This window comes from Phocoena sinus, chromosome 10 (assembly GCF_008692025.1).
Source record: "Phocoena sinus isolate mPhoSin1 chromosome 10, mPhoSin1.pri, whole genome shotgun sequence".
Lineage (NCBI taxonomy): Eukaryota > Metazoa > Chordata > Mammalia > Artiodactyla > Phocoenidae > Phocoena > Phocoena sinus.
Window position 1 is genome coordinate 63,975,678 of NC_045772.1, and position 122,952 is coordinate 64,098,629.

The following is a 122,952-nucleotide window of genomic DNA, read 5'->3' on the forward strand; positions in this document are numbered from 1 at the left end:
CCCCGAACACTTGGCCAACCTCTTCATCTGCTTTCCCTGGTCCTGCCTCTGTCATGCAGTGCAGGAAGTGAAACAGAGCAAAGGGCTCGTGTGCCCAAGGCGCAGAAAGCCAACCTCTGACAGCGGGAATTTGGAGCAAAGTAAGGATTTATTGCAGGGTGCCAAGTAAGGGAGTGCGAGACAAGCCTCAGATCCTTTCCCACTTGGTCTCTGAGTTAGGGGCTTTTTAAAGGGGAAGAGCAAAGAGGCTGGGATTAATCATCATCTTGTGACAGTTCTGTGACACTTCTTAATCATAGTTTGGGAAGCCAGGGTATCTCTGGTTTATGAGTCTCTGGCCAGGTGGTCCATGGCTTGGGGGTCTGTTAGCTCATCTTGCCCTGGAGAAACAATCCGAGTTTGTACGGTAGCGATATTATCTACAACAGCAATTTTAGTCATTAACGCTGTTATTGACAACAGCAGTTTTAGCCATCTGACTCTGACTGATTAGCACTCAGTTAGTACAGGATGGAGGTCAGAGGGGACCAGAAAGGGAATAAAGTTTTGGATAGAGAGGTTCATCATAAACTCCACAGGGAAGCTCGGTTTTAGGGGGACTCGGTTTCAGTAGAAAGGCACTACATTTGTATAACCGTTGCTTACTGCACTGACTTCTTGAATCACTATTCACAACTAATCACACAAATCTTTTCTTCCGTAAGACTTCAACATATCTTTTTTTCTTTACCTTACTGTGATGGTTTTAAAATAGGTCCACAAGTTCCTTGACACTTCTCCCTTCAAGCGGTGGAGCTTAATTCTCCTCCCTTCAAGCACAAGCTGGACTTAATGAGTTGCTTCTAATAAATAGAATATAGATCTTCCTCAACTTACAATGGGGCTATATCCCAATAAACTCATCAAAAATTGAAAATATTTTAAGTAGAAAATGCACTTAATATATCTAACCTACCCAGCATCATAGCCTGGCCTACCTTAAATGTGCTCAGAACACTTATATTATTAGCCTACAGTTGGGCAAAATCATCTAACACAAGGTCTATTTTATAATAAAATGTTGAATATCTCATGTAATTTATTGAATGCCATACTGAAAGTGAAAAATATAACAGTTGTATGGGTATAGAATGGTTGTAAGTGTATCAGTTGTTTATCCTCATGATCACATGACTGACAGGCAGCTGCATCTCCCTGCTTCTGCCCAGCATCAGGAAAGAGTATGGTACTGCATATCAATAGCCTAGGAAAAGATTAAAATTCAAAATTCTAACTACAGTTTCTAATGAATATGTATCACTTTCACACCCTCATAAAGTTGAAAAATTGTAAGTTTAACAATGGTAAGTTGGGGACTACCTATAAAGTAGAAGTGATGAAGATTAGGAAGACTAAGTCAGAAAAAGCACTGCAGCTTCCTCTCTGCTCTCTCTCTGATCACTCATGACCAGCTGCCATGTCAGGAGGACACTCAAGCAGCCCTGTGGAAAGGCCCAGGTGGTCAGGAACTGAGGTCTTTTGCCAACAACTAGCAAGGAACTGAGGGATCCTGCCAACAGCCATGTGAGTGAGGCATCTTAAAAGGAGTCCAGGGAATTCCCTGACGGTCCAGTGGCTAAGAATTGTGCTTTCACTGCCAAGGGCGAGGGTCGGGGAACTAAGATCCCGCAAGCCATGCGGCGTAGCCAAAAAAGAAAAAAATAAAATACACCACTTCCCTGGTGGTGCAGTTAGGTTAAGAATATGCCTGCCAATGCAGAAGACACGGGTTCAAGCCCTGGTCCGGGAAGATCCCACGTGCTGTGGAGCAACTAAGCCTGTGCACCACAACTACTGAGCCTGCGCTCTAGAGCCCATGAGCCACAACTACTGGGCCCGTGCAACTAGAGCCCATGCTCCACAACAAGAGAAGCCACCGCAATGAGAAGCCCGCGCACCACAATCAAGAGCAGCCCCTGCTCACCGCAACTAGAGAAAGCCAGAGCGCAGCAACAAAGACCCAACGCAGCCAAAAAAAAAAAGGTAGTCAAGCCTTCAGATGACTGGAGCTCTAGTCGATAGCTTTATTGCAACCTCATGAGACACCCTGAGTCAGAAGCACCCAGCAAAGCCTCTCCCAGATTCCTGACTCTCAGAAACTGTAGGATAATAAACGTTGCTTTGGTTGTTTTTGTTTCAAGCCTCAAAGTTTTGGGGTTATTTGTTAGGCAGAAATATATAACTAATACTCTTATTTAGTTTCCATTCTTGATTCCAGCTGATGATGTGACGTAGCTTGAGAGTTTCATAGCTTGAACACATTTGGGTGCCAGTCATTGGGGTAAAGAGGGGAACTAAATGACAAGGAGATTCTGTGGAAGAACTAGGCACATGACCTGATTAGGGTTTTAAAACCAACATTATAACAAAAGAGAACAAGAGTGGCATCCAAGAAAGGAGTTAAGCTATTGGAACAGAAAAAGTGAGAGAGAATGAGGGCCTGGACTAAAATGGCAACTTGTGAAGATGCAGGGAACCAAATGGATATTTTACTATATAGGGAAGTTTTGTGTTTTGTGTTTGGGGAAGACTGGGGGAAGGAAAAACAACCTGGCTTCTGTCTGAAGTCACTTTCTTCGGGTAAGCCAATGCCTTCTAACTGCTGAATCCAAAAATCCAAAGGCCTTTTCCTAATTCTTCTCCTCCCTGAAACTCCGTGTTCCTTTGGCTTTGCTGGCACAGCGTTACCTGGCTCCCCTTCACCCTCTCAGACTGTACCATCTCTGCCTTTCCTCCTCATTCCTCCACATCTATCAACAACAGTGCATTCTCTCTTTCACTCACGGTTAAAACTTGGAGTTATTCTCAACTGTTCTCTCTCTTTTCTTTCTTTAAATATCTGTCAAATCCCTAACGTGCACCAGATTCTATGTTAAACATTAGAGATGTAAATAGGCATGGCCCCAGCCGTTATGGAGTTTTCACTCTACTAGGGAAGACAGACATCAAACAATCACATAAGTGAGGGAAGTGAGGGAATTCCCTGGTGGTCCAGTGGCTAGGACTCCGCTCTTTCACTGCTGGGGCCGGAGGGAAGGGGGTGGGGGGCGGGAGGGGGGGTGGACTGGGCAGGTGGGTTTGATCCGTGGTTGGGGAACTAAGATCCCGCAAGCCACGTGGTATGGCAAAAACAACAACAAATCACGCAAGTGAATATACACAAGGAGTATAGGGTATTTTTCCCTAGTCCAAATGTCTCTGCTTTAATACTTAAATAACTTTATTTGGGTATAATTGGTATATAATAAACTGCACACATTTAAAGTGTATAATTTTGTGAGTTTTTGACATGAAACCATCATTATAATCAAGATGATGAACATATCCATTATTCCCCCAAACTTCGTCATGCCCCCCCCTTTTTTTTTTTTTTTTTTTTTTTTTTTTTTTGCGGTACGCAGGCCTCTCACTGTTGTGGCCTCTCCCGTTGCAAAGCACAGGCTCCGGATGCACAGGCTCAGCGGCCATGGCTCACGGGCCCAGCCGCTCCACGACATGTGGGATCCTCCTGGACTGGGGCACGAACCCGTGTCCCCTGCATCGGCAGGCAGACTCTCAACCACTGCGCCACCAGGGAAGCCCCCTCATGTCCCTTTGTAATCTCTCTTGCCTTCACCCTCTCCTATCCCCAAGCAACCACTTCTGCTTTCTATCACTATAGATTAGTTTGAATTTTATGTAAGTGGAATCATACAATATATACTTTATTTCTTTGGCCTCTTTTTTCTCAGCATAAATTCAAGATTCATTCATTGTGTGGTACCATAGTTCATTTCTTTTTATTCCTGAGAAGTATCCCATTGTATGGATTACCATGAATTGTTTATTCATTTACCTGGTGATGAATTCTGGGTTTGTTTCCAGTTTTTTTGTGGGTTTTTTTTTTTTTGTCATTATAAATATGGTGCCAAGAATATTTGTGTATAAGTCTTTCTGTGCTCATCTGTTTCTTCTTCCCTGGGGTAAGTATCTGGGAGTAGAATGGTTGAATCATATGGTAGATATACGTTTAACTTTTAAAAAAATTGCCAAATTGTTTCCAAAGTGGTTGCACCATTCATTTTACACTCCCACCAGCAGCGTATGAGAAATCCAGTTTCTCCACACCTTCATCAACACTCAGATCAGACTTTTGAATTTTAGGTGTATGTATAGTGGTTTTATTTGCATTTCCCTAATGACTAATGATGTTGAATATCTTTTCATGTGTTTATTTGTCATCCATATATCTTCTTTGCTGAACAATCCTCTAAATCTTTTGCCCAATTTTTTTATTGGGCTGTTTGTTTTCTTATTATTGATTTTTTTTAAACTTTTTTTGTTTTTTTAAAATTAATTAATTAATTTTATTTTGGCTGTGCTGGGTCTTCATTACATCACGCGGGCTCTCTAGCTGTGGCCTACGGGCTTCTCTAGATGCAGTATGTGGGATCCTAGTTCCCCGACCACAGATCAAACCCAGGCCCCCTGCATTGGGAGCGCAGAGTCTTAACCACTGGACCATCAGGGAAGTCCCATTCTTATTATTGATTTTTGAGAGCTATTTCTATGTTCTGGATACAAGTCCTTTGTCAGATATGTGATTTGCAATAGTTTCTCCTAGTTCGTGCCTTATTTTTAGTTCTCTTAACAATGCCTTTCAAAGAGCATTAGTTTTTAGTTTTGACGAAGTCCAGTATATCCATTTGTCTCTTTAAGGATTGTGCTAAGGATAACTAAGAAATTTTGCCTCACCCAGGTCACAGAAAAGGGCAAACTGTAGCCTGAAGGAGAAGATTGAAGAGACAGGGCCAGAGACAGTCACCAGGGGGGGCCCTGGGCAAGGGGGGTGGGGGAGGAGGAAGAGACCCAGTTGTGGGTGATTAAGACATTGGGTGGATTTTCACACAAGCAGAGTAGTGGATATAGTTTATTAGCATTCAGCATATATTCCCACATTCCCAGCATGTATTTTCCTTCTAGTGTGCTTTCTTATACTGCAGAGGCTGAAAAGGTAAGGATTATATTTCTCAGAATACCCTGTAGCCAGTCAGATGTATGCGGGTGAGATTTAGAAGGCAGAAGTGAGACAAAGGCCATCATGCTGCTGCTTGGGCTATTTCTTCAGGCAAGCAAGCCCATAGAGATATGATCTATTTCTACTGCGGTAATCCAATGATGTCTCAAGCTTTGCAAATATTGAGAGGTGGTTGCATCACAGTGTAGCAGCGGCAGTGTCCTGATCATAGATTCCCGATCCTTGGATCACAGTTGGCAACCACTTGTTCTCAAGCCCCATCATCAGTGGAAACCTCTAGGTGCCCCATCCTCTCTGACTATGGCAGAGGTAGCACCTTCCCTGACAGAGCACTTTTATCATGTTCTGGAGCTCATCGCTAGAGCTATCCTTGTACCACTTGGAGGACTGTTTTGTTTCCTGCATTGAACCCTCAGTCATACAAGCAGTCAGACTGTATCTGAGAGGAATGATGAAGAGTAAAAGGGCTCAGTGGTGTGGGAAGAATGTCACAATGTATGAAATCATTCATTTGTTCAATGAGCATGTAACAGACACAAAGTGGGCGCTGTTGCTAGATACTAGGAATATCAACCTGCCCCGAAGGAGCTTACACAATCTGATGATTCATGATCTGATGATAGAGATATATTAGGAAACTATGTGCTCATAGACACGTTCTCATCAAATTTGGAGAAGTCATGAAAGATGTGACCAAGCCTAGTTTTTTTTTGTTTTTTTTTTTTTTGCGGTACGCGGGCCTCTCACTGTTGTGGTCTCTCCCGTTGCGGAGCACAGGCTCCGGACGCACATGCTCAGCGGCCATGGCTCAGGGGCCCAGCCGCTCCGCGGCATGTAGGATATTCCCGGATCGGGGCACGAACCCATGTCCCCTGCATCGGCAGGCAGACTGTCCACCACTGTGCCACCAGGGAAGCCCTAAGCCTAGTTTTGATGGATGAATAAGAATTAGCCAGCCAAGAGGAAGGGGAAGATCCTTCTATCAATAACAGTTTAAGTTATTATCAAAAAGTTTTAAATGTCTGTATTCACATCCCCTACACACACACACACACACACACACACACACACACACACCTCCCCAGGAGAGAGAAGGAGAGAGCAGATGTGTGTCTCTAAAGACCTTAGAGGAGGTGGCTGGGGATAATGTAGGCGCCTCCTAGATGGGGAGAGAGCAGGCGGAGGCAGGAGTTTGAAAGCGTTTTGAGTAAGGGGGTGGAAGCAGTTGACCTAAGAGAGATTCTGGGCTCCCTAGAGAATAAGGGTAAGGCAACCTCAAGCGGGCCTCAACTTTTCAGTCCTCTTTACCCCTCACTTCTCACAAGAGAATCAGAATGGCATGGGATTCCGAGTCCACAGCCAGCTTCAGTGCCAGGGTCTCTGCTTATGAGCTATAAGGTCTTGGACATATTATTTAACTTCTTTTAGTCTGTTTACTCATCTATGCAATGAGGATAATGATAGTATCTCCCTCCCACAGTGTTGTGAAGGTCAAACCAGAGAGTGGATGTGAAAAAAAATGTTGTAAATTATAAAGCGCTATAAAAATATCAGTCACTATTATCAAGTAGGTACCTAAGTCTTGTTGATTCTATCACAGGTATATCTCTGTTATAGACTGAATTGTGTCCTCCCCAAATTTGTACGTGGACAATGTGACTGTATTTGGTGACAGGGCCTTTAAGGAGGCAATTAAGGTTAAAGGAGGTCATAAAGGTGGGGTGCTAATCCAACAGGACGGTGTCCTTATTAAGAAGAGGAAGAGAGACTAGAGCCCTCTCTCCATATGAGTACAGAGGAAAGCCCAGGTGAGGGCACAGCGAGAAGGCAGACATCTACAAGCCAGGAAGAGAGGTCTCACCAGAAACCAACCCTGATGGCACCTTGATCTTGGATTTCTAGCTTCCAAGACTGTGAGAAAATAAATCTCTGTTGTTTAGGACATCCAGTCTCTGGTATTTTACTACAGCAGCCTGAGCAGACTAATGTAATCTCCGCCTCCCCCCTGCCCCGGCAGCCTGTTTTACTTCTCTTCATCCCCTATCCTGATTCTGTTCAGGCCCTTGTCTTCTCCGTATCATCTCTGCAGACCTCTCTGTATTCTCAAATGCTGCTAAAGGAATCCTTCCAAAGAGTATACTTAAAAACTGATTAGGACACAGGACTATCTACAGCATAAAAGACTCAGCTGAGCACGAGACTCCTCAACTTGATTCCCATGCCTTTCTAGCTTTGTCTCCTGTCCTCCCACTACATCTGTATGCCCCAGCCTCACTGAAATTCTTACCATTGCTCAGACATTCTGTGCTGTTTTCACACTTCTCCACTTTCATCTGTATGGTTCCTCCTTCCTGAAATGCCTTTTCCCCTTCCTGATCACCCCTCCTTCCATCACCTTCTCACTCACACTGTCTCACTTTTTCCACTGGCACCTCTATTTATCCTTCAGCCCTGGATCAAATGTCATCTGCTCCCTGAAGCCTTAGGCAGCAGTTTGCACAACTTTCTGTTACAAAACTTATCACATTGTTTTGTAAACACTATTTTCAGAGTCTTTCCTACTAGATTCTGAGAACCTGAAAGACACTTATCCATCACTGAATCTTCTTTTGTACTTGAAACAAAGCAAGTACTGCATACGCATGTCTTACATACACAAACCAAAAAACCCCACAGCCCAGACAAGACATACACAAAAAAATTAAACAAAAAAGGCAGTAGAGGAACCACGAGTTATCAGGTATCCTCCATGGCACCTAGCCCAGTGTCTTGCATGTAGTAGACTCTCAGTAATATCACTGAATTAAGTTCCAAAGGTAAAGTAAAGAAAATAAGAATTATGATCATTTAAATCTGGGAGAAATCCAGGATGGGATTTAAAAGCTGGTATCCACTAAAATAACACCAATTATCCTATCTGGTGCCTTCAAACTTCATCCATACTCCTCCTCTCTACCTTACCTCCTCTGCTCCAGACTCTGAGCTCTTTTGAAGTGGGGAGGGGCGAGTCTCTCACTCATCTTTGTATCTTGCCTTCTTTATCTACTGGTATTTAGCCAGATGCTTTGCATGTGATAAGCATCCAATAGAGTTTGTTGCATTTTGTTAAATACCAAAGATTATGCTGAACCTGGGGTGGGGGTGGATTTGAATAGGCTGCACAGAAGAAAGCAGAAATACAGATCAGGGACACAGCAGGAGTGTATGTGTTTCCTATTGCTGTTCTAACAAATTACCACAAACTTAGTGGGTTAAAACAATACAGATTTATTATCTTACAGTTCTAGAGGTTAGAAGTCTGAAAACAGATCCTACAGGGCTAAAATTAAAGTGTTAGGGCTGTGTTCCTTCCAAAAGCTCTAGGGGAGAATCTGCTTCCTTACCTTTTCCAGTTTCTAGGGGCTGCTGCATTCTTTGGCTGGTGACCCTGCATCACTCTAACCTCTGCTTCTGTTGTCACATCTCCTTCTCTCATTCTGGCCCTCCTGCCTCCCCCTTTAAGGACCCTTGTGGCTACCTTGAGCCCACCCAGATAATCCCGGATAACCTTCTCATCTCAAGATCCTTAACTTAATCTTATCTGCAAAGTCCCTTTTGCCACATAAAATAACATATTCACAGGTTCTGGGGATTAGGATGTAGTACTTTGGGGAGCCATTATTCTGTCTAGAACAAAGCTGAAGACATAAGAATGCACAGCTAATGTTAGGAGATGGACCTTTCCAGCTGAAGCAAAGGGTTTCTGAATATTAGAGCCAGGTAAGATAGGAAAAGTAGATTGAAGAGGCATTGGGGTTTGGAGATGATACAGATCATTGAATACCAGATTAAGTTTCGGCTTTATCTGTATAAAGTAAGAAAGCTTTGAATGTGGGTGAGCAGAGAGTTAACAATGAAAGAATTAATCTAGCAGACTCCAGAAGACCCTAGAGTATGTATATTTGGTGATCAAATAAAACCACAAATAAAAGGTTTGGGACCAAGAATCTGCACCAAAGTGAATACATTGCTGTTTACTGTCAAGTCTCTCCTTTCTGCTACATGTTCCTTGAGAATCCATAATAAATGACTGATGAGTTATTTCCTCTCTTGAATTCTAAATTTTTTGTCTAGTGGAAGTCTTCAGCTGTGCTATAACTCATCTGTCCTAGAAGAGTCTGCTACAGCAATTGGGAAAGTGTGTTTGGGGTGGGGGGAGGAGGAGAGGGGATAAGATGTGAGTTAATTGATTTGTCCAACTGACTGGAGGAGGCTGAGCTTTTAGGGAGTTTCAATGGCTTGCAAAGACAGGGACTTCACTTTTTGGTTGTAAACAATAGAAACCTAACTCAGACTGACTTACAAAAAAGTAGAATCTACCAGCTTTAAATTGCATCAATATGCTGATGATTTTTATTTTTAAGCAATTTTTTTTGGGGGGGGGTGTTTGTGCTGGGTCTTAGTTGCGGCGGGCGGGCTCAGTTGTGGCATGCAAACTCTCAGTTGCTCCGCGGCATGTGAGATCTAGTTCCCTGACCAGGGATCGAACCCCGGGCCCACTGCATTGGGAGCTCAGAGTCTTAACCACTGCGCCACCAAGGAAGTGTCCTGATAATTTTTTTTTTTTTTTTTTTTTGCGGTACGCGGGCCTCTAACTGTTGTGGCCTCTCCCCTTGCAGAGCACAGGCTCCGGATGCGCAGGGTCAGCGGCCATGGCTCATGGGACCAGCCGCTCCGCGGCGTATGGGATCCTCCCAGACCGGGCTACGAACCCGTGTCCCTTGCATCAGCAGGCGGACTCCCAACCACTGCGCCACCAGGGAAGCCCTCCTAATAATTTTTATAAGTTTATTTATTTTTGGCTGCGTTGGGTCTTTGTTGCTGCATGCGGGCTTTCTCTAGTTGCGGTGAGCAAGGGCTTCTCTTCGTTGCGGTACGCAGGCTTCTCGTTGCGGTGGCTTCTCTTGTTGAGGAGCATGGTCTCTAGGCTCATGGGCTTCAGTAGTTGTGGCTCACGGGCTTAGTTGCTCCGCAGCATGTGGGATCTTCCTGGACCAGGGATCGAACCCATGCCCCTGCATTGGCAGGCAGATTCTTAACCACTGCACCACCAGGGAAGTACCCCCTGATGATTTTTAAATTGACATTGCCAGCCTGGATCTCCAGTCTCATACATACCCAAATGCCTAGTGGCTAACTCTACTTTGATGTCCAATCAGCAAATCAAGCTCAACATGGCCAAAACACTGTTCCTGATCTTCCCTTTCTGGCTGTCCCTCACCAAATCTACTCCTCCCACAATCTTTCTCAATTTCAGTTAATGAAAACTCCACTCTCCCAGTTGCTCAGGTCAAATGCTTTGGAGTTAACTTTCATTCGCCCTCCACATTCCAAACTGTCAAATAATTCTATTGGCTCTACTTTCAATCCATTGAAAATCTGACAATTTCTCTCTACCTGTACAGCTACTACCTCACTCCAAACCACCATCATCTCTCACCTAACCTAACTGGTCTTCCTGCCCATGCCTCTATTCAGTTTATTTTCCATGCAAGAGCCAGAAGATCCTTTAAAACATAAGTTAGATCATGTCACTCCTCTGCTCAAAATCTTCCAGTGGCTACTGATCTTACTTAGAGAAAAACCAAAGTCATTGCAACAGCCTACAATGCCCCGCACAATATGGCTTCTCGTTACCTTTCTGACCTCATCTTTTACTACTCTTTCCCTTGCTCAATGCACTCCAGCCACATTGGCCTCCTTTCTGTTCCTCTTAACACATAAGGCATAGTATGTACCTGTCATTCCCTCTGTTTGGATCATTCTTCCTCCAGATAGTCACATGGCTTAATTCCGCACTTTCTTCAGATCTTTATCCAAATGTTATCTTAATAGTGAGGTCTGCTCTGATCGTCCTATTTAAAATTGTAATCCCCTTCCACCTCTATCCCCTTTCAATTTTATTTTTATTAACATGGATCACTAACATCTGTACATTTTACTTATTTAGTTTATTGTTTATCTCTTCTCCTACCCAGAATGTAAATTCCAGGAGAGCAAGATGTATGCCTTTTTTTTTCTTTTCTTTTTTTTTTCCTTCGGCCGTGCAGCGCGGCTTGCAGGATCCTAGTTCCCCAACCAGGGATCAACCCAGGCCTCCAGCAGTGGAAGCACAGAGTCCCAACCACTGGGCCACCAGGGAATTCCCTCTATGCCTGTTTTTGTTCACAGCTGTATCTTCGATGCCTAAAACAGTATCTGACCTATAATGAACTTTTCAGTAAATATTTGTTGAATAAATGAATGAAAAAGGTTGGAGTCAGGTTCTCAGCATGCTATTAGAACTCTCTTAGCTTCCCTTTCCTCTGCATTGACTTCATTCTCAAACAGGCTTGAGGTGTTACGGGTAATGGCATGCTGGCTACCAGCAGCTCCAGATTTACATTCTCACAATTCAGCAGCCTTAATGGGAAGAGAGTGCCTCTTTCCTGATTATTCCAGTGAAAGCCTTAGAAATGAGTTTTATATTCTGGCTTGGGTCAAGTGTCAATCCCTAAAACAGTCTCTAAAGGTAGAGCAAGAAAATGCTGTGACTGGCCAGGCCTGGGTCATGGGGCTTCCTGGGATGGGGGTGAAGTTCAGCTCTATGTAGACTGAGAACAGGGGAATGTAGTTCCCTAAAAGGAAATGGGGTGCTATCACTTGAAGAAGAGGGATGTAGATTTGGCCAGCAGAAACAACAGATGTCCATCACATCATAAATGATGGCCCACCCAGCAGACCTAGTCCAGAACAACATTCTTCTCCCGCCCCTCCATTTTCACCTCCAACTAGATCAACCCCTGAACGTTGGTAAGGTCCTCTCCTCCTAAATGCCTTTTCACCTGTCTCTGTCAGTTAAGGTATTCCCCGTCCCTAAATGCCCGGTTCAAATATGATCTCCCTTACCATGACTCTTTAACAGATGTGGTCTCTCTCCCACTTCAGAGCATCCTAGTTGTTTCTACTTCTCTTGTCGTTATCTTTTCACACTGTACCCTATATCTTACTTATTTGTACACATTATGAGCTGTTGTGGAAAAGGGCCGTTTCCCGCGGCAGCAACTGCGGTGATTAGATACGCACCAAGGCCGCCAGGGCGCGCCAAGCGCCAGGCTCGAGGCAGCCGGGGGCTGGAGGCGCTGTGATTGGCAGTTGCGGCAGTCAATCGGGCGCAGGCGGGGGCAGGGTGGGGCGGGCCGCCCTAGAGGCCCGTGGGCGAGAGGCGGGGCCTGCATGAATGGGGCGCGAGGCGCGCCGCTGCAGTCGGCGCTCGGGGGGGAAGCGGGAGTCCCAGCCGGGAGTGGGTGGGAGGAAGCGAGGTGGGGAGGGGAGGGAAAGAACGCGGGGGGCGGGGAGGGGCAGCGCCGGGGCGGCGCGCCGAGAGCGGCGAGGCGGCGGGTGTAAGCTAGAGCCGTGGCCGTGGTTCCTGTCTCTTTGGTGCCGCTGTCCGCTGCGCCGACTCCTGCCGGACCCCGAGGAGCCCCCGACCCGGCGGAGGAGTCGGGTCTGGGGTAGCCGGCGCTGAGGGAGGAGTCGGGTCCGAACGGCCGCGCCAAAGACCCCCGGGCGTGGAGGTGGGGGGCTGAGGCCCCCGAGGGGGCCCCGCCGCTATGGGCAACCTGGAGAGCGCCGAGGGCGGCCAGGGCGAGCCTCCCTCTGTCTCGCTGCTGCCGCCGCCCGGCAAAATGCCGATGCCTGAGCCCTGTGAGCTGGAAGAGAGGTTCGCCTTGGTGCTGGTGAGAGCTGAGCCTAGTCCCTTCCCCCTCCTACCGCCCCGCAGGTCCCAGCGCCCCGGGTGGGTTCCTTGGTCCGGCCCACCCCTTCAGTCAGGGCCCCCGATGGGTCTCGGCCCCCAGCACCTTCCCAGGAACCTCTGAGCAGCCCCGTCGGGGACCTCCCAACCGACGCCTCAACCGCTGGACACTTAGGAGGAGGGGTCCCCAACCCGGGACCGCCCCAGGATCCAGACTTCTTCCTCTCCCCTTCCCCTTCTGCCGCCCTTCGCACTTCTCACTTCCCTGACAGTCTCCGCAGGTCCCTAGGATTCTCATTCCTAAACCTTTGGCTGGTGCGGGGGAATTCAGAAGCTCAGGGCCGGCCCACTCCCCAGCCTAAGTCCGGGTTCTCTGACTGGGGAGACCGCCTCTCGTGTTAACATGGAGGCTTTCCAGGGAGTGGGTCCTACTCCCAGCCCAGACCAGATGTTTGGGGGAGAGGAGGGGGAATGGAGGGGGACTGGCAGCTCGTGAAGGGGGTGGAATAAAGAGTGATGCCATTCTACTTATTTTCAGAACGGCCTGCAGGCATCCTGCAAAGTTACAGTGGGTTTGCCTAAAAGAGCTGAACATGTGGATAAGCCATTTCACTAGTGTATTTTTCCAATTGAAACAATACACAAACCATCCTGCCTCCCCCACCCCACCCCTTTTATGTTAAGCCCTAGTGGCTGGTTTGTGTTTTTTGCCTGTGCTTCTTTTTAGTCTTTCTGTAGGTTCCTAAATGATCTGTATGGATGAGTTTTTAGAGCTGACTTTGGGATTCTTCTTTGATGTGGGAACTGGACATTGATGTCGGTGGCTCTGTGGACAGAGAGCGTCTGAGCTGGTATCACTGAGATGGAGGCAGAGAATATGTCGGAGCTAAAAATGAAGTTTTTGGAGAAAGAAAGTGAGCTAGGTGAAGGAACGTTTGCTAACAGAGGTAAATCTTAGAGAAACTTGGGGAAATAGTTCCCAGTTCCTCAAAGAACTCTCTAAGAGGCAGTGTTAATGCTGCCGTTATTGTTACTATGGCCTGAAAGGCTGACTTTGCCTTTGCCTGTGAGGAGGGTTAAGTTGTGACTTAGCAGCCTTATTGGATTTCATCTGCTTTGGAATAGGAAGATTAGATCTGTTGGCACCAGTGAAGCTGTCTAGAGATCCTGGCCTCTCCGATGGTGCAGAGCCTGACATCAGGCCCACTGGCACCATAGCCAGATCAGAGAGGGTTCACGGGGTTCCAAGGGGAAGCTGGCACCTATCTGCCCATCAGCTCTGTGAAGGGCCAAAGGGATCTGGACCACATGTCTTGTGGCCCTCTGCATTTCCCCCAGCATCCTCAGGGGGATGGGGTGAGTCAGTGATTACTAATGTGCTGTGGCCATCTCAGAGGCTGAGGAGAGCCTGGGACTTGGTGCCCTTGCAAACAAGAGCTCAACTGTTGGGGGAAAAGAGTGGGAGGGAATCTACGCTCCAGTGGGGGTGTGAAAACCCCCATGGAGTGGCATGAGGTAGCTACAGAAGTTGGAGAAAAAAGGATGTAAAGGGATGTTCAGAGGTGGACTGGGTAGGGGGCTGCCTTAGGTAGATGCTACCAGGCTGTTTGTTGTGAGAGCTCAGAACCAGAGTTGGTCATGTCCTCACTGGAGTTTGGTTGACACATTTGTTTAGTTGGCAGATTAATGGCTTAATATTTACAAAATGCATATGGTATCCTGATTACTAGCCAGAGAGCCTAGGTCAAACTGGGGACCGTACCACCCACTTGTAAACCTAACTTTCAGCATAAAGTTTTGATTTGTTTCCTCGTGGCTTTTGTTTTGGTCTTGTTACTGTGTGCCTGAGCCGCTGCTAATGGGGAGTTGTAACAGGGCAGGCCAGGGCTAATTAGCTGTCTTAGGAAGGGAGGAGATTTTTACCTCAGTTTTCTAACACAGGGAAATCATGCTTTCTTGGGGATTTGAGTTCTTCGCTAGGGACTCTTAAAGATCCCTCTTTCCTCTGTTCCTAAAACATGCCCTTTCCACTATCCTTTGGGAGCAGTACTGACTATTGGATGTTTGACCCTGGAACAGGCTCATGTATATTTCCTGACAGTCAGGAGAAGCATAGTACAGTAGAAAAAGCAGGAGCTGTGTCTTAGCGATCGTCTTTACCTCTCTGAGCCTAGATTTGCTCATCTGTACAATGGGGCTAATGATTACCATCCTGGCGGGATTTTGAGAATTGAGGGGTGTATATAAGGTGCTTGGCACACAGTAGGTACTCAGTATAGATCAGTTTCTTTTCTTGATTGTGTAAAAGAGTAAGACAGGTTGCTCCTTTTATACCATTTTCTTCCCCAGATTGATTTGGTTTACGGACAAGCTATTTGTTGGTTTTGCTGAAGTGATGTGCTGGTGTCCTGGTTAAGCATATGGATTTTCAAGTCAAAGTGGACTCAAATACTGGCTCCTCACAGTCTCCAGTTAGAAAAGTGTTTGACCTTAATCAAGTTACTTAATCTCTTTGAGTCCCAGTTTCCTCTTATAAATGAGGATAATAATAGTATTTGCCACATGAGGTTATTGTGTGAATTTAACGAAACTAGAAGTTAAGTACTTAGTTAGCAGAGTCTGGCATCTACTATATGCTTGGTAAATGGTAGTTTTTAAATGTGTAACTCTCAGCAGTGACTCAGATCTGAGATCATTTGTATTCCCAAAACGGTATTTTAAGTTCAGTAATCTGATGAAACCAGTTACCCCGTTCTGTATAGCCAGACTCAGGATATGCTGCTGCTGTTACATGGAGGGCTTCCCCAGTCCCAATGTATCTATGGAAACCCCCCCGAAAAGCACCCTGGCTGGGGAAGTTGTATCGTTGCTGAGTCAAGACCACAGGCTCCCAGCTTTCTGGTGCAGACACATGATCTGACCCACAGCCTGTCAGCCGAGGTTGGATAACTCGTCTGAAGCCATGAGGTGGTTTGTGCAGGACATAGTCCTACCCCAGCCCAGTGCCCTAATCCAGGGCTTTCCTACTGGTATGCTGGGATACTGATCCCCTCAGCCCTGGCAGCAGCTCAGGTCCCAGATTGGTCCCGTCTGGCTGGATCAGCTTCTACCATTTACCCTGTGTACTGTGCAAATAGTATTTTCTAGGTGTGCCCTGATATTAAAAAGGTTGTGGAGCTGCTGTGTTACACTGTTTTCTTGGGATCCTTCCTTACCCCCTGTCTTGGCAGCAGCCCCTATTCTGTTGAGGACTGAGAAGTTTAGGATGGTCAGTTATTGGAGTTCCTCTTTATTAGTACCAGGATGAGATCTCTGGTCCGGTAAAGCCCCCTTCTGTGTTTCGGTCCTGACTAGTCTACTACCTTAGTTGCTCAGAAGCTAGTATGCTGGCCAGTACTGGCCTTTCCTTAGATAGAGAGGGGAGGCAGAGGGCTTTAATGGCTTTAAAAGGATAGCTGTCTGCTTTTGCTGTGTTTGCACCCTGATTTTTCTGTTTACTGGCTTACTACAGATTTGAAACGAAGTCTAAAGGTTCTAATGCCAGAAAAAGCCCTGGATATCCCTCAAGAGGAGGCTCTCAGGGCATGAGGGTGGGGCTGTGTGATGGGCTGTCCCTGCCGTGGCCCCTCCTTTCACATTTCCCTGGTGAAGACTGATGACTTGGGGTTTTGCTATAAGTGTAGCATTGATGTGGGAGCTAAGCTGGCCTGGGTGCTAGTTGTCAAGAGGCTTTGAGAGGCCTCCTTTGACATAGAAAGGGGCTGGGAAAAACTTGGACTAAATATCAAGTTCCAAATCGCCATGGTGGAAATGTTTTTCCCAGCCCTGGGGATTGTGGTGAATTAGTTCAGGCTGGGATAGAACTTGGGGGAGGGTAAGGGCCCTTGACAGCTGTCAGAGCAACCCCCTCGTTTAGAGACCCCACTGAGAAGACCCTAGGGCACAGAGGGAAACCTCATTCCTTGACTTTCCCATATGACCCTGCTTTAGATTGGGGAGGTGTAGGGGTAGGTGGGAGGGAGATGGAACTGATGCAGTGGACTCCTTGTGATTTGGGAATGTTTTCATGGCTCAAAGGGAAACTCATCTTTTTTCCTTTTTTCCCTTAAAGTAATACTCATTCTCCAAAAACAAGTTTGGGCAATTTAGAAAGAAGAAAAGATTGAAGATTTAGGTTGAAGGAAAAAGTCCATATTTTCTCCATTCCTTTAGAAATGGAGGCAATGTGTTTTATTTTTTTTTATTTTTATTATTTTTTTAAATTTATTGTTTTATTTTTGGCGGTACTGGGTCTCCGTTGCTGCGTGTAGGCTTTTCTCTGGTTGTGACGAGCAGGGGCTACTCTTCATTGTGGTGCGTGGGCTTCTCATTGTGGTGGCTTTTCTTGTCTCGGAGCACAGGCTCTAGGCGTGCAGGCTTCAGTAGTTGTGGCACACGGTCTCAGTAGTTGTGGCTCGCGGGCTCTATAGCTCAGGCTCAGTAGTTGTGGCTCACAGGCTTAGTTGCTCTGTGGCATGTGGGATCTTCCCAGACCAGGGCTCAAACCCGTGTTCCCTGCATTGGCAGGCAGACTCTTAACCACTGAGCCACCAGGGAAGCCCGACAATGTGTGTTAAAACTTTTCATGCTTTTGTCTTTGCATAGGGTTTTTTTTTTAATTAATTAATTTTATTTATTTATTTTTGGCTGCGTTGGGTCTTTGTTGCTGTGCGCGAGCTTTCTCTAGTTGCAGAGAGCAGGGGCTACTCTTTGTTGCAGTGCGTGGGCTTCTCATTGTGGTGGCTTCTCTTGTTGCAGAGCACAAGCTCTAGGCGCACGGGCTTCAGTAGTTGTGGCTTGCAGGCTCTAGAGCGCAGGCTCAGTAGTTGTGGAGCACGGGCTTAGTTGTTCCACGGCACGTGGGCTCTTCCCAGACCAGGGCTCGAACCTGTGTCCCCTGCATTGACAGGCAGATTCTTAACCACTGCTCCATCAGGGAAGCCCTCTGCACAGGGTTTTGTACAATGTTGTGATAGTAGCGTGTGTGTGTGTATGTGTATGTGTGTGTGTGTGTGTACACACACATATATTTATCCAACATGGATTTTTTTTTTTTTGCTTTTGTTATTTCATTAGTTTTCCCAGGATAGTCACTGTAAACATTTTTAAATGCTTGTACAATGGTCCATCAAGTGAATGTACCATTGTTTACTTAACTCTCCTCCTCTTGTAGGACATTTAGGTTGTTTGCCTCTATTTGCCATCATAAACAATGCTGTGATGAACATCTTGGTGTACTTTTTCAATAGTTAGAGTTTTCCTTGAGATAGAAACCCCAAATTGAACTTCCTAGATTGTAGGATATAATGTTTTTAAGGTCCTAAATACATATTTCCACATTTTTTTTTAAAAGAGAGTAATTCATGTGAGTGTCCTTAAAGGGAGGTTGCAGGATTGAGGATAGCTTCTTTTCTCCTGATTATGAAAATAAGACATATTTAGTAAGCAAATTTAGAAGTAAAAAGTGTGAAAAGTATAAAACATACGGAAAAGTATAAAGAAGAGTATTAAAATCACCTGTAATCTCTCCATTTACTATTAACATTTTGATATACTTATATATATATATATATATTTTTTTTTTTACTTATATATATTTTAACAGTTAGAGTCATACTGTGCATATTGTTTTGTAAACTGATTTTTAATTTTACTATTTGAAGCATTTTCTCATTTGTCTAAATATTCTTCAGTCTTATGATTTCATGGCTAGTAAAATATTCCATAATACAGTATTTTATTACTGCCTTATATTTCTCTCTGCCTCCGCTTTTTACTACTATAATTAACATTGTGATGAATTTTCTGTGCATAAATATTTGGGTGCATGTCTGATTATTTCCTTGGGATAAATTGCTTTTAAAGGCCTTTGAGAAGTATGCCTTCTAAAAAAGTTGTACCAGTTGTCTTTTCCACTGATAGTGTGTCTCCCTTTCTCCATAAGCTAACCATTACTGCATGGTTTAACTTTAAACACCTTTGCCAGTTTAATTAGTGAGCAGTGGTATTTTGTTTTAATTTGTATTTCTTTTAACATTTCATCATAAATGTTTTGGCCATCTTTTTTTTTTTAACATCTTTAAAAATATGGAACACATCACGAATTTGCGTATTATCCTTGCGCAGGGGCCATGCTAATCTTCTCTGTATCGTTCCAGTTTTAGTATATGTGCTGCCAAAGCGAGCACTTGGCCATCTTTTTTATGTGTTCTTAGCTCTCTGCTGGAGATTTATTATACATACATATTTCTATGTAATAAATGTATATGTTTCCACACTTGTTCATTATAAAATATTTTTCATATATGAAAGAGCATATATAACTATTATGTAAGATTAAAATAATAATGAAATGGATAACAGTGTATCCACTGGAGAGTTCTTGGAATTGCTTCCTGCCCCTTAATTTCTTCTCTCTGCTATTTTATCTGGGATGAAAAAGCCCTTTAGCTCAGGACTTATTGGGTCTGTTTCTGCAGCTGGGACAGTCCAGGTGGCAGCCACACCAGTGCTTCATAGCTCGGTCTGTGGGGAAACAACCGCTGCAGCTGGTGAGAACAGGAACTGGTTGTGGTGGAAATAGCTAATCTTCAATGAAGTGAAAAAAGAAGCCAAGGTGGAGAGGAAATGAGACCACAGATCCTCCCCTGCCCCTGGGGTTGCCTGGGAAGGCTGGTCAGAGCCAGGGCCCCAGTTCCGTGGTCGAGACCAAAGAATCTGCCCCAGAGCTGACTGTAGTCGGCCCAGGGGACAGCAGTGCTGGCGACCTGAAGTCAGCGTGTTATCTGCTCAGCCAGGCTGGTCACCTCCATTCTGGGGAATGTTTCTCCTAAGTCTGCGCTGAGCTGAAGCAGCGCCAGGGAAAGGCCAGGGGTTCATTCCAGTTCGGAAATGCACTTCAGAGAAGAGGAAGGACCTTTTTCTTAAAAGATAAGAGAGGGTGCTGTCTCTACACAGCCCCCGCCCCCTGCCCCTTGCTGGGTACTCTAGGGCCCCCTCTTTTTGAATAGCACCACATGGGAACTGAAGGGTTTCGAGGTTGTCATCCATGAAGAAGAGGTTTCCAGAATAGAGATGAACTAGGCAGCTAGAATCCCTGAGTTCCCATTTCCAGTCTCTCCGCCTCCCTCAGCAGAGCCACATTTTTCTATCTTGTTTTCCTTCCATGGGAGAATGAGTCTCCCAAGAAAGATATAAAGGTATTAGGCTGCCTCTCTGTCCTTAAAATACTCTGGTTGTCTGTGCCTCCCACAATCCTCTCTACTTCTTCTGTTTTCACCTTTCAGAATCCTCTTTCCAGAATCTCTTATGCTTTCTGTCTTCCATCACTTTACAACGAAGTTGTGGGTTGGAAGTTTGTGTGGTGGGTGGGGGAGGACCTGGATAGGGTTTTGGCGGAGCAGTTTCCCCCCCCTTTACTAATATGCATACTCTTCTCAGTTTATAAAGTACTTTGAGGTACTTGAAGGGTGTTCTAAACAATGTTCAGAACCATGAGGGGATATCAGAATTATTTACATGACAAATTTTGCAAGTAGAGGAAGGATTTAGGCTGTTGTATGCTCGTGATAGTTCAATTCTTGTCCTCATCTCTTTCCTCGTTCCCTCCCCATCTCTTTTACCACCTTCTCACCCTCACCCGGGTTATTGACAGAGCTGGATGGGCTGGTGGTCCTGCCTCTGGGTCCCTAAAAACATTAACGGGGAAGGAATATACTCTCTTCTTGCCCTGCTTGCTCATTTCTACTTAGATCTGGACTAGAGAGTGTCACAGCCCTCCTCCAATTGCTCATGCCATCTCTAAGTAAGAGCTGGGCATGAGCCTTGTGTTTGGGTACTTTTGGAGATGGTTATCTTGTTTTAAGGACTAGCTACAGTTTAGAGCAGAGTTAGTTTCCGCTCAGTTTTTACCAGCTTCCTTGCAGGGAGCTGGAGAGCCAGTCCCTAGATCTTCCCAGTATTTCCCGTGAAACCTAGAAAAAAATAGGTCCTGGAAGGAAGTAGCTGGTTTGAGACTCTTGCAGGCTTAGGATGTTTTGAAAGAAAAAACATCAGTTTTGGAATCAGAAGACTTGGGTTCTGGTCCAGCCTGATGCCCTTTTTTTTTTTCTTTTCCCCCAGCTGATGACCTTAGTCAAAGTCTATATCTTTTCTGAGCCAATTTCATCCTTATGAAATTGGTGATGATCATACCTACTTTACAGGGTTTTGAAGATGTTTAAAGTAGACAACATAATGAAAATAGTTTATAATCTATAAAGGTTCTACAATTAAATGTTTGTGGCATATACATTACCCAGTATATACCACCCCTATTCCCATCAGTTAAAGTGGTTTTCAGCTGGGGGAGGTACTGTCCCAGAAGGGAGCTTTTTGGCAAGTGAGGATGTTTTGGTTATCACACTGACTTGGAGTGGGGAGGGGCGAGTTACTTCTGACATTTAGTGCCCGAGGGCTGGGGATGTTAACCATCCTACAGCATTTGGGTCAGTCCCACACAGTAAAGAATGATCTTACCCAAAATGCTGATAGCGCTTCTGCTGAGAATTATCTTCTACTAATCTGTACTTCTGTTGTCTTTTTTTTTTTTGGATAACTCTGTTTTTTTAAAAATTTATTTACTTATTTGTTTTTGGCTGCATTGGGTCTTCGTTGCAGTGCGTGGGCTTCTCATTGCAGTGGCTTCTCTTGTTGTGGAGCACAGGCTCTAGGCGTGCGGGCTTCAGTAGTTGTGGCACGCGGGCTCAGTAGTTGTGGCTCACGGGCTCTAGAGCGCAGGCTCAGTAGTTGTGGCGCACGGGCTTAGTTGCTCCGTGGCATGGGGGATCTTCCCAGACCAGGGCTCGAACCCGTGTCCCATGCATTGGCAGGCGGACTCTTAACCACTGCGCCACCAGGGAAGTCAGGTGTTTCGTTTTTGTTTTTTTTTTTAATTTTTATTGGAGTATAGTTGATTTACAATGTTGTGTTAGTTTCTACTGTACAGCAAGGTGAGTCAGCTATACGTATACATATACCCCTCTTTTATGGATTTTCTTTTTTTTGTTTTATAAATGTATTTATTTTATTTATTTATTTTTGGCTGCGTTGGTTCTTTGTTGCTGTGTGCAGGCTTTCTCTAGTTGCGACAAGCGGGGGCTACTCTTTGTCGCGATGCACGGCCTTCTCATTGCAGTGGCTTCTCTTGTTGTGGAGCTGGGCTCTAGGCACGTGGGCTCAGTAGTTGTGGCTTGCAGGCTCTAGAGCACAGGCTCAGTAGTTGTGGCGCACGGACTTAGCTGCTCTGCGGCATGTGGGATCTTCCCGGACCAGGGATCGAACCCGTGTCCCTTGCGTTGGCAGGCAGGTTCTTAACCACTGCGCCACCAGGGAAGTCCCTGGATTTTCTTCTGTACCTCCGTTGTCTTGTGTCCCAGTTGGGGATGAAGCTTTAAGAGCAGTAAAAGTAAAGGTAGAGCAACAGTTTTTGGTGCTTTCTTGGTTTTCCCATTTCCTATTACACCTTCAAGCAAGAGGTGGACATCCATCTTTTTATTACCTCTGTCTGTAGATTTAAGGACTGATTCCCTGGTTCCTTCTGTACTGTGGGCTCTACCCTAAAACTTGTCAAGGAGCAGTTTGGGGTATACATACTTCACTGCTGACCTTTACTAACCCCATTAGCTCCTCAAGCCAGGGTAAACGTTCTTTTAGGTTGGGAATATGTTTGAGAATTTTTTGAACAGTGCTTCTGGATCTTTTGAGTAAAAGACTCTTTTGAAAATCTGATTAAACTTGTGACCCCTAATTCTGTGCACACATACAGTCGTTTGGGGGTTTAAAACACATTCTTGGATCTGCTAGGGAATCCCTGACTTTGAGCCTAGAGGAATGGGAAGGGAGAGCTGGGCAAGGAGAAGCCACTGCAGGAGCTCCTTGACACAAACAGTACTCAATATTTTTGTAAGGGGAATGGAGCCCTTACAAAAGGGCTATCAGTTCAGATAAAATAATGCCTCTGTTGGTGGTTCCAAAAAAGAGAGCTTGTTGAAACTTGGTTGACTGTCATTCAGAGGGAGATACTCTGGCCCTTGGACATCTTAATTTAACTTAAAAATTTTTTAATTTAATTAATTTATTTTTTATACAGCAACTTCTTATTAGTTATCGATTTTATACATATTAGTGTATATATGTTAATCCTAATCTCCCAATTCATCCCCCCCACCCCGCCCCGCTTCCCCCTTTGGTGTCCATACGTTTGTTCTCTACATCTGTGTCTCTATTTCTGCATTGCAAACCGGTTCATCTGTACCATTTTTCTATATTCCCTATATATGCGTTAATATACGATATTTGTTTTTCTCTTTCTGACTTACTTCACTCTGTATGACAGTCTCTAGATCCATCCACATTTCTACAAATGACCCAATTTCGTTCCTTTTTATGGCTGAGTAATGTTCCATTGTATATATGTACCACATCTTCTTTATCCATTCGTCTGTCGACGGGCATTTAGGTTGCTTCCATGACCTGGCTATTGTAAATAGTGCTGCAGTGAATATTGGGGTGCATGTGTCTTTTTGGATTATGGTTTTCTCTGGGTATATGCCCAGTAGTGGGATTGCTGGGTCATACGGTAATTCCAGTTTTAGTTTTTTAAGGAACCTCCATACTGTTCTCCATAGTGGCTGTACCAATTTACATTCCCACCAACAGTGCAAGAAGGTTCCCTTTTCTCCACACCCTCTCTAGCATTTGTTGTCTGTAGATTTTCTGATGATGCCTTAATTTAACTTTGACTAAGGATACTTTGTGGTGAGGTCTTCCCCTTTGAGCCAGACCCTCAACCTCCAGGGACATCCAGGTAGGGATGACAGGATGTACTTTGACAAGCCAGGGGAACCAGTGGCATCCTTGCAGTGAAGCCCAAAAGTTAGGTCATATCCTATGTTTTGAGGTACTGTCCGCCCGAAGCCACAACTCTCTCCAGCAGGCCTCAGGTCTCTGGGAAAATCCAGGCAGTTGTGGCTTCCCAGGGTGTGCCTTAAAGAGGACTTTGACATCCAGTCTCTAGCAGTTACTTCTATGCTTAAATCCTTTTGCTTTCTACCTTACAAGCAAACAAACAGACAAAAATTACCTGTACTTTTTTTGACTGCTCAGAATATTTCATACCAAAATTTTTGAAGAAAAATTCAGATCTTTTGGGGGCTTTATTATGAAAAAAAGTTTTTTTCAGAACAACATTAAAAATGTTGTTTTTTTCTGGGTGGAGTCTCCCATCTCATCCTTATAGGAATGGCTAAGTTTCTGGTCTCCACCAAATGCCTAGATTTAACTTATATAGGTTAAGGAAAGAGAATTCAACATTTGTCGGGTATATGCCACATGCTTTTACATGTATTATCTCATTAAGCTTGACAACAATACTGTAAGGCAGTTATTTCACTTCTTTTTTTATTAATTTTTATTGGAGTATAGTTGCTTTACAGTGTTGTGTTTCTGCTGTACAGCAAAGTGAATCAGTTATACATATACATATATCCCCTGTCTTTTAGATTTCCTTCCCATTTTTTTTTTTTTTTGCGGTACATGGGCCTCTCACCTTTGTGGCCTCTCCCCCTGCAGAGCAGAGGCTCCGGACGCGCAGGCTCAGCAGCCATGGCTCAGGGGCCCAGCCGCTCCGCGGCATGTGGGATCCTCCCGGTCTGGGGCACAAACCCGTGTCTCCTGCATCGGCAGGCGGACTCTCAACCACTGCGCCACCAGGGAAGCCCTTCCTTCCCATTTTGGTAACCACAGAGCATTGAGTAGAGTTTCTTGTGCTATACAGTAGGTTCTCATTAGTTATCTATTTTATATGTACTAGTGTATATATGTAAATCGCAATCTCCCAATTCATCCCACTCCCCCTTCCCCCCTTGGTATGCATAAGTTTGTTTTCTATACCTGTGTCTCTATTTCTGCTTTGCAATTGTTCATATGTACCATTTTTCTAGATTCCACATATAAGTGGTATTATACGATATTTTTCTCTTTCTGACTTACTTCGCTCTGTATGACAGTCTCTAGGTCTATTCACATCTCTGCAAATGGCACTATTTCGTTCCTTTCTATGGCTGAGAAGTATTCCGTTGTATATTTGTACCACATCTTCTTTATCCATTCCTTCGTTGATGGACATTTAGGGTGTTTCCATGCCTTGGCTATTGTAAATAGTGCTGCAATGAACATCGGGGTGCATGTCTCTTTTTGAATATGGTTTTTATTTCTGTTTTACAGGTGATGAAAACAGGGCTCAGAGGGGTTAAGTAACCTTGAGAAAGTCTCAGCTTAGATGTCACTTGGAGAGGCCTTAAGTAAAAATTTTTGGTTAGATTTTTTGTTAATGCTAAAAGGACTGCTAGAAATACAACTTTTTTCTTTTTTTTGGCTGTGTTGAGTCTTCGTTGCTATGTACAGGCTTTCTCTAGTTGTGGCGAGCGGGGGCTACTCTTCTTTGCAGTGCGTGGGCTTCTCACTGTGGTGGCTTCTTGTTGCGGAGCACAGGCTCTAGGTGCGCAGGCTTCAGCAGTTGCAGCACACGGGTTCGGTAGTTGTGGCTCGCGGGTTCTAGGGCCCGCGGGCTTCAGTAGTTGTGGTGTGTGGGCTCAGTAGTTCTGGTTCGTGGGCTCTAGAGCACAGACTCAGTAGTTGTGGTGCATGGGCTTATTTGTTGTGCGGCATGTGGGATCTTCCTGGACCAGGGATCGAACCCATGTCCCCTGCACTGGCAGGTGGATTCTTAACCACTGTGCCACCAGGGAAGTCCACAACTTCTAAAAGATGCTTAATCCTTGATTTTATATATATATATATATATATATATATTTTTTTTTTTTTTAAACTGCCTAGAAAAATTTTTGGAAGAATACAAGTAAATCTAATAACAATGATTACCTCTGAAATGTAGGGAGGGAATCATAATAAGAGGAACAGGAAAGTCAAAGGGAATTTAGCTTTATCTATAATGTTAACATTTCTTACAAGGAGAATGTATTTATATGTCAGTTGTATAATTAAAAGTTAAATAAAAAATTCTTAACCTCATTAGAAATCAAGGAAATGAACATTCCAATGCTACACTTTTTTTTTTTTTTTTTTTTGCGGTACGCAGGCCTCTCCCCGCCGCGCCCTCTCCCACTGTGGAGCACAGGCTCCGGACATGCAGGCTCAGTGGCCATGGCTCACAGGCCCAGCCGCTCCGCTGCACGTGGGATCTTCCCAGACCAGGGCACGAACCCATGTCCCCTGCATCGGCAGGCGGACTCCCAACCACTGCGCCACCAGGGAAGCCCAATGATACACTTTTATACTAATCATCTGGGCAAATTTTTAAAGTTTGACAATGTCTGTGGTTATTAGTGGTACATTAATACACCATTAGTAGTAGTGTAATTTGGTACAGACATTTTAGAAGACGTTTTATAGGGTCTGCCAGTTTCAAATGTGCATACCCTTTAACTTGGTCATTTCACTTCCGGGAAACTGTCCTACAGAACTGTTTATACATGGCATGAAGGTGCATGGAAAGGATCCTCAGGGCTGCATTGTTTAACAGTAAACACCTGGGAGAAACCTGATTGTCCATTTCCTGTCCATATCTGTTTCTTTTCCATTCATCTGCTTACTCCAGGCAAATACTGGGAGTTATCCTTAATTTTTCCTTCTTCCTTCTCCATACTCAGTCTATTACTCTGCCAATTCCATCTTCAAAATATGTCTCAGATCTACCCATTCTCTCTATCTCTACTGCCACTGCCTCAGTCCAAGCCGATGTCAACTCTGGCTTGTATTACATCCAAACAGTTGGCCTCCCAATTTCTTCTACTGCTCCTTTCTCCATCCTCCCAGCCATTCTCCACAAAACAGCCAACTTTAAAATATAAGTCAAACAGCATCATTTTCCTACCTAGAAATCTTTAATGGCTTTCTTTTGCACTAAAAAAAAAAAGCAACCCCCTGGCCTTGGCCCTTAAGCCTGCATGATTTGGCTCCTGCTGACTTCTGTAACCTCACTCACCCTCCTGATTGCCGACCTCCACATTAGCCTTCCTTTAGTTCGGGACAAGTTCCTTTCTTGTCTCAGGGCCTTTGCACAAGCTGTTTCCTCTCCTGGAATGCCTTGCCCCTGGATCTTCAAATGGCTCAATCTAGTTAATGCTTCAGGGCTCGGTTTTAGTAATGCCACCTCTCAGAGAGGCCTCTCTTCTTTATTATTCTCTTAGCATCCTATTAACTTCTTTTGTATTATTTTCCATTTTAAAATTATTTGTTTAATTACTAGCTTATTATCTGTCTCCCCAGACTGTTGACTCCATGAGGGTGGAAACTTTCTGTATGCTTATCACTGTCCAGCCAAATACCTGGCACCGGCTAGGCACTCAATAAATGGTTGTGGCTGATGGGAATCTCGAAGATATGTGTGTGTGTATATGTATGAATATAATCGTCTAAAAAGGGAATTAAAAGAAGAGTATATATAATGCTTTATAAAGCCACATGTTTGTATGTAAATGTTTAGAAAAAAGGCCTGGAACAGTCAATACCAAGCTGTTAGTCCCTGTGGTGACCTACGGAGGGGGATGGATAGGGTTGGGGGCCAGTGACTCCTTTTTTATTCTATAAGCTTTTGAGTTGATTAATTTTTTAACAATATGTACCCATGTATTTGTTCCTCCTTTAAGGGAAAAGGAGGAATAAAAATAGGGGAGGATGACTCAACTTTTATTGCAAAAAAGAAAGCTCCTCTCTCTTACTCTCTGCGTTGACCCAAAAGAAGAGAGCAACAGGGAGAAAGGACACCAGTGAGGTCATTCCTTGCCCTGTACTGAGCTTGGCACTAGTTTTCATAGTAGAAAGAATCCTAAGAGATGCCCTTACGCCCTGAGGCTATATTTTAAATTCTTAAATGTAGGTCCAACCTTGGTCTCCCAGACACAGCCAAGTTGTATATTTTTAGCCTGTTTCATTTCTAGGCTAGTGAAAGTTGCACCTCCAGCCTCAGTTTAGCAGGTGAAGTCAGCAAAGAGAATAAACAAGCTCTGGGCTTCACTGCAGCTAAGCTTCTCAAAGTTAAGTCAGTTCAGCAGCCCCAACCCCCAGGGAAACTATGTTCTCTAGATTCTTGTCTCCCAGAAATGTGGATAGCTAATCATTTTCACAGCTAATGTTCATTGCATGCTAATGGTATGCCAAGCATCTGGCAAAGCTCTTTATACACATTATCTCATTTAATCACCATAACTATGAAGTAGTTATAATTATCTCCATTTTATAGATGAGGAAATGGAGGGCCAGGATGGTTAAATAGCTCACCTGGGATCACACAGCTAGTAGGTGGTGACGTCAGAATTTGAATCCAAGCAGTTTGACTCCAAAACCCACATCCTTAACCACAATCTCCTTCTCTTTCCAGGGTCACCGCTCGCCCCCTCCGCCTTCAGTACTGCTTTGGTGGGGATTGTGTACATTACGGCAGAACACAGGGAAAGTAGGACAAGTCTTCCTTTGCTAAGAGGTGTGGTGGGAAGATTTGGGCTTTGGAGTCAGCCAGACTTGGGTTTGAATCCCAGCTGTCCCACTAGGACTTTCACTATTCAACAAGTATTTCCTTTTTTATTTACTGTGTGCCAGTGATAGCACTGGATATACAGTGGTGAAAAACAAATATCACCTCTGCCTTCATGGAGTTTATGGGAATGCAGATATTAAACAAATAAATACTTAACTACAAGTTATAAGTCCTCGGGAGACAAAGAACAGGTTGTTACGAGAGAGTATAACGAAGGCTTCCCTCTAAATGAAGACCAGAGGCAGCCTTGGAATCTCTGAGAGACTGTCTACTTTCATTTCATTTTCCTTCCTTTCTTGATTTATTAAGGAAACAGGTCTTAGGTGCCTACTGCATATGCAGCACTTTCTCGAGTGCTTTGGAGAATAACAAAGAAATAGAAAATAATGCAAGTTGGAGAGACAAAACAGAACCGTACTTTGAACAGCTAGAGAATTAAAACAAGTGCGTGTCCTCAGACTATCCGTGAGGCTCTCTATGTGCCTCAGTTATTTTATCCATAACATGGGGATATTTGTCTTGCCCAATCACATGTTTTTGTGAAGACCAAGTGAGATCATGAAGTGATGAGGTGCCACACAGCTCCAAGCACAGAAGGACTAGAGGGTTAGGGAAGGATTAGCGTGGCATGGGATTGCTAATCAGGCAGTGCTCTCAGGAAGACATGGACTTTGTCAGGTCTTACAGGGGACAGGTGTGGATCAGGAGTGAGGAGACTGAAGGCCAGAGCAGTGTGGGAGGGGATTAAAGAGGAAGAATTAGCCAGATATATGAAGGGCAGCCAGGAGCCCCACCTGCTGGGGCAGAGGATCCTCATCTCTTGCCTGGTCCATTGTAGTAGACTCCTTAGTTGTCTCTCTACTCCAGTCTTGGAGACCTAGCTCCACCTTCCTGCCCCCCCACCCCCCATTCATCCTTATAGCCATGTGTAAAGATCTGGGTGAGAGGTTTTCTAGGAAGAGAGAGTAAACCTTGGTATGGGAAAGAACTTTGCACATTTCGAGGAACTGAAGAGATGCCAGATTGGTCAGCAAGGATGCTAAAGAGACACCAGGGAAGGCAGAAGAAAGGTGAGCAGGGCTTAGGTCATGGAACCTTATCAGCCTTGATAAGGAGTTTGGGAAGTGACCGGGCTCCTCAGTCAACTCTGCCCAGCAGAGTGATCGTGCCCTCTGCTCTTTCAGGTTTGACTGGTGTTCAACCCTCCTTCCTACACCCTCCTCAGGCCAGAAAGGGCAGTGCCTCTGCTAGGCTGGCCCCAGTGTTTAGTGTGCCTGTCCATGGTCTGAGCCTGTAATTTGGTGGGTTGGCTGGTTACAAAAATAAAAAGTGTGACCTATAACTAAGGCTGAGTGGATTCAGTAAAGAGGGAGCTTTTAATTTGCAGGGGTCCTGGGCTGTATTTAACTGGAGGAGAAATGTGTCTCCTCCCTAAGCGCTGCTCCATTTTCTCCCTTGAGTACCTGCTCTGCAGTGAGTTAGGGTTTTTGGGCCTGGGGGTGAGCTTTAGGGAGATATTTCAAAGGGAATTTAGGGTCCAACAACAGGTTTGATGGCGCTTCCTGGGAGGTTGGCATTATTCAGTCTTGCCTCTCATATAACCCACTTGGAGGGAAGTAGAGTTTTTAAATGTTTGATTGAGTGATCACTCATTTATTCATTCAACACAAATGTATTGAGTGTTTACTCTGTATTTTAGACATTAGGGATCCCATAGTGAACAAAAGAGACAAAGGGACTTGCCCCACAGAGTTCACGTTTTTGTTGGGGACAACAATAAACACATATATAGGTCTGTCATAGAATGTTGAGCAGGGATAAGTGCCATGAAGAAAAAGAAGGTAAAGGGGTGGCGAGTAAGAGGGGCACTATTTTAATGAAGTGGCAGTTTGAGGGGTTGAAGTACAGGAGAAAAGTAGCATAGTGAAGACAACTTTCTGTGGACTCTGGACCCCAGCTCCGGAGAGCCCCCCAGGACAGGGGCTCCCTGAGCAGGGCAGGGTTAGGTCCATGCTCAGCGGGGGGCCTGGCTGCTTCCTAGCCCAGGTGGGCCCAGTCAGAGCCTGTGGTTGCCTCTTCCCGGCTCCACTGGTCAGAGCTGTCTGCAGGGCTGGGCAGGGTGCTGGTTAACTGTAAATAGATACTTGTCTTTCCAGGGCTCCTCAAGCCTGATCCTCTCAAGATTTCCTGAAGTCACCATGTGTTCTTGGCTAGAGGAGGACTAAGAAGTCTGGCCTGGGAAGCTGCAAGGAGTGCAGGGGTTCCTTCTGCCTGTGCCTGCTGCTCACCAGGCCTTTTTCAGGGGCTTTGGGGCTCAATGGATTTGGATTTGAATCCCGGCTCTGCCATTTATTAGCTCTGTGACCTTGGGCCAGTGCTGTAACTTCCTCAAGCCTCGTTTTCTTTATCTATATAATCAGGATAGGAATACTTGACTTCTAGGGATTTGGAGAGCATTAAATAACATATATAAAGGATCCAGGACAGTGTCTGGCATAGTGGGTGCTCAATAAATTTTAAGTTGAAATATTCTAAGACCACTAACCTCTTAAAGTCAGGGGTCTGGTATTAAGGAGCCCAGCGAAAATATTCAAGAAATATGGATTATTATTGATGGGTAAGAGACTGGTTCTGTGTACCTCGGAGTTGTGAAATCACTGAGTTGCACACCACATATTAGTCACCTGGCTTTCCTACTCCATGTTGGCCTTGTCATGACCTCTGCACGGGCCTTAGGATCTCCAGGAACTAACGTGGCCCTTGGCCTATCCTTTAGCACATTTCATCTCTAGTACAGCCATGGAAGGATCGGCCTTTAAGAGTCTTCTGGACTGGGGAACTTACCAAGGCCAGAGTAGCCAGCATAGGGCTACCGAGGTCCAGACCTCTGCTCCTGCGACTGTATTGAACTCTGGGGTGGTGGTGGCCACTGTTATGTGGGTTCATTTGCAGATTGAAGGGATCACAGACTCCCTTCCCCTCAAAACCAGCCTCAGGGGGAGACCCAGACAATGTTCTAGAATTGATGGACGAAAGATAGCTAAGTGGGAAGGAGCATCTTAGTTTGAACCTTCTGTGTCCAGAGTATGCTTGGGCCCCTTACTTCGCACAGACTTCTTGCTAATGGTTGTGGTTATTTTGTTTTGACTTGCCGCTCAGCAGGATCAGCATCACACAAACACTCATTATCCTCAGGCCCTTGGCAGTCAGGGCACTTGGTGAGTCCCTTGTAAAGTGCTCACGTCTACAGATTATTTTCTGATGTATCTGGCATGAGTTCCAGATTGACAGTGCAATAGCAACTATCAATTGCTCCCTTTGGGCTTGGCTAATTACTGCTGGCATCGTATGTAAGGAATTAAGAATCTCTTATGCTTTTACGGGGCAGCAGGGCCTGGTGAGCTCCCAAAGCGTTTATCTGTCATTTCCCCAGAATACCCTCGTTAAAAGTTGTGAGCAAAACCTCAGGAATTGAAGGGTAGCCAGCCAGACAGTATTGGGTGGCATTTGGCTTCTCAGTTGGTTCCCTCCAAGAATTGTAAAGAAACCATCTAGTACTTGTTGCCTACAGATGCCTGTAGGGAAATGTCAAATGGTGTCATAATGTTGTAAAAGCACGACTAGCTGCTTCTGACTGTCTTGGAGGTGAGCGGGCAGAGAGGTTATTCCAGCCTTATCCTATGGCGAGGTGAAAATTTACTCAGGACTCTGGAGGGCCTCTGGAGGCTGCGAACTGAGAATGGCGCAGGTGTCATCTTCCTCGCCTGGAGACAAGGAAGGGAGAGGGATGCAGTACCAGCCCTCAGAGACTCCCGAGTGCAGCACGGTGTTCATTCGCTCAGCAAGCACTTATTGAGCACTTAGCATTGTGTTGAGTGCCAGAGAAGTAAAGATGACTGAGACAGTGTCTGCCCCTAGCAGTTCAGTCTGGAGGGGAAGACAAACACATTAAAACATCTAATTGCAGTCTTCAGCTTGGGAAGCACAATGGTGTAGACATGCAGGAGCATCTGGGGAGCACAGGGAGGGGCTTGGGGAATACTGCCTGTAGGAGGAAATCTCTGCTGGCTAAAGGGATAATTAGGAGTTGGAGAGAAGTGTGGAAGAGAAAGCAGGTAGAGTGGCGGCATCAGGGTGAGGCAGAGTGATGTATTCAGAGAATCCTCCCGCTGCTGCGCAGGGCTCTTGGAGTGTAAGGTGTAAGGCAGCCAGTGGTGGCGGGGTGGGGATGGCTAGAGTAGTAAGGAGGGCTTTGAATGCCATGCGGATGGACCATACTTCATGCTTTTCGTTGGAGAGTGTCATGGTCAGATTTTGAGGTGTGAGTGGGTCAGTGTGGCAGCCATGGGAAGGGAATCAGAACTGGAGGTGGGCAGCCGAGTGGGGAGGCCTTCTAGTGTGGTGATGATGGTGGGGAGCCTGAACCAGAGCTGGTTTGCATGGTGGAGATGATAGGACAGACTCAATAAATAGTTTAAAAGATTAAATTTGGGGACTCAGTGATGGATTCGATTTGACATTGGAAAGGTAGAGATAAGGGAAAAGGGAGGAATTCAGGATGATACCCAGATTTCTAGTTTGAGATGGAAATGCATATTTGAGAGTCGTCGGTGTCTACTGGTCAAATAAAATTTGGGGTCAAAACATTCTCGTGCCTCTCTCTGTATTCCCACAGACAGCACAGACCTTCAGGGACTGGGAGGGAAAACTCCTGAGACTTATGCAAGGTCACAAGGAGAGAAACAGTGGTTGAGAAGAGTAGTTAGCTGAGGGGGCCGAAAACAGAGATTTGTGGTAGATCAAACCTCAGGTTTGCAGACGGCAGGTTTAACCTGCAGAAGTTGGGAGACAACGGGGAGGTGAGGGACTTGAGATAAGGCGGAACACGAAAAACAGTTTTCTTTGCAAAATCTCATCCCAAAGGTTAGAGGACTTGTCCCAGATCACTCAGCAGAGCACCTTAGTCAGTCGGTGCCTCAATTCTGTCCCCCCAAATTCTGGTCCCAGCTTTCCTGTGAATCCTCCGGGTGGCTGTTGGTGTTTTCAGTCTTACCTTTCGGAGGGGCATGTGTGCAACTGCTCTAACCTAGAGAATCAATAAGCGTATAAATATATTTAACCTATACTCTTCAGCTGCCTGTATATACTCTCTCTTTTATGCATTTTAAAGTACTGTGAAATTATATTTTATGTATGTGCTTAGAAGCTGTCTTTGAGTCACCTGCAACTCTTTGGAGTAGCTCATCCCAGTTACCATTTATAGAGCCCTTCTCCTGGGCCAGGCACTATTCAAACTCCTTTTCATTCTTTCATCCCTTCACTTAATTCTTATAGGAGGTAGAGATTGTGATTCACATTTTATAGATGAAGAAACTGAGATTCAGAGAAGGCTAGTTAGTAACTTTCCCACTGTCTCATGAAAAGTACCAGGATTCAAATCTAGAGGAACAGGTCCTCTAGGAACATGTCCTCTCTGTTCCAAAGCCCATGCTGTTATTTATAGCTCTCTGAATGTTTAAAATGCCATTCAGGTATGAGGGAATTGTCACCTTGTGGTGTCCAAGAGGGGAGTTCCCTTGTCTTTTTGCTCTGCATGGTGTCCTTCTTACTCTGAGACAGAAACTTGAACTTTAGGTGTTTGGCACACATACCTCGTTCAGCTAGTTTCACCCAGTCTTGGTGGACAGGGAGGCACCATTTAATGATCAACCAAAGCCAGTCAGACAAACACAGATGGACCTTCCCAAGTTAGAAACGGAGATTTGATTTCTTTGTAAGGAGATGGCAGGGTATGGTGGAAAAAGCCATGTCCTGGCAAAAGTTCTATTGGAGGCCACATATCTGGGTTTGAATCTGGGTTCTGCCACTTTCTGTATGACTTTGAGCCAGTTGGTCTCAGATTCTTAATTCTCTCACCAGTTAAACAGGCATAATACCACTTACCTCCACTGGTTATTAGGAACAGTAAGTGAGATTTTGTGAGAAAAGTGCCTGGCATATAAGAGACGCTCAGTAATGTTTTCCTCCCCATCTGTGGCCCCAAGTGAATATGGCACCTAGGACACCAGACATTGAGAGAAGCAGACAAGATTCAGGGTCTCTCTGGGGTGGGAACTCAGAAGGCTACTTCCAAAGAGGTGTTTTTCTAGCTGGACAATCAAATGAGATGTAAAAAAGCTGGGGCACTCAAAGATGGGGTAGGGCAGTCATAACCTCTGTGTCAAGCTCTGGCCTTTAAAGTCACGAGGAGGGACAATATTGGGAGGGTGGCTTGTGGATCAAGAGCAGACTGGGGTCTTTACGATTCCTCCCCAAAGAGCAGAGGAGCACTGAGGCACTGAGATGCACCTCCATTTGAGAGCAATTGAAAAAGCAAGGAGAGACAAAGGACTTGTAGTGTCTCTCCCCAGCTGATATGACTGGTGACGGATGTGAGCTCATGCTGGGGCATAAAGCAGGAGTCGTGCCCCTCCCACATGTAGTCTGGATGTAGGAAGGGTTTCATTAAGTTTTATGTTTTGATAATAAGCTCCTGGATTTATGAGATGCCTAGAAAGCCCAAGCCGGGCCCCCAGCTGGTACACTGGGTGAGATGGAGTGCTGCCCCCAGCCGGCCTCTGCCATCCACACCGGCAGCTCACAGCACCTATTAAGCTTTTTCTGTGTGTCAGACATCCTTGTCTAGGAACAGGTGTGGTCAAGGGAAAGTCCATGCCCTCACAAAGCTTGCAGTCTAGTTCAGGAAATAATGCAGAATGTGAGTAGTAACATGAGAGTGCAGTAATTTTTTGTGTGAAATCTTATAATTAAAAGATCTAGCATAGTGCTTGGCCCAGAGTAGACGTTTATAGGCCATAGTTTTTCCCTTTTTTGGTAAATATACAAGAGTTATCGCAAGGCAAAAGAGGACTTCCAGTTGGCACAGTGTATGATGCCTAGAAGACACCAGTATTTAGTATTGAAGGAATGATTGAATATAATTGTGGATGGGAAGCAAGGGCAGGAAACCCCACAGAAGTTCAGGGGAAGGAGTGTGCAGAGGTCTGGGTTGTTTGGAGGGGGCTTCATGAGGAACATTGATCGTATTGATCCTGAAGGATGCATGCAATTTGAAAAGGTTCAGAGAAGGGCTAAAACAATTGGTTGTCTCAGAAGAGGCATTGTATGGGAATACAAACTCAGGGTCAGACCTGGTTTCAAATCTCAGCTCTATCGCGTACTGGCTGTGTGACCCTGGGCAAGTTCCACGGCCTGCCTTTCGAAGCCTTTGTTTCCTCACCTGTAAAATAGGAATGATGTTAGTCCCAACTTCATAGGGTTCTTGTGAGAATTAAATGAGATAATCGTTTAAAGTTCTTCTTTTTTTAAAATATTTATTTATTTTGGGGCTGCATCAATCAGGTCTTAGTTGTGGCATGTCGGATCTTTTGTTACGGCGCGTGGGCTCTTGATGGCAGTGCAAGGGCTTCTCTCTAGTTGTGGCGCGCAGCCTCATTAGTTGTGGTGTGAGGGCTCTCTAGTTGTGGCACGAGGGCTCAGTAGCCCCGCAGCATGTGGGATCTTAGTTCCCTGACCAGCGTCCCTTGCATTGCAAGATGGATTCTTAACCACTGGGCCACCAGGGATGTCCCTCATACAGAGTTCTTATCAAAGTTTTGTCAATAAATGTTAGCTTTTGTCATTATTTTATCATTTTAATAGTAGTATCATTATTATCCTACTCATGCCTATCTACTTACCTTAGTTCCCTAGACCTTGTGTCATCTAGCTGTTCCCTGCCTGCTGTAATATCCTCATATATACTTTTATTCCATTATTGTAAACCAGGGACTCCCAGACTTTTTATGGCGTTTTGTGTGTCTGTGTACTTGCAATTGCTATGTCCTTGCCTAGCATATCACCATCTTCCCTTGCTTCATTGCTTTTCCTGCCTTCCTCCTGCTTGATGTTTTAAGACTAAATCCTATAGCATTTCTTCCAGGAAGCCTTACTCGACTCCTCTATTAGATTTTGCATCCTCGGGATCTTACGGTGCCACGTGCACCTGTTTCACAGCTGTGCTGTATGCACTCATCCCTGGTTTGCTTGTCTACCTTGCCCTCTGGATATAAACTTCCTGAATGTAAGGATCCTGTCCTATTTATTTTTATATCCCCAGCTCCTAGCTTAGTGATTGATTGGCATATTGTTATTTTCCAGCTGATTGTTGAATAAGAAATCCAAACCGCACCCCCCTGAAAAAGCATAGCTAGCTTTATGTGTAACGTTTACTACCTACTTCTGACTTAAATGCTTTACGTATACTAACTTTAATCATCATAGCAACCCTATGAAGTAAGTATTATTTCTACCTCCATTTTATAGATGAGGAAACTGAGGCTCATAGAGATTAAATAAGTCTCCCAAGGCCACACTAGTAAGTGGTGGAACCGAGATTCATACCAGGGCAGTGTGGCTCCTCATTCTGTGCTTTAACCACTCTGAGATTTGTGATAGGATATTTATTGCACACCCAAGAGAAGGTGAAGAGACATTAGCTGTAAATTACAACTCCATGAACATATTTTAAAGGCGTTAGTAAATGTGTGGAGACGCTGTTAGGGGGCGAGTGTAGACCTTACCAGTCTCGCTTATGAAAGATTTGCTAGAGAAGGTGGGATTTCACCCGTTGTGAATTGGATGAGGGGCATGGCTGGCAATTGGGAAGGAGGTGATCTCTGAGGATAATGTAGAATAGAAATCTTAGGGGCAGGAAAAAGAGGAGTATATGTATGGGGAAATTCAATTTGCCTGAACTTTATTGAGCACCTACTACAGTGATAAACAAGCTGGTGATGATGGTGCCTGTGCTCAGGAGCTTGTGGGCTAGCGGGCTTTAAGAAGATGAGTCTGGTTAGAAGATGAGTCAGGGGAGTGTCTTAGATTTATGGCGTGAACTGAAGGACAGAGTTGAAACTCAGAATGAGAAGTGGGAGTTTGCTGAGGGAGAAGCAGCATTAAGGAAAGTGACTTGGGCTGTAGCACATTAGGCAGATTATAGGAGAGGGACCAGAAATAGCAAGGACAATTGTAAGAATTTGGATAATCCCCTCCAGAAATAACCAGGGACTGAACCAGAGACTTGGTGATGGGAGAGGTAGTAGCAGGATCAATCAGTCATTTATTAAGCACCTGCTCATGATTCAAAGAAGGATAAGGCATGACCTCTACCATCCAGGAGTTCATGTTCTAATTGTAAATAAAGGAAATACACACATGAAAAGACACTATATGACTTCATTCAGTTTGTGTTAAGATCCATGGTATCAGTGACCAGCTATTGTTTTCCTCTTTGCTTCACTCATCTGGACTTCATTTCCAAGGTCACCTCATGGTCCAGAATAGCTGCTGAAGTTCTAGCCATTACCTCTGCATTCCAACCAGCTGGACAGAGGAAGGAGAAAAGAAGGGTATACTCCCTCCCTTTAATGATACTTCTCAGAAGTTGTACACACTACTTCTACTTGCATCCCACATGGTCACATAGCCACATCTGAATGCTAGGGAAGATGAGAAATATATTAATTCTTTTAATTTTTTAAATTTATTTTTTAAGTTCAAGCATAGTTGATTTACAGTGTTGTGTTAATTTCTGCTCTACAGCAAAGTGACTCAGTTATACACATATATACATTCTTTTTAATATTATTTTCCATTATGGTTTATCCCAGGATATTGAATATAGTTCCCTGTGCTATACAGTAGGACCTTGTTGTTTATAGAAATATATTAATTCTGGGTTGCTAAGTGCTCAGCTGAACATTGGAGGTTCATTAATAAGGAAGGTGAGAGGAGGTTGGGGATAACAAGCAGGTCTCTGCCATATCATTCTTCACATATGATTATGCTTTGGAGCTCAGAAGAGGGATTGAGCTGTGTTGGGTGGTCACAGAGTTGGATTTTGAGTCAGGTAGTAATAGGTAGGGATTCAGAAGATTGGGGAAACGTCAGTTATAAGCAAATCCTATGGCAAGAGTGGCTGTTCCGAGAGAGAGTCCAGGAGAGAATGAGCTGGTCAGAGATGCTGGGGCCAACCCAGGGAGAATCTTACCTGTGAAGCTCTTTCTTATTTAAGATGCTAAGAACAGTAGGCCAAGGAGTTTAGGTTTTCTTGTGTAAATGGTAAGGAGTCAGAGAAGATTTCTGAACTGAAAAGAAACCTGATTTATCTTACGTGCTAGGAAGTTTAGAAATTTCATCCACATGCAGGTTGGAAGTAGGGATGCCAGCTAGAAGGTTATCCCAGAAGGTCAGGAGTGAACAAGGGCCTATCTGATGGTGGCAGTGGGAATGGAAGGGAAGGGAAGGTATGGATGAGAGACCCTGGGAAGGACACGCCCTGGGTCCTAGTGGTAATGGGCTGTGGTCTGAGGAGAGAGAAGAAGATGCCTTTTGTAGGATGTTACCCCAGAAACGTTGTGTCCTCTGTGAGGTAGCACTGCCTATTGGGTCTCCCCTGGCGGGAGGGCAGAATGTCATGAAGAGAAGGGTTGACCTTGGTTGGCTACTGGGATAATGTGAGGCTCTGCCCCAAGACTCCTTAGCTTTGGAAAGCCAGCTGCCCCCAGCAGAATAGTTTCCATTCTGCGTAACTGGGGACTGTGTGGGTCTGGCTAACCGCGAGGAGGGGCTGAGGAGCCAGCAGATAGATCAAGTTGCTGTGGCAGTGACTTTTCAAGCTGGGGCTTGGGGCCCCTAGCTAACAAAAGTCCTTGTATCCGAGCCTGTGTGCTTCTTGACTGAGTAGGCCAGAAAGGTGTCCTTAGCCAGGGCCAGGTTACCTGCCAAGGTTACCTGATGTCAGGTATGAGGCCAACAGTGTGGCAGAGGGTAGAGCTGGGGGGCTTTGCTGGCACTGGGGTCATGGCCAACTTCCTGTGCCAGCTCAGGATCCGACGCGGGAGTGTTCCAGGGTGAAGAAGAGGCCTTGGGGGGTATAGTTGTATCTGGATAAAGCCACCTCTTTGTTTGATTGATGCTGGCCTTCTAGGACCTCTCCTTTACCCGGCTTCCCTGGTGTGAGTTGCAGAGCTCAGCCTGAGGCATCTGGCGAATCCATCTCTTTTTCCTCCAGGCTGCTCAGGGACTTGGCCCGTAACTGCTCAACAAGTCATTTCTGGTTATAGAGTCATCAGTGACCACAGAAGCACGTTCTCCAGACAGGGCTCTGAAAGCTGGCTTTTCCCTGGCAGCTTGTCCCCAAAGTGATAGCTTCAAGTAAACAAAACCAGAAAGCCAGACCTAAGCCATTACAGACACTTAAGTCAAGGAGCACCCACCCATAAGTCTAGTAGGGTAGCTTAGACCTTGAGGAAACCGTGTGTGTGGCTAGAGCTGTGTCACACCCATGAGCCCCTGTGCATGGGGCTGCAGATGGAGGGAGGTGAGGAGGGAGGGGCAGCTGTACCATTGAGGCTGTGGGGTTTGGTAGCACCAGGGCAGGAAGCCTCGAGTCCAGGGAGGTGACTGCTGCTGTCCACCCCTTCCTATTCTTGAAGTGTTCATCCCACTCCATCACGGGCAGGGCTACCTCTTCCTCCAGCCAAGTGCCATGAACTGTTCTTGTGATTTCCTTTCTGCTGCAGGATACAGTTCTTCTCCCAGAGCCTTTCCCAGTTGGCTCAGGCTCATTCCAGACTCTGTCTCAAGTTATCTTCTCCAAACCTGAGCTCTGAAAAGAAGGATGGGAGGGAGGCAGGCAAGGAGAGCCATCCTGAGCTTCGTCTCCCAGGTTGGCAGCAAAGCCAGGCTTGGGCTCGGTCTGTGGGAGCTGCAGTGAGACCTGGCCACCGACCTGGTCTGCTTCCTCCCCTGCACTGCTCCCGCCAGTCACGGGGCTGGGGGAAGGTGTGGGTGTTTGCAGGGACTGCTGTGCTTCCCATGTCTGGACCTTCTTAAGTTTAGCTCTTGGACCTTTGACCAAATTCTCTGATTTTTTTGGTTTCCTTTTGCCAGGATTGTACTTCTGGGGGGCAGTTAGGAGGAGCTGTGCTGAAACAACGAGATAAACAAACAGTGACGCAGAGGCGGCAGCAGCGTAAGCAACAGGCTGGGCCTGCCGTCTGGGCCGGCTGGGCGGAGGAGGACTCCCGCCCTGCACACTGGCCAGCTGGCTTGTGTTAAAGCGCTGGCTGAAAATAACTCTCATTGTCTGGGAGCTGCTACTGCGCAGGGCTGGCAGGTCTGGCTGTGGCCGCCAAGGGGGCCGAGGCAGCAGGGGCCGGTACCTCCCACCTCCTTGGGCTCTTGCCCTTTGGGAGCAGTGCCCAGCTGGCCACAGCTGCGTCTACTGCCCACCAGGAGAGACACGTGGAGAGTAGGCCGGGCCACTCCTAACACTCTGTCCTTTTGGTGGCTGGGCATGGCCCTTTGTGCCCAGTGTTGCCTGTTTCGCCATTGACTTGGGGGCATGAGATGTGAGGGGATCCTGGCAGGAACACAGGGCGGGAACGCAGGGCTCCAGCTGCTCCTACAGCAGTCTCCTGGACTCCCAAACTGGGACCTCACTGCATTCTCCTCTGCCATCTGTATAATGGGCTGATCTGTGGATGCCCGAGAGGCTTTGCTGGCTGCTGTGACCCGGAGCTGGGGGCTCAGCAGCATGTAGTGCCCGGGACAGTGCCTCATTTCATCTCTGGGGAAGTTGTAGACTCAGCTTCCCAGGGCTCCCCACCCCCGTGGGCTGAGCCTGGCGGCTGGGGCTGCCACACTGGGGAGAAGTGGCCAGCCGTAGGGGACTTGGTGGGGAGGTGGTTCTGAGAGGGAAGACATCAAGAAAACCACCAGCTCGCATTCTGTATTTGCTCAAAATAGACAACCCTTGCCTGCCTTCCCTCAAGCCTCCAGAATCCCCTTCACAGGAAAGTTTCAGACATCTCTCTCCCTCTCCTCAGAGGACCTATGCCATTTTTGTCTCTATTCCTGAGATTTATCGTGATTGACTGGGACCAATAGAAGCAGCTGGGAATTTTGGGTGGTTCCTATTTCTGTTTGTTGGGTTTTCCCCAGGCCTGGCCCAAGGAGACTGACAGAGGCAGCGGTGAGTCCCAGCACAGGAGCCACAGCTTTGAAGGAAACTCCAACCCTACCGGCATTTCCCTTCCCCTGCAGTGGGAAGGAAACGAGGAGGGGCTAACTGACCTGGGGTGCAGAGCAGGAAAGGGAAAGGAACCTCTGCGACTAGAGCCACCTCCCTCCTCCTCTGCTTCTCTGGGGCCAGCAGGGGTCCGCTGGGGAGTAAGGAAGCCTCGCTTGGGGGGACTGGGCCCTTTTGCTCCCGCAGAGCCCAGGAAGGGGTTGGCCCCTGAGCAGGGCACTCTGCCTGGCCGCAAACTGGCAGTAAACCAGAGTGGCCTTGCCGGAGAAGCATCAGATCCACCCCTTTCTGCTTCTTCCTGTTGTAGGTTTTTATTATTAGACTTCTGGCTGGTTCCCTCTGATTTAGGAATTAGTCCCGGAGTTGCTTTCAGTCTGAGTTCCTCTTCCCGCTCTCTTCCCATCTCCCTGGGGTCTCCCCTTTCCTCCCCAAGGATGGTGGTATTTCATTTCCTCCTAGGCTTAGAGGAAACCAGAGAGGGATCAAAGGAGGCGTAAGGGATTGCTCTGTCCCCAGAGTGTGGAGAAGCAGTGCTGAAGGAGGAGGGACAGAGGCAGAGATAGAGGGACAATCCAGGAGCCAGAGGGCAGGTCCTTGGGATGTCAGAACATTACTCAGTGTTTCTAGGAAGAGCGGGCAGGGAACTGTGTGTTCCAGACACATACGGGCCCAAAGTATTTATCATTTAATCCTCATAAAACCCTGTGAAGTCGTGAGGTTATCTCCATTTTATGGGTGAGCTCACTGAGGTTCTGTGACTCTGAAGAGCCTGAAGTTGATCTTGGGCTGTCTGATTCCACCTTCAGTGCGCCCTGCTCTGAGACAGCTGAACCTCCTTTCTGTTCAGCAAGGATCTCAGGGAGGAGTTAACAAGAACTCAGCCCAACTTCTGCCTCAAGAGAGCCTGAGGTCTCTGCGGAACCACGGCAGGAAAATGTCAAGGAAACAAACCTCTGACCGAGACCAGAAGGAACCATGTCAGATTTGCTCCCTGGCTGTCCCCGGAACTCAGGAAGCTGCCCTTCCTCAGGACGTTGAGCCCTGCTGGCCTCACGCACGTTTTCTGGTGGAGGCAGAAGCCCCGATTCCCTAGTCTGGCAGGGGGAGAACTGCCAGGCCCTGGTCCTGCCCTCTAGCCAGTGGCTCCCACCCCCCAGTCAGTGATGGGCTTCTTGTGAGTGTTGGAGGCTGGGGAATTCCCCCACCCACCTCCTTCCCCATCACACTTTGGCCCCAAAGGAGCAGAGAAGACGGCCATCACTGTCCAGAAAGTGCCACCCAGAACTCTGGACTGGAGGATGTAGGCCTGTGGTTGGAGCTGATTCATGCTTCTGCCACCCATTTCCATACACTGATGTCCCTCTCTCCTGGGCATCTAAATTTTGGCCAGGTCCCTGAGGTTCCTCCTCCATGCTCTTAGGCTAGGGTTCCCAAAGGTGGTGACTCTGCTTCGTCTTTGAAGCCCTGGGGGGACGTTTTCTCACCAGTTCACCTGGTGGGGAAGTGTGAGGCCACAGCAGCTGACAGTGGGTGGCTGAGGGAGGAGGTTGGTGTAGACGGGATGTGATGTCTGTCACTGTAGCGACAAGCTCCCACCCCCGGCCCGGTCGCGTTCTTCCACGGGAGACAACTGTTTCTACCTTCACGGCACAGACTTGGGAGAAAGGAGCAGATGACAGTGAAGTCATCTCAGGATGCACACAGAGCCAGAACCAGGCCTGGTCTCACTTGGGCTCGGCTGGCAGCAGCCTGGCCCTGGTTAGGTGGGAGAACTTGCTCTGGGCCACCTTTGATCTTTGGGTCCCTGTTCTGTTATGGCCTCCTGCTCCTGTCCTGTTATCCACAGAGACATGCTGAGATTGGCCCTTAGCAAAGTAATTCCAGAGAGAAACATCTGGGGTTGTATTTGCCCGTCCGGCCATCCCTGCTACATCGGCAGTGGGGGAGGATTCGGTTAGCCCCTCTTGCCTGCGGAAGCTCAGGCAGGTTAATAGGGCAGCAGAAACCATGGGGAGAGGTGTGAAGTGGTGGTCTCTTCCCTTCTTTTCTTCTCTTGACCTCTTCTGTATTCCTGAGTTCTTCTACTTCTAAACACTGAGCAGAGATCCCAATGCTACTTCTTTTTTGAACCATAGTGACCCTGTTTCCAGCAAGGAGCTGGGCCCAGAGCTCAGAACCGGGACATCTTAACCATAGGTTTACCATCAACTTACTCTCCACTCAGTGCCTGTCACAGGTTAGACATTATGGGGGTTGGAGATCGTATGAATAGATACAGTCCTTTAGGAGCTAGATGAGCATACAACTGGCTTAATCGTATGTATGTAAATAAATGCATAATAAATAGGTACATGTAACAGAAATAAATGGCGTTTAAGGATTTTCTTTTAGTTTCTTAGAAAATGGAGGCCCCACTCCCAGGATACTCCTGATGCTTTTGGAATAATGCAGGGCCTGTGGGACTCCTTGGGATCCCGGGCACACACGATTCATGTTCCCAGGGATGAGGATGTCAAGGAGTGGGTAGAGGTAAACCAGGTGGTCATGCTTCGTTTACCCGGGAGTTAAGAGCTGAACTTGGAGCAGTAGGTAAAGGAGAGAAAGATGAGAGGAAGGCCTTCCAGGTGGCCTGAGTATGCTGGGGGAAGAGGCCAGATTTGTGGGTAGTCAGACAGCTCTGATACTTCAGGTAGGAGATCATATCTGATTCAGGAGTTGGGGGTGGGGTGCAGGTGAGTGATCTGCCTTTGGAGGCAAGGGCTGTGACTGCCACCAAGGCAGCCGCTGGACTGGCTAGAGGAGGGCCTTGGCTGGACAGGGGTAAAAAGGGAGGGAAAGGTAGGGCTGCTGGTCTGGGTGGAGCTCACCCATGGATGCCTTGGCTTTTACTCATTTACACTTGTATTCATTTATTCACTCAGCAAACAGTAGCGACAAATAAAATGACTCCTGGTCTGTCTGTACTCTAGGTTAGAGTGTCTCAACGAGGGGTTGGGACACTTTACTGTGTCTTAAATAATTGGGAGCTGTGTCATAAGTAATTGATACTAATAATAAAGTCCTGAAAATTTGTAACTTATTTCCTTAAAAATTTGAGCAGTTACCTTTATGTTAATGTTGTGCTCATTCACTTGTATCCTGATATGAGGGAAAGGGGTAGACTTGTGACACCTGCACAGGCTGTAGGTGGCTCAGGATTCACCCGTGGGCACACGTGGTGCAGGAAGCCCGCTCAGCTCTCAGACCGTGGGGGGAAATCGATTGAAGGTTGCCACTTTAGACTGGTAGCTTTCAAACTTTTTTGCCCAGTCCCATGTTAAGAAACACATTTTACAGCGTGATCTATACGTGTGTGTGTGTGTGTGTGTGTGTGTGTATACATAACATATAAAAAGAAACAAAACTTCATGAAACTTTTATTTATCTATTTTTGGCTGTGTTGGGTCTTCGTTGCTGCACATGGGACTTTTCTCTAGTTGCGGTGAGCGGGGGCTACTTTTTGTTGCAGTGCGCGGGCTTCTCATTGTGTGGCTTCTCTTGAGCATGGCACGCGAGCTTCAGTAGTTGCAGCACTCGGGCTCAGTAGTTGCAGTATGCAGGCCCTAGAGCGCGCAGGCTTCAGTAGTTGTGGCTCGCAGGCTCAGTAGTTGTGGCTCACAGGGCTCTACAGCACAGGCTTAGTAGTTGTGGTACACGAGCTTAGTTGCTCCGTGGCATGTGGCATCTTTCTGGACTGGGGATCGAACCTGCGTCCCCTCCACTGGCAGGTGGATTCTTAACCACTGTGCACCAGGGAAGTCTGTGAAACATTATTTATACTTACTACTTGCAATGAATTCTGGTATCTTCAATCCTATTCTATTTTAATCTGTTCATTTTCTTTTTTTAAATTTAATTTTATTTAGAAAAAATTTTTATTGGAGTATAGTTGATTTACAATGTCGTGTTAGTTTCAGGTGTACAGCAAAGTGAATCAGTTATAAATACACATATATCCACTCTTTTTTTTAAAAAATTCTTTTCCCATATAGGCCATTACAGAGTATTGAGTAGAGTTCCCTGTGCTATACAGCCAGTTCTTACTAGTTATCTATTTTATGTATAGTAGTGTGTATATGTCAGTCCCAATCTCCCAGTTTATCCCTCCCCCCCCCACCCCCTGATAACCAATCTGTTCATTTTCATTTAAAATAAAGTTACTCTTGACTGACTAAATTGATTCCACAACCAGTGGTTTGGAAAACATTGTTCAACCAAGCTTAAGCAAATATGAAGCGGAAGCAGGAGGATGGTCATGCCTCTCTGAGCCTTCCTTATGAGCCACAGAGTGTCAGGGTGAAGCCTGAGGGACCAGGCCTAAGGGAAGCCTATCAGCCCTGTTGACTCAGGTTCTCTCCTCAGAGCTCCATGAACCTGCCTCCTGACAAAGCCCGGCTCCTGCGGCAGTATGACAATGAGAAGAAGTGGGATCTGATCTGTGACCAGGTACGGGGTTTGCAGTGGGCCCGGAAGTGGGGGGTGTGTCTTGAGCTGGACGAGGCAGCAGGACCGTGGGCATTGACTGCAGCTCTGGGGTTCCTTGAGGAACCCTGGCCTGGGCGTGGCATCAGTCCATGCTTACTTCCTGATCCAAAACGCCTCTCCTAACAGAGACAGGGCTGGTAGGCCAAGTTCCCCTCTAGCTGCCACAAAGAACTGTCTTGATTTCTTCCCAGTGAGCAGCAGCCTCAAGGAGGTTTGTGTAGGTCTGAGGTATAGGGTCTGGTGTGGAGGAGTTTGGTGTTTTTTCCCAGCAGAGCTTGTTTCTGCCTTTCCCCAGGGTGAGGGCTGTCCCTGGCTGGGAAATTCAAAGCACCATTTTTCTCTCACTCTGCTCCAGACCTGGCAAATAGCAGGGTTTTCCCAATTATTTACAGGCCTCTAGGAATGAAAAGCCCTGGTCCTCTAGTCTCCTGTTCCCAAATCTCAGAACTTGAGGATTGGAAGCTCTCCCTACACGAAAGTGTTTATAGACAGAAGAGAAAATAGAGATTATCACTTAGCTCAGAATCAAGAACTAATGCCTGCGGCCTTGCTCCTTCCCCTGCCCACATTTGAAGATCACAAGTCATGAGTTTCTGAACTCAGACAGGCCTGTCTGCACTGCTGGGAGAGTTGGCTTTACCTCTTGGGAGGTATGGAAGCACCTGGCCCAGAGTGTAGGCATTCTGTTTACCCAGCACTTTCTGATGGAGTTTTGTCATAAACATAATTTTTTTCAAGCCCTGAACAAAATCACAAAAATCACAATAGCTAACATTTATTGAGTACTTACTATGGACCAAGCACTTATATATATATATATATATATATATATATATATGTGTGTGTGTGTGTGTATATATATATATATATATATATATATTTAATCCTCACAGAAACCCTCTGAGGAAGGCACTGTTACATTTTATAGGAGCAGAACCTGAGGCTCAGTAACTTGCCTTTCGCTGGTAGGTGATAGAGCCAGGGCTCAGGCTGCCAACTCCATCTGTGCTAACTATTGTGCTCCTCTGCTTCCCAAGTCATGCTGCTTGACCTAAGGTAGAATCATGCTTCAGAGAACCTAGTCCAGGTCGCTTCTTATCCAGGGAAGGCCAATTTCCTTGAATTCTGCATTAAGCGGAGTTGAGCACCTACCTGGGGTTTGGAGAACAGTAGCCCTTTGGTACTGAGTTTCTTTAATTGATAATCTCTCAGTCTTTTCTAGGTCACATAATGTCAGCTCTTTCTTAAACCTTTCCTTTTTTTCTTTCATTTGTTTTTTAGGTTCTGTTTCCTAACATTATACATTCTCCTGGACCCTCTCCAGCCCCTAACTCTTCAGATATCTCCGTTGTGGAGGCCCTTACAGGACCAGAATGCTTAAGAGTTTTCCCTTGGGTCAGATGAGGGGGTTGGGCCACAATGGGGAGCCTGTGCCCTGTGTGGAAGGGGACGGAGCAGTGATCTTGCTGAAAGCAGCCTGCAGCATTTGGGGTTGCTTGGATTGTGGGGGCCTGGGACCTGGGCAAGGAGCAGAAAGTGTGTTTGCACTCCTAAGCTGTGTTATCACAGCAAAACCAGTCCAGTCCCAAGTCTGGGCTCAGGGCTCAGAAAGTTGGCTTCTACAAAGGCCTAGCTCCCCTCCCCTTCGCCTTCCTAACCACTGTCCATTAGCTGGCTAGGAAGTGAACAACATTTCCCAATCATGTCTTTATTTTGGGTGCTGTTTAGAGCTATGTAATCCCCGCATCTTCTTAGCAAGCAGCAGGCTCTTAAAATAATTTTTAATGTAGAAAAATATTTGAGGCTCAGGGAGTACTAATTGAAGGAGGAGAAGATGGCAACAGATGAGAAGTAGCTGAGGATAAGTCAAGAAGGGGAACCTATGGTTTGGGTGATGTTAAGGGCCAGGTGATAACTTCAGGAGTCCCCTCACATCAAACACTGTGAGTGCCCTCCTTCCTCAGCACTCCCCTCAGAACCTTGGGTGTCTGTGTACACACACATGTTTCCCTTACAGGAACGATTCCAGGTGAAGAATCCTCCCCACACTTACATCCAGAAACTCCAGAGCTTCTTGGACCCCAGCGTAACTCGGAAGGTGAAGTGCGAGGCAGGGAGTCCCCGTTTTGCTGCCCTTTACTGTCCTGTGGGGCAAACCATTTGACTTGGGTTGGGACTGCTTCTGAGCAATGGGAGTTGGGTTTCTGTGTTCTGAAGCCATGGCCCTGGAGTGGCTGGCTAGTAACAGAGGGAAAGACTATAACTGCCTTCTTGTATGCCTTCCCTTTCCTTTTCTACCCTTTTTTTTTTTTTTTTTCCTACCCCTTTTGCTTGTATTGTAAAGTTGGCTTGGGGACCTCCATCAGTGACAGAAAATTCCATGTTTACAGAAGTTCAGGAGAAGAGTGCAGGAGTCAACCAAAGTACTGAGAGAGCTGGAGATCTCACTTCGTACCAACCACATTGGGTGAGTCCGATGTGACCATCAGAGCCTTTTCACCTGGCCTCTTAGGACCTGGTTTCATCTCCCTGCCACGGGGCAGATTTGCTCTTGAATGGCTTTTATTTCCCCAGAGAGCTTCAGACGGTTCCTTTTCTGGCTTTTCTCCCCCTCAGCTCTGCCAGCTGCTGACTGGATGCTGCTGGCAAGCTTGGGGCCTCTCCTGGGGTCCTCAGCCTGTGGCTTTGAGTGGAAGACATTCCCACAGCAGCTGAGACTGGAGTCTGCCTGTGGCCTGGGGCTGGGCCAAGGGAGGCCCAGAGAAGGCTGGGGATGGAGGAGTGTGTTGCACTGGGTAGCTGAGACCTACCTAGTTCATGGACTGTTTGGTGCCCAGAAGATTATTTGCTTGATTATAAGACAATTTTAGTTCATGAGCAGAAGCAGCTTCCTGAAGTACCAGGAAAGATCTAAGGCAGTGGGGGCCAGGAGCTGAACATCTTCCGTATTCACTGACCAGGGTACTGCCAACCCATTGACGGGGCCCCTAGAAACTACATGCGTCTTTTTTGCCAGAGAAGTGGGGAACCAGGACCTGCTGAACAGACAGAGGGCTAATGCGTGAGATACAGTGAAAGACGGCTGTGGTCTCAGTTTTATAAAACCGTAACCAGCCAGAGTAAATATAGTGAAAGTGAGAGAGAGAGAGAGAGAGAGAGAGAGAGAGAGAGAGTGTGTGTGTGTGTGTGTGTGTGTGTGTGTGTGTGTGTGTGTGTGTATACACAAAGGACAGTGAGGGACACCTGATGGAGAACTGCAGGCAGGGCTACAGGCCTGACCGAGGGGCCTGGCATGAACATTGAGAGCTTACACAAGTGAGAAGTCGAGCCTGGGTTCGGGGTGGAGGTTTCTGGGCAGGTTCCAGCCCCAGGGTCCTGGGCTTCCTGAGAGCAGGGGTAGAAAGAGCCAAATGACATCATATGCCTTCCCCTCCTGTCCGCTCCCCAGGCTGAGGCTGCCTGGGGTTCTTATGGAGGCTACCTGTATGCAGCCAGCTGCCTCAGCAACAGTGGTAGGGGAAATGGCACAGGAAAGAACAGGAAAGGTACAGTTCCTGGCCTCAGTAGCTGTGCTTGATGGCCAGAGTTGGCTTTCACACCTCTTCTGTGAACCAGACATTGAGAACTGACCTGCTTGGAAATGTGTAACTAGCCCTCACCTTTATTTGGTGACGCTCCCAGCAGGAAAAACTGCAGAGCCTCAGCAGCTACCCCATGTGAGAGAGCAAGAGTGACGCAGATGGCAGCTCCAGATGCCATCTCCCACCCTGCCTTGCTCCACAGGGCCTTTACCCCTCCCTGCTCCCTTCTCTCTCAGGCCCTCCTGTCTTCCTTATTAAGTCCTGCTACGTGAGGATGGGGGTCTGCTTTTCTCAGGAGAGGGCCACAGAGCAGTGCGGGGCAGTCCCCTCTGCCTGCTCCTTCTACCTGGCGCCATCCCCCCTGGCCATTGGCCAGGAGCTGGGGCCAGAGCAGCATGGTTCCCAGGCCCGGGCCTCTTGGCGGTTGGCACAAAAGCTAGAGGTCTGGACCTGGTCCTTGGTTCCCAGGAGCAGCTTAGTGTCTGGCATTTTAGGAGCTCCTGTCATCCGGACTGTGGCTTCTCTGGGAGAGTTATGTGGGAGGGCCCGGATCCGTCCCGAATTTTGGGGCAGGAAGAGTTTGTCAGGCTGTCAGGCTGGGGTGTGGGTGCTTCAGGGCAGTAGGAGCCCAGGGCAAGGTAGGGAGAGGAGGATCTTGCTTCGGCAGCAGCCCGATCAGCCCCAGGCCTGCAAAGATGGGAACTCGGGCCTGGAGTGGGCGGGCTGGGAAGTAGGATTCCAGAGCCTCTCCTGCTCCTCCTCTCCCTGGTTTGTATTGGTTTGCGGCCTTGCCTAAGTGCCCTTTAACCTCTCCTCAAAGTGTCAAGATCCCGAAAATAGCAGTGTAGACTCAGACAGGAAATGAGAAGGGGTGGGGAGCTTGGAGCGCAGACAGACAGGAAACGGGAGGCCTGTCGGCCCCCAGAGAGGAAGCTAACTTCAGGCAGCTCCGGTGTCAGTCAGCCGCAGCCAGAGCCTGCTGCCAGATCTTAGCCAGGCCTGGTGCTCTGGCCCGGCCTCTCTCTGTAGCCCGGGGTGTGGCCATCAAACATTGGCGCTGGTGTTCCAGCTGTGGGGGAGAAGCGGCCTTGCAGGGCTGTTGGCGCAGCTGACCTAGAAGGACAACTGGACACTCGGAGGGAACAGAGCACAGGAGCGTCAGGGTTCATCCTGAGAGTTTTATGTCTCTCTGGGTCCTGTATGTCTATAGGACAGGAATGAGCCTGTCCTGTAACAGGCCTGGGACTCGCTCCTGACTTTCCTTCCAGGGATGTCTGAGTTCAAAAGGCCTGAAGGCAGAAGGGTGAACATGCCCCGGTCCAGTGTCTTTAGGGTGCCTAGTTGTCTTCCCTGCTGCCTCCCTGGTTCACCCTCTTAGTGGCCAGAGCCATTCTGGGGTTACTTGAGTTCCTGACTGTCCCCGCATCCTTTTCCTATTCTGCCAGACTCACCCTGACAAAACACTGAAGTCCCATGTATCCCTCTGCTCACTACTTCCCAAAATACCTTTCCTTGAACTTGGTGGAGAGCCTTTTGGCCCAGTATGCCTCTGTTCCGGACTCTCTTTGACGCTCCCTGCCTGTCTTTTAACTGAGACTTCGGTCAAGTCGGGGACCTGCTGGCTTCTGTCAGGAACAGCTCTGCACGAGGGCTACAGTAAATGCTCTGTCTAACCCTCAATTCCTCCCAGGAACGTGTCATCAGGACGGTGCGCCCAGCCACGTGCTAGACACCAGAGACCTAGAAAGTGATTGAGTGGGGCCCTGGCCCTTGAGGAGGGGGCTCCTGAAAGCTGGTTTGGCTAACATGGTGTTGGAAGGCCTGTATCTTTCCTTATCCCTGGCTCTGCCGCCTAGGGGCGGTCCAGGCCGGTGACGTGACCATGGCTGGGTCTGCCACAGGCTTTGATCTTCAGAATTCTCCCAGCCTGGTGTTGAGTTCCAGAGGATCCAGGAGGGGGTGTCGTTTTGTCAGAGACACCTTTTCCTCCTCCCCCTCAATCCACTTCAGCAGACCCCTCCACTGTGTTTCCTTTATCTGCAGCTGGGTGCGGGAGTTTCTGAATGATGAAAACAAAGGCCTGGACGTGCTGGTGGATTACCTGTCATTTGCCCAATGTTCCGTCATGTGAGTACCACCTGGGACGAGGGTTGGGGAACGGTGAGGAAGGACATGGTCCCATTCTGCTTTGACGAGGAAGGGTGAGCTTGCAGTAGTGAAGATGGGAATGGGAACCCCAGGCAGGAGGGGAGGGCCCGGGCAGCAGCGTTGGGGTGGACAGGTGGCCAAGGGGCTGTCTGAGATCAGTGAAGAATGCCAGGTGGCTGGAGTAGAAGGTGCATTTTGGGGAGCAGGAGGAGAGATGTGGAAAGGGAGCTCAGAATCGAGCCCAAAGGATCCAGACTCCATGTTGGGAGCCTCCAAGGAAATGTCCTGGCTTCTGGGAGGGAGGCCCTGTGGGATTCGTTTGCTTTGGGAGAGCTCAGTCTTCAAGAAGCAACTTTGGGTCTCCAGTTGTGAGAGGGTTACTCCAGGTCACCCCAGGAGCCGTGAGCATGACCTTTGACGCAGACTGAAAGTGAAGCATTCAGGAGCCTTTTGCAAGCAGGTTGGGGGGTTTGGAGGCAGCTTGGAAGTGAATTAGCGCAGAGGAGAAGGCAGTGTGGGGTAGTGGAAGGAACGAGGGCTTTCGAGCCCAAAGCCGGGTGTGGGTCTCTTCTGTCCTTTACTGTCTGCGTGACCTCAGGCAAGTTTGCTGAGGGCCTCTTATGTAAGAGGAGATCCATATTCCAGGGTTGCCATAAGGATTAGATGATAACGTGTGTAAAGCAGTTGAAGTATTTGGAACATAATCTATACTGTGGTGGCTGCTTTTTATGTGTTAGTTGTTATTATTTAAGGTGTTGTCCCCTACCAGAATTACCTAAATATATGGAAAGAGGGATTACATTGATTGTTCATGGCATGGCCAGCACATTCAGACTCAGACCCAAGACTTATGTTGGCCCTCGGGTGACTGATCACCCCGGTTTGCCCGTGACTTTCCCGAGTGTTTGCGCTGAAAGTCCCGCATCCTGGGGAACTCCTCAGTTCTGGGACTCAGCCCCAGCCTCGACTTCCACTTTCGTTGCTACTGTCCTTGCCCTGGGCTGTTCTCCTTCCTCAGCAGGTTTTCACCCTCATCTCCTTAGGGGTTTCAAACTAATGCCTCTCCTAGGTTCGGCCTTTGTCATTTTTGCAGGTCATCGCCTGTTAAAACCAAGAGTGGCCCACTCCCCATTCCCGTCCCTACAGAAGCCAAGCCTCATGATCCTCCTGTCCCTTAAAAGAAACTCACTCTTTTTATAGAAAGAAATGAAAAACATTTGCTGAAGCGACTTTTTTTAAAATTCAGAGCTTTATAGAAAAAGATGTAGATTATTTTTCCAATAAGCATATTCTTGCTTCAAAAGCAAACAAATTCCAGCTGCTTGAGACCAAAATACACTGGAACCTCAGTATTGTAGTGTCCACAGCGGTACTTTGACCGTGTTTTTAAAAGAAAGACTCGGAGCAGGTGAGGTAAGGAGTGTGTGTTTGGGAACGGTTGAGGGGAAAAGAGCGAAGCCAAATAGAGTTTGAGTGAAGGCACTTATTTGTAAACGCACATCCCAGCCCTGGGGAAGACTATTATTCTACGGAGGGAAACCACTGGCAAGTGCTTCCCTGTCCGGGAGGCTCCTCTGATGTCTGCTTGAGAGCCCCGTTAAGCATCTGATGGTCAGGATCCTGAAGTCTGCTCCTGCTTCCTTGGGAACACTCCAGGCGTCTGCAGACACCGCTTCCTATTTCAGAGAGCCTCGGCCTCTGTGCCTTTGACCCTGGGGCTGTGCGTGTCTGAGCAGAAGGCTCCTTGGGGGAAGAGCCTGTAGGACATGCTTGCTCAGTCCTGGGTGACCTACTGGGGGAAGAGGACAGGAAAGAGGAGTGGGGCTTGTTTCTCAGAGGGGGTAGATCCCGATATGGGGATATGTAAAGGAGAAGGCCTTGTGGGTTTGTGATCTTGAGCTGTCCTCCTTGCCCTGGCTACGCTCCCAAACTGCTGGTGGTGGGAGATGTCTGGTCTCAGAAGCAGGAAGTGACGTAGAAACCATCCCAACTCCTGTGGGGACTAAGGACCCTGGTTCACACCCTTGACCTGTGATTTCTTCCCCGAGGGAAGCTGAAGCCTAAGGAGCCTCTAAACCAGAAAAACCTAGAAGCCTCAAGTAGAACCGTGGAAAGAAAACCCGGTCATTAAAACCCAGTGCTAGGATGAGACCATGGTGCTTTTCCTGAACACAGAGGCCTGTCCCACTCTGGGTTTCTCGGGACCCCCATTCCCTTCCACTCAGACCTGGCCTCGTGAGCCTAGTCCAGAGCCACCTGGGCCCCACCCTCAGGGCACTGAGAGGCCCCTTTGGGGGCTGCCATTTGCCCCCTAGTAATCCCTTCAGTTGGCCTGTTCCCCACCACTGCTCTGCAGGGCAGATTCTCCGAGGGGAGCGGCAGCTTCTCTGAGATGTCCCCTCTATGGCTGGGAGTGCAGAAAGTCTGCCAGCTCCCCGCGTCCCTTCGGGCCCATGGGGAGGTGACTCCTGGAGGCCAGTGGGGGGCAGCGGCTGGCCTCGGTCAGCACCCGCATCTCCTCAGATCCCCCTCCTGGTTGCTGCCGGTGGCTACTCTGCCCTCCTCGGCCCTCCTGACCAGGGTTGGGTCTCTGCTGCCCAATTCCGCTTTCTCTTCTGCTGCCCTTGCTTCTTGTTGCCCTAGACGTCTAAAGGGTGGGGGTGGGCTCGCCAGGCGGCTTGGCACTGAATTTCTCCTGTGTGTGCGCTTGTGTCCTTTCCTGCTCCAGGTTTGACTTCGAGGCTCTGGAGAGTGGTGACGATGGTGCATTTGACAAGCTCCGGTCCTGGAGCAGGTCCATCGAGGACCTGCAGCCACCCAGCGCCCTGTCAGCCCCCTTCACCAACAGCCTCGCTCGCTCTGCGCGCCAGTCTGTGCTCCGGTATGTGTGCTCTCGCTCTGCCCGCCTGCCTCCCACCCTCGTCCCCGTCCAGGTCTTGGGTGACAGCGGTGAGGGCTCATGCGCCTTCCTTCACTCTTGCTTCCAGGCTCAGCTCTCTTGCCCTCTGCCTGCCAGTCTGTCTCTGGTCTGTCCTCTCTGTCTCCTTGACTCTGCCCAGCGATCTGTCCTGGGTAAGTACGTCACCCTCGGCTGTGCCCGCCCCATCTGGGCTTCCAGCCCTCCCCTCTCCTCTCCCCGTCTCTGGGGGCCCCTCTGTTCATCATTCTCACTCTGCCGTTCCTCCAGGCCTCTGGGCAGGGCTGGTCCTCACCCAGCTCCTTAGTCTTCACCAGCTGGTCCAGCACCTGCCCTCATGTCTGTTTCCCTCTGCTCTGCACGCAGCCCCATCAGCTGCCCGGAGACCAGCTCCCACCCAACCTGCTGCGCTCACCTTCCCTTCACTTCTTCCTTTAGGCCTTTTTTTTCCCTCCAAGGCTGCAGCGTGTTCATTTGTCTGTAGTATCTGAAGAGCCATCCTGCCCGGAGGCAGGTGGACGGGCCGGATGATTTCTGAGAGCCCCTCCTACAGAGGGAGGCTTTCCTTTGGGTCCTATGGCCCTTTCCATGGCCTCTGTCTCTCAGCCATGCTTTTCTCCCAGTCTTCTTTGGGTTTCGCCCATTCTAGTCATGCACGAGCAGATACCACTTGTGTTTCCTGTTTTTTCCATGAAACATCACTAGGGGCAAAGTCAGATATAGTCCCTAGCCCTTCCATAGCCTTTGGGGTCTGCTCTGTCTTTTCTAGGACATAGATGTGGGATGGGAGCTAAGATGCCCCTGCCCCAGGGAATGTGTTGAAGATGCGGTGACTAGAAGGAAGAGGAAGGATGGCTCAAATGAATGTCTCCTGGACCCATCTTGAGGTCTAGGAAGGCCTACACACCTTGTGTTGTATTTTGGAGGACGTCTGGGCTTAGGATGGTTAGGGCACTGGTTGTAATGCTGGGATCCTGGATAGTTAACTGACAAAGACCTGTTCCAGGGAGGTGAAAACAGTGGAGTGCCCTGCCCCCTGCACCTGCGCCCCCTGCATCTCTCTGGGCTGCTGGTGCAAGGTCCTCCATCCCCCTTTTCTTCTGCTGCTGCTGTCTGGGTGATGGCAAGTGCTTCTAGACCCTTCACCAGCAGCCCCTCTCCCCCAGGTATAGCACTCTCCCTGGGCGCAGGGCGCTGAAGAACTCGCGCCTGGTGAGCCAGAAGGATGACGTCCACGTCTGCATCCTTTGTCTCAGAGCCATCATGAACTATCAGGTAAGGCGACAGCACTAGGCACGGGTGCCCTGCCTCATCTCCCATACCAGGAGAGCTAGGAAGGCACCAGCTTGTAAAAGACAAGTTTGCTGTTGGGCCTGCAGTCAGGGAGCTCCGGCCGGGACCTGTCTTCCCCACCGTCACGGTCTCCCCTCCTTCTGTCCTTTCCCCTTGCTACAGTATGGATTCAACCTGGTCATGTCCCACCCTCACGCTGTCAATGAGATTGCGCTCAGCCTCAACAACAAGAATCCAAGGTGAGTTCCTTCCCTCCCCTTTCCTCCCCGCTCTGCCCAGGACTCTGGAGAACTGGGCTGCACTTGTCCCTGCCGAGAAGTCCTGCCTGGCCTCGGGTCCTGCGGCTTAGGTCAGCGCCTTGGTTTGGCCCCTCACCTCTGCTGGAGGAGGAGTGTTCTGCTCTCCTCTGGTCTACACAGCTTAGGGAGGGAGAAAGCCTGCCTTCTTTCCCAAACCCACCCTCTCCCTCACCACCGAGGCTGTCTCTACTCTCTTGAAAGGACTCACCCGGTTGTGGAAGTGAGCTGTGTGGTGGCCAGGGTCAGGGGCTAGGGTGTTAATCTTCATTCTCCACCCCTTAGGACCAAAGCACTTGTCTTAGAGCTCCTGGCAGCCGTGTGTTTGGTACGGGGAGGTCACGAAATCATTCTTGCTGCCTTTGACAATTTCAAAGAGGTCAGTGTCCTATACCCATGTGTGTGTGTGTGTGTGTGTGTTTTTGGCGGGGAGGAGGTGTGAGCCAGGTAGGTAAGCGCCCTTTCCTGTGGTCTCACACATCCTAGGGATTTTAACAGCCTAGTGCTTTTAGCTAGGTAGTCTGCCCCCTGCTTTTTTAAACCAAAACCAAAACTTCATTCTTACTAGATCTTGTGCCGGGAAAGCTCCTGATTGGCCAGCGAAGGATGCCCTCACTTGAGGGCTATAGTCCAGCAGTTCTAACCTGCTGTGCAGCAGAATACCTGAAGAGCGTGTGTTAAATGCACAGACCCCTGGGAGGCCTGGCCATCTGTGCTTTAACAGGCTCCCCAGGTCGCTCTGAGGCAGTGAACCCACTGGTAGAACCCGAGGGAGTTATATTTGTAGTGGGAGGAGAAGGCAAGCAGGGATCCTCCTGGGGTGTTGGCTGTCGTTGGTGAGGGGAGAGGGAGCTCCTACTTGGAATTCCCCAGACTTGGCCTGGCTTTGAAACCCCCATCTGCTTGAACATAGGATTCCTCGGCATACAGCTGCAGCTGCTGGTCCCACCTCTTCCTCCTTTTTGGACCTCTTCCCTAGCATCCATTGTTCAAGCCAGGAAATGACTTTTCCTCCTTGAAGCCAGAGGCTCAGAGGAGTCTCTGGACCCCTCTCAGCACAGAGGCTTTCCTGCACCCAGGCCTCTCTCCTGCGTCCCCACTAGGACTTCAGCCTTCTGCCTCAGCCATGGCCTCCAACCTTCCTCCACCCTCCCTCTTTCCTTCAATAGCTCGGCAACACCAGACCCCTGTGTTTCTTCTTGGCCTACACTCAGAGGCACCCAGAGCCCAGACTAAGGGCACACGCTTTACTGAGCTCCCTCAGGGACCCAGAGCAGATGCCAGGTCCCAGGCTTTCTTCTGTCATGTCCCAGGTGACCCGTTACATAGAAAGAATTGTGGTTACACTTGGTCTGTACCAGTCCCTTTGCTGGATGTTCCTGGGAACCAGGACTCAGGGGCTTGGGTTCTGCATGGGACAGATCCTGTTACTGAGAAAGTTTGCTTGTTCAGGTATGCAAGGAGTTGCACCGCTTTGAGAAGCTGATGGAGTATTTCCGGAATGAGGACAGCAACATCGACTTCATGGTGAGGAGCTGGTCCTGGGTCAGGTGCATGCCCAGCAGGGCCGTCCACTCCTTGAGAACGGGGCTGGGCCGACAGCGTACTCTGACGTTCTGTGTAGGACCCAGAGTGGTTCTCTACTCAGTAAACGCTCCTCATCCACTCACTCACTCACCCCAGAAAGCTTTTAGAAACTCCAGGACAATTTCTGTCTTGGGTCTGCCTCCTTTCCCGCTTTGTGTGGCCGTACTGTCCCTGATTTGGACCCTTTCTGAGCTGCTTTCCTCTTCCCCAGCTTCTCCTCTAGCTTCACTTCCCCCCAGTCTAGGGTATACAGCTAGTAGGGTTGTCTCAAGGAATACCTGCTGGTGTGCAAAGGAAATCCGCCAAATCTTCATTTACACCTATTTCTCATGTAATTTACTTGTCTTCGTAAAATGAATATTAAGTTTGATGTTTTTTAAGTTAAAATTCTCTTATTGCTCCCTGAAAGACTTACCTTTTTTACTCCTTTTGATTGTCCACCTGATGGTGCTGGCTCTAACAGCCGCCTCCCCTCCATGTCTCCGCTCTCTCTGACCCTCTGGGCTGCTCCTTCCCCAGGTGGCCTGCATGCAGTTTATCAACATCGTGGTGCACTCGGTGGAGGACATGAACTTCCGGGTCCACCTGCAGTATGAGTTTACAAAGCTGGGGCTGGAGGAGTTCCTGCAGGTGAGCTGGGCTGGAGTCCTCACGGGATGAGGCGCTTCGGGGAAGAGGACCAGCTTAGCTGTATCACGAGGAGTTTTTCTTTTACAAGAGCCTAGTCACGGATGCTCCTGGCACCCTGCCTGTCTTCTGTGACCTGGGACTCTGGCCTTTGTGCAGAGGGCTCCTCAGTCAGTCAGCTCCACAGGGCGAGAATCTGACATGGCTACAGTAGGAGCTCCCTGGGTCCTAGGCTCTAGGAAGGGGTCATGGAGGCTGATGAGGAGGCTCCCCCAACTACTACTCTCTCTGCTTTCCCCCAGAAGTCCAGGCACACAGAGAGCGAGAAGCTGCAGGTGCAGATCCAGGCATACCTGGACAACGTGTTTGATGTGGGGGGTTTGCTGGAGGATGCCGAGACCAAGAATGTGGCCCTGGAGAAGGTGGAAGAGCTGGAGGAGCATGTGTCCCATGTAGGTGGTCCTCCTTTGCTGCCAGAACCACTGTTGAGGGTGGGGAGAGAGTGGGGACGTCTGAGCCCCAGGAATCCTGAGCTGACCTGCTTACCTCCCGATCGAGCCTCAGGGAAGCCTCAGAATCCACTGGGGCTCTCTAGCGCATGCTCTGGCTGAGACACTAGTTCATCCGCGGTGGAACACACGTTGACCTCAGGACTGGGTGTGAGGTGGGCCTCAGGCTCGAGAGAGGCAGATGTGGCCATTTGTCTTGCACTATTTCACGTGGTCTCAGACCCTGGGCTCACAGGAGTGACATAGGGAAGCCACTGGGCCAAGCTGCCTTTGGGGCCCTGGGTGGAGGGGTCGGGCCTGGGCCCTGACTGGGGTTCAGACTGTGCTGAGTGCCCAGACTTCAGGGCCATCCCCAAACCTGCCCTTTTCATCCTGCAGCTCACAGAGAAGCTTCTGGACCTAGAGAATGAGAACATGATGCGTGTGGCAGAGCTAGAGAAGCAGCTGCTGCAGCGGGAGAAGGAACTCGAGAGCATCAAGGTACCAGGTTACGTGGGGAAGGGAGCCCTGACTGGTACTGGGTGCTGGGGGCCTGGGGATCTTGCTTTTCGTTCCATGTCAGTCATGTCAAGTCCTCGAGAATCCAGATATTAATTCACCCTGAGGCACTCAAATGAGGGTGGGCTGATGATTTCACCCCATGTTTAGCTGGAGAGGGAAGCTGGAGCGAGAGTGGGCCAGACACACAGGGGGGTGGGAGCAGGTGGGGCACCTCTGGAGCCCCTGTCTCCTCCTGCAGCCCACCCCCTTGCTTCTCCCTCACCCGCACCTCCACGTGCTTCCCCAGCCCAGCGTAATGACAGGCTCAGAATAGCCCAGGTACTTGGGGCTGTTTATTAGGATATCTCCCAGGTATTCCAAATTGGAGAGCAGGGCCTCCTCACATTTCAGTGTCTTCTCTGTCCCTCACCTAACTTTTGTTAGTTATAAAATCGTGCCCCAACCCATCTCTTCTTCCACAGGAATACAATTATGCTGGCTCCGTTGAGCTCAGTACATGTGTGCCAAGCCCCTGCTAAGAGTCTGAAGTGCTGAATTGGGAGTATGGAGGGTACAGAGGTGGCTAAGGCAGGGTCTTGTCTGTAGGGGGCTTCCAATTGAGCGACTGTACAAACCAAATGAAATGAGAGCAGGACTGAGGCACAGAGGGCTGAGAGCTGCCATAGCAGGCTGCTGGTGGGTTAAGGAGAGTTTCCACAAGGGCAGCCTTCTACCTGGGCCTTGAGGGACCAGTGAGACTGGGCTGGAGCAGTGAGGAAGGACACTGCAGGGCGCCAGCCAAGCAGGCTTGCTCTTCCGCCCCCCTCTTTTGTTCTGCTGCATTCCAGTTTTCCCTGGGTTTCTGCCGCTCTCTGCCTCTGAGTACCCTCCTGGAGACCCTTGGGTAGGAAGTCCTCACTCCCAGGAGCATCGCCTGCTGCGCCTTCAGGTGCTCTTTTCTTAATGGTTGCTGTCTGCCCAATAGGAGACTTACGAGAACACGAGCCACCAGGTACACACCCTCTGCGGCGGCTCATTAAAGAGAAGGAGGAGGGCCTTCCAGCGCCGATGCCACTTGGAGCCCACTGCCCGGGACCTAGAGTCAGTGGGCAGCGAGGCCCTGGCCCGGGTAGGCCCTGAGGAACTGAATGAGGGCATGCCCCCCTCCGACCTGGACCTCCTGGCTCCGGCCCCGCCCCCCGAGGAGGCCCTACCTCTGCCTCCGCCGCCGGCTCCTCCCTTGCCCCCTCCACCTCCCCCGTTACCAGGTAAGCAGGACCCTTACCTGGTAAAAGGCAAGAGGTGCAGCCTTATTGTGGGGCCAGACCAAAAGCCCACAGTCAGCAGCATCTCCACAGGGAGAAACTGGGGATGTGGCTGGAAGGATGTAAAGTCAGGTGGGAGAGGCTGAGGGAGGGTTAGAGTCCGAGGGAGGCTCAGATAACTACTAGGGAAGGGATGTCTATGAGCAGATGTGGATCTGTCTTAAGGAGCGTAAAGATGCCGCTCCTGATTCCTCTGAAGACATCCAAGGAGAGGGCTTAGACCAAAGCAGGAGAGAGTGGGTCAGAGACAGCACGACCTGCCCCGTCAGTTAGGACCCCTGGGAGCCACTTGGGCAGGGAGTTCATGCAGCCTCCTTCCCTGATAGTCTTTAAGGACAGGTAGGGTGGACAGAGGGGAGTCTCTTGGCCCCTGGGTCACTGTGCTGTTTCTTCTTTTCCCAGACAAGTGTCCCCCAGCCCCACCTCTCCCCGGCGCTGCTCCCTCTGTGGTGTTGACAGTAGGCCTGTCAGGTGAGTGTCCCGAGCGCTCTGGGCAGGGCTAGTGGGACCGAGGGAGTGTGTCCTTGGCTCCTGCCTCACTGATCCTCCTTCCAAATTAGCCATTCGCATTAAGAAACCTATCAAGACCAAGTTCCGGCTGCCCGTCTTCAACTGGACAGCACTGAAACCAACCAGATCAGCGGCACTGTCTTTAGCGAACTTGATTGATGAGAAGATCTTGGAGGTAGCAGGGCCTGGGGCCCTCAGGGCTGGGGTTGGGAGCTGGGGACCAGGTTGCCCTTTAAGGTAGATCTCTTGGCTTTGGAAGAGCCCTCAGACTCAGCCCTCCATGTACCAGAACTGAGCTGATGCTGGTGTGCTGCCAGCAGGTCCTCCTGTAGGATGAGGCCACAGCATTTTCCCTTCTCATCAACTCCTGCCAGGACCTGGATCTGGACAAGTTTGAAGAACTGTTCAAGACAAAAGCCCAGGGCCCTGCCCTCGACCTCATCTGCTCCAAGAACAAGACAGCACAAAAGGCTGCCAGCAAGGTGACCCTGCTGGAAGCCAATCGTGCCAAGAACCTGGCCATCACCCTCCGCAAGGCTGGCCGCTCAGCTGAGGAGATCTGCAGGGCCATCCACACGTGAGGCTCCCACTGACCTTGCCCTGGTCCCCAGCTAGTTGGTAACCCACCTAGGATCTCCACCTAGGATCCTAGCCTTCCCTGGATTCCAGGGCATTGACAGAACTCCCTCAGTCATCCAGTGGCTTGGCCAGAATTTACTGCATCTGTGCTGTGTGCCAGGCACTGTGTGAGGTGCTGGGGAGTCAGCCCGGACCTTCATTCAAGGAGCTCCTAGCCCAGGGCTTCCCTGGTGGCGCAGTGGTTGAGAGTCCGCCTGCCGATGCAGGGGACACGGGTTCGTGCCCCGGTCCAGGAAGATGCCGTGGAGCAGCTGGGCCCGTGAGCCATGGCCACTGAGCCTGCGCGTCCGGAGCCTGTGCTCCGCAACGGGAGAGGCCGCAACAGTGAGAAGGCCCGCGTACCGCAAAAAAAAAAAAAAAAAGGAGCTCCCAGTCTAATGGGAACAGTCCAGTAACACTGGGTGACAACACCAAGGTGGTGGAGGTACAGGCACCTTTGGGAGAACAGGGAGGGCTAGGTAGCTGAGCTTGGTGATCAGGGAAGGCTTCCTGGAGGAGGTGATGTCTCACTTGCGACCTGAAGGATGTATATGAACTCCAGGTCAGGGCCTGGAGGGAGAGGCATGGTGCCCTGAGTACTGAAAATTGACTCTGGCTTTAGTGTAAGGAGGGGAGTAGGAGAGACAGAGGGAGAGAGGCGAGCAGAAGTCTTGCAGGCTGGGCCTCCTAAGCCACGTCCAGGTGTTAAGACTTCTCCCTAGTTGCAGAGGGAAGACATTGAAGGGTTCTTAAACAGGGCATGGAATGTGACCCTAGGATTGCTACTGGTGCTGAGTAACACGAGGCCCTGGAGTTACTGGAGGTGAGACAGTGAGTGCTCTGCCTCTGGCTGTGTGCCGCTCAAGACCCCACCCTCCGTCCTTGTAGGAGCTGGAAAATGAAGGGATGACAGATAATGTGGGCCAAGGCAAGACCTGAGGTGGTCCCTCCCTCCTACACAGGTTTGACCTCCAGACACTGCCCGTGGACTTCGTGGAGTGCCTGATGCGCTTCCTGCCCACAGAGGCTGAGGTGAAGCTGCTGCGGCAGTACGAGCGGGAGCGGCAGCCCCTGGAGGAGCTGGCGGCCGAGGACCGCTTCATGCTGCTCTTCAGCAAGGTGGAGCGGCTGACCCAGCGCATGGCTGGCATGGCCTTCCTGGGCAACTTCCAGGACAACCTGCAGATGCTCACGCCGGTACGGCCCCCACCTGTATCATGGTTGTCTGCGGCTGCCCCTCCGCCCTTTACCTGCTAGTCCCCTCCCCTGCCAGCCCCTCCCTGACTTTGCCGCATCCCGGCAGGGGTTCACTCAGCCATTCATCTTGCCTTCCAGCAACTCAACGCCATCATTGCAGCCTCTGCCTCCGTCAAGTCCTCACAGAAGCTGAAGCAGATGTTGGAGGTGGGGAGAGGTTGGGGATGGAGGTGCCGGGGCTTCCCAGGTCCTGGGTGGGGGCCTGGCGCTATACAGAGAGGAGGAAGGAGCCCTCGGGTCTTGCCCTGAGTTCCTCCCGGGCCTCCTTTGGACAGATCATACTTGCCCTGGGGAACTACATGAACAGCAGCAAGCGGGGAGCTGTGTATGGCTTCAAGCTCCAGAGCCTGGATCTGGTAAGATGGTGGGGACAGCAAGTGGCCAGGAAGCTGGATGGGGCAGCGGCTGTGGCGCCAGGGTGTTCAGCCCTCTTGCACTGACCCCTGTCCCCCTCTCCCAGCTGCTGGACACCAAGTCCACTGACAGGAAGATGACACTGCTGCATTTCATCGCCCTGACGGTAAAGGAGAAATACCCAGACCTGGCTAACTTCTGGCATGAAATGCACTTTGTGGAGAAAGCTGCAGCAGGTGAGGGGAGCCTGGCCCAGCAAGCCTGCCTCGTGTCCAGCTCAGGACAATCCCTGGAAGCTATGAGGAGGGGGAGCGCTTGGGTGCCTTTCTTTCTTGCTTTTGTTTTCTTTTTTCTGACCACTTCAAAGTTTTCCGCTGGGGCCATGGGCAGGGGCCACCCCAGAGGGAGCCTTCCTACAGGCACCAGGCCCCACCCAGCCCTTTCCACTTGGGTGCTGTGGGAGCTGGGAGGGAAAGGCAGCGGTGGCTCTTCACTGCCAATTCCCCCAAGCTGGCCCCAGAGCCTGTGTCTCTGTGATGTACGTGAAGTGCTTAGAAAACCCACAAAGCCCCCCACAGACATAGGGTGGCTGTTATTTTTGCCCGCCTCGTGAAACTGGGGCAGGCCTGGGGCAGCTCTGTTTTGGAGCCCAGCAGTCCGCGGCTCACCTTCCCTTGCTACCTTCGGGGTCATGGGCCCACGGCCTCTTTTCCTTTTCCTTGCCCCTGTGAGAGCTTGGCTAGCTTGGTTCGCCCCTCTCCATCCACGCTGGTAGCTCTGGAAGGGGGGCGTGAGGAACCGAGTGAGCCCATGCTGAGCGGGAGGGCTGGAGCTTGCTGTAGTCCTGGGCTGTAGTCCTCAGCCCAGGCTCTGGTGACAACAGTGTCCCTGGAGAACGTGCTGCTAGACGTGAAGGAGCTGGGCCGGGGCATGGAGCTGATTCGGCGGGAGTGCAGCATACATGACAACAGCGTCCTGCGCAACTTCCTTAGCACCAACGAAGGCAAACTGGACAAGCTCCAGCGTGATGCCAAGACAGCCGAGGTGAGCACAGGGTGGAGGCGGGTGGGAGAGGCTGGGGCCAAGGTGCCGTGAGCCTCTGGCGGGCTTAGTTCTGGTTCTTGGGTCAAAGAACTTTTGTCAAGCAGCTGGCTGGCTGAGCATTGGGGGAGAGGGGGCGCTGGGGATGGCAGGCAGCTGCCTCTGGAGACGCACTCTAGGGGGCTTGGCGAGCCCCTAGTTCTTTGCCCTCCCACAGGGGCTGTGGGGGGCTGCGGCTTCCTGTGGGCCTCCTGCCCCTGCTGGGAGCCGGGCTTCTCCTTCCCCGCCAGGCTGACCCCTTCTGCCCACCCCCTCCCCAGGAGGCCTACAATGCTGTTGTGCGCTACTTCGGTGAGAGTCCCAAGACCACGCCTCCTTCTGTATTCTTCCCAGTATTTGTCCGATTCATTCGTTCTTACAAGGTGAGCAGAAGAGAGGCTTTTAAAGAGGAGTCTGGCTGAGAGAAAACTGGTAGGGGGAGAGAGGGCTGGGCTTCAAGCTTGGGCCTTTTCCGTCTCCTCCTCTGACTCCTGCGAGGGAGCAATGGAAGCTGGCCACAGGCCTCTTAGCTGTGAACTGGTGGGCAGGGTGGGGGCCCAGGCCCTTCCTGTCATTGTTTGGGGCAGGAAGTGCCCCTCCAGAGAGTGGCCACCTGGGGTTGCTGGTCCCACTGACACCCACTCTCCACCCTCAGTGTCAGCCCCTCCCCTCACAGCTCACAGCCCCTGTGACACACACACACACACACACACACACACACACACACACACACACCCCATCTTTCATGGTTCTTAGGAAGCAGAACAAGAGAATGAAGCCCGCAAGAAGCAGGAGGAGGTAATGCGGGAGAAGCAGCTGGCTCAGGAAGCCAAGAAACTGGATGCCAAGGTGGGTGGGACCAAGAACTGGGGCCTGGAAAACACGGCAAAGGATTAGGAGGGGGTGGAGCAGAGAGCTGGAGAGGAGATGGAGAACTGGAGCCCACAGACCACCCAGAGGGCCTGATGATGGAGTCCAGAGGGATGGAGAGGGGGGCTATGGGAGGGGATTCCTAGGCAATGATGGGGGCTGGGCTGGCGAGCACAATCAAGGGCATCCTCAGACTGCATCTTGGGGCAGGAACCAGCCCCGTGGTACGTTAGCGGTGACTCCCTATCTCTTCAAATGCTCGGCTCTAGACCCCGTCCCAGCGGAACAAGTGGCAACAGCAGGAGCTAATTGCAGAGTTGAGGCGGCGCCAGGCCAAGGAGCACCGGCCTGTTTACGAGGGGAAGGATGGTACCATTGAGGACATCATCACAGGTGGGGCCCTTTTCCGTCCCTGGTTCCTGGCCACTGGGCCCAGCTCCCAAACCCCAACCGTAGCCCTTTGGGCCCTCCTCCTCCGACCCCACCCCCATGGGGCCTGACCACCGTGTCTCTCTCCTGGGCCACAGTGCTGAAGAGTGTCCCTTTCACGGCCCGTACTGCCAAGCGGGGCTCACGCTTCTTCTGCGATGCAGCCCATCATGATGAGTCAAACTGTTAGCCCCCAAGGCTGGGGCCCTTGACAGGTACTGGGCACCACAGCTGCCCTCTCTGCATGCCCACCTCCCAGGACTCCTGCTGGGTCCCACAGGCACCTCCTCTCCTGCATGACTTGGAACCATCCTCTGGCAGCCCCGTGGTGATGGGGACACATGCTCCTTCCCTTGCATGCCCCATGCTCTGAGAAGCATGGCTTATCCCCTGCATGTGCCCTCAGGGAAGTGGTTATCTCTCCCACTAATGCTGTCTGGCTTCTACTAAGACCTAAGGGGTAGGGAGTTGCCAAAACAGGCAGGACCAGGCGCGCGCCACCGCTGATCACTGAGGCTGAGAGTCTCTGGTCCTGGGCCCAGGTATCATTTGTCCTTGTCTCCTGTAAGAGCTCTGGCGGTGGCTTCTGCCCAGGGGCATCAGATGACCCTTGACCTCTGTTTCCTGATATCCAATCTGCCTGGGGTCTCTTCCCAGCTCCTAGATCTTGCTGAGTCTACCTTGTTTCTGTCACTCCCCAGTGGCCTCTAGTACCCCCACCTGTTCTTCTGAATGTGCAGAGCCCGCCCCAGAAATCTCCCTGACCATCCCCTCCAGTCTCTCTTTAATATTCTCCCTCATCGACCTCACGGCTGGCTCCTGGCTGGCCCTGCCTGTGCGGCTGGGCCCTCAGAAGGTGGGCCTGGCCCAGCCTCCCTGCCTGTTCACAGGCCTCTGTTTCCCCTACAGGCCTCTACCACCAGCCCCTTGTCGTTCGCCACCAAGCCAGGAGCACCGCACCACCTGCTGGCCCCCCTCGGGCTCCAGGCCCCCACTGAGACCTTCTTGGAGGCAGAAGCACTTCAACCCTGAGTCCTTCAAGTCCAGCCAGTGGACCTGAAGCCCTGGAATTGGCCAAGGGCCCAGCAGAGGGCTATGCTGCTCTCAACCCAGCGTCCATCCTAGCTCTCAAAGCTGCATCTTGCCTGCCGCCACTGTGGGCACTAGGTCTTTCAGGGCCTGGCACTTCCCTGGTGCCTCCAGTACTGCACTTTGCTCCCAAGGTCTTCAACATCATTTCCTCAAGGGTCAGCTCAGGGCTGGAGAAGACCACTTCCAGCTTTAGGCTATGAATGGGCACCTAGGCCCACCACCACTAGAGCCAGAGGGATGAGAGGAGAAAGCAATTTTTTCCTTCTTTTTTCCCCCTTACTTTTTGCAACCCAATGGTCAGCTGCGATCTAGAAGTGTCCAAGCTTAGGGAGCCCTGGGGCGGGGCCCTGCCAGTCTTCAGATCGTCTTTTACCAGGAGCAAGGCCCTCCTAAGCCTGGGCAGTGTGCCCTAGTGATAAGGGGAGAGGAGAGATGCCATGCTCCCTGCCCTTGGCCCTTTGCGTTCTAGGCTGACGATCCTTGCCGAGGTGGGCAGAGGACTAGTCTTCTCTGCCTAGAGAAAGGGTGTGCCAAGAACGTCCTCACCTTCTTCCCCCAGTTAGGTTTTGTTGGCAGGGGCAGGGTCGTGTCGGTCTTAGCTATTTTCTCCGTCCCCTGCCGGTTTCTTCTCGGCCCCTGGGAGGGAATACAGGGGCCCACTCCTTTTTGTACATGTACCACTTCCTTCTCTCTTGTACATAAACTCCAGACTTTCCTTCTCTCAACAAAGAGTTGAAATACCAGGCCTGACTCTGTCTCCTCTTTCTGAGTGTGGCGGCGGGGCTAAGCTGGCCCTTTAGGCTGACCCGAGCCACGGGGATAGAAAGGAGGCTGGGCAGAGCTGCCACGCTCGGGGGAGGTGAGTGCGGAAGCCTGGAGAAGGAGAACCTGGCTAGATGGGCTCCAGCCACACAAAGGGAGGCAGGCCTGCCGTGAGGCACCAGTGCCCCCTGCTGGCCATGCGGGCACCTGTCCAGCCCCAGCCAGCCCCAGTGCAAGCACACGGAGAAGACAAAAGAGCCACTGGGCACGTTATAAATATTGTTATTTAAAAAACAAAACCAAAACCAAAACGAAACACACATACACTGGGCCCCGGGGCCTGGGCAGGCAGGAGCAGGTACTGATGCTAGAGGGTAAGGACCCCGCCCTCTGCCACCCAGGCTGTGTCCACCAGCCTGTCACGCTTCCTGGGGGCCCCTTCTCACATTACTGGCACCACATACCCACATGGCATTCACCACCAATCGCTGGTCTGGGGCTGAGGGCAGGGACCGCACTAGCTGTCCGGGAAGCTGGGAGGACCCTTGAACACCGCGAGCGGCCTTGGGAGGTGCTGGCCATGACGTCTTGGGGTTGGGGCTACGTGAGGAAAAGCGGACACAGACCCAACTAAGGAAGAAGTCTGGGGCAGACAGCGAGGGTAAACTAGGCCACAGCCTCACACAGACCCGAGGCACGGTGCCTCATCAGGTCACTGGTGGTCATCCAGCTGCTGCAGGAGCGTCCGCCGCCGTCTTTCCAGCTCACCCTCGCTCAGCTCGCTTTCCGACGTGTCCCAGCCCGTCTGGTGGAGCAAAGGCACAGCTCACCCACAGCTTCCCCCCGAGGGCTGCCGAGGCCTGGGCACAGCGCTGACTGGGCTGGGGCCGGGTGCCTGCCTCTCACCTTCTCCTTCTTGATTCCAAAGCCTGCGGAGCGGTTAGGGAGCTCTGCCCGCCGGAGGTCCCTGTCCTTGTCCTGCTCTGGTTCTTTCTCATCACTCTCCTTGCCCGCTTTCTCCTCAGGGTCTGTCTCGCTCTCAGGACTGTTCTGTAAGAGCCCAGAGCCCGCCTCCTCAGTTCCTGTGGAGAACAGCCCAGGAGGCGGGTGAAGACATCTCATAAAACAGCAGGGCCTTGGATGGAAGTTCCTTCTCTACGCACCGACTTGTGTCTTCTCTTCTTAGTTCTCTTTTTTGGTTTCTTGACTTTCCGAAGGCCATGATCTGGAGACAGAAAAATCCCCACTAAGTCCCTTGGGAGAAGGGAGGCCTCAGCCTTTCCTCTGCTCATTCTTCACAGACAGGGACCTGTCTGAGGAAGTCTCAGTCCAGTTTTCCTTCCTTCTCTCCGTTTCCTGCCTGGGCAGGGACGGGAAGTTCTCCTTACTCTCCGACAGGTGCAGCCGTCCCAATCCACTCTACCCTCAGAGGGTGGGGCTCCCCGAAGGCCTCCTCTCCAGCTCCCAACTGCTTACCTGATCCAAGGAGAAGGCGGGAGGATGGGGAACCCCGTCCTCCAAGGGCAGCACCCCCACTTTCAACAGAATCAAGTGAGGAAGAGGGCTCAGAGCCTGACTCTGAGGGGTTCCGCCGCCTCCGCCTGGGGGGCCGGAGAGATGGTGGGGGCAGCTCTTCATCTTCTGACTCAGAGCCCTGAGGAGATGGGCAGACACGTGTCAGCACAGAGGTTACCTGGGCTCCAGAGGCCCTCAAGTATGGGAACTGGGGACAAAGAGGAGAATCCAGGACCAAAGGAATCCTCAGATCTTCCTCCAGGGGAGGTGATGGAGGAGGAAAGCAAGAAAAGTGGCTCTTATTTCCCCCAGACAATCCAGCCTCACCCCACATCCTTTCTACCCGCCAACTCACTGAGGGCGAGTGGGAACGCTTGTGATGGTGCTTTTTGCCCTTTCTGCCGTGTTTCCGGCCTTTGCTGTGGAGGTGCTGGCATTCAGTCTGGTGGAGGCAGAGGGAGGGGTGAGGAAGGTTAGCCCCAGGAAGGACCCTGCATTCCACAATCCAGTCTTGCCTCCTCTTCTGAGGCTAGGGCCTTAGGTCTATCCAGGGTACCCTAAGACCTCCCCTTCCTTAGTTGTCCGGGAAAGGAGAGCCCTGGTGATAAGAGGTTACCGAGGCTTCCGTTAAGCTAGCCTCAGGTGTTCAAGAGCCTGGGGCAGATGCAGAGGACGAGAAGCTCTGCCTCACCTCCAGTACCTGCAGGAACTCCCGGAAGAGCCGGATCCGCTCCGACTCCAGGGTGATCTGCTCAAAGGCTGAGTCGCACACAAAGCGCTCACGGACCTTGAACAGGAGAGCACTGCTGATCAGACCAGCCCCAGCACAGCGTGATGCCGCCATGAGCACAGGGCAGGGCTGGGGCAGAGGAAGGACGGGAGCCGAAGCTGGCCCCAAGCCGTGCTATGACTGGGGCGGGCCCCCGGTGGTGGAGAAGCACCGCTGCCCTCAGCACTGAGGGGGTGGTGTTTGGTGCCAGGCTGCAGTCCTGACCTCTTCCCAGGCAGTGCCCAGCTCCACAGCAGGCACAGCCTGCCTCAGCATGCTTCGAAAGGCAGCTTCTCTGCGCCGCAGCCTTCGTGCCTCCTCCTTCTCCCGCTCTCTCTCCCGCGCCTCTGCTTTCTCCAGCAGCTGAGGGCAGACGGGACACAGAACAGCGTCACCCAGGAGGGTGGGCGCCCCGACTCACCCAGACATACCTTAAAAGGTGGGAAGTTGGAGCCTGGGCTCCTACTATCATTCCCTGAACTGGGGGAAGAGTCACACTGGGGCAGTGAGTGAGAAGGCACGGAACAAGAGTGAGGGACGAGTCTGAGAACGGAGCCCTGGCTACAGCCCCACCCCACGTGGCCCCTCACACTATTGAAAGTCAGCTTGATGTTGCCTGCATCCAGCGCAGCAGCCCTCTTGTCAAAGCTTATGACGTGGGCGAAGTCCTCAAAGGCTGTGTTCACCTCCACGCAGAAGCCCCGGTCCTGTGGGCACAGCAGCGCATGAAGCAGGGGGCACCACAGGCCCGAACCTGAAGCTGGCTGGCCTCCAGGGCAGGCAAGGGTCAGACTACAGGATGCTCAAGGAGCCCCCTCCCCGGGAAGGGATCCACAGGACTGGGATGCACTTGGAGACCAAGTCGTCCAAGTCCTCACCATCTGATAATTAAGACTCCCATGGCCCACCCTTGGCTTGGTTGTCACAGGGAACTGGGGGCAGGGGTTGGATCACAGGGGCAGGTGTGCAGGGTGTGTGTGTGTGTTTCTCACAATTAATCCTTTGTCCCTTTGGCTTAAAGCTTGAGCCCCTACTGGGTCCTCCTGCTGCTCAGTAAGTTCCTTGCATTCCAGCATCTGCAGGTCCCACCCTCGGGCTATATTTATTGAGTGCTTACTATGTACCAGGTACCATGCTGAGTGTTTCACACACATTACCTCATTTAATCCTCACGTATCTGAATTTAAGCACAAGTCCTAGTATACTAATTTTATGCAGAAAAAGAAACCAAGGTTTGGAGGAACTAGCGCCAATTGCCCAAGGTCTTCAGGGCTAATATACGGCTGAAGGAGAATTCTGTCCCGGGTCTTTCTAACAACAAAGCCCCTACTTTTAAGCACTACACCCACACAGATCACCTCATCCACGGGACAAACAGAGGCCATCTGGTGTACAACTCCCGAAACACTATTGAAAACACCACACACAGACCTGGCGCTGTGCTTCTCACCTAAGCCTCAAAACACCCCAGTGAAGCAGAGGCTTAGGAGAGTTCTCTCACTTGGCCCAAGACGACTCAGTGGAAAGTGGAGCCACTGGCGTGCGAGGTCTGGGGCACGGGCCCAGGTTCCCTCCCTCTCCCTCCACTCAGCTCGAACTTGCCCCGGCCTTCCTGCTGATGGCAGAGGCGCACTCTTCTTGCTTCTTCCAAGAGGACTTCCTCAACCCATGCTCTCCAGCCCTTCTCCTCAAACATACCAATCTCTCTCGCTTAGGGAACTGCAAGCTTCAGTCTCACCTCTTCACTGGCTCCTTCCGTCAAGCACACAGCTCACTTAACCTGGAACACCCCTTCCACTCTGCTCTCCACCTTCCTCAAGCTAACCACCTCTGCTTCTTTCCCTTTGTTTCAAAATCTTTAAATGCAGCGCAAAGGAAAACAAACATTTATTAAGCCTACTATAAGCAAGATACTACAAATGTTATTTAATTTCACGACCTTGCACGTGTTATCATCCCCATTTTACAGATTAGGAAACTGAGGCTCAGAGACATTATATAACTTGCAGAGGTCTCAACCAATAAACAGCCAGGAGTTACCCAACTCTAAATAAAGCCTGTGCTGCACTCACTCTGCCCTCTTCACGGACACTGCTCTCCTAGAGGTTGTTCATGTCCCAAGAGTCAACTCCAAGGACGCCTTGGTCCCCACTCTTCTCGTCCTCTGTTCACTTCTTCAGTGCTCCCCTCTCCAGGGTCCCCTCCTGTCTCTGACCTCTTTTACCACCTCTCTTGCATGTGCTTGTTCCCCTGAGACCTGCAGTTAGTCTTTTCAATCTACACTGTCCTTCGCAATCTCATTCCCCACCTCTCTCCTGATTTTCAGACCCATACTAGACTGGATATTTCGCAGACACTTCAAATTCAGCAGATCCCAAGAGAATTCATTTCCTGGGAGACCCCCACCCCACTCCCATGGATCTCTCAGGTCCAGATCTTCTGTCTTTCAGCTATTCCAAGTCCAGGACTCTGCACTACCCTATGGGATGCGAGGTACCATCACAGTCTGCCTGGCTGGTAGATGGTCTCAGGGAGCCCTGGGTTCATCTGCCTTCCATAGGCAGGAGCCCAAAAGGGGGAAGAGGAAGGAGGAACTATCTAAAGAAGATTCTCAGGAGGTGTGGAGACACAGGACTCAGCAAGGATAGGACTCCCACAGGCCTGTCAGCAGTACCGGCCGCTCTGTGGCTAAAAGTTAAGAGTCCAATAAAATTTAGCTCTCCTTGGATTAGATATTTCTACTTTATATAATTATCCTATTTAAAATTTGCTATGTGCTTTATTCCTCCCTGCCCCTGGTTGCTTTTGAGAATAATTCCAGAAGTGGAATTCCTATTTTCTCCAGCCCTGTTCTTCCTGCTTAATCCTTACCAATGGTGCCATCGATCCACTCCTGACATCTCCAACTCCTTCCTTCCCTCAGTTTCACAAAAAAATGCGTCAATTCTACTTCTGCATGACTCTAGCCTACTGGTTTTAAACTTTATTTCTATTTTAACGGCAGAAACATTTTTTTCCATAAAAATCTTATGCAGAACCTCGATGTATAAAAGAGAAACAAGCTGTTACACTTGAAAATACAGGAAGGAGCATAAAGTCCCCCCCACTCCCCCACCCCCTCCGGCTTGTCCCAAGGCCCCTCTGAGGAGACCTAGGGAGTTTCAGAAACTACTGGAACATCACAGCTCTGCTCACTGGCCATCCCCACTGCCCTCGCCGAGCTCACTCCCACCTAGATCACTGCAGCAGCTCCTGCCTGGTCTCCCTATTCACCCCCCATGCTTCGAACCCTGCCTTGAGTCCATGCTGCCCAGATTTTTCTAGCAAATGGCCCCAGCAGCAGGAAAGCGGTCTGGGGGTGAGTAAGAAGAGGAAGACTCAAGCTCAGAATTTATCTTAATCACTGGCCACTACCGCTTCTAGTATCCTGAGGCTTCGAGTCCTGTCCTCCTACCGCGCGTATCCCTAAGCGTACAAGCACTCTGGCTGCAAGCGCTGCTCTACACAACCACCTGGGCTTTTCCAAGACATCAGCTAATCACATCATTCCCAGCTCCCCATTACTTACAAGATAAAAATCCAAATTCCTTATTTTAGCATTCAAGGAATTTTACAGGCAGGGCTCTCCTTCCCAACTGGGGCATGTGGTTCCAGAGGAAGCCACAGGACATTATGATACATCTTACCTAATGGTAAGTAATTTTAAAATATTAAGTTTGTATTAACAGAGAAGTATTATGGTATTAAAATGCAACACCTGCATGAATTCTTAAGGCAAAACACAGGACTTTAAAGAAATGTGTGTGCAGTGGGACATTCCCCGCTTTGTTCTCAGACCCTCTCCACCTCAGGTACCAAGCTACTCCCCTTGGTAATCAGGTGAAGTCTGACGGAACACTCCCCATTTTTCAGACGAGGAAACATGCTCAGAAAGATTAAGTAATCTGCTCAAGGTCACACAATTTGTAAGTGGTTAAGCTGGACTTCTACCCCTGCAGTCCGCCTTCACAGTCCTGCTCCTAACCACTATCCACACTGCCCTCTCAAACCCATGAGAATGGTCTTCACTTCCACAAAAAAACATGCTTCTCTTTGTTATCTTTTTTGAAACATGGGGCTCTCTTAGTCCATCACTCACTTTTCCCCCTTTGATAGACATGGATATTGAGAATTCTCCAACGTGCACGTGCGATCAGAAATGGTAGGTGAATTCGCTCCCACATCACGGAGGTGACAGGAAGGAGTGAGGATAGATAAGGAGGACAGGCCCCTTCTAAAAGGCAGTGGCATCTCAGCTCAAGTCCACTGAATGCCTCACAAAACGAGCCTAGTGCTGCTAGATAATCCAAATTTCCAAGAGACGCTGAAGATCCAGATTTTAATTGTAATCTCTTGATTTTAACATGTTAGCATCAAATTCCAAATTTTTCTAAAACTCTGTACAGGCAGAAGGAACATATCTGTGGGCTACCAGTTTATGATTAGCTGTGCTGCTCGCTCCTCTTTGCTCCTGTGGTACCCTACGCCCAGGACCTCCACCCTCCTCCACCAACTCGTTCTTAGAGGTGCAGTTCAAATAGCAATACTTTCGATTCTCTGTCTTAACGCTTGCCCCTCTGTATAGCCACTGTCATGTCATCTTCCTACTAGACCATGAGCTCCTTATGGGCAGAAATTGTATCTTATTCATTTGTGTGTCCCCAGCGCACAGTAAAGGATCACAGTAGCTATCTCCTGAACCGAGCTGCAATGCTCCCACAAAACAGGCCTTACTGGGGAGTTCTGTCCTGGGAGCTTGCCCTGCACCCAGCCTGCCTCCATCCACAGGCCCAGGCTTCCCTCACCTTAAGGATGTCCTTAATGATCTTCTTCTCATCATGGAATCGTGCCTTCAACTCCTCCACATAGAACTTGAATAAGTCCAGAGGGGTGGAGCCTGCGGGGAAGGGAGGGAGGGGGGCCTGGCGGGCGGCAGCTTCCCAAGGTTTGAGGGTGGGGTTGAGGACAGGACCAGGGAGTGGGAGTGCAGAGAGGCTGGCAGGGCAGAAAGCCAGGCTAGAGGAGGGGGAGCCCAGCTGCCTTACCCGGCTGGCCCAGCATGTTGGCAAAGCGGACATCAGTGCTGACCGCTGGGTACAGCTCCATCCAGGTGGACATAGAGTGCAGCTGCCCTGTCTCGTGCAGCTCATCCAGGAAGGTCTAAGCAGGGAGAGGCCAGTTACAGGGAGAGTGAGCAAGGGAGGGAGGCAGAGCCAAAAACTGGGGAAGAAGACAAGAGCTGGCAGAGAGAGGCAGGGACAACCCAGACTGAGGAAATGCAGGCAAGAGGCAGAGATGAAGAGATATGGATGGGGAGGCAGAGAGCAATGTGAAAGCACAGAGTGTAAAACAGAAGGGGACAGACTTAAAAGGAAAATGAGCCGGACCAAGAAGCAAAGCAGCGGAAACTTGCCTGCAGCATTATCTTCCCATGACTTGGTTTCAACTTCCCAAATGTGTTACAGCCAAGTAACCCCCACCACTACCAATACCAAGGCCACCTCCAAGCTGGGGGACAAGCTAGCTATGCCTGTCTGGCTCCCCAGCGAAGGGAAATAAACTTGGCCTAGCTGGCGAGCCACGCTTGTAGGGCGCTCTCTGCTGGCAGTTTCCGGGTGGTGCATATGTCTAGTCTCCCTAGAGGAGCACAGCCCAAGGTTGAGGGGACACAGCGGGAGCAAAAGTGCAGGCACAGAGAGGCCTTGTGGAGCTGGGACAGGGCTGGGCATAGAGAAAGCAGTGGGACTGGCCGAGAAGAGGCAGGGCATGGGTGAAGAGGTGACGGTCTGGGGCAGAGCTGAGCTCTGATCCAGAGGGCAGCAAAGCTACCTGAAAGGCCTCCCGGTTCTTGCGCTGCTGGCGCCGCTCCCGAAGCCGGGCCCTCTCTCGCTCCTCCTCCTCCTCCCTCTCCAAAGCACGGATGTGCTCCTCAAAGCAGATCAGCGCATCTTCCTTGTCCATGTCTAACCACAGGGAGGAGGCTCAGTGGGCACCACACTAGCGGGACACCCTCTCAGACCCAGAACCCCCAGTGCTTCAAAGATGCTGCCCCTGTAGGTGCTGGGGACACCCAGGGTGGTGGGGTTGGGGGAGCAGGGGACTCTGCAGGAGAAGCTATTGGAATGATGGTTCTTGAGGAGGGTTCCTTGATTATATGAGAAAAAATTAGAAGTATTCAGCTCTTGTGAATTTGGTTACTAGAAGTCATCATATGAAATCAGTTATCTCAGGATCTGAGATTTCATTTTTTATGGGACTGGGAATCAATCAGGCTTTGATATAACTTCAGAAGGTGAATATCTGAAGATACTGCCTGTGATGATAGGCCAACAGCCGCTTATTGCAACATGTGTGACCACTTAAGGCCCACCCTACCAAGCAATTTAAGACCATATTCACATGAGCTATAAAAATCATCTCCAAGTCTTCTGATTCCTACTCCAGTGCTCTTCCCCCAAGGACACACATTGTCCAGGTCAACAGTGGACCCTGGAGGGAGAAAGGAGGTGTCCCGAAGCACTCTGGGATCTCCAGAGTCCAGAGAGGTTCTGGGCTGAGTAAGTGCTGGGGACTCCTAGACATCCAGGAGGGCAAGAGGTGCAGGGGAGTGGTTTGAGGCTGGTGCTAGGGGTCAGTGAGGAAAAGGGAAGGGACAGGAAGGAGTGGAGACCCAGGCTTACTCTGTAGCTGATGGTCCTGAGCAAAGCTGGGGTTATCCATGAGGTACTGCTGGGCCTGGGACCATGTGGTTTGGAAGTTGACGCTACTCATCCCATCCAGGATGCTCTTCAGGGCCTGGATGTTGCGGCGCCGGAGCTGCTTGGCCTGTTCCTAGGGAGCCACAGGGTCAGGGTGAGGCAGGGCAGGCTGGAGCTACTCAAGTGGGCCTGGGTAGAGGAATACCTGGGGAAAGGCAGGCAGCCTGGGGACTCTGGGATGGCCAGACTCGAGGCCTTCATGTCCCCGGAAAGGGGAAGAAAACAGGTTACAGACCAAGCCCTCCCACAACCAGAGCTGTAGGCCCAAAGCATAAATGGGGGATGTGTAGGTGCCACACCAGCTTCTGAGTAAGGAGCTGGGACCCTGAGGGCAGCAAGAAGTGAATGGCTGGGTCCACAAGGAAGCAAAGACATGGAAGGTTTTAGATGAGACTGTGACTGATGGATCCAGCCCAGTGACTGTTACCTTCTCCTTCTTGGCCAGGAAGAAAAGGACATCATCATAAACCTCTTTTCGATCCCTCTCGGGGACCACAGCCCAGACCTCCAGCTCCCCAAAGGTCTGTTCTGCCCGCCTGTGGAGCATATGGGCCGTGAGTAGGCAGGCAGAGAACAGAGACTGGGCCCACAGGTTCTCAGGGTTCCCAGGCCCCACCCCAGCCCGGCCCCCTGACCGGTAGCGGGTGGTGGAGGTCATGCGCTCATGCTGCTCCAAGAAATGCTGCAAGGTCTGCTTGGCCTCCTTGGCTTTTAGCCGGGCCTCTTCCTTCTCCTCCTTCTCCCGCTGCGCCTTGTAGGCATTGAATGCCTGCTTTTTCTCACTCAGTTTGGGCAAGGCACTGGGGTGGACAGGGTGGGAGTGGGATGGGGACAGAGGAGTCAGCCTGAACCACGCTGCACAGCCCACAAAGCAGGGTCATGGCACACTGGGGACAGGTCTCATAGAACTAACAGGTGTCCATGCATGGGCACAGCAGGCTGCAGGGGCTCCAAGGGCACAAGGAGGCAAGACAGGTAGGTCTCTGGGATGTGGGGAGGGTTAAGAAGCAGTGAGGGGACAAGACGGGGCTCTAAGACACTGCTAACACTGGGCCCTTTTGCTTTGGGGTTCTCAAGTTGCCGTCAGGCCCCTGCCCTATCCAGCCCCGTTTCCCCAATTAATTCAATTCAAATCAATTCAATTCAACAAGCATTTATTGAATGTCTCATGTCAGATCCCTTTCCCCTCCTCCTGGAGGCTCTCCAGCTTCTCTTTCCCAGCACACTCACCCATCTATCACTCTCCTCACTCTGGCCCCCTTGGGGTTTCCTGGGGAATCCCTGGCTCAGCTGCCCCCATGAACAAGGTCTGGAGGGCCTGCCCAGACCTACCTGTAACGGGGGTCGGTGACCACCATCTTCATGGCCTGTTCCCACGAAGCATTGGAGGGGACAGCCTGGAATGGAGCAGGCGGGGGTCATGGGGCCTGCCCATCTCTTGCCCCCTCCAGGCCTACCCTGGGAGCCCCACTCTCAGCACCTTATCCCTCAGCAGCTCCTTGAAGGCCTGCTTTGCCTTCTCCCGATTGCTCCAACTGAGGCCAGACCTCTCTGGTTCTGGCTTTGATTCCTCTTCCTCCTGCTGTGGTGGCTGACGCTGTCCAGCAGAACTGGGGGGCAAAGGGGACTCAGCCACAGTGTCCCCCAGTCCCTATAGCTTTCAGTGTCCTGCGTGATCAGGACACTCCCCCTTGCTCCCCAGGGAAGCCATTTTCTGTTCCTCAGAGGTCATGCCCAGATCTTCACACCCTTCCCGAGAAACCTGGCAGAGGTCAAGGGTTGAACCCAGCTGGGAGCCTGAGGCCAGTGTCTGGAATGCCATGCGGGGCAGCCCTCACCTGCTGGGGCCCTCCTCTGGCTGCTGCAGGAACCCCTGCTCCAGAGGCTGGGCAGCCTCTGACACATCGCAATCTTCACTCCCACCTGGCTCAGGTTCTAGGAGGCCTGTGGGCACCAAGGTGGGGCCAGGCGGCACAGGTGGGGGGTCAGGCTGTGGCTGAGAAGGCTGAGGCTGTAGTGTCCGTGGCTGCTGCCGTTTCCTGCAGGTGAGCCGGAAGGGCAGTGTCCAGTAGAGCAGGGATAGAGGTGGTCAGGGGCTGGCTGGTCTTTCTATCCTGTGAAGGACTGGGGCCAGAGCAGACCACTCCACAAGGAGACTGAGAGCTGGCTCTTCCTCCCACAGAGTAGGGATCATGGGGAGAGGCCACTCCTACCCCTTGGGTGGCCCCAGGTACAGGTGGATAGGTAGGCAAGGTGGGCAAGTCACTCACCCTGCAGCCTCTTGTTTGACTAGAGCTGCAACAGGAAAGGATAACATGGTTATAGGGTAGCAAGGGCCACACCCAGAGCCCCTGCCTGGGCCCACCCCCTCCTCACCCTCCAGGTCATCCAGGTCCTTGGGCCGGGTCCAGCGGGACTCCTTACTCTGGTTGTTATAGTAGTAAGGTTTGCCTGTGTCCGACTTGTACTCTTTCCAGGGACACTGGGATAGCAGGAGCTGTAAGAGGACGGGCCAGGGAACATCAGTGGGCTGGGCATACCACAGTTGGGGGAGCTAAGGGGACCCAGTGAGTAGGGGACACAGAAGCGTTTAGCGACCACCTGGCCTGGCTCAACGTGGGGGAAGGTGGACTTCCTGAGATCCTAGGGAGGTCGGGGAATGGTCAGGGATCTTGGGATCAGAGGAACCACATGTATGGTTAGAGACTCAGGGGAAGCCAAGGACGTGGAAGGGTCAGGGCAGCTGAAAGGAAGGGACAGAAAGCCCCACTCAGGACCTCTGCCTTGGACTTGAGCACGCTGGGCTTCTCCCACACGGACTGCTTGTCGTCAGCATTGTAGTAGTAGATGCGCCCATCAGGGGCCACGTGCTCACTCCACAGGGCCCTCTGGGGGAGGGGAGGGTGCACAGAACGGTGGTCAAGGCCCCTTTCCCAAAGCTGCTTCTCCTCACCCCAAAAATTTAACGATTAGCACCCCTTTTCAGCCTTTCTACCCAGAGACCCCTGAGCTGAAAGAACTCACCGGAGGGCCCGTCCCAGCCACAGCAGCTAGAAAAGAAGCCAAAGGAAACATATTAAGTCCTTGCTCCAACCCCTATCTGATCCCCATCTATTCCTCCCTTATTCCATCCCCAATAAATATCCCCTGGTCCCATCAACATCCCAGGATCCCTGGCATCCCAACAGGCATGATCCGGGGTGGGCTCTAGTCCATGGTCCCCTCTCCCCCCCAACCTCCGAGCCTGGGGGGAACAGACCCCCAGAAGACTCACAGCTGGCGGTGTCCGCACCTGGAGCCGTCTGCCGAAGAAAGAGGAGGGGGAAGGGTTGGGGCCAAGCCCAGTGGCCCCCAAGACCCAGGCCATGGGGGATGAAGAAGCAGGCCAGGCCAGGATCCAAGTATCCTGCTCCCAGGGATCTCTGCTCCCTAACAGGCTTCCCCTGCCCTCTGGGGCCATGGCTCTAAGACCCCAGAGGGAAATTTCACAGCAGCTCCCTTCTTCGTTTTCAAGTGAGAGTATTTTGTTGAGTAAACCTCCATGGCACATCTTTTCCACAGTGAATACCAAATGCCGCATCGTACCCAGACTCTACTACACTGAACAACAGCACAAGAAGGTACAGAGAGATCCCCAGGTACTGCTGCTTCCTCCAGAGACACAGAAGATGAAGAGGAAATTGTATTCAAGTGTCCACAGTGCTAACTCTGTGAGGGTAAGCAGTGTCTGGCATGAGTGTGTTTCCTTAAGGGAGCTGGGCATAGCAGGGGGAGTAAAAAGAGAGAATGTATGTGCCTTTGGGGAAGAGTGAGAAACTAGAAGAGCTGAGTACATGGCTGGACTGGAGAGGAGGACTCAGTGTGGGGAGTGCAGCTGGGCCGAGGGTGGATGCGATAAGAAGAGGGAAAGAATGGAAGCCATGTCCCTGTGCTCCAAGTCAGGCCCACTGGGCTGCAGGGCAGAACCTACTTCCTGTCCCCTCAGTGCTTACCGCTGCGGTGACGGGCACCGCTGGCATCAGCATCCCTGGCATCATGGGTGGTACCATTCCTGGTATCTATGGATACAAAGAAGACAAAAACCAGCTACCAAGGTGAAGGTAAGCACAGGCTGTAAAGGGTCCTGAGAGATCCTGTCGGGGCTGTGACCCTCACATGGGCGCCTCCGCAGGCAATCCCCAGGCTCTGGGCTCTTAGCCGAGCCTCAGACTGTCCTCCAGCCATTCAGCAGACAAATCCACCTGGGCCTGGCCCCACGTTCCCTCCCTCCCCACCCCAGCTTCTCAAGTCCGGATATCCACTCTCACCTCTACCCGCAGCTAAAATGACAAGGGTTTTCTGAGGCTCTGGTACAGGGGAGAGGATTACCTGTGTGAGTGGTGGTGGCGCCCCTATTGGTGGAAGCATTGGGGGCATGATGCCAGGTGGCATGGGGGGGATGGCCGGTGGTCTCTGACTCATCGGGGGGAGCCCCATTGGAGGAAAAGGTGGGGGGATTCCTGGAGGAGGCATCTGGAAACGAGGAAAGGAAGAGATCCTGAGCAGAAAAGACACTGCTTTGTACCTGTCAGGAAAGAGCCACTCGGCTCCCACCCCAACCCTCCACCCTGGCTCTGAGACAATTCCAAGGTTTCGGTTTGAGAGGCATGAAACCGCCTCCCTCCTCACCACTGAGACTGATAACAGGGGGTCCCTCTGGGTATAACAGGCAAGCACGAAGCTTCTTGAGGCAGGGAAGGGAGAGGGAAAAGGGAGGTGGAACTGCCACCAGACTGCAACTGGAAGGCTCCACTGCTTCAATGCCTGTCCCCAAAGAGGCTTTTCAGACGCAGGGCCAGAGGCAGGTGTCCAGTCCCAAATCCCCCAGTCCCCTGCCTCCTACCTCTTTTTCCCCAGTTTGATGACCACCAGTTGCTATTCCAGCCTGACTTTTTTGTATAAAGAATACAGACAAGGGGAATTCCCTGACAATCCAGTGGTCAGGACTCGGCACTTTCACTGCTGAGGGTGCGGGTTCAATCCCTGGTCGGGAAACTGAGATCCCACAAAGCCATGAGGCACGGCCAAAAAAAAAAAAAAAAGAATATAGACAAGGAGCAGTGAAAGAGAAAGACAGCCCCACCCTGCCCTCACACTAAGGGGGTCTTTTCCCATCCACTTCTCCTTTCCCCAGCCCCTGTGTGTCCCAAGGACAAAAAGACAAAGGGAGAACTGTCAACTTTATGGACTGAGAGCTTAAAAGCAGCTCCTCCCACCCCGATGCCCAAACAAAACCATCCCTCATCCAAGGGCAACAGACGGAGGCATTACACAAAAACCATACTGGCGATGCAGCAGTGCTAGGGACTAAGGAGTTGGGGGTGCAGGCTGGAAAAGCCAAGCCCAGGGAAAGACATAAAACTTACGAAGGGTGGTGGCATCATGGGGGGCCCCGGTGGGAAGGGGGCAGGCGCTGCTGGGGGCCGGGGACCAGAATCGGGAACCGACTGTTGAGGGAGAGAAAAGTCATAGGACCCAGGATGGGCAAAGAGATGGGCTTTTGCAGAAGGGAAGCAGAGGGGTGAGGATGAAAAAGGAGCAAAAGTTCAGAGGAAGGGTCTCCAAGCCCATTTTCCTGCCCGCTCCCAGCTCTGAGCCCTGGGTAGCTCTGCTCTCTCTTCTGCTAGCTCAGAGCCAGCTGGCTGAGCTCCTTCAATGTCATCTTTATTTTGGAAGTTTCCACTTTGCCAAAGCCAAGAAAAGATGGAGGAGGCTCTACTACAGGCACAGATGGGCTCTTCCCAAGGCTTTTCACCCACCCTCCTGCCTGTGGGCAAGGCTGTGCTTCTCTTAAACCAGGCAAACAGAGGTCTCTCATCCCCAAAGTACTCAGGGAGGAAGTGGCCTCTCTTCCTGTTCGCCTACCTGAATTCACCCAGTACAGAGACTCAACCCAAAGGTCTCTAAACATAGTCACTAGTCCTTCCTAAGTACTAGTTTCCCTAACTCTCCTCTCTTTACTACCAGTCCCCTCCCCTAATTGGCCTCATCTTTAGTCACTCACTCACTCTGACATCTTCCATTCCCATTCCCTCCCTCTTCTCTTTAGCTTTACTCCCCAGTCCCTGCACTCAGTGGCCATCACCTCCCCTACAGATTCTGAATTCATGTCCCAGTGCATGAGGCTTTGAACAGCCTAGGTCTCCCTGTCCTACACCTAATGGCTAGCCACATCACCCCACTTAGTTCTCAGAGTAATTATCACTTGCTCTAAAAAGCCTTCCTGACTCTATTTAAAGCACTTCCAATTTATTGTGATCCCCTTTTTAGGTTCCTTACATATACAATTTCGTAATTATTATGTTTGCTTGGATATGTTTCCCCTTACCAGAGAATAATAACATTCCATGAGGGCAGAGATCGTATCTGACTTGTTGAAAGCTGGATTCCTGGTATCTGCCGCAGTGTCTGGCACATAATGGGTACTCAACAAATATTAAGTGAATGAACGAACAAATGAAGGAACAAATCCTCTTTATATAGAACCTTCCGATTCTAAAAATTCATCCTATAGATATAGCCCTACATGTGTGTACAAGGTTTTCAGATCAGCATTATTTGTAAAACCAGAAGACTATAATAGCCTAAATATCAGCAAGGAACTATGTACTTTTACACAAACATAAAATGGAACACTATGCAGTCATAAAAAAAGAATGAAGAGGCTCATTGTCTTGATAGGGAATAATCTCTAAGATACATAAACAAGTGGGGGGGGGGAAAGCAAAGTGCAGCAAAGTTTTATTACTTGTATAAAAATTGGAGACAAAAGATGACATACAAGAAATGAGAATGGGGACAGGTGGAAAGGAGAATTCTGTTTGCCCTTTTGTAACTTTGAATATGACTATATTTACCCTTTCAAAAAATTTTTTAAAGTAAACTAGGGCACAGAGATGCAGCTAAAAGGCTCTGCCCTTCCTCCTCTTTGCTTGGAAGGTGGGGGGTGGTAGGGAGGAGTTCCATAGAAAGGTGGGAGCTGGCTCACTGCTGCCCAATTTCCCCACTTTCCCAATTATCCCTATGGTATGAAGGCTCAGCATCTAAAAATGCTTCTAATCTCTACTTTTAGCAATATCTGTACTTCCTCTCTTCCCACCCATCTTGTCCTGAGAAGGAAGGGTAAGTCAAACTACCCCAACATGGATCACCTTTTCTCAGGGATCACACACTCTAAGCCCTGTATTCAGACCTGCTCCTGCCCCCTGAAACTTTCTTCCGCGTGGAAGTCAGAAACCAATCAACATGGGAGGAAATCCAATTCTCTGTGCCACACTTTCCCACCCAAGCTGCCTCAGGATCCTCTCTAACCTCCCAGACGCTACGTAACCATCTTTGGGTCCTCCCAGGCTCCAGGGTCGCCCATCTCAGAGACTGGTGCCACCATTCATACAGTTGTCCAAGATAGAAATCTGTGAGTCACTCACCACACCTCCTTCTTTCTTGTCAATACATCAATGAGTCCTGTTAATTTTACCTCCTAAAGATTTCTTGAATCCATCTATTTCTCTCTGTTTCCTCCTCCACCCCTACCACCCCTCTTTTTTCATCTGACCTACCTCAGTGGCCTCTTGACTGGTCTCCAGACACCCACTCCAACCTCAGGCCACGCATGTTACTCCCCTGCTTAAAACTCTTTAATGGGTCTGGGAGGCTGTGGCATGTTTGCTCCCCAACTGCCTTGCCTATTTCACCCATGCTGAGCTCCTTCTCTCAATCCTCCCACCTCGGACATCCACCTCTGCCTGGGGCAATCTTCCTTCCAAGCCCACACAACTCGCCTACATATCCTTCACATCTGGCAGTCATCGTTTCTTCAGGAATGCCTTTCTCCAACCCAGCGAACTAGTCAGAGCCCTCTTTTACACACTCAGACACCATGTTACCTCCCCCTTCAGCAATTATCCACTGGAATTTTACAGTTATTTGTACAATTCTGACTGTATTCTTACTTTATGTGGCACTAATAAAAAACAAATGCTGCCAATTAAATTATGATACTCCACTGATTTTAAGATGCATCTTGACTTCAGAAATGTTAAAATGTGAGTCTTAGAATCAATGAAATATCTGGCACCTCCACTAGGCTGAAAACTCTAAGGGGCAGGGACTGTTTTTGCTTACTCCAATATCCTATGCCCACTGTATTTTCCTCACCACCCCCTATTGGCGCACAGTATGTGCTATTATTTCTTGACTTACTGACTGAATGGTCTTGGCAAATCCCACAAAACAAAGCCATCTTAAGATCTAGCAGTTATTCAGGTAACACAGAATGTCAGAGCTGGAGAGGATGCTGGCAACCACTCTAGGCAGTCCTCATTTTTCAGATAAAAAACTAAGGGGGACTAATTGGTCCCAGGGCTGGATCCAATCTGCCCTCTAGCCCTACTCCCTTAAAAGCACAGTCCTTACCACAGGAAGCAGTTCTGTTTTCTTCACTCTAGCATATCCCCTGAGACCCATGTGGTTAAACCGGGAAGGTTCCAAGATTTTCTTGCTTGAAAACCAGTGGTGGGTCCCTATTGCCCACCCTACAGAATCTCTCATCTCATCTCATCCAAAGCCTCTAAACAAGACCCATCCCACACTCCTCTTGGCTCACCCTGACTCAATGGCTCCCCTCCTCCTCTTTGCACAAACTGTTAGATTACTCCATGTGTTTCTTTTATTCTTTGTCTCTTATCTTGTTCAAGATGATCCAATAGTCACCTCCTTCAGGTTACCTTTATGACTATCCTCCACACATACACACTCCTACCTTAGGATAAATGCTGCACTACTTTGCAGAGTGACACGCTACTCTGTGGATGCTTGCTGGGTGTTTCACATGGGACTGCCTGTCTCCCTACTCAGGTGGGGATTTCCCTACATTTAGGGATTGCGTTTTCTCCTTTTAAGCCTCCTCTGAAGTGTCTAGTCAGGGCCCTGCACACAAAGTGCTGTGACAAGATGCAGACTCACCCCCTAACTTATTTTTGCATACTGGAATATCCTACAACAGACAAATGTGTACGTGTGTGCACATGTACCCAGGTACATTTGTATAAATTCTCTGGGTAAAAGCTGACCGTGATGTGAGAGAGAGGCAGTTTGGCAGAGGTCTGTGTGGCTGGGGAAAGTGAACTAGAACCAAATACTGGCACGGGAAAACCTAAACAATTTAAAAAACTAACTGTATATGACCATCTTTAACTTGGAATGGAGACCCCTGGCCAGAATCCAGACACTAGCCTGTTTTGGACAGTTCCCCAGAGAGGACACAGCAATGGAATGAACATAAATTACTATGGAACTTCCAAAGCCCTCCCTTCCCTGAGCCTCCCCTGTGTGACGAGTAGCCTTTTTTTCCGGAAACACCCCTGCCTCTATCTCACTTGCTGCAGTGCCTATACAACTTCAGGTCTTATTATACTTCTGTGTGAGAATCTGAAGACGTAACTTGTATGAGAGAGGGATATAGGAAAGGGGGCTGAAAGAGAAGCAGATCACGTGTCTTCCCTGGAACAAAAACACATTTGTAGGCTGGGGACAGACAGTGAAGAGATAACTGATCATCTGATCATCATGTGTTCACCTGGGCCAGCTGGAGGATCTCCCCCACCACCCCACCACCCCTGGCCCCGACAGATACAATCAGTTTTTCTCAGCCTCCACATCTGAGGGGCATCTCAGAACTGAAGATTCAGAAGAAAGAACAAAAGGAGAAAAGGAGAAGACTGGAGAGACAGAAGAAAGAGAATGGAAAGAGGGGAAAATAACATTTACTGAGTGCTTATTATGAGCCAGATACCATGCCAAACACTCGTTTAATCCTTGCAATTATATTAGAGGTTATTATCCCCATTTTACAGATAAAGAAACTGAGGTTCGGAGAGATCAAGTAACTTGACCAAGGTTCCAAGAGATTAAATGGCAGAGGCAAGTTTGGAATCCAAGCAGTCTGACCCCAAAATGGCCTCCCAGCAAGGACAATAGTGCCACAGGTATTTCTCACATTCAAATTCATTCCCCTCTTTTCTTTTTTACCCCAATCCTCACACAATCCTGAAATCCTCAGACAGCCAGGGGATCCCAAGGTTGGCCAGGTCTAACTCACTCCCTGAAGGGATTTGTGCTGGAAAATGAAGGCTGGGAGGCACACCTCTCAGAAGGAGGTAGCCATCATCAAAAAGAAAAGTATCATGGAGACTGAGAGACCAACTGATTACCCTGTGCTCTAATTATCTACCTGCTGCCCTTCTTCAGCTGCTCCAAACAGCACCAGCCTCTCCCTCCCTGTTTTCGAAACCATTCTAGTCCCCACTCCCCTGTACCAGCCTCATTATTCCTCCTGCTCCCCAAAGATACTAGAAAATACCTTCCGTTGCTTCTCTCTGATCCTGCCATCTCATCACTCTCCTTCTGATGAACAGAATGTTACTTCTGGTCTTCATCTTTCTTGGGTTAGGTCTCAACCTCTCCTCTACTTAGAGTTCTCCCATCCCTCCAACAGGATTCCAGAGGCACTGGCTAGCCTGCCCCATCCTTGCTTTGTGCCTACCATCCCCCCCCCACATCCCTGGGGATTTTCTGCAGCCCCCAGCTGAAGGCCTAGCCTCTATCTTCGTCTTTCTTTCTTTTGCTTCCCGACGTCCTAGAACCCATTCTCCTGAACTCTCTCAAGAACCCCCCCGTTTTGGAGCAGAAAGAGATCTAGGATATCATTCCCATGCATCTTCCTTTTTTTTTTTTTTTTTTAATCGATAGGAAATCTGAGGCCCAAAGAAAGGTAGTGACTTGCCCAAGGTCACACAGAGTTGTTACAGAGTTTGTTGACGGCACAGCCAGGATTGGGACCAAGGAGCCTCTGCTCTCCCATTCTTGGACTGTCCAGCACTGCGTGGGGGCCGGAAGCCTCTCTTTCCTCAGGAAACAATGCCCCCTCCTCACCTCAGCAGACAATGCGGGGAAATGAAGGAGGGGGTCTCCAAGAGGTCTAATGGGGCACCCAGGGCTTCCAAAGGGTTGAAGCACTGGGTCTGGGTAAGGGGCATGTCGCACGCCAAATATCCCAGGGGGGGAAACTGTGGCCCCCAGCTTTCCCCTAGTCCACCGGTTCCCACATCTCTCGCCCCCTCTTTTTTCTCGACCTTTCTCCACAAACGCACTCTTCGCTTCATCCTTTCCTCCTCCTCACCCAGTCCCGCAACCCTAGTTCCCCTCAACACCCCCACCCTCCGCCATCCTCCATCATGGCCTCCCCCGCCCCTTCTCCCCCAAATCCCCGCCCCCTCCCCCCTCCCTGGCTTCTCTCCCTAACGCCTCATTCCCCTAGCTCTGCCCCGGGGTCCCGGGTACCCCCGGCGGCCTCCCCGCCCCCCCGGCCCAGGCCCGGGCCGCCGGGGGCGCTGTGGGACCGACCCAGGACCCTCCACACCCGCGCGGGGACGTTACCATGCCAGAGGCTCCGAGCAGCTGGGCCGGCTCGGCCCACCCACCAGTAAAAGCCGCTCTGATTGGCCGGCCGCAGCCGGGAAGGCGGGGCCAGTGGGGGGTCGCACGCCCTGGTGGCCGGGGCTCCGGTCGCTCCCGCCGACCAGCCGGGTCCTCCACCGGCCCAGAGAGCCCCGGCCCGGCCCCACCCCCGGCGCGGAGAGCAAGGCCCCGCCCCTGCGCCTCCTGGTCCGGGGTCCGCCTACCGGGGGGCGGGACGCGGGACACGCCCGCTCCGCGCACTGAGTGACGGCCGGAGGGCCGACGCCAGGCTGCGGTTCGCGGCCTGAGTTTGGGTCCCGACCCTTCAGCGCGCGCCCGCGACTCTCCTGCCTTCCCGCCCTTCCCACCCTTCCCGCCGGCCGCCTCCAGACCTCGGCCCGCCGCTTCTCCGCCTTCGCGGCTCGACTGCAAGGGCGCGCGGAGCGGCTGGATCCCACGCGCTCGCTCCCAGGACCAGAGGCTGGACCCAAGTATTCATTCCAAATGTAGGGATATCTTTGCGCTTCACAGAGCGTTTTTTTGGTTCGATGCGTATTTTTAGCACTTTAATTCACTCATTCAACAACTACTGAGCACCTGTTATGTGCCAGGAAGTGTTCCAGGCACTGGGCAAATAGCAGTGGGGAAAAAAAGCAGACAGATCCCGGGAAACTCCTGCCCATGTGCGGCGTACACGGGCTTCTTACGTGGCCCCAAAGGTACTTCTTTTGAGATTTGGCTCACACCAAGTGGTGAAATCGTGAGGCGAGGGGCCCAATTTAGGAATAAAGATGTGAGATAAATGTTATGTTGTACAGGTAAGGGAATTATAGCCTACAGCTATTTAATGACTGCTGAACATCTCAGGGCTAGTAACTTACAGAGCTCCAGGCATACGGGTGCAGAAAAGTCGAGCACCTTCTGTCCAAGGCCCGGGTAAAGGTGTTTCTTTTTTCCTTTATTTATCAACACTTAATTGAGCCTGTGCTCCGTGCTTGGTACTGTGCTAGGTCCTGAAGATACAAAGAACTCTCACCTGGGTCCAATTCCAAGGCGCTTAGAGTCTAGCAGGGGAGAGGTAGGAAAGCAACAAATACGAAGTAGAAGTCCTAAATTAAAGGTGACAAATGGGAGGAAAGGAAGAGAGAGTCATTCTTGGGGCCGACGTAGAGAGAAACTTCATGTGGGTGTTTTGTTTTTGTTTTTGGCAGCGCCCTGTGACGTGGGGGGATCTTAGCTCCCCAACCAGGGATGGAACCCATGCCCCCTGTAGTGGAAGGGAGGAGTCCTGACCGCTGGACCACCAGGGAATTCGAAAACTTCATCTGGTTTTCATTGTAATACCTAGATGGCCTCAAATGAAGGCCTAGTCCTGTTGTTTTCAAACATTATTATTGAGACCTCTAGGCACAGCAGAAGTGGTTCAGAGGTTCCATAAACTTTTATCAGTCACTTTTTATTTTTAGTTTTTTTTTTTTTTAATTTACTTATTTATTTATTTTTATTTTTGGCTGTGTTGGGTCATCGTTGCTGTGCGTGGGCTTTCTCTAGTTGTGGCGAGCGGGGGCTACTCTTCGTTGCAGTGGCTTCTCTTGTTGTGGAGCAAGGGCTCTACCCCCTCTCTGAACCTCTCCTTGTCTCCAGGGTTCTAAAATGGCAGTGATATGTCTTAGAGAAGCTATTTGTAGTGCTGGGCACTCAGTGCCCCTAACTTCTGGGAAATAATCTTGAATCATTCCACTAGTGATTTCTTCAATTCCATTTTCTTTCTTATTTCTTTTTTGGAACTCCTATAATTCAGATGATGGATCTGCTGGACTGGTCCTTCTCATTTCTTGTTTTTCTCTCCTACTTTTCATCTTTTTTACTTTGTCTTTGGGAGATTTCCTCAAATCTTCCTATTCTTCTACTGAGTTTTTCAATATTTTAAAGACTTTTATTACTTTCACTTTATTTTTGTTCTCCAGCTATTCCTTTTTATAGCATATTATTTTGTTTCAATGTTGCAATAGCTTATCTCCGACACTACTAATGATGGTTTAAGTTTTCTTCTCTTGCATAATCACTGTTTTCTCTAAATTTCTTTTTCTGTGGTTTTGATCTCTTTCATGTTAGATTCTTTGCTTGAAGGTCTTATAATCCCTGGTTGTCTGCTCACATTTAAGGATGGGTTACCAAAATCCCAGTGAGAAGCGTTTGTGCTCTGTGGGTTGAGGTACATGGGTGGGGCTTGTCTCCAAGAGCTTCACTGCAGGGAACCTCTGATGTCACATCTTTAGGATTTCCTTCTTGGGGTGGTCAGCAATCTGGCACAACTAATTCCATTTGCCATATGGTTGCCCCACTTCTGCCTTAGGATTCATCCTTCTCTAGTCTATCAGCAACCACTCATCCATATGCTTAACAGCTTCCTAAAGTATTTTGCTTGTCTCCTCTCCTGTTTCCCTGTCTTTGTGCACTTATGCCTTAAAAAAATCCCTTTGCTATAGTTTTAGTATATTTTTAGTAGAACAAAATTAGATACGTGTGTTCAATCTACCATTTTTACCCAGAAACTTTAAATATATTTTAAATATTTTTAAAACAGTAGTTTAAAAATATATACACTCAAATGTCCTATGTATCAAATTTTTGGGTTTGTCAGAACAAGCTTGTTGATATCGAATGATTTTATAATACAGAGATATCATGAAGTTGAACTTACAAATGTATTCTAATAAGACATTGCTTTTATCTGTGAGGTTCTACAGAAGGCTTTGCTTGCAAAAGGGGGTTAGCTGCTTTTTTAAAAAAGGTTTAGAAACATTTCTTCTGGGCTAGTGATCAACTAGTGTGACCCTTGAACTGTGGTGAAGGAGCTGCTACTGGCCTGAACTGCATGGGAGAGGGGCTTGGAGGAGGGAGCATCCCAGCCCCAAGGGTAAAGGGAAGGAAAAAAGAGAAGACTTGCCACCTGAGAAAAGAGAAAGAGTTATTTCCTTATACCCTCCTAACTTCCAGCCCCTTGCACTGTCTGACCACAATCCCGCCACAGTCTTGGGCATTATAAAACATTGCATTTTTAAAAATCAGCTTTATTGAGGTATAGTTTACACATAATAAAATTCACCAATTTTAAGTGTAGGGTACAGTGAATTTTCACAAATGGTACAGTCATGTAAACACCACCATAATCATGACATAAAACATTTCCTTCCCTCAGAAACGTTCTTTGTTCCCTTTTGCAGTCAGTCGCTTCTCCCTCATCTGGCTCCTGTCACCTACTGATCTGCTTTCTGTCACTATAGTTTTGCATCTCTAGAATTTCGTATGAATGGAGTCATACAGTGTGTGGTAGTTTGTGCCTGCCTTCTTTCACTTGGTATAAAGCTTTTGAGATTATCCATGTTGTTGCATGTATCAGTAGTTCATTCTTTTTTTTTTTTTTTGCAGTACGCAGGCCTCTCACTGTTGTGGCCTCTCCCGTTGCGAAGCACAGGCTCCAGACGCGCAGGCTCAGCGGCCATGGCTCACGGGCCCAGTCGCTCCGCGGCATGTGGGATCTTCCCGGACCGGGGCACAAACCCGTGTCCCCTGCCTTGGCAGGCAGACTCTCAACCACTGCGCCACCAGGGAAGCCCAGTTCATTCTTTTTTAATGTGAAGTAGTATATTTCTTGCATGGACATACGGCAATTTGTTTATGCATTCACCAGTTAATGGACATTTAGGTTGTTTGTAGGTTTGAGCTATAACAAATAGAGCTGTTTATAAATATTTGTGCATATAGATCTGTGTGTGGACATATGTTTTCATTTCTCTTGGGTAAATTTCATTTCTCTTTGGTAAATACTTAGGAATGGGAATTGTGTGATAATGTATACTTAACTTTTAAAAAACTGCCAAACACTTTTCTAAAGTGGCTGTACCATTTTACATTCTCACCAGTAATATACAAGGGTTTCACTTTCCCAACATCCTCAACACTTGGTATCCTCACTTTTTTTTTTTTAACATCTTTATTGGGGTATAATTGCTTTACAATGTGTGTTAATTTCTGCTTTATAACAAACTGAATCAGTTATACATATACATATGTTGCCATATCTCTTCCCTCTTTCGTCTCCCTCCCTCCCACCCTCCCTATCCCACCCCTGTAGGTGGTCACAAAGCACCGAGCTGATCTCCCTGTGCTATGCGGCTGCTTCCCACTAGCTATCTATTTTACGTTTGGTAGTGTATATCTGTCCATGCCACTCTCTCACTTTGTCACAGGTTAACAAGTCGTAGTTTTGTTTCCCTAATGACGCTGAGAATCTTTTCATGTGCTTATTTACCATTTGAATATCTTCTTTAGTGATGTGTCTATTCAAATTTTCTACCTATTTAAAAACTGGATTGTTTTCCTTCTTGTAATGGAGTTATAGTGGTTCTTTATATATTCTGGATACAAGTCCTTTATCAAATACATGTTTTGCAGATAATTTTTTTCCTGTCAGCAGCTTCCATTTTATTTTCTTTTATGTCTATGTTATGTCTGTGTTTTTCTTGTAATATTTTGTCTGGCTTTTGTAGCAAGGTAATGCTAACCGAATAAAATGATTTGAGAAGTGTTCCATACTGTTCAGTTTTCTCAAAGAGTTTATATAGAGTTGTATTATGTTTTCCTTAAATGTTTGACAAAAATTTTACCAATAAAGCTGTCTGGGGCTGGAGTTTTCCTTGAAGGAAAGGTTTTTAATTATTAATTTAATATCTGTGGTTGATTGAGGGCTTTTCAGGTTTTCTTTCTTATTGAGCTTCAATAGATATATCTATTAAAGGAATTTGTCTAATTCACCAAGTTTATTGGCATAACATTTTTTCGTAATCCTCTCTTATTATTCCCACTGTAGAGTCTGTAATGATGTCCCCTTGTTATTCCTGATGTTTGTAAATTGTGTCTTTTTTTTCCCCTGGTAAAAGCTGGCTAAAGCTTTATCAATTTATTAATCTTTTCAAAAAACCAGGTTTTGGTAATTGCATTGATTTTCTCCATTTTTGTTTGTTTGTTTTCTGTTTTATTTATTTTATTCTTAACCATATTATTTCCTTCTGCTTGAGTTTCTCTGTTCTTCCTTATCTAGTTTCTTCCTCTAAGCACTGCTTTGGCAGTATCCTACAAATCTTGATATGTCATGTTTTCATTTTCACTCAGTTCAAAATTTCATAATTTTCCTTGTCATTTCTGCTTTGATTCATGGATTATATAGAAGTGTGTTGTTTAATTTACAAATATTTGGGAATTTTCCCAGATATCTCTCAATTATTGACTTATAGTTTAATTCCATTGTGATCAGAGAACATATTTTATATGATTCTAATCTTCTTAAGTTTATTGATATTTGTTTTATGGTCCAGATTATTATTCCATATGCATTTGGAAATAATGCATCCTGCTGTTGTTGGGTGAGATGTTCTATAAATGTCAATTGAGTCAAGCTGGTTGATAGTGTTTTTCAAAACCTCTATATCCTTACTTTTTTTTTTTCTACTTTTTCCAATTCCTGAAAGAAAAGTGTTGAAATCTCTAACTCTAATTGTGGATTTATCCATTTCTCCTTTCACTTCTGTAAGTTTTTCACTTCATGTATTTTGAAGCTATCTTATTAGGCATATATATATATATATGTATATATATATATATATATATATAAAAGATTATGTTATCTTTATTAGTTAACACCTTTATCATTACGGAATATCCCTCCCTTTTTATCTTTGCTAATCTTTCTTGTTCTAAAATGTGAAATTAATATAGCCACTCTAGCTTTCTTTTGATTAGTATTAGCATGGTTTATTTCTATTCATTTTTTAATGTATATGTATCTTTTTATTTAAAGTGTGTTTCTTGTAGACAGAACATAGTTGAGTATTGGGTTTTTCTTAATTGAATCTTATAATCTATCTTTTAATTGGCTTGTTTAGATCATTTATTTGTGATCTAATTTTTTAAATAAATGTATGGGTTTTTTTAAATTAATTAACTTATTTAGCTGCATCGGGTCTTAGTTGCGGCATGTGGGATCTTTCGTTGCGGCACACGGGCTCTTCGTTGTGGTGCACGGGCTTCTCTCTAGTTGTGGCACACAGGCTCCAGAGTGCATGGGCTCAGTAATTGCAGTACGCGGGCTCTCTAGCTGTGGTACGTGGGCTCTAGAGCTCGCCAGCTTAGATGTCCCGCGGCATGTGGCATCTTAGTTCCCTGCCCAGGGATTGAACCCACATTCCCTGCATTGGAAGGCAGATTTAACCACTGGACCACCAGGGAAGTACCTATTTGTGATCTAATTATCAGTATGATTATATGTAAAAGAAAGAAGAAGTGGGGAGGGAGAGAAAGGGAGAAAAGGGGAAAGGACCTCAGATTGGGAATCAGAAAAGCAGGTTGAAGTCCTGAGTCTGTACTTCCCAGCTCTGTAACTTTAGATAAGTCTCATAACTATGAGCCTCAGCTGGCTCTACATGTTTGTAAGGATAAATAAGTTATTTGTAACCTACAACATGCTCTGAAATCATAAGGGATTAAAGGACCATCCAGTGCCAGATGTATAGATAGACAGGTATCCATAAACCAGGGTGTGACTGCCTCAAAGACAGAACTAGGTCTCACTGTTTTTTGTATTTCTAGCATCTAGCCCCATGCCTGGAACATAGAACGTTACCAATAAGTGTTCGTTGAGTAAGTGAGGCAATGAAAGAATTAACTTTGAATAAGTGAATGAATGATAGTATGTAAAAGACAGGTGGGTGTCAGGTGACAAGTTGTTAAGTGGCCATGGCACTGCTAAGAACTGAAGTTACAATGTTTAATTCCTTATCTGTTAAATGTTTCAGTAACATGGAAGAATAATTTGCACATATATGTATTTTTACTTACAGATTCATTAATTCAACAAATGTTTATTAAGTGCCTACTATATACCAGGCAAAGTTCTAGTCCTGGGCATACAGTGATGTCCATTTTAATCATTTGTTTTAAAAAGGCCTCTGGCACTGATAATTACCTTCAGTGACAGTGTTGGTTAAGCCCTGACCCCTGGTGCAAATTGAAATATATTCCCATTAGTTATTGATGGGCTGTAATTTTTTTTTAATTAAAAGTTCTTTGGGAAAAGAACTTTTTCTAATTGCTGTTTCCTACTTTTAGCCGTTAATATTTAGTTTGGGAGCATGACATTTAATGATTTTTAAAAAGCAACAGGTCAAGTTAATATATATTAGGTGATGGATTAAAAAGCTAGATAATCAAGCAGATAGATGACAGGGAGTCATTCTTCCAATCAACCTGATGATGTCACTGGAGAAAAGAAGGTCAGTTGGAAAGTGATGTCTGGCAGTTACAGGGAGCTGTGGCTAGGAAGAGGGTACTCAGAAGCTGCCCTGGAGTCCTTAACCCCCAAGCAGCCAACATCGTGTGTCCAGGCCCCTGTACCAGAGACACCGGACATCTTTGTGACTGACAGAGTGATCCCAAATGGAGAAAGACGAACCCCCACTGTTGGTGACCCCTGTGTCGGTGAAAGCCATCATCTCAAGAATTGAGGCTGCCCAACTAACTCGGGCTCAGGAGGTAACCCCTTGAGATGAGGGTGTCACCCTTCTGTTGGGGTCTGATGTGGAGGCTAGGGACTGAGCCCAGATTTGGGTAAGATTCCAGCTCTGGGCCCTCAGGGGTCCTGGGATCCTCAGCAAGCTGGGTTTGTGGACAGTTTAGTGGAGGGTGAGCTGGAATCAAACTGTCCCCGAGGCAGGGATGGGCCCAGGAAGCAGACAGCCCACAGGGAAGCCCTAGGTTGGCCCTGAGACACATCGTGGTGGGTCCTACCAGGGCAGGAGGAGGAGCCCAGAGTTCCTGATTGGGGTCTGTTCTTGGCAACCTGTCAGAGTGCCCCAAGCTGAGCCCTAGAAACTCACAGGGAAATGGCCAAAGATTCAAATCACCCTGCACGTGAGCCTCTGGTGCATTTTTTTAACGGGGGCCTCTGATCCTGAGGGTTTCTTGGGGCCTCATTTTTCTAGTTTGTGGCCTCTGGATCCTTGTGAGGGGAGATGTCCAGAAGTCCCCAGCAAATTCTGAAATTCTGAAGAAATGTTTGCTGTGGATTTTTAGTATTCTCTCCCCGAGCTGGTCTTAATAATCAAAATGACAGTAATTAGAGCTAACACTTATTTTATGTGCCAGGTGCTGTCCTAAGTGCTTTACAAATACTGGTTCATTTAATCTTTACAAAACCCCTGTGACACAGGTACTATAATTATCTACACTTTACAAATAAGAAAACTGAGGCCCCAAGAAATTAACTGACTTGTCTAAGATCACACTACTAGGACATGGCATCTGGCACCAGAGTTCACACCCCAAAACACTACAGTCTGCTGCCCCCCATATAGGATATTTCTTCCCAGCTCTCAGACATCTTGGACAATGTCAGCTGTGTCATCAGCCGCTTCCAGGAAGAATTAGGATATGATTTCAAAAAAAAGGCAAAATCTCACCAGACAGAGCAAAAGGGCAAGAACAGATTCATCTTGCTGGAGAAAATTACCTCATTCTCCAATGATGCTAAGACTAAAGAAAAGCACTTGTATGAAATTCTCCACTGGCTAGGCGACTGGGGTGAGTTTGCAGGCTGGGTGCAGTCCTGAGGGCGGGTGCCTTCCCCCCCAAGATGCTGGTCCCAGCTCACTCAGCCTCCTCCTTTCCCCTACCCTAGGTCAGCATTTGCTGGGAGGGGAGTGCAGGGTGGTGGGTGCAGAGGGCGCAAAAGACACATCGCAGCGCCTCTCCAGTGAAACATTGTCCCACTCATGTCGTAGCATATCACCTCTATTCCCTAGAGAGACAAACATGTCATTGTCCAAAACATAATAGATTGTGATATTAGGTGCATATGTGATGAAGCCTAAGTCCTGGGTTCATTATTACATCTCATTTTTTAGTAAGATAGAACCTAAGTGCAAACTCACACTAGCTGTTTCAATTTTTATTTTTCCAGCTTTATTGAGATATAACTGACAAACAACATTGTAAATTTAAAGTGTACATGTGATTATTTTATAAACATATGTATATAGTGAAATGATTATCACAATAACATATCACCTCACATAGTCACCCTTTATTGTGTGTGTGGTGAGAATATTTAATCTACTCTCTTAGCGAATTTCAAATATAGGCATACCTTGGATATCGCAGGTTCAGTTCTAGACCACCACAATAAAGTGGATATCATAATAAAGTGAATCATGTGAATGTTTTGGCTTCCCAGTACCTGTAAAAGTTATGTTTATACTCTACTGTAGTCTATTAAGTGTGCAATAGCATTATGTCTAAGAAAACAATGTACATTAAATATACTTTATCGCTAAAAAGTGCTAACCATCGGGGACTTCCCTGGTGGCGCAGTGGTTAAGAGTCCACCTGCCAACGCAGGGGACACGGGTTCGAGCCCTGGTCTGGGAAGATCCCATCATGCCGCGGAGCAACTAGGCCCGTGAGCCACAATTACTGAGCCTGCGCGTCTGGAGCCTGTGCTCTGCAACAAGAGAGGCCGTGATAGTGAAAGGCCCGCGCACCGCGATGAAGAGTGGCCCCCGCTTGCCGCAACTAAAGAAAGCCCTTGCACAGAAACAAAGACCCAACACAGCCATAAATAAATAAATAAGTAAATAAATTAAAAAATTTTTAAAAAAGTGCTAACCATCATCTGACAATGCAGGGTTTGCACAAACTTTCAATTTTTAAAAAATGCAGTATTTGCAAACAACAGTAAAGCAAAGTGCAATAAAATGCGGTATGCCTGTATACAATACAGTGTTATTAACTGTAGTCACCATGCTGTACATTAGATCTCCAGAACTTATTCATCTTATAATTGAAAGTTTGTACCTTTTTTTTTAAACATTTAAGTCCTTTCTTTTTTTTTTTTTTTTTTTTTTTTTGAAACTTATCTGGTTTTTTTTTTTTTTTTTTTAATTTATTTATTCATTTATTTATTTTTGGCTGTGTTGGGTCTTCGTTTCTGTGCGAGGGCTTTCTCTAGTTGTGGCAAGCGGGGGCCACTCTTCATCGCGGTGCGCGGGCCTCTCACTGTCGCGGCCTCTCTTGCTGCGGAGCACAGGCTCCAGACGCGCAGAGCTCAGTATTTGTAGCTCACGGGCCCAGCTGCTCCGTGGCACGTGGGATCTTCCCAGACCAGGGCTTGAACCCGTGTCCCCTGCATTGGCAGGCAGACTCTCAACCACTGCGCCACCAGGGAAGCCCGAAAGTTTGTACCCTTTGACCAACATCTCCCCATTTCTCTCACCTCCCAGCCTCTGATAACCACCAATTTACTCTCTGTTTCTGTGAGTTCAACTTTTTTTAGATTCCACATATAAGTGAGATCATACGGTATTTGTCTTTCTTTCTCTGTCTGACTTATTTCACTTAGTGTAATACCCTCAGGGTCCATTCATGTTGTTGCAAATGGCAGGATTTCCTTCTGTGTTATGACTTAATAATATAGATCTTCCTTAGCTTATGATGGGGTTATGTCCCAATAACCCTATCATAAGTTGAAAATACCATAAATTGAAAATGCGTTTAATACACCTAACCTACCAAACATCACAGCTTAGTCTAGCCTACCTTAAATGTGTTCGGAACACTTGCATTAGCCTACAGTTGGGCAAGATCATCTAACACAAAGCCTATTTTATAATAAAGTGTTTAATATCTCATGTAATTTATTGAAGACTATACTGAAAGTGAAAAACAGAATGACTGTATGCATACAGATGGTTGTAAGTGTATCCGTTGTTTACCCCTGTGATTTTGTGGCCACTTAGAGCTGTAGCTTGCTGTTACTGCCTAGCATCATGAGAGAGTATTGTACCATATTTCACTAGCGTGGGAAAATATCAAAATTCAAAGCATGACTTCTACTGAATGTGTATCACTTTCGCCTCATTGTAAAGTCAATAAATCATAAGTTGAACCATCATAAGTTGGGGACTATCTGTATTTCATTATATATACTACATTTTCTCTATCCATTCATCCACTGACTGACACTTAGGTTTTTTCCATGTCTTGACTGTTGTAAATTATGCTTCAGTGAACATGGGCATGCAGAAATCTCTTGGAGACAGTGATTTTGTTTCCTATGGATATATACCCAGAAGTGGGCTTGCTGGACTATATGGTAATTCTATTTTTAATTTTTTTAGGAACCTCCATACTGGTTTCCAAAATGGTTATACCAATTTACATTCCCACCAACAGTGCACAAGGGTCCCCTTTTCTTCAGGTCCTCACCATTGCTTGTTATCTCGTCTTTTATACATAATAGCCATCCTAACAGGTCTGAGGTACTATCTCGTTGTGGCTTTGATTTGCATTTCCGTGATAATTAGTGATGTTGAACACCTTTTCATATACCTGTTGGCCATTTGTATATCTTCTTTAGAAAAATGTCTATTCATATCCTTTGCTCATCTTTTAATCAGATTATTTGTTTTTTTGCTATTAAGTTGTGTGAGTTCCTTATAGATTTTGGATATTAACTCCTTATTAAATACATGGTTTGCATGTATTTTCTCCCGTTCTGTAGGTTGAGGCTTTTCACTTTGATAATCATTTCTTTTACTGTGCAGAAACTTTTAAATTTGATGTAGTTCCACTTATTTATTTTTGCTTTTGTTGCCTTTGCTTTTGATGTCATACCCAAAAAAAAATCATTGCCAAGACCAATATCAAGAAGCTTTTCCCCTATGTTTTCTTTTAGGCTTGTATTTAAGTTTTTAATTAATTTAGAGTTAATTTTTGTGAGTGGTATAAGATAGGAGTCCAATTTCGTTTTTTTTTTTTTTTTTTTGCAGTACGCAGGCCTCTCAGTCGTGGCCTCTCCAGTTGCGGAGCACAGGCTCCAGACACGCAGGCTCAGTGGCCATGGCTCATGGGCCTAGCCGCTCTGCAGCATGTGGGATCTTCCCGGACCGGGGCACGAACCCGTGTCCCCTGCATCAGCAGGCGGACTCTCAACCACTGTGCCACCAGGGAAGCCCCAATTTCATTTTTTTGCATGTAAATGTACACGTTTACCAGCACCACTTATTGAAGAGATTATCCTTTCCCCATTGAGTGTTCTTGGCTCCCTTGTCAAATATTAGCTGACCGTATATGCATGGGTTTATTTCTGAGCTCTTGATTCTGGCCCATTTATCTATGTGTCTGTTTATATGCCCATGCCATAGTGTTTTGTTTACTATAGCTTTGTAATATAGCTTAAAATCAGGTAGTGTGATGCCTCCAGCCTTGTTTTTCTTTCTCAAGAATGCTTTGGCTATTTGGGGTCTTTTGTGGTTCCGTATGAATTTCAGGATTGTTCTTCCTAGTTCTGTGGAAAATGCCATTGAGATTTTGATAGGGATTGCAATGAATCTATGGATGACTTTGGGTAGTATAGACATTTTAACAATATTAATTCTTCTGATCCATGAACATGGGTTATCTTTCCATTTACACGTGTCTTCTTTAATTTCTTTCATTCATGTCTTATGGTTTTCACTGTAGAGATCCTTCACCTCCTTTGTTAAATGTATTCCTAAGTATTTTATTGTTTTGATGCTATTGTAAATGGGATTGTTTTCTTTATTTCTTTTTTGGATAGTTAATTGTTAGTGTGTAGAAATGCAACTGACTTTTATATGTTGATTTTGGATCCTGTAAGTTTATTGAATTTGTTTATTAGTTCTAATTGTTTTTTGTGAAGCACACTAGCTATTTTATAGAGGGACTCAAGGGTGATATTCAAAGTACTGAATGGATACTGAGCCAAACAGCACTGATGCCAGCTGTAAGCAACTGGTATAGCCATTTGGGTGTGGACCAGCTGCATGCAGCCCTGGAGCCAGATGCTACCCCTGTTAAGATCAGAGTTATCCGATCAGGAGACCTCAGTCTGGTGTGAGGTATGGTGGATGCTGCAGTGTTGGAGGAAGGTGGTATACGGATATGCCCTACCCCTACTCACATTGTCCTGCCCCTGAGGAGCTCTCGGTTCAGTGGTCCTTCAGCTGCCCCCAAGAACTAAGCAGGGCTGTTGACTGCAGTTAATTCATTTAATTGTCCAGATATTGGACTAGGCAGTGAGGATAGAGCAATAACAAGATAGGCACATTGCTGGCCTTGTAGTACAACAGTGCTGTTTTATGTCTATGCATATTTTCTACATGGCAGGTCTCATGTTAATCATTTCACTAGTATTATCTCATTTAATCCATACCCAACACTTTTTTGGCAAGGATACTAAGGCTAGGGAAATAAGTGACTTGCTCAAGCTAATAAGAGGTTAAACCAATCCAACCTCAAAGCCGGCTGGTGTAACCCCTATCCTATAGGGCTATTTGGGGCTCCCTAGAGGACAGACTATTCTCAGCCTGCATCTCCCACTCTCTCTCCAGGTGACAGTCTGACCTATGAGATCAGGAACAGGAAGAGTGAGGAGGAAGAGGAAGCCCTGGATGAATGGATCGAGGTGATGGAGAAGGGGTTACCTCTCTCCCTCATCGCCACCAAAGGAGGCGTCGAGTCTCTCATTTCCCTCTGCTCCACTCTCATTGAAGGACAAAGGAAAGGGGCACAAAGTAGGTTCCAGGAGCACCTGGCAGGGGAGCTGGGTGGGGCAGATGCCATCTCAAGGAAAGAAGTCACACACCAGGGTCTATGGGAGTCTTTCTAATTCTCCTCCATAACAAAAGCTTTAGCTGAGATGGATGGTCAGTGGTAAGAGTTTGGGGTGGTGGACCCAAGCTGAGAAGTGAGCAGTTCTGGGCTGTCCCTCAGGGCTGAAGGAAGGTGTGATGTGGAGACAGGTCTTCGTTGGTGGTCCCTGGAGCTGCGGCCTCGTGCAGGTTCTGGGGAACAAGGCTGGAAGGTCAGAAAGGGTGGAGTTTATAGCTAGAGCTAGAGGAACGTCCTTTCCTTAAACCAAACCCAGATGCAGAGCCAAGCAGTCTGGTGAGACTCAGCTGGAGGCCCTTCTAGAACCTTCTCGATTGTGGCTACTCCAGAAGTAGCCAGTCAGCAACATGGCTCAACCTTGAAATATCACTGCTCTCAGCACTAGAATGGGCCCGGATTATCTAACTGCCACATTTTGTAGATGAGAACATTGAAGCTCAGAGGAGAGAAGGATCCACAAGGAAAGCCTGTGGCAAACCTAGGCCCCACGCATAGGTTTTCTGGCTTCTTAATCTTACTCGAGAGCATGGGCTTCGGAGTCAGACAAACCTGAGTTTGAATCCCAATTTCTAGCTGTGTGACTTTGGGCAAGTTACTTCCTCTCTCTGAACCTCACTTTCCTCATATGCAAAGTGAGGAGAGCATTGTCTACCTTACAGGGTTGCACGTGGTGTGAGGCATCTGGCACTGTGCTCAGAACACACACTCAGGGCTTAATAAACAAGAGCTGACATTATCATTTTACCATTGATTTTCATGGCCAGGTTCCTTACCAGTTAAGCAAGGTCGATAGCTGGGGGAGGGAGGAAGCAAGGAAAGGTGGAGGAGAAGGAGACAATGTCTCCTACTATCCTTGTCATATTATGTCTTGAAATATAGTTATTTGTTTACTTGATTTATTTCCTTGCTAGGTTATAAATTTCTGGAGGGCAAAGGCTGTGTCTTATTCATTTTTTTAGGGATTAGTTATTGAGCACTTTCTAGGTACCTGGTACAGTGCTTGGTACTAAACATGCATAATCTACTTACGTCCCATGAAGTAAATGCTATGATTATCCCCATTTTTCAGAAATAGAGGTGCTGAGAAGTTAGGAAACTTGCCTAAGGCAAGTGGTAGGGATGGGATTCAAGTCCGAGTTATCTGACTCTAGAATCCATGCTCTGAACCGTTAGAGCATATGGCCTCTCTGACAGTATTAGCTAAATGCTGGCTTGATTTCAGTGTCATTTAATTTCCATATTTCCTTTGGCCCCTCATCCAAAGTTAGCCAGTGTTTTGTCTGCCAGTGATGTTCACTGAATGAGAAATGAATTGATGCTCCAAGATAATCACTCCAGCAGCTCTATACATAGTAGATCCAAGGGGATACAACTATGACCGTGGACCATCCCTGAGGAGCTGAAGTCTGCATATGAATGGGTTTGAACACAAAGTGCACAATCGGTGTTTATGTACATTTTCCTGCTTTCATCAAAGTATCAAAGGAATTCATGACCCCCAAAATGGAGAAAGACATTAGTCATTATAAAAGAATGTAAACCATTGGAGGACCACATGATAAATTCTCTACAAACACAGTCCAGTGGTAACAGGAAAGGGAAATACAACTTCCCAGGTGATCTAGAGTCTAAGTCCAGGTGGGCTTCCAGAATTTAGATAGTTGGCAATAGGTAGCCAAACAGAGGTATTGAGACTGGGAAGTAGCATGATTAGAAAAATCACTCTACTCCAGGGAAATATGGAGGATCAGGGGTGTGTTGAATTGGGTTGAACTGGATCGAATAGGTCCAGACCCCTCTGGGTCCTGCAGGTGCTGTGGAGCTGACAGACCCTGACAGGTAAGCTCTGAGCAAGCTCTGAGCCCAGCAGAGATCTCTCCTGACAATATCTCCCCTGGCCTCATATAATGCCCCAACTCCTTATTGCCAAAGCCCTAAGAAGGTTGGATGGGAATTTGGCCAAGCAGGGTGTGGAGAATCAGTATAATCCTTGGATCCATGGGAGTTTATTGCCTTTGTCCTCTCCACCTCTCCTAGTATCCAAACACACCTTCTGGCAGGGCTGGCGGGAACAAAGCCCACAAAAAGTGATATCCTGCCCTCAGCCACTGAGCCCAGAGCAGATGCTCCAGGACAAGCACACTACCTGCATAAGGGTCTCCGAGGTGAAGTCCATGCTGCAGGAACTCCTGGACTCCACGATGTTCAACCAGGGGGAGGTTCGGGCCATCAGGTACATGTCTGCTGTGGTTGAGAACCTCAACAAGGCCTTGATGCTCCAGCACAAGAACAGAAGTCTGGAGGCCAAATACAGGCAGCTGAAAATAGAGATGACCAAAGAACTCAGCAGCCAGAGGCTGTACTTCCAGAAGTCCCTCCAAGTCCTCAAGAGTAAGAGAGATGCCCTACTAAAGCAGGTAGAAATTCTAGGGGGAAAGTACCATGACCTTCTCCTGAGGAAGCATGCCTTAGAGTTCCAGCTGAACAAGGCTCAGTCTGCTAGAGGTCAAGCAGAATACTCAGTCAAGATCTTGGTTGACTCCCCAGCCCCTGCCAAGAAAGAGGCCCTCCGAAAGAAAGAAGCAGTCATAGAGGAAACCCAACAGGAACCCAAGAAGGAGGAGCAGTTTTCACCACTCTCCCCAAGTCGCCTGGCCATGACCTGGGATAGTAGTGCTAGGCCTTCCACATGTCAACCACTTTCCACCATGACTGTGCATTCAAGGATTGCAGATGTGTACAGCAGCAAGGACACTGAAAATCTTCAGCCTGTGTTGCCATCCTCCATGGATCACAAGTTTCCTAAGAAATGGGAAAGACCATCAGCAGAAAGCCCAGGCCACAAAGTCAAAGACCAGAAGGACTTCTTCCAGGAAGTGACCCAGGAGAAGGAAGGACTCCAGATGAAGTCCCATTTTCAGAAGCAGCTGTCCCCAGAGAGCTCTAGGAAGGTGGCCTTGGAGAGCAAGGCAGAGCACTGGGAAGAGGAACTCAGCTGGGAGAGGCGAAGGCAGCAGTGGCTGGAGGAGGAGATGTGGCTGCAGTGGCAAGAGAAGTGGGCCCTGCTGGAGTGGGACACCGGGAGAAGCAGCGGCAGTGGGAGCAGGGGGAAGCAGCAAGGGGGTGGCAGTGGAGATTGGCCCAGGAGCAAGGGGGCCCATGGAGGGGGCCGGAGCGGACAGGAGGGGACGTGGAGAGAATGGGCTTCGTGCCCACCAGTCGATGGAGGGACTTGGAGGAGGCATCACTGGCACCTCCCCCAAGCCAAGCCCAATCTGCTCACCAACGCAGGAGGCCACACTTGCCCAGGTCCCCTAAGACCCAGCAGCCTGCCCCCGGAAACCAGAGGACCATGAGTTCAGCCGAGTTTACTCAGAAACCACGGGCCCGCTGTGTTCCCACGAAGCCCAAGAAGACGGCCTCCCTTCCTGTCACAGGGACATCCCTCCGAAAAGTGGCCCTGCACACATCCCCAGTAACTCTGAAGGGGAAGGTATACCACGTGGACGTGGAGGCCCAGAGGAAGAACCTGCAGCTCCTGACTGAGGAGGATCAGCTGGGGCTGCCCCACTACCTGCGCAACAAGGTGCGGGAACTCACCACCACAGCCGTGGAGCTGAACGCGCTCAAGCTGTGGTGCCTGTGCCAAAAGTACATCCTCTACAGACATTTCCAGAGCCTCCGGTAGGTCCTCCCTGGCACCCACCGGCACCCACCCACACCGCTGCAGTATATGGGCAGAGCCAGAACCCAGTGAGAAAGGAGGAGCATGGGCAAGTGGGATGGGGAGAATCACCCCATGCCTGGACAAGGTCCCCCTGAGGAAGGGCAGCTGTGAAGGACACCTGACCTCGGAGCCTTGGGCAGCCCTGAAGGTGTGGGAGGTCAAGCACTTACACACTGCTGTCCCTCTAGTGAGCTTTCCTGCAAGCCTTTCTTCCTGTCTTCCTACTGCCCTGTCCGTAACCCGCCTAACACACTCCCCCATTTGCCTTACTTTTATTCCTGTTTCCAGCCCAGCCCGAGCCTCCTCACCTGACACCACCTCCTGTTCTCTGTTCCCTGTTTTCCCCAGCTCTCACAGACACACAGTCATCTCTGGTTAACAGAGAGCTGGGGGCAGGAGGAGTCTCCTTCACCCACTAAATCACTTCCCTCTCTTCCCAGACAAGAAGTGATCAACCACGTACAAGTTGTGCGAGAAGCTGGGGCTGCCTACAAGGCCCAGAACCTCTACCTCTTCCTGGAAGACGTCGGCCTGCAGAACCTCCAGCTGCAGGCCTGGACAGACAAGCAGAGGGACCTGGAGGAGAAGCGCCGAGAGTGCCTGAGCAGCGTGGTGACCATGTTCCCCACGGTGGGCCTCCCACCTGGCGACCTTCTCAGGGGTCAGCACAGCCAGCAGGGATGGGGCCAGGGTGGAGCCATGGGGCTGTGGGGTGTACCTGGGCGTGGGGGAGCAGTTGGGAAGTAAGAGAGCAGATTAAAGCCTCTGAACCAGGAAGAGGGGAAGGCAGGAGACAGCCTGAGTGTAAGGAAGGCCAGTTTTCCAATCTCCATATATGGGGAGAGCAAGAGAGGGAGGGACCCTCAAAAGGAGCTAGACAAGAAAGCTTCTTCTGGAGGGGAGGTAGTTGGAGCCTGCAGTCCCGACTCTGTGCTCAGATTCTCCCTCCCCTGTGGGTCTCCCTGTCCTGCTCTTGTCTGATCTGCTTGCTCTTCAGGCTTGGTCACAGCTGTCTTCTTCACCCTCGTGCTGGCGACTCCCTTTGCTTCTCTCTGGGGACAGCTCCCCTGCTTTCTCTCTTTTTTTTTTTTTTTTTTTTTTGTGGTACGCAGGCCTCTCACTGTTGTGGCCTCTCCCACTGCGGAGCACAGGCTCCGGACGCACAGGCTCAGCGGCCATGGCTCACGGGCCCAGCCGCTCCGCGGCATGTGGGATCTTCCCGGACTGGGGCACGAACCTGTGTCCCCTGCATCGGCAGGCGGACTCCCAACCACTGCGCCACCAGGGAAGCCCTTTTTTTTTTTAATGTGCTTTGTTTTTGTTGTTACGAGGTAGAACTTTTTTTTTTTTTTGGCTGCATTGGGTCTTCGTTACTGTGCACTCAGGCTTTCTCTAGTTGCAGCGAGCGGGAGCTGCTCTTCGTTGCAGTGCACGAGCTTCTCATTGCGGTGGCTTCTCGTTGTGGAGCATGGGCTCTAGGTGCGTGGGCTTCAGTAGTTGTAGCTCGTGGGCTCTAGAGTGCAGGCTCAGTAGTTGTGCACGGGCTTAGCTGCTCTGCGGCATGTGGGATCTTCTGGGACCAGGGCTCAAACCTGTGTCCCCTGCATTGGCAGGCAGATTCTTAACCACTGCGCCACCAGGGAAGCCCCTCCCCTGCTTTCTAGATGCCAGGTCTCCCTCGTTTTAGTGGAGTACCTCCTCTGGTCACTTCCTGACAAAGGGTTCCTGGCATGTAAAATCATTGAGACCCTGGTTGTCTGAAAATGTCTTTACTTAATATCTACCCTTAACTCTTTTCTTTTAAATTTTTTTAAATTTTTGGCTGTGTTGGGTCTTCTTTGCTGCATGCGGGCTTTCTCTAGTCACGGTGAGCAGGGGCTACTTTTCGTTGTGGTGTGCAGGCTTCTCATTGCGGTGGCTTCTCTTGTTGCCGAGCATGGGCTCTAGGTGCGTGGTCTTCGGTAGTTGCAGCACACGAGCTAAGTAGTTGCGGTGCATGGGCTGTAGGGTGCACAGGCTTCAGTAGTTGTGGCTCGTGGGTTCCAGAGTGCAGGCTCAGCAGTTGTGGTACATGGGCTTAGTTGCTCTGTGGCATGTGGGATCTCAGTAATTGTGGCATTCAGTTCCTAGAGCATGCGGGCTTCAGTAGTTACGACACATGAGCTCAGTAGTTGCAGTGCTTAGGCTGTAGGGCGCACAGGCTTCAGTAGTTGTGGCACGGGCCCAGTAGTTGTGGCTCGTGGGCTCCAGAGCACAGGCTCAGTAGTTGTGGCGCACAGGCTTAGTTGCTCCGCAGCATGTGGGATCTTCCTGGACCAGGGATTGAACCCATGTCCCCTGCATTGGCAGGCAGATTCTTTGATGTGGACCATTTTTAAAGTCTTTATTAAATTTGTTAAAATATTGCTTCTGTTCTGTGTTTTGGTTTTTTTGGCCGCAAGGCATGTGGGATCTTAGCTCCCCGACCAGGGATCAAACATGCATCCCCTGCATTAGAAGGTGAAGTCTTAACCACTGGGTCACCAGGGAAGTCCCCAGCAGCCAGATTCTTAACCATTGCACCACCAGGGAAGTCCCTACCCTTAGATCCTTTTATTTTTATTTTATTTTTTTCTTTTTGGCTGCATTGGGTCTTCGTTGCTGCATGCGGTCTTTCTCTAGTTGTGGCGAGCGGGGTCTACTTTTCATTGCAGTGGCTTCTCTTGTTATGGAGCATGGGCTCTAGGCATGTGGACTTCAGTAGTTGTGGTGCATTGGCTTAGTTGCTCCACGGCATGTGGGATCTTCCCAGACCAGGGCTTGAACCTGTGTCTCCTGCATTGGCAGGCGGATTCTTAACCACTGCACTACCAGGGAAGCCCCCCTACCCTTGACTCTTAGTTGACAGTTTGCCTGGATACAGAAGTCTAGGTTAGAATTCATTTTCCCTCACAATTTTGAAGGCACTGCTCATTCATTGCCTTCTAGGTTTTGGTGTTGCTGTTGAGAGTCCAAAGTCATTCGGAGTCTTAATCCATTGGGTTTGACCTATTTTTATTCTCTAAGGTCTGCCTTCAGTTTCCTCTACTCTTTCCCCTGCTACCAGGGTCAGAAAAGCAGCGAGTGCTGACATGGTCCACAGGAGGCTAGCTGATGGCTTGGAGGGATTGCAGAATCCCGCAGCAGTGACTCAGAATCTGCTGAGATCTCCTCTAGGGCTGGGCCAGGAGGTTACCCCACTGAGTCCTGAGCAGCCACGGCCAGAGTCTGGGGGAAGCAGTGTCCTGAGGGATTCAGTGTAAGTGCCGGCATAAGGCAGTTGGAAGAGCCTTGGCCATGGGGATATCTCCCAATTCAGTTTCCTGTCACCTTATATTAGTCCTGATCACCTCCTGTAGGTGTCTTGACTTGCTAAATTGGTTTTGAGGTTGAGAAGGAAAGGGACCATATATATATTAATTCTTTAGATGGCTGTGAGGGTTCCTCCAGCTCCTTCCCCAGGGCCAGGGCAGAGGCTGAATGACAAGACATGGAGAGCATTCCTGACACAACCTGGCCTGGTAACATGACTCTCTCACAGTTCCAGCTGCTCTGGCTTCCTTTAGTTTTTTCCTTGCTGTTTTGCCCATTGTCCAGATTCTCCACAACAAAGGAGAAAACAGGAACTAAACCAGCAAAGAACAATTCAAGGAATTTCTGGGAAATGCAATACCCTGAGGTCCCAGGCATATCTAATTGGAGGCATTCCCTGGGCCTCACCCTTTCTGCTCTGCCCCAAGTCAGGCAATGCCTCCTCTGGCACTAGAGAGAGGATGAATTCCTTTCTCCCTGATGCCTCTCTGCTGGTTCCTCTTAGCTCCAGCAGGAGTGGAACATTAACCTGAACACCCCTGTGGTCACCTCCCCAAAGTCAAGGAAAAGCAAACCTCCCCCATCCTTACTGCGGAACATCCATTCCAGCAGCCCCTCCTGCAAGCGACACCTGGAGCTCTTTATGACCAAGCACCAGCAATGTGTGCCCCTGTGGATGGCCCAGTAGATGCACGGAAGCCAGGGGCAGCTGGCTAGGTGGGTGAGGGAGGCAGGGAGCAGGGGTGACCAGACTCGGGGTGGGGGGGCGGGCTGGCAGCTCAGTGAAGGCACAGACAGGCAAAGCTCACCCCATGAGTTGCAAGGAACCTAGCTTCTCAGCTGCCTGCCCAGCTCTGGCCATTGGCCCAGATGGGGGTATGTGTGTATGTGGTGTGTGGGCTTCACGGCACAGCCTGACCAAGTATGTTTCAAACTATGCAACTGAAAGACTCCTGGGACCCACAGCTGAGAACTTACAACCATTTCCACCCTGAGCATTGGTCTGGCACCTGCCACTGGTCCATCCATATAAATCAACCTGATCCTTCCCACCACGTGACCCCTGGGCTCAAAGAGAGACACCACAAGTCTCTGGGCAGCCAAGAAGAGACACATCCACACCCCCCTAGTGTGGCCAGTTCGGGGCTTCAGGCCCAGAGCATGTGCCTGGAGGAACAGGGGCTGTCTCGGCAGCCTCTTCCAGTAGCTCCTCAGCTAGAGGAGACCCAAAGAGGTGAGATTTAGAGTTGGGAAGGGAAGAGATGCGGCAAGGAAGGCAGTGACAACTATTTGAGAAGGGAAGAAAACCCTGCAGAGCTTGTTGCTTCCCAGTCTCTCCCTTTCTGTAAAGACCTCCTCATCTCTTCTTACACTTTCAACCTTCACACCCCAGCCAACAGGGGAACCAGCTGGAGGCCATCTGGAAGACTGATGTGGCCTCCTCCAGTCACCCAGTAGAAAAGAAGACCCCCACCAGCCTGTCCTGGGACCAGCTAGGGGGGTACCCAGATATTCCCCGGCTGTCGGCATTGGATGTGCATTCCTCCTACCACAAAAGCTTGATGTCCCTCAAGGCCTGGTAAGATGCAAGCCTGGACGGTGAATCTGGATTCAGGGAGATCTGCCCACCAAGGGTACACACTTCTGTGTCCAACCGCCCAACAGCTATCTTTCCAAACATTAATAATGACCTCATTTACTGTACCACATCAGACAGAGAGATGCTTACCTGCCTCATTGGCCATGAGCTTGGGTCCCCACGCCAGCACCATTCTAGTTCTCTCAAAGGACTCCACACGGCATCTCAGAAGATCACGACAGAAGTCATTCCTTCCCACTTGCTTCCTGGGCTGCATGTGAATTGCTCAAGAGGTGTTTCTTGCCCTAGGCCTGGGGGTTATTCTCAAGGAGAGCCAGGTGCAGGTATGGAGAGATGAGAGAGACCAAAAATCTCAGGATAAACTGGGCCCGTCTTTGGCATTGTCATTTCCTTATTGCCTTCAAGAACTGCCCCTGGGCAGAGCAGCTGAGGGGAGGCGGGCAGGACTCAGTGGGCCAACAAGGGACTTTTCTGGTTAGGAAGGTTCAACTCTGCCTCTCTTGGCTTGAAGATGTCAATATTGAAGACTCAAGGCTCTTTCGAGGAGCCTTTCTAGATTACTAACCCCAGCTGCCTCTTGTGGCCCTGGCCCTGCCCCAGTTAAAGATCTTTGACAGGGATGGGAATTTCCTGGCAGTCTAGTGGTTAGGACTCGGCGCTTTCACTGCCAGGGCCCAGGTTGGATCCCTGGTTGGGGAACTAAGATCCAGCAAGCAATCAATAATATCTTTGACAGGGAGAGGGCACTGATGCCTGCCAGTGTAGACCTAACCAGAACCAAGGCTGCAAGATGCTGGTGCCACCCTCATCCTCTCGACAGGAACTTAGGGAAGACGGGGTGGCATGGCAACATCAAAGGAGGCTGGTCCGGGCTTCCCTGGTGGCGCAGTGGTTGAGAGTCCGCCTGCCGATGCAGGGGACACGGGTTCGTGCCCCGGTCCGGGAAGATCCCACATGCCGCGGAGCAGCTGGGCCCGTGAGCCATGGCCGCTGAGCCTGCGCATCCAGAGCCTGTGCTCCGCGGTGGGAGAGGCCACAACAGTGAGAGGCCCGCGTACCGCAAAAAAAAAAAAAAAAAAAGGAGGCTGGTCCTTGGCTGTGATTCCGCTCTGAAGTGGGCCTGAGAGTCCCAGCTGGACATCAACATTATAGCCCACCTAGTACATAGATACCTGGTTTTCAGTTCCTGAAGGGTTTCCGTGTGTGTGTGTGTGTGTGTGTGTGTGTGGTGGTGTTGTTGTTGTTGTTGTTGTTAGTTGATTTGGATACAGCATACAGAACTGAGAATAACCAAAACGACACTGGCAGAATTTAGTCACCCAGAAATCAACTGGGGCCGCACCCTGCTGAGATTTGGCTAAACTTGCCCCTGCCTCTAGCACCCCTATAGTGGTATCTCTCCTCTCTGAGCGCCTTCTCTCCCTCTGCATCCCTGCCAGTGCCTGGGCTCTGCTCGTCATCTGCTTCAACCTGAGGCACCAACCCCGCACACGTGAATATGTGCACATAAATATCAAGTATACACACTCCACTTGACCCCAAGCATTTCACGATCTTCATAACTTTCTGAAAATTTAGCGGGGCGATAGGGAAAGGGCCTCACAGTGAACAGTACCGAAGAGCAGCCTCCTTTCTTCCCCTCTCTCTTTGGTTTAACATGCAAAATTCAAAAACTCTTTCCCGTCTCTCATGCAGAGCTGTTCCACCTACACCCATGCCGCCACTGGGATCTCAGCTTCAGACTTAAGCACTAATCAAAATATTGTTCCCAGCAAAGACAGTTTCTCCTTTCCAGGGGAATTTAGGTGAATACAATTTTCTTCCCCTTTTTCAAACTCTACAGCAGTTTTTTCAGTTTATCACACTACCAGGTATAGAGACCAAGCCCTGATGCTTCTGTCTTCTTTATCCACATGCCAGGTTGGCACCACCTACCTGTGTGTCAAGCTGGTCCTTGAGATTTTAGTGTGGGTGCTGCCTACATTGTCTTGGGATCTTGCTGCTGTGGCATGAGAATCTGCCGCTGCCCAGCCTACTGCTGCCCTAGGGTGGTGGTCGTGCTGCTTTCTTTGTGCATTCTCTGTGCGTGTGCACCTCTGGAGACACACTGCTTCCACTCCCAAAAGTGCACCCTCTCTTTGGCCGCCTGCCCCTGGCCCACCTCAAATCTGCAGGCCCACCTGTTGTGTGGGTCCAGGTCACTCACCTCTTCACGATCCTGCTGACCTCACCAGCTCCCCTGGCCAAGTTGTCCAGTTCACAGCACCAGCTAGTTTCATAACTAGGGCCAGCCTCGCACCGACTGTCCCATTCTCCTGGTCTGCCTGGCATTGGCAACCTGTCTCATCAAACGCCTGCCGGGGTGTCCTCTCAGCATGTGGGGAAGGGCTATTAATCTTTCCTCTGTGATTTGGGACCGTGTCCTTCAAAAACCAGCAGACGCCCTTCTCCAAGATCTTTTTTTCTGCTTTGTCTTACAGGTGTCTCCCCTGGACTGTCTGTCTGACAGGTAAGATAGCTATGTACACACCGAGCGCTGTCTGCAGTTGGAGAAGTATCTTAACCTCGACTCTAACTGCCCTGCCCTCCCTTGCTCAGAGCCTGTTTCTGCACAAAGTACACGATGGTTCACACGTGTGTGCTGAGATGCAGTGATTATGGATTCACAGACTTCCAACGTGGTGCCGACAGAAGAGAGAGCTTATAACTTGGTTTCTGGGAAGGAACCAAGATGGGGGTGGAGAGGAAGAAACGTGGATGGGTAGGAAGGAGCAGGAAAGAGTGAGGGGAGGGAAGAGGGAGTATTCTGTAACGTGAAACGGGAGGAAGATTCACAAGAAAAGAAGCAGAGCCCCTGGGATGTGGCAGAAATGTTGTGTTAAGCAGTTCCACATCTGGGTCAGTCTGGGCCCAGCCCTGGACTGGTCTCCCAGAGACGACCAGGGAAGCTCTCGGGTGGGCTGGGTGGGTACTCACATCTCAGGGCCTTGTTTCATCTGCTTCCCAACCGGTAACTGTATTAACTGTTTCAGTGCCTCAGTGACCCAAAGAAAGGAAGGCCAGGAACACCCAGAGGATCCAGCTGAGCTTGTTTGTAAAAAGTCAAACGAGTCCTTCCCCGGAACCCTAAAAAGCCAGAAGGATCGAGACAATTGCAGTCCTTGCTCCATGCCTTAACCAGTGATTCTCAAAGTTGTTCCAAATGCAGATTCCCAGCTGGTGTTTTTAAACAAACACTCTGGGTACTGCTAAGTAATCCTAGAACTTTGAGAAACACTACTTTTCTCCTTCAGTCCCCAAACTGTACATTTTTAATAAAATAGAGATGTGTTTATTTTTAAAATTTTCTGCCTCATTGCTAAAACCCACACCTCCTCAACTCACTCATTTTTGAAACCAGATGCATGACCACCTGGCCACTGACTTAGACACCAGTCACAGAGGATCCCCCCAGTGTTGTGTCTGCCCTCTGGGAGCCGACCAGCCAAGACGGCCATAATTAGTGCCTGGCACACAGCAGGGCTCAGTAACTCTAAAATCAATCAGAGACACAGAAAAATACGTAACAGATATACTGATGATGAGCGTGAAACTCAGAAGGTAAGAACAGAAGAAGGTACTGAGTACAAGTCAGAGCCAGGTGTGACTGGGTGTGGGAGCAAAGGTGAGTGCATCTCTAAGAAGTGAGGACAAAGATGGAAGAAATAGAGACACGGAGGTTCCAAATCTAGACGGTGTGGGCTTAGGAGGCCATCCCTGTCCGTTAATTAATTGTCTTAATTCAGGGAAGACACTACTTTGGTTGGTTCATACAGCTTACGAGCACCGCCCCATCCTCACTCTCGCTTGCACTCCCCTCCCCCTCCTCCCGCCTAGCCAGACCAGACCTAGGGACCAGGCATGATAAAACGTTAGCTAGGAAATTACCCTGTTCTCAGAGGCCCCACAATCCAGTGATTCTGTTTCTTAGGAATGGAACACCCATCCTTGCTTAAGGTTGAAATTCTGGAAGGAAGAGGAGGATGTTGGATGCAAACTGATGGACCGTGGATGATGCCAGAGTAGGATTTAATTTCTGAGCCACAGCTCAACGTATCACAAGGAAGCCTGGCGGAGGGAGGAAGGTGAGAGGCGTTTCTGATGCAGGTCACACACATGGGACAGCTGTGGCAGGGAAGGGCCATGTCTAGCCTTTCAGGCTTATTTTCTGGAGGCCTCACCCCACTGTAGCCAACATATTAAAATGCCCTCGTACTAAATTTATTGCTTTATAAATAATTTGAAGGGAATTTTATAACTTTGCTTTGGAAATTAAACGACTATGAGTAAGTTTTTTTAATGTATAGTTTGCTGTGACTTCTCAGCAATCATCATGCATAGAGATGAAATCTAACAAGTTTTGTAAATAAGATGAGAATATTCTGAATATTAAATTTGACAGAATAATGAAACTGACGGTATTACATTTTATAAACATTTAATTACATATATTTTTGTATTTTGGTGCCAATGACATTATTTATTTATTTATTTTTACTATCTGTTCTTTAAGCCTCGGCATGTGGGATCTTAGTTCCTTGACCAGGGATCAAACCCGGGCCCCCCATAGTGGAAGCGTGCAGTCCTAACCACTGGACCGCCAGGGAAGTCCCACCAATGACATTTTTAAAGGTTTCAGTTGTTTCCATACGCTTTCGGCACTGTGCTTAAATTAAGGTGCCCAGCAGCTAAACCTGCCCTGGTGATGGAGGACTTTGACTTTTTGGTTGTCCTCTAGCAAGCTCTCTGGCAAACAAGCAGAGTGTCTGATAGATGGCCAAGCTGGGTTGAAACCCAAGGAGATATATAGATATAGTATATGGTGTTTTTCTGGTAATGAGGTTATTTAATACTATCCAAGAACCTCATTTTTTTTTTCAGAGCAAAGTTGATGTATTTGGTCAAACAAGATATTGCCTCAAAAAAACTTGGGGAAGCCAGGGCATGAGAAGGAGTACTTCTTGGCGTATTTCTTCAAGCCAGATTGGGGAGTTGGCCATATCTCTGCTTACATGGCTCATGGCCTCAGGGTTCTCCAAGATGAGGAATCAACACTAATGTGAAAGGGGGCATGAGAGAAGGGTCTACTTTAGCCCTGACTGTGACCTTCAAGGAGACATCGGTGAAGTGGAAGGGATAAAAACCTTTTGTAAACAACCCAACCAAAGAGCCAGGGAGGTGAAAGCCATGCAGGGTCTGGTGTGTTCCACGTGCTGGGGAGGCCAACTTAGAAAAAGTCAGAAAAAGAATGAGCATGACTATGATTGGAGGAGTCATCTTCTTGAAAAAAAAAAAAAGAGGGCTTCCCTGGTGGCGCAGTGGTTGAGAGTCCGCCTGCCGATGCAGTGGACATGGGTTCGTGCCCCCGTCCGGGAAGATCCCACATGCCGCAGAGCGGCTGGGCCCGTGAGCCATGGCCGCTGAGCCTGCGCGTCCGGAGCCTGTGCTCCGCAACGGGAGAGGCCACAACAGTGAGGGGCCCGCGTACCGCAAAAAAAAAAGAATATGAGCATGGCTAAGATGAAACTATCAATTGGGGACTTCGAGATAGCTATATTTACCATGTTAAAGGATCTAGTCTAGTGGAAAAGGTGAACAACATGCATGAACAGATGGGGAATTTGAGAAGAGAATAGGAAACTGTAAAAAAGAAATGGAAAACCGGAAATGCTAGAAATGAAAACCTTAATATCAGAGATGAACAATTCCCTCAACCAGTTAATCAACAAACTGGACAAAAGCAGAGGAAAAAAATCTGTGAGCTTGAAGCTAAGTCAGAAGAAATGTAAACAAACTGTAACATAAAGAGTAAACAAAGGAATAATTGAGCAAACCCCAAACTAAGCACCGACTTGAGTGGGACAATGACAAATGGTCTAACACACATAATTGAAGTCCTAGAAGAAGGGAGACAGAATGGGGCAGAAGAAATATACGAAGAGATAATCACCAAGAATTTCCCAAATTAATGAAAGAGAACAAACCACAGATCCAAGAATGTCAGAGAACCCCAAACAGGATAAACACAAAACACACTTAAGCATAGCATAGTCTTAACTGCTGAAACCAAAGATAAGAGAACATCTTGAAAGCTGCCAGAAAGAAAAACAAATTACATAGGAAAGTAAGAAGTCTTCTCATCAGAAACTTGGCCAGCCAGATGGTTACTGAGGCCTGGCTGTATCCCTGCCTTATAGGTCTACAAGATAACCCAGTGGTATTCCAGGACATTCCCCTGTTTAGGGGCTGATATTAGCTTAGGTGGGTTTCAGTTACCTGCAGAAACAGTAACGGGCTGGAACTGAGCAGTGGCTCAGCTAAGCAGTGTCCTCCAGGGCATGGGCTCCAGTTCTCCACAGTGCCCAGCCTTCCTACTCGTGTCACACCCAGCCCCCTCCTCTCTTTACACACACCCGGCCCTGAGCTGGCTGGTGGCTGCATCACCCCTTAAAAACTATTGGCTGTGAGCTGGGAGGAGGCCGAGTAGGTAGAGGCTAGATATACTAGATGACTGGCCTGAATGCCCCTCAAGGTAGGCCCTGGGATCTGACTGTTGCCTCAGATTCTTTCCCCAGGGGACTTCCCTGGTGGTCCAGTGGTTAAGAATCTGCCTTCCAATGCAGGGGACATGGGTTCTATCCCTGATCGGGGAGCTAGGATCCCACATGCCACAGGGCAACTGAGCCCGTGAGCCACAACTAAAGAGAAGCCCTCGCACCGCAGCGAAGATCCCATGACGCAGCTAAATAAATAAATAAATTTCTTCCCCCAAAGGTGACCTAACCTGGAACAACCAAAGCTGAGTCCAGCTGGCATACCTGTCAGGGCTCTGCTGTCTGCTGAGGGGATGGTCGTCGCTATTAGCAGTAATGTCTGTGGGCGGAAGGGCAGCTGCCAATAATTCAGGGTCTCCATGGGGGTCAAGAAGATTCAGGTTTCCTCTCCCACAGCCCCCATTCTAAGAGTCCGGGTGTAGGCCTCTGTCACCTCACTTTCAGAAGAGAGTTCCTTTACTGCAGGAGCCACAAGGAGGCAGCAAAGTGCTTGTTGAAGGGCCTCGGCTGGCCTGGAGAACAAGAGGGCCAAATGAAAAGTATCGGAACCGCTGAAGGATGGACACAGCTGAAGCTGGGTGGAGTTCATCTGAGAAGGTGCTTGGCTGAGTGAGGAAAGCTAGTATGGCAAAGGTAGGGGAATGAGACAAGGGATTCCTGACCCATCCTTTGGACATCTGGATCCTGCAGACAATTCTTGGTGGCTTCAGCCTAGGGCCACTTCCTCCTCACTTGACCACTCACCCCCAGCAGGGTCCTCAGCTGTGCAGTTCAGAGATCGCTCCTTGTCAGTGATTCTTCAGGCAACTATTTTTTAGGCACTCCTCCAGAAAGCCCTTCCTGAAGACTTCTTCAAACATGTATCACGTCCTCATTCATTCAACAAATACCTATTGGGTAACTAACACTAGGCACTATTGTAGGCATTAGGGATACAGTGGTGAAGAAAATAGTTGTTTTTTTAAAAGTGATTTCGCAGAGCTTACATTCTATTGGGCAAAAATGGACAAATAAAAAATTAGTAAAATACACAGTATGTCAGATAGTAAAAGATGCCATGGAGAAACACAAATTTCAACGAGGGGTAACGTACCAGAATGTAGAGTTTACCTTTTTTTTTTGGCCGCACCGCTAGGCTTTTGGGATCTTAGTCCCCCGACCAGGGATCGAACCCATGCCCATGGTAGTAAAAACGCCGAGTCCTAACCACTGGACTCCCAGGGAAGTCCCAAGGTTACCATTTAAAACAGGGCATAAAATAGGCCTCACTGAGATGACACTTGAGTAAAGACTTGAAGGAGATGAAGAAGCGAGCCATGGGGAAGGGTGTGCAGGCCGAGGGAACAGTCTGAGGTGGGAGCATGCCTGGCATAGTCAAGGAATGGCCGTATCTCCATTGTGACTGGTGCCAGGTGAGTGAGTGGGAGGAGAAAAGCAAGGGAAGTGTTGGAGAATGACTGGAGGGACAGATCACATAAGGCCTTGTAGGCCACGGTAAGGACTTTATTTTCACTCTGGAAGAATAGGAGCCATTTTTTACTCTGAATAAAATGGAAACCATTGCAGAATTTTGAGCAGAGAAGTGACATAATCGGACCTCACCTTCAAGAGCATTGCTCTGGCCATAGTGATGTGAACAGACTGAAGTCTGGGAAGGGGGAAACAGGGAGACCAGTTGAACACTGACAATTCCTTTTGCATTCAGGAAAGTTTAGGAAATGAGCGCAAATGCTATTCCCCCTACCAAGATGCCTCTCCTAATCCTCCCTAAGATGCCCCCTTCTCCTGGAGGCTCTCTCAACCTTTGTTCATGCATCTCTTCCAGCAATGGTCAGTCTTGTCTTTGTTCTGGGATTATTGGTGGGCTGTCCTCATCCCCTCAGATCTTAAACTCTTTAAGAGCAGATGCCCAGTTGCTTTCACAGCTGTAGCTGCCTCCAGTACAGAGTGCTGTGCACATAGTAGAAACCAAGTCAGAATTTTCTCTAAGGAATAAGTGATCCCATCCCTCCATAGTTGAGCTGCCTTGCTCTTGCCTCTGAGGCTTCTTCCGGGCTGTGTTTCTGCCTGGAGAGCCACATCTCTTTGTGTTAAACGCTTAACCATCATGACAGCCCTAATTCGGTCTGTTAGCCGTTCTACACGACATAGCTTGTCAATGGCCTGCAAAGGCAGCCTGTCAGAGCTGGCAAGAAGCACATACCAAACACTGTTTGCCAAAGCCATTGGCCTCTCTGGAGGCTACTGAGAGCAAATTAAATGAGTAATTATGGAGTCCTTAAACATTTATTGAGCACCCACTGTGATGTTATGCTCTGTACTAGGCAGTAAGAGTATAAAAGTCAATAAAACAAACTTCTAAGGAGCTTACTGCAAACATAGGGTACACACCACATGCAAAGCACTGTAGAGGGAATAAAAATAAATAGAACTAGGTCCTTGTACTCCCAAGGACTTACCGTCCACCCATCCACCCGTCACTTATTCAGCAATTACTTAGTGTACTGTGTGAAGGCTGGATGTAATGATGACACTGAGACACAATCCCTTTTCACAGTCCAGTGTGGAGACAGGGTAGTAAATAGGGGGGAGCTGGCATATGTAACAAACACAAATACAGTACAGGGCAGGTGATGTAATACAGATGCAAAATAATTGGAGAACAGGAGAAGGAGACGTTCATTGCAGTGAGGGTCTGCAAAGGCCTTCAGGTCTAAGTGGGATTTCAACAGAAAGCTGAAGGATGGATAGAACTAACGCAGGTGGCAGGGGGGTGGGGAATCCGAGGGAATAGAATACTATAAGCACGGAGCATGTTTACGGGCCAAAAAGTAGTCAGTGTGGCGTAGTTCATGGGTAAGAAGCCAGGTGTTACAGGAGCAAAGCTGGGCTGAGATTGGGTTTGGATGAGCTTGAAGGCCAAGGTGAGGATTTTCCTCAGCAGTGGAAAGCTACTGATGATTTGCAAGGAAAAGAGTGATGTTACTAGATCTGCACTTTAGAGAGGCAGCCGTGGCAATGTGGAGAGGCTAGAGAATGGATGCAGGGAGACCAATCAGAGGAACAGTAATGACGATTTGAACTAAAGTAGTGTAAAGACCCAGCTTTGAATGGATTTACTCATTCATGCCCTTATTTTGTTCACAGACATCTCGATTATGTGCAAAACCTTGTATTGACTGAAGGTGGGGATGGAGCAGACAGGGAGAAAACAAAAATAAGACCCAGTTTATGTCCTTAAGGATATTATAATCAAGTGAGAGACATGGACCACTAAAACGCTACCACAGTCTTCCCTTGCTTCTGTCATGTGATACTTGGTTTCCCTCCTGTTCCCCACACTCTTCTGGCTCTAGTAGGAGTGCACAGTCTTCTGCCTGTACTCCAGGGGTCGCTTCAGGGCCTGGACACTCTCCTCACCTCTCCTCATGCCTCAGGATATCCCAAGATGACTTCATCTTCCCTTATGGCTTCAAACATCAGCTATATGATGACAATCCCCCAATTTATCCCTAGTCCCAATCTCTCCCCGGAGTCATAGAGCTGTATACCCAGACACCCAACCAAGCATCTCAACTGATTGCCCACTGGCACCTCCAACTCAATTCATCCAAATAAAACTCATCATCTTTCCTTCTTACCCAAACGAGCTTCTCCACTTATGCTCCCTATCTCAATGCATAACTATCACTCTCCATTTACTGCCAAAGCCAGAAACCAGGGTATCATCAGTGCCTCATCTCTTGTACCCCTAAACCCAGTCTGTTATCAAGCCCTATCCAGTCTACATTTTTTTTTTTTTTTTTTTTGCGGTATGCGGGCCTCTCACTGTTGTGGCCTCTCCTGTTGCGGAGCACAGGCTCCGGACGTGCAGGCTCAGCAGCCATGGCTCACGGGCCTAGCCGCTCCGTGGCATGTGGGATCTTCTTGGACCGGGGCACGAACCCGTGTCTCCTGCATCAGCAGGTGGACTCTCAACCACTGCGCCACCAGGGAAGCCCCCAGTCTACATTTTATGTGTCTTCTCCTTCGTGACTACCCTAATTTAGGCTACTGACTGATCTCCCTGTCTCTAGTTTTGCTCTGTCAGTCTATGCTCCATACTAAGCCAGAGAGATCTTTCTAAAATCCAGATCTCATACCATGCCCATTTAAAAACTTTTTAATAGCTTTTCATGAATTTAATCACGGCCTATAAAGATTTGTGCGACAGCTCTTCAGCCTGGCTCTATGATATTCCATTGTATGGTGGACCATAATTTATTTAAGTAGTTCTCTAGTGATAGATGTTTGAATTGTTTGTAAACTTTTGCTACCGTAAATAATGCTATTGTTGAAAATTTTATATATAGTTTATTTTGCATGTGTGAAAGTATATTGGATTAGAAATTATATTCATTTGTAATTTTGGCAAGTACTGACAATTTACAGTTCTACCAGTAACATGTATGAGGGCCTGTTTCTCCATAACCAGGCCAAGGGCATATTGTCAAATATTTGGATTTTTTTGCCTGTCTATAGGTGAAAAATGATATCTAAATGTAGTTTCAATTTTCTTGTGTATGAGATTGAGCATTTTTTCATATGTCTAAGAGCTATTTATCTTTCCTTTTATGTTAACCATCCCATTTTGTTATTGGATTTTTGTTCTTTTTCATATTGATTTGAAGGGATTTTGTATATACCGAGCAAATTAGTCCTTTTGTCTGTGGTATGAGCTGCAAATATTTCCCCCAGTTTGCCATTTGTCTTTGTTTATGGTGTTTTTTGCTCTGCAGAAATTATAGATTTTTATGTCGACAGAATTGTATTTTTTAATGCTTTGGGAAACTTTGTGCTATTCTGAGATATTTTCTCCACTACGACATATAAATTTATAGTTTTACTATTTTACATTTATTTAAACACAATTGATTCATATGGATTTATTTTAGCGTAAGGACTAAAGTAGAGATACCACATTATTTTTTTTCAGGTGGCTACACAATTGTCTCAATACCACTTACTGTATAATCCGTCTTTTCCCTACTGATAGAGAATGCCATCTTTATCATATACTAACATTTTAAATGTCTTGTGTCTATTTCTGGACTCTTTATTTTGTTCTCTTGATCAAATTGTCTATGCTTGCACTAGTGTCCTCTGGATTTTACAATTTTAGATATTGTAGCTTTTATTGGTTTAATATCCAATAGAGCTATTCCCCTTTCATTAACTTTCTTTTTCAGAATGTTCATGGTTATTCTTGATGCAAAAATTTCCATATGAACTTTGTATTCAGGTTATGTAGTCTGTTGGAATTAGATTGTGTTAAATTTATAGATTAATGAGAGCTGACGTCTTTATGACAGTGAGTCTTTCAACCCAAAAATAGAGTATGCCTTTCCATTTATTCATGTCTCCTTTAGAGTCCTTCAATAGCATTTTTAGTTTTGGGCACCTAGATCTAGCACACTGTTAAGATTACTCTTGGTTACATTACATTTTCATTGCTATTGTAAATGATACATTTTATTCTCAT

The 122,952-nt window shown here is 48.8% G+C and overlaps 3 protein-coding genes, 1 long non-coding RNA gene and 1 other non-coding gene across 13 annotated transcripts; 2 read left to right on the top strand and 3 right to left on the bottom strand.

Annotated features, from left to right (window-relative positions):
• Positions 1-12,438: 12,438 nt before the first annotated feature.
• On the top strand, positions 12,439-67,846 carry FMNL3 (formin like 3). Of its 6 annotated transcripts, none has more exons than XM_032646446.1 (27): positions 12,439-12,813; positions 46,001-46,084; positions 48,141-48,221; positions 48,514-48,590; positions 51,748-51,831; positions 54,581-54,733; positions 55,936-56,044; positions 56,225-56,301; positions 56,644-56,737; positions 57,811-57,885; positions 58,465-58,575; positions 58,878-59,024; positions 59,460-59,561; positions 60,547-60,829; positions 61,289-61,357; positions 61,447-61,571; positions 61,771-61,973; positions 62,977-63,211; positions 63,350-63,418; positions 63,547-63,627; positions 63,732-63,861; positions 64,509-64,669; positions 64,987-65,088; positions 65,462-65,554; positions 65,845-65,968; positions 66,103-66,219; positions 66,914-67,838. In XM_032646446.1, exons 1-26 carry the CDS (start codon positions 12,688-12,690, stop codon positions 66,192-66,194), a joined length of 3,087 nt encoding a protein of 1,028 aa, XP_032502337.1. In that variant the 5' UTR covers positions 12,439-12,687; the 3' UTR covers positions 66,195-66,219; positions 66,914-67,838. The 6 variants fall into 6 exon arrangements, with proteins under 6 accessions (XP_032502337.1, XP_032502339.1, XP_032502335.1 ...); XM_032646444.1 differs by having other exon boundaries at positions 12,444-12,813; positions 58,875-59,024; positions 66,914-67,840; XM_032646448.1 differs by lacking the exon at positions 54,581-54,733 and having other exon boundaries at positions 58,875-59,024; positions 66,914-67,844.
• LOC116761433 lies at positions 18,951-19,057 on the bottom strand. The gene has a single exon (XR_004352000.1). It is a non-coding gene; the product is annotated as a U6 spliceosomal RNA (small nuclear RNA).
• Positions 67,847-68,120: 274 nt separating the features above from the next.
• On the bottom strand, positions 68,121-88,575 carry PRPF40B (pre-mRNA processing factor 40 homolog B). Of its 4 annotated transcripts, none has more exons than XM_032646341.1 (26): positions 88,415-88,575; positions 82,345-82,425; positions 81,308-81,451; positions 80,932-80,997; positions 80,214-80,241; positions 79,964-79,989; positions 79,717-79,827; positions 79,316-79,436; positions 79,210-79,234; positions 78,778-78,978; positions 78,420-78,549; positions 78,272-78,336; positions 77,575-77,739; positions 77,367-77,475; positions 76,862-77,012; positions 76,011-76,144; positions 75,227-75,341; positions 74,987-75,078; positions 70,733-70,849; positions 70,368-70,505; positions 70,065-70,160; positions 69,729-69,815; positions 69,335-69,512; positions 69,022-69,083; positions 68,765-68,908; positions 68,121-68,663 (listed from the first exon to the last, which is right to left on the bottom strand). In XM_032646341.1, exons 1-26 carry the CDS (start codon positions 88,415-88,417, stop codon positions 68,571-68,573), a joined length of 2,682 nt encoding a protein of 893 aa, XP_032502232.1. In that variant the 5' UTR covers positions 88,418-88,575; the 3' UTR covers positions 68,121-68,570. The 4 variants fall into 4 exon arrangements, with proteins under 4 accessions (XP_032502232.1, XP_032502234.1, XP_032502233.1 ...); XM_032646343.1 differs by having other exon boundaries at positions 68,125-68,663; positions 79,364-79,436; positions 88,415-88,547; XM_032646342.1 differs by having other exon boundaries at positions 68,125-68,663; positions 70,074-70,160; positions 88,415-88,547.
• A 7,147-nt stretch (positions 88,576-95,722) lies between these two features.
• Positions 95,723-114,312, top strand: FAM186B (family with sequence similarity 186 member B). Its single transcript, XM_032645903.1, is given in 10 exon segments — positions 95,723-96,025; positions 96,847-97,072; positions 101,902-102,084; positions 104,219-105,250; positions 105,253-105,865; positions 106,349-106,538; positions 109,744-109,922; positions 110,632-110,817; positions 113,319-113,347; positions 113,871-114,312. Coding segments are annotated over 10 exon segments (2,745 nt in total). The 5' UTR covers positions 95,723-95,929; the 3' UTR covers positions 113,882-114,312.
• On the bottom strand, positions 102,078-111,801 carry LOC116760675. Its single transcript, XR_004351794.1, has 4 exons — positions 110,968-111,801; positions 104,844-104,983; positions 104,328-104,499; positions 102,078-102,367 (listed from the first exon to the last, which is right to left on the bottom strand). It is a non-coding gene; the product is annotated as an uncharacterized LOC116760675 (long non-coding RNA).
• Positions 114,313-122,952: the final 8,640 nt, after the last annotated feature.

Bases quoted from the DNA above. Each gene is read 5' to 3' on its own strand.
- FMNL3 (XM_032646444.1), top strand. From the start codon at position 12,688: ATGGGCAACCTGGAGAGCGCCGAGGGCGGCCAGGGCGAGCCTCCCTCT. The intron at 12,814-46,000 runs GTGAGAGCTGAG...TTCTCTCCTCAG, and splicing joins AGAGGTTCGCCTTGGTGCTG to AGCTCCATGAACCTGCCTCC. The intron at 63,628-63,731 runs GTAAGATGGTGG...CCCCTCTCCCAG, and splicing joins AGCTCCAGAGCCTGGATCTG to CTGCTGGACACCAAGTCCAC.
- PRPF40B (XM_032646341.1), bottom strand. The intron at 77,013-77,366 runs GTAACAGTCACT...GTGGCTCCCTAG, and splicing joins TCCTGGCCAAGAAGGAGAAG to GAACAGGCCAAGCAGCTCCG. The intron at 70,506-70,732 runs GTGAGGGGCCAC...GTCTGCCCTCAG, and splicing joins TCAAGCTGACTTTCAATAGT to CTGCTGGAGAAAGCAGAGGC.